At 31.4% G+C, this 144,179-nt stretch overlaps 5 protein-coding genes and 1 long non-coding RNA gene across 6 annotated transcripts; 4 read left to right on the forward strand and 2 right to left on the reverse strand.

Moving 5' to 3' along the window:
- Window positions 1-13,822: 13,822 nt before the first annotated feature.
- On the forward strand, window positions 13,823-61,949 carry LOC132732922 (glutathione hydrolase 1 proenzyme-like). The gene is made up of 15 exons (XM_060719447.1): window positions 13,823-13,966; window positions 43,570-43,650; window positions 44,213-44,467; window positions 44,720-44,817; window positions 46,793-46,909; window positions 48,283-48,490; window positions 48,909-49,098; window positions 49,282-49,300; window positions 49,748-49,897; window positions 50,512-50,642; window positions 53,019-53,206; window positions 54,242-54,323; window positions 59,331-59,471; window positions 60,440-60,553; window positions 60,827-61,949. The coding sequence occupies exons 2-15, from the start codon at window positions 43,604-43,606 to the stop codon at window positions 61,013-61,015; spliced, it is 1,929 nt and encodes a 642-aa protein (XP_060575430.1). The 5' UTR covers window positions 13,823-13,966; window positions 43,570-43,603; the 3' UTR covers window positions 61,016-61,949.
- Window positions 61,813-70,789, reverse strand: LOC132732926 (uncharacterized). The gene is made up of 8 exons (XM_060719451.1): window positions 70,199-70,789; window positions 69,056-69,106; window positions 68,362-68,489; window positions 66,150-66,449; window positions 65,776-65,880; window positions 64,844-64,879; window positions 64,091-64,156; window positions 61,813-63,030 (listed from the first exon to the last, which is right to left on the reverse strand). Exons 1-8 carry the CDS (start codon window positions 70,686-70,688, stop codon window positions 62,878-62,880), a joined length of 1,329 nt encoding a protein of 442 aa, XP_060575434.1. The 5' UTR covers window positions 70,689-70,789; the 3' UTR covers window positions 61,813-62,877.
- Window positions 70,747-76,182, forward strand: LOC132732932 (uncharacterized). The gene is made up of 4 exons (XM_060719457.1): window positions 70,747-70,818; window positions 73,132-73,148; window positions 74,622-75,047; window positions 76,068-76,182. The coding sequence occupies exons 1-4, from the start codon at window positions 70,764-70,766 to the stop codon at window positions 76,158-76,160; spliced, it is 591 nt and encodes a 196-aa protein (XP_060575440.1). The 5' UTR covers window positions 70,747-70,763; the 3' UTR covers window positions 76,161-76,182.
- LOC132732935 (uncharacterized) lies at window positions 70,915-73,125 on the forward strand. The gene is made up of 3 exons (XR_009626112.1): window positions 70,915-71,740; window positions 72,138-72,284; window positions 72,599-73,125. It is a non-coding gene; the product is annotated as an uncharacterized LOC132732935 (long non-coding RNA).
- A 6,623-nt stretch (window positions 76,183-82,805) lies between the features above and the next one.
- On the reverse strand, window positions 82,806-93,038 carry LOC132732927 (uncharacterized). The gene is made up of 8 exons (XM_060719452.1): window positions 92,527-93,038; window positions 90,834-90,884; window positions 90,155-90,279; window positions 87,772-88,071; window positions 87,377-87,481; window positions 86,339-86,374; window positions 85,575-85,640; window positions 82,806-84,563 (listed from the first exon to the last, which is right to left on the reverse strand). Exons 1-8 carry the CDS (start codon window positions 93,014-93,016, stop codon window positions 84,411-84,413), a joined length of 1,326 nt encoding a protein of 441 aa, XP_060575435.1. The 5' UTR covers window positions 93,017-93,038; the 3' UTR covers window positions 82,806-84,410.
- A 1,776-nt stretch (window positions 93,039-94,814) lies between these two features.
- On the forward strand, window positions 94,815-96,149 carry LOC132732925 (uncharacterized). The gene is made up of 2 exons (XM_060719450.1): window positions 94,815-95,453; window positions 95,715-96,149. Exons 1-2 carry the CDS (start codon window positions 95,100-95,102, stop codon window positions 95,811-95,813), a joined length of 453 nt encoding a protein of 150 aa, XP_060575433.1. The 5' UTR covers window positions 94,815-95,099; the 3' UTR covers window positions 95,814-96,149.
- Window positions 96,150-144,179: the final 48,030 nt, after the last annotated feature.

The raw sequence follows: 144,179 nt of genomic DNA on the forward strand, positions 1-144,179 counted from the left end.
CGAGATAGGTGGTTTCGTGGCAGGGAGTTGGGCGGTATATTAAAATAAATGTATGCATTTGTGCATTTCTATGCTCTTGCTTAATGAAATAATACAATACATTTACATTATTAATAAGTATTAACTTAAAACTGTATCCTTTTGTTATAATCGTGAATGAATTTTAACGTAGTGTAATAGGTTTTAGAATTCGCTTAGAATCCTGTTTTCGTCCCTTCTAATGAAATGTGACGTCATTTATGCTAAACTAATACATGCTTATTAATACTGACGTAATATAGAAAATTCACGTTAAGCTGATCGGTAAATATCAACTTATTTCTATTGCTGGAGTAAAATTATCGATAGAATATCAGTTTTTTTCAAGTAAACTGTTAATAAGTATCATAATGAATTTAATCAGAGAGAATAAAAGTCATTACTGAGATACTGATTCTGACAAATTGTGAAAAATGTTATAAAACACTTGAAATTGGTGAAATTGATGCATAACTTTTGAAAAAAGATGTAAGCTACTAGAATGTTTTCATATAGTATTAGATTTAATTTTCACTACAATCAACTGATTATTCAAAGAGTTATGCCCCCTTTTAATAATATTTGTTTGTGAAACTACTGGTTTACACAGGGTTTTGTTTCGGAGGATTTCAATAACTCTACTTATATTTGGCATGACAATAAGTTATTAAAAATATCAAAACATACTTCAAGTTCGATTTCATTACAAGTTGCAACCAACTAATTATTGAAAAAAATGCCCTTTTTGCAATATTTATGTGATTGTTTTGTTTTTCCAACACAACTGTCAGTTACTGTGTTTTATTTGCATACACAAAATATATAGTATCAAAACACATGTCAAGTTTGTCTTTTTCTGCAATCAGCTTATCGCAAATTTGATTTTATTGTGTGTGTGTGTGTGTTGGTGTGCGTGTGTGTGTTTTACGAAATGAAATCATACATGTTCAATTATCTTCTTACGCTTATATGTTTACTTATTACCTTAAAAAAAGAACATACTTTTCGTTAACATTTGATGGAAAAGTCATCATCAGTACCATATTCAAAAAATCAAAAAAAAAATCTCGAAATGTTAAAGTTATTAAGTTATTTTACAATGTTTTTTTTCCATGTACTTTTACAGTTTATACGCCTTGTTAAGAAAATACATTTATAAATTAAAGAAGCACCACTGTTCACATACATAACAAATGTCAAACAACTTCAATCAAGTTTCATAACCTACTTATTAACATAATAAATAAAAAACAACATGGAATTAAATCTTCAAACATTTTTGAGTCTCGATTTTATACGATGTTATTGTCTCGTCTTTTCATCACTTTTAATTCATTTGATGTTCTGCTTGTAACACTGTATGTGGTTTTCATTAAGACAATCGTTGTCTTAAGAAACAGAGATATGACCATATGTACACATATTAGAAGGTAAAAGACATTTAAGTTGATGTGGAGGCGTGGTTGGAACTTAATCTCGATGATTGTGTTTGTTTGTTTGTTTCATTTTACGCCTTTTCCAAACAGTATTTCAGTCATATAGGCGGGTAGTTTCCTAAGCATCGTTCCTGGACAGTTACATCAGTGCTAGACTACCTTCCTCCGTGCTAAACTACCAAAGCATCTCCCGGGCATCGAACCCACGCCAGAGAGGTAACTGGATTAGAAGTCATCGACTCTAACCCCTCGACCACGGAGGCGGTTCGAGGATTGTGAAATGTCTTGCTAAAAGTAAAAATATATGTCAAGTAATCTCTATAATATGTCGGCCCGCTTGATAATTGATATGTTTATTAAAATAGTAATTGTTTGCTAATTATGCACTTTATATGAAATAACGTTATAAGAGATTGAGTGCTAGAGGACGTGGAAGATGTTGTACTTTCCTTTTTTCATGAAAGCACTTAATAAAATCGAGTTTGGCATTTTCAACTATTTGTTTTCATTGTTTTTGAGAGATCTCTCAAATTCAGACAAACAAGCACCTCAGGTCCTTCACACTAGTAAAGCTGGAAAGTCGCCATATGACCTATACTATATTTGTGCGATGTTAAACCCAATAAAAATTATTAAAGTGTATGAAAGATAACACTTGCTACTTTATTAATAAAATAATGTATGAAAGGAATATGTACAGAGGATATAAGAATGGTAATTCATTTACAATTAAAGCTACAATGCCTTATGACAAAATTTAATTTAGTGAGTAATAACAGATCTTTTGCTGAAGTTACCCTTTGATTAGTTGCATAATATATCAAATTTTGGTTAACACAAATGACGCTTTTATTGCTTCACATAAAACGCTAATCATAATATACATAAGCCAAGTTGTTCTACGTTTTATTTATAACAACAATTTGCTTGTTTGATGATAGGTGGATTATTTAATAACTGTTTTACGCAAAACAGGTGACATATAACAGGAGCAAATAAATATATGAATTATAGAGTTGTTCAATCATTTAATCGTACACCCCTGCCTCCCTTACTTTAAACAAGTAGTTGTTGCAAAGGATCGTACGAAAACAAGCATATTTGTTAATGGATTTTCTCAGTTCCTTTGACTTGTCATCATAGCATTTGTTCTTCATTTCAATCAAGCAGTCATGTTTACATATCGAAGAACATCTCTGTTGACGTCACGACTTTGATGTTTTCGAGGATGATGTACAATCGCGCTTTGTATAAACTTGACCGTGATGTCATATTTTGAATTAGCTTTTGACTTTGAAAAAGCAGTCAAACCATTTAATTAAGATTCCCTAATTTACGTCAAGGTCGGAGGATTTATAATTGCACATGGTCTGAGGTATTAGTGTTTGTAAAACAATACAATTTAAAACACATGGCCTGATAGAACGTTAATAATGATAAATTGATTTCAATGAAGGAAAGTAGAAAATAATAGGTCGCATTTTTATTTTATCATGGCATATTTTATCATTTAAAAGTTATTTCATTTTTATTATCATCGATGATATTTTTAATGTCTCTAAATATAAAAATCGATATTTCTATTGCAAGAAACATGGATTGACCAAGCATGATATTTTTCTATAGGGTGCTGCTATGAATGTTGAAATAGACGAATGCACTTGTTAGATTCATCATTTTATTTATGTGCACTATTCAATTAGCTTCTAGTTTAAATGTCTCGGAAAGACAGTGAAAAAATAATAAGGATAATCAACTTGGCTGTTTTCATTGTACATTATATTGATTTAACCATGCATATTGTTGTATTTTGGAATAAATATCTCGTCTCGTCGCTTGTATTGGTCAGACCACAATATGTTCTGACTTTTTATGTAACTTCGAAGCTTGTTTGCGGTGAAACAAATCAATTCTTAATAATGTCTAAATACTATTTTTATTTTTTCCAACTCAAAATTTACTGTTCTTACTTTTTTCGACACATATTTTTCTAAGAATGCTCCAGTTTGATTTACGGTGAAACAGTTAGTATTTTGCGTTTCGTTGACTACCATTACTTTGAAATGAAATGCATATTATATTATCAATACGGTTGATGCGAAACAACTTGCGATACTTTGAAAAACAAAATACAATAGCTGATAATATTCGTTCAAGTTGTATTAAAGCAAGAGATAAAATAGATTATACAACTTCTGAGTCAACTAGGTGTCTGTTATCACTTTTAAAAAGTATTTGAACTCCATCACACTGCGTTTAATGAGCTAGAAATAAAACGGAATTATAACAGGGAGTTAAAGTAAACCTGTACTATTATTCAATTGAAAGTCATGAATGTGGAATTTGTTTTTTTCTCTTGGCATGTAAAAAGATGATCAAGCATGTAGAGGATACGTTGTTATCTTATCTGAATATTCCCATGTCAAATAAATATCATGCTTCATAGGAAACAAAAGCAAGTTGAAGATAATTTATTAGGAGATTAAGTGTTGCATTTTGTGAGAATCATCTTGTTTAACACTTCAACAACTTATGACAATAGAAATTAAGAAAACTATAAACATAATAAATTACTTTTAATATATAGTCTGATATCACAATATAAAATCATAGTCATAGTGATAACTGCGATTGTTGTTTCTTTGGGTGGGGTTGGAGTGAGATAGGTGGTTTTGTGGCAGGGGGTTGGGCGGTATATTAAAATGCATGTATGCATTTGTGCATTTCTATGCTCTTGCGTAATGAAATAATACAATACGTTTACATTATTAATAAGCATTAACTTAAAATTGTATACTTTTGTTATTATCGTGAATGGATTTTAAGAAGTACTTATAAGATATTAAAAAAACATGTTCATTTGAAAGTTTGACATTTCTTCGCAAAATATTACAGTAAAGATTTAACATGTGCTTTTGCCGTGTAGTGTAATAGGTTTTAGAATTCGCTTAGAATCCTTTTTTCGTCACTTCTAATGAAATGTGACGTCATTTATGCTGAAGTAATACAGGCTTATTAATACGGACGTAATATAGAAAATTCACGTTAAGCTGATCGGTAAATATCAACTTATTTCTATTGCTGGAGTAAAATTATCGATAGAATGTTTAACTTAGTTTTTTTCAAGTAAACTGTTAATAAGTATCATTATGAATTTAATCAAAGAGAATAAAAGTCATTACTGAGATACTGATTCTGACAAATTGTGAAGATGTTATAAAACAGTTGAAATTGTTGAAATTGATGCATAACTTGCGAAAAAAGATGTAAGCTACTAGTTTGTTTTCATATAGTATTAGATCTAACTGAGAAATCAAGAGCGATTACAGGTTTTAGAGTACATAATTCTTAACTAAAACATACTTTGTTTGAATAAAAAACTAAGTTAATGTAATAAAACAAACTGAAACAGGGAATAAATTGGATATTCTAGGTGGTTAAGCACGTAGGCAGAGATCCGGATCTGGCCATACCATTAAATGCTTTGTCCAAGTTCAATCAACACGAATAAGTATCTTCAATTGTCGATTAGTTACATAAATTTATAAAATGCTTGTAAAAATGGTTCTCATATTATACTGAACATTTTGATTGTTGTTTTCTTTGATTAGGAGGTGAAATACATTAAAATTCGAAGACACTCAATCATTCTATAAATGTGCATTTTTTGAAATTTATTTTGCCTTTCCGTATTTATACAGTACCAACATAAAATTCAGTTTTTTGCACAATTGATACTTATTTGGTGGATCGAAAACGAATGTATAGTCGTGTTATGATCACTTCTAATTGATACTTAGATAATTTATATCAAACTTATACCGACTTAATGGAACTGACGTAATAAAGAGATATCACTTTAAGCTGGCCGACAAATATCAACTTAATTCTATTGCTGGAGTAAATTTATCGATAAAATGACGGCTTTCCAAGAACAACAGTTAATGCGCGGGATAATGAATTGAATTAATAAGAAAAAAGCAAAGACAGTTGAATAGAGTCATGCTCATGCAGTTATTCTTTTGGTCAGGATATATTTGATTGTTGATGGATTTAAACCATTTTGTTTTAGACTACTAAACGTAAGTTTATATAATTGCTTATTATTGCTATGATCATTCAAGTAAGGAAAAGGCCTGGTTAAAAATCTTTCGAAGAATATTGTATGTTATGTTAGAAAATAACTTTTAAAGGATATCTACGATTGTCTATATATAGCATGCAAGTATTTTTTATATCAACACACAGGTTCAGTTTAATTTTCACTACAATTAACTGATTATTCAAAGAGTAATGCTCCCTTTTAATAATATTTGTTTGTGAAATTACCGGTTTACGCAGGGTTTTGTTTTGGAGAATTTCAAAGAATCTGCTTATATTTGTCATGAAAATGTGTTATATCAAAACATACTTCAGGTTCGATTTTCATTGCAACCAACTTATTATTGAAAAAAATTCCCTTTTGGCAAGGTTTATGCGAAGATTTTGTTTTTGCAACAGAACTTTCCGTTATTGCGTGTATATTTGCGTACAAAAATATATAATATCAAAAATTGTCAAATTTGACTTTTCCTGCTCTCAGCTTATTGCAAATTTGATTTTTTTGTATGTGTTTTTTTAATGAAATGAAATCAAATAAATTATGTTCATTTATATACTATCACTAATATGTTAACTTGTTAGACCATACTTTTCTTTAATGCCTTTTCTTTAACATTTATGGGGAAAATCATCATCTGTACCATTAAAAAAAACAAAATAAAAATATCAATCTTTTCGCTGTTTACATGTTTTTGTCAATGGAACCTTGTTTATTTGATAGATATTAAGTTATTCTACAACTTTGTTTCATGTACTTTTAATAGTATATACGCCTTGTTTAAAAATACATTTATAAATTAAAGGGGAACCACTGCTCACAAACATTACACATAAACAACCTTAATCAAGTTTCATAACCATCTTATTAACATAATTTGTCTAAAAACAACATGCGATTTATATCTTCAAATTTTAAGATTCTCGCTTTTATTTGATTTTGTTGTCTCGTCTTTTCATTACTTTTAATTTACTTAATGTTCTGCTGGTAACACTGTATGCGGTTTTCAGTAAGACAATCGTTGTCTTATGAAACAGTGATATGACCATATGTACACATATTAGAAGGTTACAGACATTTAAGTTGATCTGGAGGCGTGATTGGAATTTAATGTCGAGAATTATGAAATGTCTTGCTTAAAAGTAAAAAAAAAATGTCAAGTAATCTGTATAATATGTCCACTCGCTTTATAATTGATATGTTTACTAAAGTAGTTATTGTTAGCTTATTATGCACTTTATATGAAATAACGTGTAAGAGATTGAGTGCTAGAGGACGTAGGCGACTTTCCTTTTTTCACGAAAACACTTAATAAAATCGAGTTTGTCATTTTCAAATATTTGTTTTCATTGTTTTTGGTAGACCTCTCAAATTCATCATTGCTAGCTAACAAATTGTCATTGGTTCTACTCAGCTGCCCGTTTCTGCCTGAAATAACGGAAAGAGGGGCATCTGAGGTCCTTCCCCATCAGTAAACCTGGGAAGTCGACATATGACCTATACTATATTGGTGCAACTCGACGTAAAACCAAATAAAAATTATCTAAGATTATGAAAGATGACGATTGCTACTTAAGTTCTAAAAGTGTTATTGAATTGAATATATATAGAGGTTTTAAGAATGATAATTCATTTTGCAATTATAACTACAATGCCTTATTTCAAAATTATATTTAATGATTAAGAACAGATCTTTTGCTGAATTTACCCTTTGATTAGTTGTATAATATATCAATTCATTGGTTAACACAAATGAAGCTTTTATTGCCAGACATAAAAAGACGGATCGAAATGTGTTTGAGCAAAGTTGTTCTATATTTTAGTTATTACAACAATTTGTTTGTTTGATGATAGATGGCTGATTTAATAACAGGTGGTATATAACAGGAGTAAATAATTTTATGAATGATATCATTTTTTCAACCATTTTATCGTACCCTTCCCCCGCCTCGCTTACTTTAATCAAGTAGTGTTTGCAAAGGATGGTTATATACAAGCATATATGTAATTGGATATTCACAATTCCTTTGACTTGTCATCATAGCATTTGTTCTTTATTTCAATCAAGCAGTCATGTTTATATATCAAAGAACATCTCTGTTTACGTCACGCCTTTGAAGTTTTCCCAGATGATGTATAATCGCGCTTTGTATAAACTTGACCGTGATGGCATCTTTTAAATTAGATTTTGACTTTGAAAAAGCAGTCAAACCATTTGATTAAGAAAACCCTGATTTACGTCAAGGTCTGAGCATATATTATTTCATATAACCTGAGGTGACATTGCTAGTACGACAACACAAGTTGCACGGCTTTAAAGAATGGATTTCAATGAAGAAAGGTAGCAATTTAATTTTGTCATGGCATTTTGTTTCATGAAATAGGTTATGTCATTTTTATTATTATCGATGACAATTTTAATGTCTCTAAATGTAGTAATCAATTGCAAGAAGTATAAATTGCCTGAACATTATTATTTTACATACATATATTTCTATAGGGTGCTATTAATGTAGGCATAGACGGATGCACTTGCTAGATTCATCATTTTATTTATGTGCACTATGCAATTAGCTCCTAGTTTAAATATCTCGGAAAAGCAGTAAAAAGTAATAAAGATAATCAATTTTGCTGTTTTCATTGTACATTATATTGATTGAACTATGCATATTGTTGTATTTTGAAATAAATATCCATGTCCTGTCACTTGAATTGGTCAGATGCATTTGTTATAGGTTAATAATTGCAAAAATGAAGTTGATATGCAATTTATATACGAGTCCACAGCAATTTCTGTTTATTACGTAACTCTGATGCTGATATGCGGTGAAACAAATTAATTTCTATTATTTTTATCCTTCCCAACACAAAATCTCATGTTTTTTTTCGAGATTTAATTTTTCTTAGATTGCTCTAGTGTGATTAACGGTGAATTAGTAAGTATTTGCGTTTCTTTTACTACCATTTCTTCGAAATGAATATGCATATTAGTTATCAAAACGGTTGATGCAAAACAACTTTTTGAAACAAAGGGCGGGAAAACAAAATAACATTAGCTGATAATATTTGTTCACGTTGTTTTAAGGTAAGAGATATAATATATGATAAAAGTTCTAATTCAACTAGATTCCTGTAATGAAAAAGTTTTTAACCCCATGACACTGTGTTAAAATAAAAAAAATCCAAGTGTTAGAGATAAAACAGAATTAAAGTAGCTGTCGCAAAGAGCGAGTTTATGAACTTTGTTATATTTTACAAAAGGGAGCAGGCAGCTCCCAATGGAGTATATTAACAATTAATGGGAGCAATATTATAAAATATTTTCATTTATTTCATGTATTTCCTAATTTTCATGTTTTTCGATATTTTCATGCTAATTTTCCCGCTTAAATATTTACTATAAAAGACGTTCACTTTTTCGATTGATAAGGGACTGATTTGAGATTTACTATGCTGTGATGTATAGAAATTAATGCCATTGTGAACTTAAAGTTAAAAAGTATTTGGAATTATAATAAATAAAGGGAAATAAAAGGTATGAATATTACAGTTGTTTTCAACTTATTTATTCAACATTAAACATCCGATGTAATGGGGATAAAAGTTAAAATAGTTTAAAGGTTTAAAAGTTGTTATTATATCTTGACTACAGTGGCATTATGCCCATCCAAGGGTGTAAATGAATGAACAAGTAAATGTCAAGAAAAGCTTTCATTTTGCCATAATTCATTTTAATATAAAGATTTGTTTCACATTGACATTACGCAACGCATGGATTCAAACAAAATTTTCGTAAATATCCATTAAAATTTACCTGTTACTTTAATTTCATAAAAAGAGTGGGGCAGTCTTTTTATATTTAAGGCAGTTTTAAATTTTATTGTATACATTGTCCAATATAACATGTTGGTCAATCACCATTTTAACAGTCAATCTTTTGAAATATATAGTTATTCCAGCTCAACTTGACTATGAAAACATGAGCATAATGTCACTTTAAATCAGGAGTAAAGATAAACCTATTTGAAAATAAAAAATGTGGATTTTTTTGTAGGCATGTAAATAGATGATAAAGTATGTGGTGAATACGTTGTTATCTGAATATCCTCATGTCAAATAAATGTCATGTGTCGTTGGAAACAAAAGCATTTTGTGAGGATTCTCTTGTATAATTCTTCAACAACTGATCACAATAGAGATTAAGAGATCTATGAACCTAATAAATAACTTGTAATTGATAGTCTGATAATATATATACATGTAAATATAAAATCATAGTCATAGTGAAAAAATCGAATTGTCATTTCTTTGGAATGTAAACGAAGTAAACTTTTCATGAGTAATATAATTAATTGGGTCAGTAAAGGCACTCGAATAAAGTCAGTTTTATACAGAGATTCTTTTTATTTAAGTTATGTTGGATTTTTGACGGATTTTAAACTTGCATACCTTATCCTTAATCTAAACGTAAGTTATTATCTTTTAATATCCTTCATTATTAAACTTAGCAGATTAAATGGGCTGATTTAAAAATTCTTTTGAATAACATTACATGCTTAGAAGAATGCAAGGCTAAAACTAAAGGCAAGGCTATCATAAAGTAGTTATATTTATTACGACACTTCTGTTTCGTGAAAACTACATACATCGTAATAATGTTTATCAAATATAATCGCCAGGATGAACGGTGCTAGAAATTATATGTAATGCATTATTCTTTTTGTCATAACTGGAATACTCATTGTGGCAAGTTAAGTAGGGTGTTATTAAATTGGTAAAATTGACAAGAAAATGTAGAACTTTGAGTGAGAATCTATTATACAAAAGCTCAAAAATATTAATTAATGTGTTTTCCTATGTGTCTGTGAAACAAGGAATGTCCTTCTACTGCAAGTCTTTTACATGTACCTGGAAGACCTAAAGTGACATGTAAAACTAAAGTAAAATATCACTTTATATGGCTTATTAAACAGTGTCTGAAAAATAATAACCATGAAAATGCTAATGGGCAGTTGTATATAAAGTTTTTGACACTCAGACGACACTTTTTATATCAAAATCTGAGTATACTGTTATAATACTGAGTATACTGTTATAATTTATTTTCAACATCTTAACCGTATCGCCATTCTTATTTTAATCCAGATGTCGTGTTAACAAAGAAACACAATTCTATTCATTGGTCAAATGAAAAGTGACCTTAATCCATTTCTTAACTATTTGACTTACAACCATTGCATATGTTTATTTTAATCAAGCATCTATGTTTACCGAGAATCATGCCTGTCATGGCATATATATTATACTTTGTAAACATTTCACCCAGAGGCTAGGCAATTTGTTTTCTTAAACTTTTGACAGAGGTGAAACCATTTGTCAAAGAAAACAGTGACTGGCATCACAATTCACGGGCAGATAATTTTAATATGATAAAGGTGTTGGTGTTTGTTAAGCTATACAAATTAGTTTGTACAACTTAGATTGTCACAATGATGAAACAATTTACATGAAATGGCATGATTTTGTCGAAGTCATTTTTACAAAGTCTCTCTCCAAACGAGCGGCATTTCAACTGCAAAAAGTATGAAAAGACTAAATATGATGAATATTATCCCCCACCGAAAGGCGGCAGGGGATATAGTTATAGTCTCCATCCGTCCGTCCAACCTCTCCGTCCGTCCTTCAGTCCAACATTTTTGTCCAGAGCATATCTCAAAAAGTATTTGATGTAGCAACTTGAAACTTCATAGGTGGATATATCATATTGAGAAGGAGTGCAGTGCACAAGAGTGATAACTCAACCCTGCATAATTTTTCAGTGATTGCCCTTTGTTATTTTTCATACTTAATTTTCATCTGAGTGGAGCATTACTCAAAAGTCTTTGAGATGTCAACATCAAAAACAACATGAAACTTCATTGGTGTGTAGATCTTATTGAGGAGGAATGCTGTGCTCAAGAATGACAACTTTACACTTTAAAATTTTTGAGTCATTGCCCTTTATTATTTTTAGTACTTTTGTCCTAACCATATCTCAAAAAGTATTTGAGGTATCAACTTGGAACGTCATAGGTGGATAAATCATATTAAGGAGGAGTGCAGTGCACAAGATTGATAACTCTACCCTGCATAATTGTTCAGTTATTGCCCTTTGTTATTTTAACTTAATTTTTGTCCAGAGCATAACTCAAAAAAGCCTTTGAGATATCAACATGAAACTTCATAGGGTGGAAATATCTCACTCAGTAAGTGTGCAGTTCACAAGAGAAATGACTTTACGCTTAATATTTTTCGAGTTATTGCCCTTTGTTAATTTTCATACTGAATTTTTCACCTGAGTGGAGCATAACTCAAAAGTCCTTGAGATGTCAACATGAAACTTCATAGGTGGATTTATCTAATTGAGGGGGAATGCTGTGCGCATGAATGATAACTCTACCCTTTATAATTTTTGAGTTATCGCCCTTTGTTATTTTTCATACTTTTTGTCTGGAGGTATCTCTAAAAGTGTTAGATGTATAAACTTAAAACTTCATGGATGGATAGATCTCACTGGGGAGGAATGCAGCACAAAAGAATGCATTATTTTTCAGTCATTGCCCTTTGTTTTTTTCAGCCATCAGTAATCACATACGTTTCAAATCTATAATCACTTCAGCCATCAGTTTTCATTACCAAAATACCTCTTTATATTGAACTATTCTGCTCTACTACATATACATTCGTTCAATGAGCAAACACATTCGCCGGGGAATGGCCATGTTAACATGGCTCTTGTTTATTTCTATAAGGCGCTATCAATTTTGAAATAAGATAATAAACTTATCTAAACGCACTATTAAATTACTTCTTGTTTGTTTTCACCGCACGTACTATTGATTTAACCAAGCATATTGTTTTGTGTCATAAATAATTATTTCTTGTCGCTAAAACAATGTGAAAATATCACGTTATTATTATTGCCTATTCATTAATGACCAAGTAGTACAATATCCGATCTATAAGCACATGTTTTTGTGAAGTGTTATATGTTACGCACTCTTTGTTAATGTTTACTCTTTGTAACACTTTCACATTCGTTAACCGCATACTTTTAAATGCAATTTCAAAATAATTAAAATGCGTCATTTTATATTTATATTTCATTGCATAATCGTTAACAAATTATTATAATAGTATTATGCTGTTAATTATTTTTCACATTCCTTTCAAATATCATAAATAATTCATTTAGAATTAAAGGCATGTAAATTGTGTTCTCAGTAACGAAAAGCGTTAACAGCGGCGGAGATACAATTTCAAAGTGAGATAACTAAAGCAAAACTAATGATGAATAATTATTCTGATAAAAGTTAAATTGTTCTTAATCCAAAATTGCTGATAATTAATTGCATTATTCGTTAATTAATGTTATTAAATGTTATACAACTGTTAACTGTTTTCAAATGATTTAACTTTTTGATTCTGAAATCCAAATACGACAATTTAAACGGGACATGAAGTAAGTAATAATATATATTTAATAAAATATAAGGAAAAAATACATTAAATACATTTATTTATAAATAAAATCAAACTTAATGGTAGTTTGAAGATATTATTGTTATTTTATAAATTGAAACCATGTGAACATTTCACGTTATTATTATTTCATGTTAATAACTCTCCAATTTGTAGATTTTCGATCTATGGGGATGAAAATGAATGCGAAGTGTTCCATGTAATGCAGTCTTTGTTTAATGTTCATTCTCTGTAACAGTGCATTCGTTAACGGCATACTTTTAAATACAATTATAAAATAATTGAAATGCGTCATTTTATGCATAGAGGATTAAAGATTATGATAATACTTTAATGCAGTGAATTGTTTAATTTTTCCATTCCTTTCAAATATCATAATAATTCATTTAGAGTTATAGGCATGAAAATTGTGTTCTTTTTCACAGTAACGAAAAGCGTTAACAGAAGCGGAGATGCAATTTCAAAGTGAGATAACTAAAGCAAAACTAAGGATGAATAATTATTTTGATAAAAGTGGAATTGTTCTTAATCAAAAATTGCTGATACTTAATTGCATTATTCGTTAATCAATGTTATTAACTGTTATAAAACTGTTATCTGTGCTAATCACATCAATCAACAAGTGGTAATGCCTCGCTGTAACTGGTAGAACTGTTAAGATAAACATTCCCGTACGTATAGCAAGACTTTACTAAAACATGATCGACAGAGCAATATTTACTCAGTAGAGAGGAGAGTTAACATGTGCTAGGATATATATCTATAACTTTAATTTGATACATTTTGATATGAAACAGTGAATTAAATTTTTCTCAACAACAATAATAATTTTTATAATAAAAAATTATTTTCAATATAAGAAAAGCAGCTGGACTTGACCACACATAACATAGTAAGTTGCTTTATTCCTTTATTTCACTTTATCATTGTATTTTGTTATTGAAATAATATTAGATTTAAAGAGCATTTACCAAAAAATTTACTTTCTGATTCTCTTTAAAGCAAATGCTATTGCAAGTGCAAATTTTAAAAGGGCATGAAGAAAATAATAACAGAAAAAAATGAATAAATTTATTGATATAAAAACTAAATGGTATTTTGATATAAGTGTGATTTTCAAGGAGTTTCAATGTTTGGTAAAATTTTATTTGTTTTTCCTGAAAATGGTCGATTCAAAGATATATTAATTGGAAAAATTTCATTACCATTTAGGATAATTTCATTTTTCTTGAAATAAATTATAAGTTTTCTTATTTCATAGGAAAACATTTCCATGACCTTTATTTAAATATAAAGGGACATTATGCCTCAAAAATAACTCTTAAGAAATGTCAAACATATTTTCCGTAGTGTTTAAATAATGGATTAGAAGCATGTTAAGATGTTTAACAACTAAAAGAAGTGGGAATGTATTGTAAATTTAGCGAAATGTAAGCTAAGTAGTATTTTGACTTCCATAAAAAATACTAATTCACTATAAGCATAGAAATTATCAACAGCTAAAGATGCAACAGTTAATTCACTTTTGTAGCAAGTTAGTTGTAATTACTTCTAAAAAATGTAACAAATATTACTGATACCAAATGTTAACATCTTTTGAGAGAGAGAGAAAAAAAGATCGGTTTTTAAGGCATTTCTTACTTTAGATTCTTTCTTCATGCGTGAAACATTTGTCCATTTTATAGATTCATTTTGCATTGGAAATGGATCTCATTATTCGGCATTCATGATGAAACATTTCCATCGAATATTAGGAGAAATCTGTCCACGTCATTGGCCTTAATGAGTTACACTGGCACTCTAACAGTGGCCTTATCGTTCTCTATCTTAGCAAGCCAACTGTACGTAATTCCTAGATAATTGATAATGCAAGGTTTACAAGATCGGACACTGTTACGGCCTACATTTCCCTGATGTATAGTGAAGATTACGGAATATATCAATCCTAGTATATTAATAGATGCCAGCAATACTCTTTTTAGCAGAATATATAACAAGAATAAGTTTGGTTTGGTTGCTGTTTAGTTATATTTTGTATACATTTTAATATATTTACCATATGTCCACTTTACAGCTCCTGGGTAACATAAAAAATCAAAAGTCCAACAGAGAGATGTTTGAATAAGATGATTATGTAAACGAAATAATAATAAGACTGATGATGTTAACCTAAACGATGGACAAATACTGTCAAATTTCATAAAATTCAAAATGAACAGTTTATTTAAATGATTCATTTATAGAGATGAAATTTCCGAAAGTACATATTGTTTAAGAGTGTAATTGTTAAATAATAAAACTAAATACTACATTATATTTATGATGTTACATAGTGTTACAAATAATAGTATAAAGTATTCAATGTGTGCTAGTTAATAAAAATGCACTTTTGTTGAGTAAAAAAATGTACTTTTATTACTTGAACAAATACATGTATATATAACACTCGTTTATCAGGGTTTCAGCGAAATTTAGCGCTTATCTTTTTTATTCCTTGAAACAAAAATATGTATAAAATGATTTCAGCGAAATTTAGCGCTTATCTAAGAATGCATGTCTAGAAACAATATTTTACTATATTTCAACGTTTATTTGACATGTTACTCTGCGTGAAGTAAGATATCAAGTTGAACAAGGCTGCGTCCCTTTCTGTTTTTACAGGGAAACTATTGAAATATTTACTTTGTTTTACATTTAAGTTTACAAGGCAAATGTAAGGAGAATCTATTATAAAGAACTAAACTTTAAGGGAATTTGAAATAAATCAGTCAGCAATTTGAAGGTTTCAACAAGAATTAAAAGTTTCACCATTGAAGGGAACGAAAATGATGGTTTTAAATTATTCCCTGCAGTTGTTATTCATTACAAAAGGCTAAATATAGGGCACACTGGCCAAATATTATACATTTTTATTAATAAAAATGTCAGGTATGGTTAGCAAAAAAATTAATTTCTAACAGCTTTATGCTTTCAACCGTTTGACATACCACCATAGAACTTGTTTATTCTAATTAAGCTACCATGTTTACCAAGGATCAAGTCTGTTTACGTGAATACTTCTGATATATCGCAGATGAATCAAAATACGACCTTGATGTTCAATATATCTGACCCTAGGTATCATGGCAACTGTTTTTCTTTAGCGTTTGACTGTTGAAGAGTTGTTCAGAAAAACCTAGAGACTAATCTTCATTGACCCGTAATAACGATTAGTTTTGACGATTTTAGTCACGCTACTTATAAAACAATAAAATTTAAATTGTACGGTTGCATAACAACCTCATGAATCATAAAAAAGAATGGATTTAATTCGCTATGATGTTGAAACAGTACCTTTAGACGCTTGCAGAAATCATAATCACAAAGTAATAAACAATATTGCTTTTTTCACCGATTCTTTCATTTTTCATTCTTTATCGTATATAAATCGGTGTGAAGAGGTGAACAAGACGTTTAAATGTTTATTTCGTTGAGTGGAAAGACGAGATTTTAGCATTAAATCATTTAGGCGCGTTGTCCGGTATATACTTAGTGTGGTGCTCCAACACCTTTTTAGTCTCATTCATAAAGAACATATTTTAAAACATGCAGTCGTTCCTGCATTACGCAATGACATATCATGAATACAGGATTCTTCATTTTCATTAACATTTGTGATAGCATTAATATCAAAGCCGATCGATACCATCAGATCTTAGACATACAGACAGGAATATCTTGCTCGATAGTAATTGTTACGGCGGCATCAATGTACGCTAAACAGTTACCCGACAGCTAGATATACAGGCTGTGATTAATTCTTTTTCTTACATATGACATATAAATCATATTAAGAAGGAGATTACGAAAACACCTATTTCATTTAGTACTTTTTTCTAATAGAAGCGTTTGAATTTACAACTTCTGTCTTAACAGCAAAATGAGTCATTCTAACATAAACGGCGCGCGGGAATGACGTGCAATAAAATACAATTTACAGCATTGCTAATAAATTAGATCTGCTTGTTGAATATAATTTTATTACTCTAGAGTCATATAAAAGTAAAATTTGTAAATAAAATGTTCATATACGTGCATTATTCTGGTTTGCGTGCTTGAAAAGCAATGGATCATAATTGTGAAATAAAATCGCGTGATTTTCTTCATATATTGCATTGATTGTACAATACTATTTGTCGTTTCATTAAATTTATATTAACCGGCTGTTGATGAAGTTTACGAATTTTTGTACATTCAATATGAATATTATTGTACTTTTTGTTGGTTTAGAACAATATTCGTATAAATTTTGTTTAATCTTCTCTAATTATTTAGTTGTCATAAAACGCTTTTTCATTACATGAACATTTTGAACGGATCGTAATGGTGTAAATAAGTTTGAATTGTTTCTTGCTGTTTCCATATTTCTGTGTAACTCTTCATTTCATGAAATGCTACAAGATAGCGACGATGATCCAATTTCAGAAACAAGATACATTGTATCATTTATGCGAAACAAATGATGCGTTATTAATACTGTATGATAAGAGTAAGAGCGTTCTAATGAAAGTTTAATGATATGCCGACTTTAAACTGTATTCCAGATGCATCCAGGCGGACTAGTAATGAATTGCACATTATTTGCGTTACCTGCTACAAAGACAATTTATCCGTGCTAATCACGTTATTCAACAAACGGTGATGCCTCTCAATTACTGATAGATCGAATATACACATTCTCGTACAGTTAACTATAATATACTCAAGTATTATCGACACACAAGCATTCGCTCCGTAGCGTCATAGAGTAACAGGGCATCAAAATCGCTCCATTCTTAATTTAATATACTCATCTTATTGGATTGTAAATTCTTATCAAAACTAACTTGAAGAAAAAAAACTGGATTATTACGATCATTATTACAGCGTGAGTTGTTTTTTTCATTTGATTTTTGCAATTGTGTTAAATTTATATACCATATATACATGCTTTGTTACTACTTAAATAGCACTTATTTATATAATCGGAATTTTCATATTTCAATTTTCCACGAACGAGTAAAATTGAGCAGGAATGCGAAGTATTTTAAATTAGACAACTGTTTTTAGAAGGATACAAGACAGTATTCAAATTGCTCAAAAATGCCTAAAAGATATTTTTAATTAAGATAAATAATACCATTATTTTTATTTATCAGTATTATAAATATGTAAATAATGAAGAACAAAATTAGGTTAATATATATATTTTTGATAAAGTTGAGTAAAGTCAAGGTAAACTTTCTGTTACGTCAAACCAATCATCGGTTGCCCACGGTATATATTACATACATACTACATTATTTACGGAATATATACTGGATATACATCATGTGTGAAACCTTGTGACATGAATATATGTCTGTACGTGTACGTCTTTGAAAATATATTTTCATAAACACACACAAGAAATTGTTTAGATAAGAAATGAAAAAATAAAATATACGTGTACGATATAATCCATGAGTTGTATGTAATTGGTATAGAGTAGTATCATATTTCGAGAATTCTCGTCGACTGACATTTGCGCGGAATTTATCATTTCTGTGTTAAACGTTGAATTCCATGAATTCTAGATTCTCAAACAAATGATGAAGTTGATTTAATTTGAGATATCAAGTAACATTCAATAGCCATGCATCTCTTACATAAGAAAGAAATTAATTCTTAAACGTAAAACTTTCACATCTTGAAAAAATATGATATCGTCACAACAAAAAAAATAATTAATATTCTAAAAAATTAAAGAAATATTTGCATAATTATATTAATAAGATTAAGTATAAAATATGTTGAAATGTTAAACTTGTCTACATCATCATCATAATGATCATAATCATCATCACAATTATCATCATCAAAACCCTTATCTTCACCGCCATAATTATCATCATCATTATCATCACTTATCACCACCTTTTTAATACTATCAACACCCTCACAAGCACCAATTAAAACAAAAAACAATATTATAACAAAATCATCATCATCATCATCACAGCCCTCATCATCACCATCTCCAGTACTTTCATCACCCTCACGACAACCAAAGAAACAACAACTAAAACAACAATAACATCATCATTATCATCAAACAACAACAACGAGTCAGTAGCAGAAGCAACAACATAACGATATCACGAGTTTTATACTTTCATTACGAATACGTTCTTCTTTATAGTCTGATTTTATTGACCTATCAATAATGAATACATTATAGCACTCATTTAAATATTCTATCCCAATTCGGTTTTGTCCGTTTATTTTACGTGAACTAATATGGAGTATATCACTAACGTTTGGAAAACTCCCACTAGCTTAATGTTAGTACTCGTAACTTCCGCAATAGCACAGTCGGTTAAGTGATTACCTAATGTATGAGAGGTCCGAGGTTCGATCCCTTCTTTTGACATCCTTTTTAGACTTATTCTGTCTTTATTTTTAGATATATTTTATAGAAAATCGTCAAGCGCTTGCAAAGTTGTCTATACGGATATGAAACAACGAAGAAACACTGAATTGTCACATTTTGTTTTGTATTTTACGGCACTGAAAATACATTTATTGATTGTAATCCCAAAGAATTTCCAGTATCAATTCTTTAACAATATTATACAAAAATATAGTACATTTATTTATTTACAAAATTGTGCAAAACATATTAAAAACAGGAAAACCATAACTTCAAAAAAATTGAAAATAGTTATGTATAAGAAAAAACCCTGGACATACACTGTCTCGATCTTACAACATGTAGCACATTTTGATATTATATACCCGTGGTTTACCCTATTGCGCTATAACGGTCAGTGTAACAAATTCATAGCAACTAGATGAATTTTATCACATCTTACTGCGCACATCTCACGTAATTTACCGAACATTTATCGAATATTAATATATTCTGTGCATTGACCGTATAATGAGTATGGAATTGACAGGTTAATAAAATCAAACGATAATTTGATACTTTGACTGAGTTGTATGTACAAACATTCATTATTTTTTGACGAAGGGTTGTTATAGAGTATTATTTGAGATTGGCAATCTTGATGTTACACTCAGCAGGGATACTATATGGTATTTCACTAAAAAAAGATTATTATCACTATAATGAATACCGTATATCCAAGTTGCACGAACGTTTCATTGTCTGGCATTACTTTCCTCAAAGATATCATGCAATTATTGAGACACTTGTGATTTCTGCTATCATCACGTAGAAATCAAGATTATATAAAATTCGTCAATAACGGTTATTTATTCTGAACACAAAGCGCGGTCAATACGGTCTTTTATTGTTTGTTTGCCCTGTATATAAAGTTTTAAGTAAGCTTTGGATTCATGGCCTCAAGGGATATATAAACCAGGCAAGAAAGCTTTCTTTCAGACAAAATTCTATTATTTTAGAACTAGCCTACGGAACGTCTTTGGTTCAACCCAGATACCCGCTCGTGTCTGAAACAATGCATGGTGGCGGACTTAAGTTCTTCATTCACCAGTTAAACGGAAAAGTCGCCATGCGACATTTGCTGTGTTGATCCGACGTAAAACCCAATCAGAAAAATCGTTTTAGAAAATATAGCTTTTGTAAGAAATTTACAAGTTATTTCTAACTGATAGTCATAAATAAAAGTAATGCTTTCACTCTAACATTGTTTAAACATTAAGATTCTTATCAGCATACTAAATAGTAAAACATGTTTCAGTCATTATGTTGTCATGATTTCCATTCAATACTCGTGTTGTATCAACAGGAACAGTAAGCGTATTCTGTTTTCCTGATAAATGCAGTCACTCGGTAAAGATAACATTTTGAAACATATTTCAATAACCATCAGAGTTTACAAGAAACGCATGACCTAAAATTCTTACGAAAAAAATAGAATATTTTGTAAGATTAAAGCCCCATTAAGCCTATGTCTCAGAAATTCCATCATTTTTATTTTCACATTTTTTTTTTCATTTTTGATATCTTGTTACAGTTTCCAAAAACTACTCTTTTTGCCATACAGATGAGTATCTTTGCTCTTTTTGTTTTGTTGGTATTTCATAACATTATAGTGAATTCGTTGTTTGTCTGAAAGTCAAAATACTACTTTGTTTTACATTTTGCTTCCCTTAAGACACATTACTGTGCGTAGTGCTACTTTCTCCAGCTGTTAAACTTCTTACATATTCTAAATCCATAATCAAAATATTCCTTTAAGTCAACATATATTTGACATTTCTAAAGAATATAAAAACATGAATTTCTGAGACATAAATGAACATGTAAGCATTTGTAAATGCATATTTTCCTGTTCAATTATTACTTATCTAACTGTTTTTGCTTCTAGAAATAATATCAGATGCATTTACGTAATACATGCATAGCTGCACTCATCTAATAATTTCTACAATTTGCAGACAAATTTAGTCCTAACAAATTGTAATCAAACGCACTTCAGACCTAAAGACCGTAGACATATACGAGAACTTTAATGCTCATCAATCATTGATTAATTTTTGAATTATACACTTTATCTATCAATCGTATAACAACTGTAAATTTGCCTTATAATACTGAAAATCATATTATCAAAGTACTGCAGTGCTGATTTAAGGGGTTGTTTTGGATTTTAAAGGACTATTAAAACGTTAAAGTTCTCACTCAAAAACGACATCCATAGCGAGAAAATAGATCGGAATAACGTTTGATTTAAAACAAAAGACCTCTCGATGCAGGCTATTTTTAACTTCACATCTTCTATTTTTTGTTTGGTAATAAAGAAGAACAATGCGACTTTTTGTGTCACAGCAAAACCCCTGTATCATGTACATTCTCTAAAATATCTAAAACATTAAAAACCACATTATCATAGGAAATAATATAGTACAAATATACATAATTTATAGGATATGCAAAATAGTTTACTTCACTTCTTTTATTTCTTTGGTATAAAAAATCTGGTAACAAAGTGATCCCTCGGAAGCATTAATCACAACAAAATTACCAGAGAATTGCAGACTCGGTTTGATTGAGTCTGTACATGAAGGATAATGAGTACGTGCAACATCCCTCACGCCCCCTAGCACCGACTTGAGCGGTACTAAATTCTCAACACTTAATAGTGCTGGCATCATGATACCGAAGAACCAGAAAAATATAACAACACTGAAGTGAAGTACGGGGCAACTTTTTACAGCTGCCACACAGCACTTGACACCTGCTGTTGTGAAGTATAAAAATCTGGAAACAAAGTGATCCCTCGGAAGCATTAATCACAACAAAATTACCAGAGAATTGCAGACTCGGTTTGATTGAGTCTGTACATGAAGGATAATGAATACGTGCAACATCCCTCACGCCCCTAGCACCGGCTTGAGCGGTACTCAATTCTCAACACTTAATAGTGCTGGCAAAAGACATAAAGACATACTATCCGTCTGTTTGTAGTCCAGTAAAACCCCTGTGTCATGTACATTCTCAAACACTAAAATTTATAAAACATTAAAAATAACATTATCATAGGAAACAACATACAATTATACATCATTTATTGGATATTTACGATAGTTGAATTTGCTTCTTCTATTTGTTGGTAATAAATGAGTACAATGCATCTGCTTGCATGACAGCAAACCCCTGTATCATGTACATTCTAGTACACTGAGATATTTCATTTTCTGAATAATCATTATCAGGTTTATAACACTGACTGTATACACAAATGTTACATATAAAATAAAAAATTAACAGCGATACCATTATCAAATATAACATAATGTTAAGTTTAAAGTTTCTTATGTTCACCTACTTAAACATCCCTCATCAACCATTAAAATAGTCAATTACAATAACAATAAATGATGTATAAATAACTTTGTACTACTGAGAGAATACATATATAGTTTAAGAGTCGATGCAAACATAGAAAACAGTTAAAACAGTTAAGAAAACCAATCTGGTTGTTTTCCTCGTACGTTTATTGATTTAACCAATGAAAGTACATATTGTTTAAGAGTGTAATCATTAAAGAAAAAAACTAAATACTACATTATATTTATGATGTTACATAGTGTTGCAAATAATAGTATAAGATAGTTTCAAAAAAGTATTCAATGTGTGCTAGTTAATAAAAATGCACTTTCGTTGTGAAAAAATGTACTTTTATTACTTGAACAAATACATGTATATATAACACTCGTTTATCAGGGTTTCAGCGAAATTTAGCGCTTATCTTTTTTATTCCTTGAAACAAAAATATGTATAACATGATTTCAGCGAAATTTAGCGCTAATCTTAGAAAACATGTCTAGAATAATGTGATATGTTACTCTACAGGAAGTAAGATATCAAGTGGTACATGTACAAGGCGGCGTCTCTTTCTGTTTTTAACGGTGAAACTCTTGAATTATTTACATTGTTTTACATTTAACTTTACAGGGCAAATGTAGAATTTATTTTTTTAATGAAGAACTAAATGAATTTAACGTTTATATTAGAAATCAAGGACATTTCTAGTAAATCAGTCAGCAATTTGAAGGTTTTAACAAGAATTAAAAGTTTTACCATGGAAGGTAACGAAGTTGATGGTTTTAAATTATTTCCTGCAGTTGTTATTCATTATAGAAGTCTAAATATAGGGCACACTGGCCATATACATTTTTATTAAGAAAGGTGCCAGGTATGGTAAGCAAAAAAAATTCTAACAGCTTTATGCCTTCAACCGGTTGACATACCACCATAGATCTTGTTTATTCTAATTCAGCTGCGATGTTTACCAAGGATCATGTCTGTTTACGGGAATACTTCTGATATATCGCAGATGAATCACAATTAACCCTTGTATATATTTGACCCGTGGTATCACGGCAACTGTTTTTCTTTACCGGTTGTTCAACTAATCTTTATTGACTCGTAGTAACGGTTAATTTTGACATTTTAGTCACGGTATTTATAAAACGACTGCGTAAAAATCTCGTGAATAAAAATAAAATGGATTTAACTCACGACAAGGTTGGAGCAGAACCTATAGATGCTTGCAGAAATCATGATCACAAAGTAGTAAAAAAATCGATTTTTTCACCGATTCTTACATTTCTTATTCTTTATCGTATATAAATCCGTGTGAAGAGATAAACGAGACGTTTAAGAGTTTATTTCGTTGAGTGAAAAGGCGTGGTTTTAGCATTCAATCATTCAGGCGCGTTGTCCGGTATATACCGGGATACGATATTTAGTGTGGTGCTCAATCACCTTTTTAATCGCACTCATAAAGAATATATTTTAAAACATGCAGTCGTTCAATCATTACCTTGAATGCAGGATTCGTCATTTTCATTATCATTTTTGATAGCATTAATGTCAAAGCCGATCGATATCATAAGCATCTCAGGCAGGCTGTCGGTACGGACCGGAATATCTTGCTCGGGGGGGGGGGGGGGTAATTGTTTACGGCGGTAATGAGGCTCTGTCGAGTTTACGCTAAACAGTTACCCGACAGCTATATATTCCCGTCTGTGACGACAGGCTACGCCCTTGTGATATAATTCCTCGAATCCAAATTTAGCGATAAAATCATTGCTTAGGATATATTATTTCTTAATTAGAAATAAATTACAAAAACTAATATTTTCATTTAGCACATTTTTCTTATAGTAGCATATGAATTTGCACGGCAAATGACGTCATTCTTAGGACGCAATTCATTCATAAACGTCGCGCGGGAATGACGTGCAAGAAAATACAACAACAAGCATTGCTCATAAATTAGATCTGCTTATTGAACATAATTAATTTTTTTCTAGAGTCTTATAAAAGTAAATTGGTAATATTAATATACGTGCATTTTGTTCTGGTTTACGTGCCTTGAAAGCAATGGATACTAATTGTGAAATTACATCTGCGTTTTTATTTATACATTGCATTGATTGTAACTATAATGTGTCGTTTCATTAAATTTTTATATTTAGTTTACGAACAGTCTGCACAATCAGTTTGAATACTTATGTATTCTTTGTTAATTGAGAATAATATTTAGATAAATTGTTTAATCGTCTCTAATTATATAGTTGTCATAGAACACTATTTCATAACTTAAAATATAACGGTTCTTAAAGGTGTAAATGAAGTTTGAATTCTTTCTTGCAGTTTTCATATTTCTGTGTAGCTCTTCATTTCATGAAATTGCTAAAGGACAGCCACGATGATCCAATTTCAGAAACAAGAAACAGTGTATCATTTATGCGAAAAAAAATGATGCGTTATTAAAATGATAAGATTAACAGCGTTCTAATATAAGTTTCATGATGTGCCGACTTAAAACTGTACGCTTCCAGGCAGACTAGTAATGAATTGCTTCCTGCTACAAAGACAATTTATCCGTGCTAATCACGTTATTGCCTCTCTATTACTGATAGAGCGAATATACACATTCTCGTACAGTTAACTATAATATACTCAAATATTATCGACACATGAGCATTCGCTCTGTAGCGTGCTAGAGTAGCAGGGCATCAAAATCGCTTCATTCTTAATTTAATATACTCATCTTATTGGACTATAAATTATTGTCAAAACTAACTTGAAGAAAAAACAACTGGATTATTACGATCATTATTACATCGTGAGTTTTTTCATTTGATTTTTGCAATTGTGTTAAATTTGTATACTATATATCCATGCTTTGTTACTACTTTTAGCACTTTCTTATATAATCGGACATTTGATATTTCAATTTTCCACCAAAAGTTAGCATGATCCAGTAAAATTGAGCAGGAATATGCGAAGTATTTTGAATTAGACAAATATTGTTTTTTTAAATGATAACAGACATTATATACAAATTCTTCAAAATACATACAAGAAATTTTTAACATCGGGATAAATGTAAATAATACCACTGTATTTACTTATCAGTTCAAGTATTATTAATATTAAATGAAGATAAATTAAGGTTAATATATATTTTTTAATAAAGTTGAGTAAAACAAGTGTAAACCTTTCTGTTAGGTGAAACCTTGTGACATGAATAGAGGTCTAAGTACGTGTACGTCTTTGAATTCATATTTTATAAACACACACAAAAATTGTTTAGATAAGAAATGAAAAAATAAAATATAAGTTTACGATATAATCCACGAGTTGTATGTAATTGATGATAGAGTTGTAACAGATTTCGGGAATTCTCGTCATCTGACATTTGCGCGGAATTCATCATTTCTGGGTTAAACGTTGAATTTCATGAATTCTGGATTCTCAAACAGATGATGAAGTTAATTAAATTCGAGATATCAAGTAACATTCAATAGCCATGCATCTCTTACATATGAAAGATATTAATTCTTAAACGTAAAACTTTTACATCTTGTAAAATATGATATCACCACTTCAGTAAATTAAATGACAGGAACTCTTCGAAATTAAAAAAATATTTTGTTAGGTATATTAATACTTAGATTAAGTATAAAATAAGTTGAAATGTTAAGCTTGTCTACATCATCATCATAATCATCATCATCATCATCATCATCATCATCATCATCATCATCACCATAATTATCGTCAACGCCATAATTATCATCATTATCATTATCAACACCCTAATCATTAACATTTTCAGTTTTATCATCACCCTCACAACCACCAATTAAAAAAATAAAAACACTATCAGCATCATTATCATCATCATTATCATCACTACCACCCTAATCATCATCATCCCCACCACCCTCATCATTACCATCGTTCATCGCCCTCTAGACCACCAACATAAACAGCAACTACAACAACAACATCACCAGCAGCAGCAGAAGCAACAATTGAACGATAATTTTACAGCTTTTACTTATCAATTTCTTTCATCGGCAGGAATTCATATGTTCTTCTTTTGATCCGTTGACTTAGCTGTATCTACAAAAATGCATTATTATTTTGACAAAGGGTTGTTATAAAGTAGTATATGAAATTGGCAATCAAATGATATAGTGTTGGTATACACTAAGCAGGGGGACTATACAGTATTTCATTGAAAACAAATTCTAATCACTACAATGGATACCGTATTTCCAAGTTGCACGAATGTTTCATTGTCTGGTATTACTTTACTCAATTATATCATGCAATTATTGAGACACCGGTGATTTCTGCTTGCATTTTAATGACTTTCATCACGTACACATCGAGATTACATAAAAGTCGTCAATAACTGTTATTTATTTTGCTAATACTTGCTTTTTATTGTATGTTTGCCCAGTATATAAAGTTTAAAGTGAGCTTTGGATTCATGGCCTCAATGGATATATAAGCCAGACAAGATTCTATTAATTTAGAAGTAGCCTATGGAACGTCTGTGGTTCAACCCAGGTACCCGCTCGTGACCGAAACAATGCACGCACGGAGGTGGGGGACTTATTTCTTCATTCACCAGTAAAACGGGAAAAGTCGCCATGTCACATTTGCTGTGTTGATCCGACGTAAAACCCAATCAACAAAATCGTTAAAGAAAATATAGCTTTTGTATGAAGTTTACAAGTTATTTCTAACTGATAGTCATGAATAAAAGTAATGCTTTCACTCTGACAATGTTATCAGCATACTAAAAAGTTAAACATGTTTCAGGCATTAAGTTGTCATGATTTCCATTCAATACTCGTGTTGTATCAACACGAACAGAAAACCTATTCTGTTTTCCTGATAAATGCAGTCCACGGGGGAGGAAGTGTTACACGAAGGATGGAGTTCTTATGATAACTTGTTTGGAGTTCTTATGATAACTGTCACGGAGTTCCTGGAAAACGTTACGGATTTCTGTGGAAAACTTTTCTATATACTTGGAGAACTCGCGTAAAAAACGGTTATTTTTAACTTTAAATGGGGAGTTTGAGGTGCTAAATTAAACTTTGATAATTAAGCTTGCCCAACATATTGTATTATGTTTCAGAAAAAATCTTTTAGTCCATATTTCGTCGCCGTTTTTAGAAAAAAATCTGGTAGTTTTGAGAAAAAATCCAAATTACTTGCTAATTCGTACATATTGACCTTTTCATTTGTGATCTTCTTCGTTGCTATACATAATCACCTAATTATAGTGGAGAGTTGCAAACATTAAGCCCAGGCTAATAAATGTATACCCGATTTTTCAAATGTTACGGAGTTCTTGCGATAACTCAAAATATGTCCTCGAGTTCTTATGATAACTTTTGTTACTGCCAGTGTGTTTTTGTGCTTAATTACGGCACGTTTAAGCGTATTTTATTAGTCAATAAGTGTGTAAATCATTATGAAGCATAGTACACTTATCATTTGCACAAAAATTTGGTTTTATAACGTTGGTTTTGATCGTGTTTTAGTTCCTAATTAAATTTGTGTGAAATCATATTGACATTATAAAACCCAACGAATTCACTAAATGTTTCTGTGTATACTGTTCGTCAACAAAAGTTTTATGTCATAAGTTTCCGCAAATGCAACATTGAGGCCATGTGGCAAAATTAAAACACGATCATTCAATATATCTGGAGAAGACATAACTCTGCTTTGGTTGTACAGTCTACATAGGATAAACAGGTGCTAAGCTATCTTCAGGAACGACCGCCTACGTGGTCGAGAGTTTGAGTCGATGACTTCTAATCCAGTTATCTCTCTAGGCGTGGGTTCGATCCCCGGGAGATGCCTTTGGGTAGTTTTAGCACGGAGGAAGGTAGTCTAGTACTGGTGTAACTCTCCAGGAACGATGGTTTGGAAACTACCCGCCCATATGACTGAAATACTGTTGGAAAGGCGTAAAATGAAACAAACAGACAAACAAAAATCTTCAGGAAAACCTGAATCAGCGGTCACCTGTATTCAGCAGTAAGATGCTTTAAAACCGTTCAAGAAAAATTGTTTAAAACTTACATTTTTTTTCTCAGTTACATGTTTTTTAAGCAACCGCCTTTCTAAAGCAGACAATAACTAGTTGGGCTTCCCTCAAGAAGCGTCTAAGTAAATTGTATCATTATATACCATGTTTCGTATACAACCGGGATACCCTTCACACCCATGCACCCGAAATGTATGATTTTTTTATTCATATAAAAAAAAAATCAACCGATTACTACCGATCTCTTCGACAGATTTGCACGTGCCCTACGGTTCGAGCGCCACTCGTGAAATATACCTTTTGGTGCTCACTCGGTGAAATATATTTCAATCTTACACTAAACTAAACAAATTTTTCTTTTTATTACATGCAAAGAAACGTTTTAAAAAGACATTAAAACCTAATAGTGAATGAAAAGCGCGCCAACTAATAATACAACGTGACGTCATTTACGACGTCACGTCATTAAGTTGGTACCTGCAGTATTGGTGGCACGCTGGTATTGTCACTAAACAAAGGTAAGGGGTTTAAAAATTTCAAAAACGGGAAAATTCATCAAAGTGGTAATTTCGACAGTTTCAAACAAGTGAAATTACAGTTTTATTCACTAGAAAAAAACCCCAAAAAAATATTTTGTAATCATTTTCAGCAAAAGTTGTTGCAAAATTTCCGCAACTAGGACTCCAACTTTGATAAGAAAAAATGTATGCAGTAATTTTCCGAATATGGAAATTGCTGTAGGTCACGTGATGCTACATTGGATTTAATAGAGAAAGGAACAAGGTACATAAACGGCATGAACCTTATGGTGACTCACATATCTTATTGAAGACTTACTTTCTATCGTCATATAATTGTCATAGAACTTTATACGTTTCTATGACAAAAACTGATACCTTTTAGAGATTGAAATACCCGTTGAATACAAAAAGACAACACCCACCTCATTAAATTAAGATAAAGGTAGTGCATACTACCTCCTTTTTTGCTGAAAATCATTTACATGCATACCGATAGCATAGTTACTTAATGTTCTCTAAAACTGCCAGGAATAATGTATATATGACGAAATCATGCTTGAGTATTAAATTCAAAGCGTATTTTTATCCTGTAAATAAATGCTCTTCATCAAGTATGTTTACAGTCATTCCAATAAAATAAAAAAATACGCACACAAAAAGACCAAAACAAACACAAAAAACACAAGAAACGGAGGTAAGAAAAATGTCTCTTGAACCAAAACCAACGTTATATAACCAAATTGTTGTGCAAATGATAAGCGTACTATGCTTCATAATGATTTAAACACTAATTGACTAATAAAATACGCTTAAACGTGCCGTGATTAAGCACAAAAACACGCTGGCAGTAACAAAAGTTATCATAAGAACTCCAGGACATATTTTGAGTTATCACAAGAACTCCGTAACATTTGAAAAATCGGGTATAAATTTATTAGCCTGGGCTTTATATTTGCAACTCTCTATAATAATTAGGTAATTAAGTATAGCAACGAAGAAGATCACAAATGGAAAGGTCAATATGTACGAATTAGCCAGTAATTTGGTATTTTTTCTCAAAACTACCAGATTTTTTTTAAAAAGGCGACAAATATGGACTAAAAGATTTTTTCTGAAACAAAATACAATATGTAGGGCAAGCTTAATTATCAAAGTTTAATTTATCACCTCAAACTCCCCATTTAAAGTGAAAAATAACCGTTTTTTACGCGAGTTCTCCAAGTATATAGAAAAGTTTTCCACAGAAACCCGTAACGTTTTCCAGGAACTCCGTGACAGTTATCATAAGAACTCCAAACAAGTTATCATAAGAACTCCATCCTTCGTGTAACACTTCCTCCCCCGTGCAGTCACTCGATAAAGATAACAATTTGGTTTGAAACACATTTCGATTATAATCAGAGCTTACAAGAAACGTATGATCTATATCATTTGTAAAATTCTGACGAATAAAGAAACGACTTAGTAAGATGCTTCAGAAATTCCATCATTTTATTTCATTTTTTTTGTTGTATATTGTTACAGTGTCAAAAAATAATAATTTGCCATATAGGTGAACAGCGGTACCGTTATGAAATATAACATAACTTTTATTAAATGTTTTTTAGGTTCACTTTTTTAAACAATTTCCCTTTAAACAACCATTAAAAATTTAATTACAATAAACAATAATTTTGATGTTCTAACTTAAATGGGTTTTTAACCCCAACCTAGAATGAAAAAACAAAATTAAAAGTGAAAATTGAATCATAAGAACAAAACACGTGCGCCACTTGAAAATGTGTGCAGAAGCATAGCAGTTTGGCTCGTAATATAACAATAATTTTCATTTAATGAAGTGTTATATAAATCAGCAATGCTGATTTTACATGTAAAAGTCTTATGATAGGTTTGTACTCGAAGTGAATTATATGAATTTTATCCGTTTTAACAACCTGTTAAAAAGATAAAATTAAGCTTTGTCTTGAATTCTTTTCGTATGAGATAGAAACATAAACACTTATTATAAGTCTAACTAATGTGCATCTCAAAACAACTTTATACGAGTATGTATAAAGTAGAGAAGAGAAAAACGAAATCCCTCAAAAACGTCCAAAATGGTATCCATCAATGCTGTTTATGCTAGTTAACGTTTTGTCATAAAGTTAGTTACCAATAAAATCAGAAAATACATACTCATATTTTAAATTGACAGCAAAACTAATCTTATTTTTGAAATGCTTTCAAGAACTTTTGACAAATACAAAATGTATGAATATGGTTCAAATATATTTCAGCAATTGTAAATTTGTAAAGTAATGACGGCTCTGAATCTAAAATATGGTTTGATGCATAATTTGTTATGTCGTGATAGACTATGTGTAAATATTAAATCTTCTACATGATTCTGTTCATATCTAAATTTATGACATGTTTATACCGTTTCTGTATCTAACTCCACACCCTTTCCAAAAAATTATGATAATAAAAATAAATAAATGAAACAACAAAAAAAATAACAACAACAACATTTCTACCAATGAAAGGAGAGACGAAACGTAACAAAACACGAACACACGCGCACACACAAAACGCACGCGAACGCAAACACTCAACAATGCCACCTATAGTAATTGACTTTCAAAATACTTTTAAATAAATTTATACATGCTGTCGTAGATTTTTATTTTTAGAAAATAGAACATGAACTAGTTCACAATAAGTAACATCTGCTCAATAATTGACATTAATCAGATGTACATTTATCCTTTGAAGTGTAACATTGTAACATTAAGATCCCATTCCATCACATCTCTAACGAAATACGAGCTTCTATTAGTAATGGAAAGATAAAAACACAAGATTTGAAGTTATCACATTTTTTTCCGAGAACAGTTTGTTAATTATCTAGAATTTTGTGAGTTGTACATTATCAAATTTCTAAATCAATCCCGGGTTAAAAGATATGCTCTCACAAGTGAAATTCCCGGAGGTTTCCATGTCGTGGAATTTTGAAGATGTAGAACTTCAGTTATTCGTATTTATCTAAACTTTACAGCATGCATTCGTTATAATAAATATACTGTGCGACTTTCGGAAAAGAGTTGTGATATTATATTACATGTTATCAAAGAAAACTATAAGACCCAGTGTCTGATCTCATTTATAACGGAGAAATATTTGTCCGCCCCGAGGTTCATACCACCACCGGTTCCAGGCCTCGAGAGAACCCGATGCAATATGGCAACAGGGAAAGCATCGGGTTCTCTCGAGGTAAATAAACGCGATAATCATATTCTTTTTCGCTCGTCTCATGTTTTTTGTTGTGTATTTTTGATACGACAAGTATTATTTTCAAGTTTAGGTCCGTTAAAACGCTTCGAAAACAAAAGTATTTCTCTTCCATTTATTGATCATTCTTACAGAAGAAAATCTAAAAGATATTTCCAGCTCGATGAACAAAATGTTTTTTTTTCCATTTATTACCATCCATATATTTTATGCCGAATCACTGTGATGCGATTATTCTGCAATCAAGTGATAGCAAGAGCTGAGTATTTTAATTCCCAATAAGACGAAACGCTATGCCGTAACATGAAACTAATTTCCACGAGAACATTTACCAGCGATAAAAAATCTCTAATTTATTCCGTCGTCATATTTGTACGAGTCATCAAAACATGATTCGTTAGAATGTCTTTCATTTATGTAGAATATTCCTTAATGATTCTTCTTAATAAAACTGTAAAAGACAAACCGTTTGAAATCATGTGCAGATGTTTCCAAATTCAAAATTTCACCGTTTCCATGATTAAATGTTTCAATGATTTAAATGAATTCTGCTTAAGCCGGTGCTATAGGGCGTGCAAGCCTGCAATATTTTCAATTTTGTCGTCGTCTTGGGCGATCTTTTGGGATTCCGTTTTTCTCTTAAATGGATATGTACACACTATGATCTTTTCATTTATAAATTACAATGAAATATTCATGTTGATTCAAATTGTTTAATATTAAAACAATGAAAAACTTCACGCTATACTTTTAATACTTTTCATGTTACATTCATAAATAAAAGTGTCAGATACGGTGAGTAAATAGATTTGTTGTTTTCAACTGTTTGACATACCATTATAGACCTTGTTTATTTTTATTAAGCTGCCATGTTTACCAGGGTTCAAGTCTGTTTACGTGAATAACTCTGATATATCGCAGATGAATCAAAATAAAACCTTGTATATATTTGACACTAGGTGTCATGGCAACTGTTTTTCTTTAGCGTTTGACAGTTGAAGAGGTGTCCAGAAGAATTTAAAGACTAATATTCCTTGACCCGTAGTAACGATTACTTTTGACGAATTTAGTCACGGTATTTATGAAACAATAAAATTCAAATTCTACGGTTGCATAACAATCTCATGAATAAAAAGAATGAAAGAATGGATTTAACTCTTTACAGTGTTGGAGCAGTAATATAGACGCTTGCAGAATTAATGATCAAAACGTAGTAAAAAAAAAACATCGTTTTTTTCACCAATCCTTACATTGCTCATTCTTTACCGTATATAAATCGGTGTGAAGAGAAGAACGAGACATTAAAATGTTTATTTCGTTGGGTGAAAAGGGGAGAGTTTAGCATTTGATCATTCAGACGCGTTGTCCGGTATATACCGGAATACGGTATTTAGTGTGGTGCTCCAACACCTTTTTAGTCTCACTCATAAAGAATGTATTTTAAAACATGCAGTCGTTCTATCATTACGCAATGACATATTATGAATGCAGCATTCGTCATTTTTATTATCATTCATGATAGCATTAATATCAAAGCCGATCGATATCATAAGCAGGCTGTCGGTACGGACCGGAATTTCTAGCTCGAGGGTAATTGTTTACGGCGGTAATGAGACTCTGTCGAATTTACGCTTAACAGTTATCCGACAGCTAGATATTTCCGTCTGTGACGACAGGCTACGCCCTCGTGATATAATTTCACGCATCCGAATTTAACGATAAAATCATTGCTTGGGATATATTATTTCTTAATAAGAAATAAATTACGAAAACTAATATTTTCATTTAGCACTTTTTTCTTATAGTAGCATATGAATTTACACGGCAAATAACGTCATTTTAAGAACGCAAAGTTCATAAACGTCGCGCGGGAATGACGTGCAAGAAAAAAACAACCCCAATCATTGACATTAACAGTTATCCGACAGCTAGTGACTACAGGCTACGCCCTCGTGATATAATTTCACGCATCCGAATTTAGCGATAAAATCATTGCTTGGGATATATTATTTCTTAATAAGAAATAAATTACGAAAACTAATATTTTCATTTAGCATTTTTTTCTTATAGTAGCATATGAATTTACACGACAAATAACGTCATTTTAAGAATGCGAAGTTCATAAACGTCGCGCGGGAATGACGTGCAAGAAAAAAACAACCCCAATCATTGCTTATAAATTAGATCTGCTTATTGAAAACAAATCTATTTCTCCAGAGTCCTATAAAAGTAAATTGGAAATATTAATATACGTGCATTTTTCCGGTTAACGTGCCTTGAAAGCAATGGATAATAATTGTGAAATTACATGTTGCGTTTTTCGTTAAACATTGCATTGATTTTAAATATAATTTGTCGTTTCATCAACTTTATAAATTAAACGAACTCCTGCACAATCAGTTTGAATACTTATGTATTTATTTAGAACAATATTCGTATAAATTGTTTAATCGTATATAACAATATAGTTGTCATAAAACGCTATTTCATAACATGACATTTTTAACGGATCGTAAAAGTGTATATGAAGTTTGAATTCTTTCTTGCAGTTTCCATATTTCTGTGTAACTCTTCAATTCATGAAATTGCTACAGGATAGCGACGATGATCCATTTTCAGAAACAAGATACATTGTATCATTAATGCGAAACAAATGATGCATTATAAATATGATAAGAGTAAGAGCGTTCTAATGAAAGTTAATGATTTGCCGACTTTAAACTTTATTCCAGACGCATCCAGGCGGACTAGTAATGAATTGCACATTATTTGCGTTTCCTGCTACAAAGACAATTTATCCGTGCTAATCACGTTATTACCTCTCTATTACTGATAGAGCGAATATACACATTCTCGTACAGTTAACTATAATATACTCAAATATTATCGACATACAAGCATTCGCTCTGTAGCGGGCATCAAAAATCGCTCCGTACTTAATTTAATATACTCATCTTATTAGATTATAAATTCTTATCAAAACTAACTTGAAGGAAAAAAACTTGATTATTACGATCTTTATTTCGGCGTGAGTTTTTTTTTTCATTGGATTTTTGCAATTGTGTTAAATCTATATGCCATATATACATGCTGTGTTACTACTTTTAGCACTTTCTTATATAATCGGACATTTGATATTTCAATTTTCCACCAACGAGTAAATTTGATCAGGAATGCGAAGTATTTTAAATTAGACAACTTTTTTTTAGAAGGATAGAAAACATTATTGAAATATTTTAAAAATGCCTACCAGATATTTTCAATTAAGATACTAAATAGATAAATAATACCATTCTATTTATTTATCAGTATCATAAATATGTAAATAATGGAAAAAAAACATTTATGTAAATATATATATATATTTTTGATAAAGTTGAGTAAAGTCAAGGTAAACTTTCTGTTACGTCAAACCAATCATCGGTTACCCACGGTATAATTTACATACATACTAAATTATTTAAGAAATATATACTGAATATACATCATGTGTGAATCCTTGTGACATGAATATATGTCTGTACGTGTGCGTCTTTAAAATTATATTTTCATATACGCACACAATAAATTGTTAAAATAAGAAAGGAAAAAAAAAATTAGTGTACGATATAATTCATGAGTTGTATATATTGGTTATATAGTAGTAACAGATTTCGAGAATCTCATCGACTGACATTTGCGCGGAATTTATCATTTGTAGGTTAAACGTTAAATTCCACGAATTCTAGATTCTCAAAGAAATGATGAAGTTGAATTAATTTGAGATATCAGGTAACATTCAATAGCCATAGATCCCTTACATAAGAAATTAATTTATTCTTTAACGTAAGACTTTATGATAGTAATAATAATAATATTATTAATAATATTAATAATAATAATAATAATAATAATAAAAATAATAATAACAATGATAGTAATAATAATAATAATAATAATAATAATAATAATAATAATAATAATAAAAATAAGAATAATAGTAATTATAATAATAATAATAATAATTATAATAACAATAATAACAAATAACAACATTTTCAGTATCATCTTCACCCTCACAATCACCAATTAAGAAAAAAACACTCTCATCATCATCACCATCATCACCATCATCATCATCATCATCATCATCATCATACCATCTTTCATCGCCCTCACAACCACCAATAAAAACAGCAACTACAACAACAACATCATCACCAGCAGCAGCAGCAGCAGAAGCAACAACTGAACGTCTTCATTTTACAGCTTTTACTTATCAATTTCTTTCACACGTTCTTCACTGAGCTTTATCTACAAACATGCATTATTATTTTGACAAAGGGTTGTTATAAAATTGGTAATCATATGATATAGTTTTGGTATACACTCAGGAGAGCGACTATATGGTATTTCACTGAAAAAAGATTCTAATCAGTATAATGAATACCGTATTTCCAAGTTGCACGAATGTTGCATTGTCTAGCATTACTTTACTCAATGATATCATGCAATTATTGAGACACCGGTGATTTCTGCTTGCATTTTATTGACTTTCATCACGTACACATCAAGATTACATAAAAGTCGTCAATAACTGTTACTAATTGTGCACACAAAGCGCGGTCATTACGGCTTTTCATTGTTTTTTTTTCGCCCTGTATATAACGTTTAAAGTAAGGTCTCAAGGAATTTATAAACCAGGCGAGAATGCTTTCTTTCAGACAAAATTCTATTCCTTTAGAACTAGCCTACGGAACGTCTGTGGTTCAACCAACGCCTGAAACAATGCATGGTGGGGAGATCTTAGTTCTTCCTTCACCAGTAAAACATGAAAGTCGCCATACGACATTTGCTGTGTTGATGCGGCGTAAAAGCCAATCAACAACAACAACAACAAAAAAACACAAAAAAAAAACGTTTTAGAAAATATAGCTTTTGTAAGAAATTTACAAGTTATTTCTTAATGATAGTCATGAATAAAAGTAATGCTTTCACTCAGACATTGTTTAAACATTAAGATTCTTCTCAGCATACTAAAACATGTTTCAGGCATAAAGTTGTCATGATTTCCATTCAATACTCGTGTTGTATGAACACAAACAGAAAACCTATTCTGTTTTCCTGATAAATGCATTCACTCGATAAAGATAACATTTTCGTTTGAAACATATTTCAATTACCATCAGAGTTTACAAGAAACTTATGACCTAAATATTAATTTGTAAAATTCTTACGAACAAATAGAATATTTTGTAAGATTAAAGCCCCATTAAGCCTATGTCTCAGAAATTCCATCATTTTTATTTTCACATTTTTTATTTTTGATATCTTGTTACAGTTTCCAATAACTACTCTTTTTGCCATACAGATGAATATCTTTGTTCTTTTTGTTTTGTTGGTATTCATAACATTATAGTGAATTTGTTTTTTGTCTGGACGTTAAAATACTACTTTGTTTACATTTCGCTACACTTAAGACACATTACTGTGCATTCAGTGCTACCTTTTCCAGCTGTTAAACATCTAACATACACTCTAAATCCATAATCAAAATATTCTTTTAAATTAACACATATTTGACATTTCTAAAGACTTTTGATAAATTTGAATTTCTGAGGCATAATGTTGATGTATTAAAAGATGAATTACTTGCATACTTGTCCGTTTCATTGTACTAATCCATTTTTTCTATTAGGAATTATAACAGATGAATTTATTTTATACAGGCATAGATGCACTCATTTAATAATTTTTAAAATTTGCGGACAAATCTAGTCCTTACAAATTTCAATCAAACGCACTTCAGACGGACAGATCGTAGACATATACGAGAACTTTAACGCTCATCAATCAGTGATTAAATTTGAATTATACACTTTATCTAGGCCTGAGATTTTTTCTAAGATTTGAATTATACACTTTATCTATCAATCGTTTAACAACTGTAAATTTGCCTTTAAATTATAATACTGAAAATCATATTATCAAAGTACTGCAGTGCTGATTAAAGGCGTTGTTTTGAATTTTAAAAGACTGTTCTCACTCATAGCGAGAAAATACATCGGAATAACGACTGATTTAAACAAACACCACTCTTTTCGATGCAGGGTATTTCTAACTTCACATATTCCATTTTTTTGGTAATAAAGAAGAACAATCCGACTTTTTGTGTTACAGCAAAACCCCTGTATCATTTACATTCTCAAACACTAAAATATATAAAACATTAAAAACCGCATTATCATAGGAGACAATATAGTACAAATATACATAATTTATAGGATATGCAGAATAGTTAACTTCACTTCTTTTATTTGTTTGGTATAATGACATACCATACGTCTTTTTTATATTCCAGAAAAACCTCTGTATCATGTACATTCTCAAACCCTAAAATTTATAAAACATTAAAAACACATTATCATAGGAGACAGCATACAAATATACATCATTTATTGGATATTCAAGAATGTTAACTTCGCTTCTTCTATGTGTTGGTTAAAAAGAAGTACAATTGCCTTTGTTTGTATTTTTAAAGTTTAACCCCTGTATCGTGTACTTTTTAGTACACTGAAATACTGCATTTTCTGAATGATCATTATCTGGTTTGTAACACTGACTGTATAACATATAAAATAAACATTTAACAGCGGTACCGTTAACAAATATAACATAATTGTTATTTGAAGTTTCTTAGGTTCACCTACCTAAACATCCTTCATCAACCATTAAAATAGTAAATTACAATAACAATAAATGATGTATTAACTTTGTACTTCTGAGAGAATACATATAAAATACTAAATCATAAGGAGACAAAACACGTGCGCCACTTGAAAATGTGTGCAGAAACAAACCAGTTTTGCTCGTAATATAATAATTATTTTCATTTAATGCAGTGTTAGATATATCAGCAATGCTGATGTTACATGTAAAAGTGACAGGTTTGTACTCGAAGTGAATTATGTGAATTTTGTCAGTTTTACAACCGGTTAAAAAAGATAAAATGTAGCTTTATCTTGACAAAACAAAACAAAACACGAACACATGCACGCACGTAGCAAGCACACATTAAACGAACACGCACGCAAACACTCAACAATGCTTCTTTCAAAATACACGTAAATACATTTATACATGCTATTGTAGATTTTTATTTTTAGAAAATAGAACATAAACTAGTTCACAATAAAAAAACATCTGCTTAATAATTGACATAAATCAGATGTACATTTATCCTTTGAAGTGTAACATTGAAACATTAATATACAATTCCATCACATCTCTAATGAAAGACGAGCTTTTATTAGTAATGGAAAGATAAAAACACAAGATTTGAAGTTATCACATTTTTTCCGAAAAAGATTTGTGAATTATGTAGAATTTTGTGAGCTGTACATTATCAAATTTGTAAATCAATCCCGGGTTAAAAGATATGCTCTGACAAGTAAAATTCCCGGAGGTTTCCATGTCGTGGAACTTTGTAACTGTAGAACTTCAGTGATTCGTATTTATCTAACTTTTATAGCATGCATTCGTTGTTATGAATATGCTGTGCGAACTTTGGTAAAGAGTTTTGATATTATTTGACAAGTTTATATCAAAGAAAACATTCAGCGGCGAGAGACAAAATACAATTAGACGCAGTGTCTAAACTCAGTTATTACGGAGAAATTTTTGTCCGCTCCGAGGATCAAACCATCACCAATTCCAGGCCTCAAGATTACCGATGCTTGCCTTGCTGCCCTATTGGGCTAAGAAGACGCGATAATCATATTCTTTTTCGCTCGTCTCATGTTTTTTGATGTTGTTAATTTGTGATACGACAAGTATTATTTTCCAGTTTAGATCCGTTAAAAATGCTTCGAAAAACAAAAATATTTCTCTTCAATTTATTGATCATTCTTACAGATGAAAATCTAAAGAATCATTCCATCTCGACGAACAGAATGTTTTTTCCCCGTTTATTACCATCCATATATTTTATGCCGAATCACTGTGATGCGATTATTTTGCAATCAAGTGATAGCAAGAGCTGAGTATTTTAATTTCTAATAAGACGAAACGCTATGCCGTAACATGAAACTAATTTCCACGAGAACATTTACCAGAGATAAAGAATCTCTAATTAATTCCGTCGTCATATTTGTACGAGTCATCAAAACATGATTCGTTAGAATGTCTTTCATTTTTGTAGAATATTCCTAAATGATGCCTTGCAATTAAACTCTAAAGAGCACATCTGTGGATGTTTCTAAGTTCAAAATTTCACCATTACTATGATAAAATGTTGAATTCTGAGTAAACTGGCGCTAAGGAACGTAGTAGATAGCTCGCACTTTCTAGTACCGTCCATAAAAGCCTTAATCAAACCGAGCCTGCAACATTTTCAATTTTGTCGTTTTTGACGTTCTTTAGGAATTCCATTTTTATTTATTTTCGTGTACATAGAAATGTCTAGGAAATGGAAATGTACATACTATGATCTTTTCAATGATAAATTACCACGTTGATTCAAAAAGTTGAATGTTTTACACAATGAAAAACTTCAGTCTATACTTTTGATTGATTAATTAATGAATGAATTAATAAATTGTTAAAATATCTATCACGACCTTTGAACAACATGTTTGTGGCAACTTGTATCCTGTAACATATAGGTTAAGATGGTTAATATATCTGTAGGTTTTTATTTTCTGTAGTTTTAACTAGCTTTCATTTAGTTACACTTTCAGGTTTTAATTTCAAGTATAAATAGTTTGGGGAAGATAGTAATTACTATTATGCTCAACACCAATTTAATTGAGGCCACATTACAAAAAACGTAAATCGGCATGACATATACTAGGTTACATAAGGAAAAACACAGAAAAAAAAGAGAAACGCATCGTTTCTCTTTCATAAAAATCATATTAAGACGGCACACGAAGCTCATTTTGATAAGATTTGTGCAGAAATTGAAAAGGTCAGCTTTCTAACGTTTATTAGAACCAGCTGTAGTGAAAAAATAATTTCGAATTATCTAGAAAAAAGAGATAACAATGTAGAAGATGATTATCTTGTTTTTATTCAGGTCAAACAAGATCTTGTTTTCTATTGTACTTTAATTGTTGATATATGTTTATTTTAGCTTTTATGAAATAGACTTGGAGTCAAAGTCTTACGAATTCATGCATTTCCAATTATCTTTTAAAACCAGTGAGGAGCTAAACTTTGATGTGATTGCATGTTTTAGAGTGTTTTATACAATAATGAATATTCAGTTTACAAGCTTATGTATTAATGTGAATAAGTAGCTTGTTTAATGTCGGATCTGATACCATAGTGGATATGATTACGCTCTGGGTTTTTAAATTATAACTCAATGTTGATTCAAATAGACAAATGTTAACACAATGAAAAAATTTATACTTTTAATTAATTAGTTAATTAATTAGTCAAGTTATTTATTTATCAATTAATTATCAATTAATTAATCAGTTATCTAACCGCAACTGAATACTTTTATCATATAAAGATGTAAAAGTCCCCCTTAAACCCGAATTTTAAAATGTTAAAGAAATCTGTAGGTTATATTTTCTATAGTTTAACTAAGTCTAGTTTTTCATTTACACTTTCTGGTTTTATTTTTAAGTATAAATAGTTTGTAGGGAGGAGGGGGGACAATAAATACCATTATGCTCAACACCAATTAAAATGACGCTACATTACACAAAAAATATAACGACATGGCACATACTATATAATAAAAGGAAAAAAACCACTAATAAACGCTCAAATAAAAGAAAAAAACCCTAATGAAAAAAAGAAAGACCATAATGAACGGCAAAATTGAAAATGTTGCATCCCCGGTTTGATGGTGCCTGTTTATAGACCGTAACGTTAGTGGTAATTACAAACTACCGTCAACGCCCCATTGCACTGGCTGAAGCAGAATTCAGCATTTAAACATGATAATGGTGAGATTTTGAATTTAGAAACATCCGCAGATGTGTTAATACGGCGGTTATCATGGAACCTTCAATGTAACACGTTGAAGCCATTCCATGGCAAGCGGCGTATGATCCCCATTAAAAAGAATGCCTGTCCCCTAAACGATAAAACATTTGGCAGAACTAAACAAAATGGAACTTTGAAAAAGGGATCAGAGGTTATGAAAACACAGAAAAAAGAAATGAATCATTATTCTCTCATAAAAATCATATTTAGACGACCCACGAAGCTCATTTTGATAAGATTTGTGCAGAAATGGAATAGGTCAGCTTTCTAACGTTCATTAGAACCAGCTGTAGTGGAAAATTAATTTCGAATATCTAGAAAAAACGGCGATGCCAATGTAGACTACACTTAATTATCTTGTTTTTATTCAGGTCAAAAATGTTCTTGTTTTCTATTGTACTTTTATTGTTTATAGATTTTACTTTAGGTTGTAAGGAATATACTGGGAATTAAAATCCTACGATTTCATGCATTTCCAGTTACCATTGAAAACCAGTCAGGAGCTAAACTTTGATGTGATTGCTTGTTTTACGAGTGTATTTATACGATAATGTATATTTAATTAGCATAATCGTGATTTTATCTTATTAATAATACTTTTAGTAAATGTGAATAAGTAGCATCTAAAATGTTGTCTCTGAGGCCATAGTGGTCAAGCATTGCTTTGTATGTGAGAATTACAGACTAAACTTGCCTTCTTATTGACACTTTTTAGTGGTAGTCTTAATGGATCTTATTGACACTTCTAGAGATGGTCTTAATGGATCGTTATCTCGTATGATCACGTAAAGTACATTAAGCAAATTGTAAACATATCATATTTTGTCCTCTTCTTTATAAAGTGTCATTTATTGCAGGATTAGGACCGGCGACAAAGATTTTTAGCATAAAATGTCTGAAGAAAAGAAAGACCCGGAAAGAGTACCTGAAAATGAGGAGTAAGTGCGCGTGTTCTTAAAAAGCATGGGATTTAATCCGAATATGTGCTTAGACTTTTTTGTATTCTATTTCATATAATTGATACCGAATTATTTTAGCAGATAATGTTACAAGTCGTGTTTTTGAATTAGTAATTATCTAAATTGATAACATGATCAAAACATTAAAAGAAGCCGTTATTTGTTAGGCTAAGAAAGAAATAAAAAACACACGGTATAAATCAAAACTTTTACAAAGAAGTATCATATTTCAAAGTTTTATATTTGATATTGATGCAAAACTTATTCATCTCCGTGATTATAATGATAATGTTTTTTTTTGCTGATGTCGAATAACAATCATTTTTTTTAGTTGTCATGTGTGTGTTCTTATATTTTCTTGAAATCAAATTTTGATTGGTAACATACATTCTTTCTAGTTATTTTCCACATTTTCGGTTCAATAAATATTCTGGTGTTATAATTACGCATGTGAATCCTGTAAATAAATAAACAATTTGCAATGGTATTGTACTAACGAAATTTGAAACATGGAAATAGTTGAACAATTTGATTTTTGCAGTTTGTTGTTTGGTGGTCAAGTTAAACCATATACAAAGGAACATAAACCATCAGGATGTTGTCGATGTACAAAGAAAAGGATTCTTATTCTGGCTGTGATTTTAGGGATGTTGTCCCTGTACGGGATTGGTCTTGCAATAGGGCTTGCCGTTGGGCTCAATAGGGAGCAAGAGCAGCAGACGACAAAACCAAAAGTTTTAAAGGAACCAGTCGGCGTTGTTGTCTCCGACCACGAAGCTTGTTCGGATATTGGCAGGTAAATAAAGCAATTCAAATGAGGCCAAAAATCCTAAAAAAAAACTAAACAATTAAATTTCTGACATATATCAGCTTAGGGCATTTAAAACAGATGCGCAAAATCGTCGCTGAACCTTTTGAAATACCAGGTGAATGTTTTGTAAGGGAACGTTTCATTCTGGATATTCATTTCTGTTATCTTCTATAATCGAAGCATTTACCAGTCATGTTAATACTTGCCGGACAAATTACCTTTTCTTTAATACCACAGGGACATCTTGGCCAGGTATGGCACTGCTGTTGATGCTGCAATCGCCACATTGATTTGTAACGGTGTTCGAACACCACACAGCATGGGTATTGGCGGAGGTATGTACGACATAAACTATTTTCATGTGTAACATTGTATACATTTCGTCTTTTGATAAAGTATGATAATTAAGCATGAATGAAATTCAATTTTTTTACTACGAATACATTGAACTGTAAGTAGCAAGCACATACAAAACGTATGTATATTCTATAAAATATTTCTATATTTATAGGAAGTAGTTTTATACCTTTTAATGAAAAAAACAACCTTACTTTCGCGTCCTTTTAAACATTTTATTACAGTTGATTATTGTAACATATCTACCGTAGGGGCGTGTCTGGCCAAGTGGATAAGGGCGTTGACCTCAAACCACCGCCCGACCGTTTCAGTTCGAATCATGTCGCGACCTTGGATTCGTTCATGTGTGGGAAGCTATCCAGCTAGATTACGTAACGTTGGTGGTTCTACTAGGCAACGTCCCCCCCCCCCCCCCCCCCCCCCCAAAAAAAAAAGAAAAACAAACAAAAAATATCGTCCGTATATACATTTTACCCTGACAAATAAAAAGAGACATTTATTGTGATGTAAGGCATTTCGGTCATCAACCCATGCAAACTCATAATATGTCAATCGATTTAGTTAAATGTATTATGATTGAAGACCCTGCGGACCTAAATGGATTTTATTGTTTCCTAGCGTGGAAGAATTCAACGTTCAGCGTAAATGTTACCAATAATGCTGTATTGAAAACAGGACAAAAAAGATAAAATAAGATTTCTCATTCATGGCCAGCATTGTTCCATCTTAGAAGAATGAATTGGTGGAGGTCTAAACATTCAAAACAATTTAAGAAGATAATTGCTCAATTTAATGATTTGCATATATGAAAGAGAGAAGAGTTTGGTAAAAATAAAGCTTTGTCTAAAAAAATGAATGATATCTTGATTATGCTACGTATGATTATTTAGACGACCATTTTACATTCGCTAGGCTGTTTCATGCTTGTTTATGATCGGCATGATAAACAGACCATGTACATCGATGGACGGGAAACATCGCCAAGATTAATGACGGAATCAGAGTATGAAAACATGACCGAGTATAAGGGTGGGTGCCTAAAGGTGCGCATGGCCGTCCTTAACATACATACATTCGTCCATGTAGTGCATGTTACCTTATAGATAACACCATATCATTGATTGTTTTTTATAATGCTAGGAAATTTTGCTTACATTACTAACATATAATATCATTTTGTCTGTTATTTATCGGATTGATAAATGATGATAAAATTTCCAATTATAGTTCGGTTAAGATAAATTCCGATATTTTTTGATATTTGTTATGGTAAAAAATACCAATTTCATTTTCATCATCCAAAAATGTCAACACCTTTCCAAAAGTGCCTTTTTATTGTAAATTGAAACTTAGAGGACTAGCAATGAAACGGTTTATGATTTAAAGAATTTGACAGTGTTGTTACAGCATTTCAATAGGGTTTATGATTCAAAGAATTGGACAATGATGTTGGTGCATTGCGATACGGATTATGATTTAAAGAATTGAATAATGGTGTCACAAGACTTCTTTACGGTTAATTGTTTAAAGAATTGGATCATTGTGTCACAGCATTTTTTTACGGTTTATGTTTTAAAAATATAGACAATGGTGTCACAAAATTTCTATACGGTTTATGTGTTAAAGATATGGACAATGGTGTCACAGCATTTCTATACGGTTTATGATTTAAAGATATGGGCACTTGTGTCACATCATTTCTATACGGTTTACTCTTGAAATATATGGACAATGGTGTCACAGCATTTCTTTACGGTTTAAGATTTAAAGAATTCTGCAATGGTTTCAATGCATTTCTATACGGTTTATGTTTTAAAAATATGGAAAATGGTGTCACATCATTTTTATACGGTTTGTTGTTTAAATAAATGGAAAATGGTGTCACATCATGTCTACACGGTTTATGATTTAAAGAATTGGATAATGATTCACAAAATGTCTTTGAACTTGTAGGATGCATTTTTGTCGTTTATGACAAAGAATACAGAAAAATTGCTACAATAGATGGCCAAGCTGTATCACCAACCTCACTAACCGAAACTATTTATACCCAATTAACTCGTCAAAATAGTGAGTTAACATGTGTTGTATTAATTATTGAATGTCAGTTAGATATATACGTATTTGCATGAAATTTCATACTATATGTTTTTCATTCTATATACTTTACGTTAGTTTGCTTTGAATTCGTAGTATACGTAGGTTTAATTGTTGTAAATTCTACTGATGAAAGTGTGGACACACAGTCATGGTCAGAATTGCTAAGGGAATGCTTGTTAATACTCGAAATAATTCACCTGCCAGAAAAAAGTATAAAAACACATGAACATCCTAGCTGAATAATAAGACATTTTTGTTTAGAGCGTGTACATGGTTAATAAGTGAGCTTTATTAAATATGTTTGTCTTACTATACAGAACACCAGTAGACGTGTGAGGTTAAAATCCTGTCAACTCTATTTGTATGCACGTATTTTTATTCCTTTTACCTTTGCTAGCTATTTCAGAGTGTCTTGTTAACTGTGCCACTGTTATTTCATTTATCCATACGTTCATATTTTATGTACATTAACAAATCATGTTGAATATTTCTAATTTAGTTTAGTGTCGTATATAACAGATAGACTAACTTTCAAATCACATCTGACTTTTTTAAATGAGTTTCCTCAACTAAAAATAAATATCTAGACATTGTGGTTTTTTTTCTAGTTAAATCTCACATCTTACGTTCTGTCCTACTTAATCAGTAGGCAACATTTCAAATTTTATGTTTGTTTTTTTGCATATTAAGGAAAATTAGTTTCATTAGATTATTATTATTTTCTTTAACACAAATTCGAAAATATACAGATTCAGTGATATATTTATTCCTCAATGTGTTATAATGATATGTGATCTCATGTTTGTGCAATAATTTATTTAGTTTCAGTAAAAAATCGCTTTGAAATTGAATATCTACTCGTATATTCATTTTACAATTCTGATGTGTTTGTCATAATCATTATTTACGGCAAGAAATAATTTAAATGTTGACAGAATATCTTACATTTGTTATAACTCGTATATACGATTTTAAGAATTTGCAGATTTTAATATATTTATAATCACGATGTTTATCTTTTTTGTAAAATTGATTTATAGTCTTTAAATAAAAGGAAGCATAATTATATTTAATATTTTAACCAAAATTACATATTTCTTTAAAGATATACTATGCTTATCTTTGAGTAACATAATTTTATCGCAGAAATTTATTGAAATCTATGAAATTCTTACTGAACATGTTTAATTTGAATAATAAAAAAATAATATTAAAACTATGTATAAGAAGCTGCATTCCCTGTTATGGGTTAAGTAAAGTTTGTTCTTTCTTAAAAATCAGAAAAGAATGTTTAATATAGATTTGTTTATTTCTTTAATAATGAATTATTGCAATATGTACAGTCAATGCTCGGAGAATCGCCGTGCCCGGGGAACTGAAGGCTTACAAAGAAGCTCACACCCGATATGGTCGGTTGCCATGGAAGGATCTTTTTGAACCAACTATACAAATGATACGAAATGGTTTCCCATTGTCAGATGCAACAGCTTCAGCGTTAGATTACCTAGCAAATACAAGGAAATTCAATATGACTAAATTTCCGGGTCTGTGGTAAGTGTTTCTTATAGCCCAAAGAATTTATATGTAAACATTGATGGATTTCTTTAATAATATCTAATTTAACTTTATTTCACTTATTTTTGATGGCGTGCACGTGTTTTTTTCGCTGTCATCTAAGTACATAAATGTTTAAAAAGACAATGTATTCACATTATTGTTTACCTTAGTAGAATGAGAATCCCAGCTCTTTTAAATGTTAAAATTGTACCGCTCAAGTCGGTGCTAGGGGCGTGAGGAATGTTAATTATTTTCTTATTCCCTCATGTACAGACTCAATCAAACCGAGTCTGCATTTTTCATGTAATTTTGTTGTGATTAAAATTCCGTTGGAACACTTTTTATCCAGAATTTTTTTACCATATTTTTATTTATTGCGTATCTAACGTTTTTTTTATATTATTATTTTCAGCGCAATATTTTGTAACAACACTGGCACCGGGGAAATAAAGAAAGCTGGCGACACCATCATGTGGCCCAAACTTGCTGATACACTACAGGCTATTGCTATTGAAGGCATTGATTATATATATGATAGTCCCATGACGAATATGATAGTTGATGAAATTAAAAGTGAGGGTAGGTGCAAAGAAACACAGATGGTAAATTGAAGTTTTTACGCCAATCCGTTAAAATATAAAATAAGAAAATAAACAATTAAAGCCAAGATATAAAATGTATATAAATGAGAAGCACAATGTTGTAAAGTTAAATGAATTTTCTTTTGAAACTATTCAATTTATTGAAAATAAGTCAAAGATGACAAAACATTTCCAAATTTGTAGTCCGAAATAATCCAAAGACGTAAGTTTCGGATATTCCATCATTATCTCTAATAAGGGTCTCAGTTAAGCCGTGTCTGCAATTTTCAACGTTTTGTTTCGCCCGAAGGATCCCCATTTCCAATCTTTTCTTCAAAATACATACAAGTATTATGTTTATGAAATTCGTGCACATTACTAATTGATGTTAAGACTAACACTTGCATAACTAATTTCATAACATAACGGAAACTATTCACAATTTCTTTGCAAAAACTACATGCAAAGTCATGTATCATGTTTTGAAATATACTGTGATTGAAGAAAAGACAAAGTTAAATGTTATAAATAATTTGTAATTTCATACACAACAGGAAGATGGCATTTTAAGAGAAACCAGAATTACGTTGTATAATTTTAGAAAGGTTCGACACGAAACGTAAGGATTTTTATCATTTGATATACGATGTATTTGTATTTGATCTGGTAGGTGGTATGTTGGATATTTCCGATTTCATTTTGGATTACAAAGTGAGGACTGGAAACGCATTAGAAGTTTACCTAGAGAACAGTACAATTTATACAATGAATGGGGCAACTGGTGGACCTATCGTTGGACTCATAATGAACATTTTGAAGCGTAAGAAGTTTTACATGATTGACTATTCATTTCGATATTATATTTGTCTTCTTTGGTCACTAATTCTAAGAATATCATAAGGCGACTTTCCAGTGAATAATGATCTTAAATGCCCCGCCGTGCATTGTTGCAGGCATTGGAAGTACCTGAGTAGACCCACCGACCTTCCGCATGCCTAAAGATGATCGAAAATCTTTTTCGAAAATCAACCTTGAGAAAAATGTAATATGATTTAAAGAAAAGTTAAATGATTCAGTCCCAATTAATGATTTACATGTTATGTGCTATTGGTGACTTGTTTTGTGGTATTTATCATCATTGTATTTCAAATGCATGTCTCAGTGAGGGTTGTGTTTGTTTGTTCTGACCTCCTTCTTGGTAATTTACGTAGATCGTAACTGTTGTTTGGAATGTGTCAATATCTTTTTTTTCGTGCACTCTATCATATTTAACTTCTGAACACATTTTCAAAATTCATAGTATTTAGCATCAATCTGGAGGCATATTGCTTTAAAGTTTGAATTACTAAATGTATCTCCGACATATTTTGTCCATGTACATGTAAATGGACGCTTTATTATGTAATACAAGTTTTTAATGTCATGTTTCAACAGGATATGACTGGATGGACATGGACACTTTAGAGGGACAGGTCGATTTCTACCATAGAATGATAGAAGCTATGAAGTTTTCTGACGCTGATCGAATGCGTCTCGGTGACCCAGATTTCGATAATACCACATGGGTATGTAGGGAAACATTATTGTCGATTATTATGATTTCTGTGACCATCATTTAGTGTGTAGAATTTCATCTACTTTGTTTGAAGTCAAACCATGTTTCTTTTTTGTTTACACAGAGACTGTGTAGCAATTATCACTGTTTTCTTATATCAAATTTGAGCTATGTATATCTTTAAATATAGTAAAAATGTTGGATTAGTTAGTATGTACAACATTTAAGAATTCTCATTAAGAATTGTCTACCTGATGTGAATAGTATTGATTTTAATTCCCATACTGCAGTATGTTATTAAAGCTTTGTAAAAAATCAAGTGCCTTATCTAAACTATGACATCGGAACAACTAGAGTATACATATAAAATAAATGCTATCATGTTTAAAAAAGTAATCTCAGGTGGCGCAGGGAAATTAATTCTCATTCAAACTATTAGCACTCTTCAGAGAGTACCTTTCTGGTTTAAATTAATTGTAGGTAATTCAATCACATAAAAAAATATAGTGATAACTATAAAACTAAATTTAAAAAAAAACAAAGAAAAAATAAAAAATAAAATAAAAATAGATCATATCAGTTTGAGATTAAACCGTTTCTTTACATTAGAAAAACGTACTTTGAAACTACTTTCGTGTGAACGCTGTGTTCATAAGTAAATGTTTAATCAGCTTAATATAAAGAAACGAAATGCTTAATGGTACAAAATGTTTAATGGCAAAAAATAAATGTTTCGGGCAATGAGTTGTGGAAGGTTGTATACGATAAAGTTAATATTGAAGCGATCGGTTATCGTATTGAAGCAGCAGTCGGTGTTCGACTCAGCTGTTGTCAATTTTCTTTGAAGATTTGGAAAAATTTTCTAGGCTCAAATATTGACAAACAGCATATACACATGTTAAAACATTTTTTATACGAACCTTCTTGGGATTTGATATATCACTACGATCACTAGAATGTCTGCAATTAACCTCTGCCTGAAAATAATGCAATATGGTAAGAAAAAACAGAGAAAAAAGTCGGTGTCAAATATGTGAAAATGGAGAGGTTGAGGATGAATTTCACTTAAGATGCGATATATAAAGGTTTTAGAAAACAATAAACATTACACACGTGTAAATGAATACTATAGTATTGCACACCTGCTGTGATCTCTGGATGTTGTGATGCTTATCAAATACTGTCTCTAAAATATCGAAAAATATGTTAATATGACTAACCATTTCATAATAATTTGATATTGTGTAGATGATTTCATTTGTCAGTTGAGTTGCCAACATTAACTCACAGCACTGTACGTAAATGATATCTTAATTTTATATTCATATGTATGCTTTATTTGAATTGGTCTTTATCTTTATTTACTAGAATGCATTTGTAGATGGAAAGCTCTGTTAAAATATAACTTCAAATTATCGACATGTTTTATGATGTTGCTATTTAAAACAATGTCATGTATGTATATGATACGTGGGATACATTTCTTTGTAGTGACTGAATATAAAGAAAAGACTCTTCTTAAAATAGTTTATTGTGATTTATTTTATTTTAGCCTTTGATGTTTGACCTTGCTCTTTCAGTGAACTATCTGCTGTGATATGAAGTATGACGTTGTCTAGAAATCATACACAGAGCAATTTCAACATGTTTGAAATTATCATCATTTATTATTGATTTATTAATATTAAGCTAAGCTTTTTTAGATTTGTGGAAAATATGATCAAATGAATCTTTTAATTTTTTAGAAAATAATGATGAATGTGACGTTTTGCGAACGTTTTCTTTTTTCTTTTCGTTTTTGATGTGAAGTTGGGTTGAATTATATTTTATTAGTAATATATTTCAAGAGATTGAAATTGTAAATAATCAATAATTTATATATAATATTTAGGACAAAATATAAAATCTAATCTAAGTTATAAAAATGTGCCCCACTCTCTTTAAAAATTGAACGTTACCGATAATTTCTGAAATATATTTATGGACATGATTGTATGTTACTCGGATATAGTTTTTTCTTAGTAAAATGAGCCGCGTCATGACAAAACCAACATAATGGGTTTGCGACCAGCATGGATCCAGACCAGCCTGCGCATCCACGCAGTCTTATCAGGATCCATGCTGTTCGCTATCAGTTTCTCTACTTGTAATAGGGCTTGTAAGCGACCAGCATGGATCCTGATCAGACTGACTGCGCGGATGCGCAGGCTGGTCTGGATCCATGCTGGTCGCAAACCAATTATTTTTGTTTTGTCATGGCGCGGCTCAAATATTATTTGAACACAATTGAAGCAAAGTGTAAAGTAATTTTGACTTTTACATAATTATCCACTCACCATTTACACTTGTATGGGCATAATAACACTTTCGACTTGACTATTTTTAGATTTTAGACAAAATGCGTTCCGAAGAATATGCAGATATATTACGTACAAAAATTACAGCAGAAACTCATGAAATACCCTATTACACAGACGCTACCGGAAGTTACGGAGATAAAATGGGCACTTCGCAGGTTTCCGTACTTAGTCCGTATGGTGATGCAGTTTCAGTAACATCGACTGTTAATTGGTAGTAAGTATTTAATGATTTATAGTTAAACAAGACCGATCAGTGATCACATGTGTCGCCTCATGATGGCCAATCTCATGTTGGGACAAGTTTTGTGACAGACGGACAGACAGACGGACAGTGCACAACTAGACTTGGTACTGATCATTCCAGTAAAGTTTGGATAAAATTGCACCAGTAGTTTATGAGGAGTAGTCCGGACAAGCTTTTGTGACGGACGGACAGACACACGGACAGACACACGGACAGACAAAAAGAAGTGTTTTCTTTTTGACTGAGTACAAATCATTAGTTTAAACAATAACATTATTGCCATTTTTTTTGTCACAAACATGTAATATGCGCAAGGACTTGAGCTACAGATCAATCGTGTAAAGTTTCATTGAAATTGCATTAGTGGTATTAGAGAAGTAGTCCGGACAAAGTTTAAAAATAAAAATTATTAAGGGGCCATAACTCTGACAAAAATCATTGAACCGGAAAATGCTGACAATATGCACAACGAGACTTGGTACTGATCATTTCTGTAAAGTTTGGATGAAATTGCACCAGTAGTTTATGAGGAGTAGTCCGGACAAGCTTTTGTGACGGACGGACGTTCTAACAGGAGAGTAATTATGTGGCTACTCTATTGTTCTCTCTATTGTTCTTTTTAGCCACGCAAAAGAAAATAGCCACATAAAAGCATTACGGAATGAATGACATCAAAGAGAAAGAACAGTTACCTATTGTCCCTCTAGCCACATAATTACTCTCCTGTGAGTGCGGACAGACACACGGACAGACACACAAATCATTAGTTTAAACAATAACATAATTGCCATTTTTTTGTCACAAACATGTTATTTGTCTTCTCTTTAATTTGCATTCAACTCGTAAATTGTACATTGCGCGTTTTTCCAAACGTTACTTTTAACACTTAATAAGATAAGCGAATGACATTTCCATTACGAAAATGTTATTTATCGTATGAAAAATGAACAATTTCCTGCGTAAATGAGTTATGATAAATCAATTTGCATTGTTTCAATGTTTCAGTTTTGGCTCCATGATTGTTTCAAATGCAACTGGTATAATATGGAATAATGAAATGGATGACTTTGACACAGATCCTAAACGAGTATGTAGCCAATTAGATATTTCAATCATAGAATTGTCATATACCTGTCATACTAACCATTTGATTTTTTTATAAACAAGAAATCATGGGAATTTCTATCGAATAAATGATAAAATATGAAACTTGGAATAGTCGTCAAAGGGTTATTATCTCAACAGTTCTCAAATCTTAATGGGGCTATACACTGAGGTTCAAAAGCCTATAAATGATAAAATTTGAAATAATCCACCGGGGCACTAAAAACGGGAAAATGGTTAACAGATAATATAGAAATATACCCAGAAACAAATTGAAAATCGTATTCAGTACTTAAAGTTTAAAGTGTTTAAATGGTTTTATTTTTGGATGATTTTGGACAAATTTTAATGATTATATTTGAGAAACGGAGTGTGCTAATTATATAAATTGTTTCCACACGTTCTGGCACTTAGGTGTGGGGAGAAAACCACTCAAAGTTTATCATGGTTACCATTCTGACTTGTTCATATTGTATACTTTGTATCTTGATATTTTTGTTGTAGATAATTTGATATTTTTATTGAAATACGAAATATTTTTACATTTATGCAAACCAAACGTTTCTTTATTTTTAATGTTATAGATAATATTTAAATTCTCATAAAATTTCAAATAAGAATTTCAAGAATTCATTGCCAAGAACTGACATAGCACATGTTATGTTTAAAGAGTTAATTCTAAGTACATATTAAGTGCAATTGAAGGAAGAAAGAATCATTGCCGCAATTCATTCGTCTCGGTTAATATCAAAGTAACCAGGTCCATAGATTTTGATATTTGCCTTATCATCATACAAAAAGTGTATAATATAATCTCAAATAGACAATACTGCAATTCATTATCTTAATAAAAATGCACAGCTGCCATAAATTTCTATGTTCTTCAGAAACATCGATTTTTGTTCAAGGGTATTAGAAACACTGTTATATGCAAATTATTTCCAATAAAAAAATGTTTTATATGAATCTATGCGCGGATATTAATGGACAATGTTGGAGGATATGACACGCTGCTATGAACTATGTTATAAATCATGGAGCCTGAAAACTAGTCGGGAGAAACATTCTGATTTATATTCAGAAACCTTTGTAGGCTACTTGCAGCTTTGAATACTATATAGTTATAGGCAATTGATTAAAACTGAATTACACTATCCTCTTTGTAGACTGGTATTTATTAAATACGAACCTTTTCCTGTTTTACCTAATTAAAAACGAATCAAGTGCTGAGGATTTCAGCATAAAAGGTTACTTATCAAATATGTGTCGGTTTAAATACCTTTTGATTGTTATACGTTAATTGAGAAAAATATTGTTGTTTCATGTAAAAAGTTTTTTTCATTGCATTTAAGAACAAAAAAGTAATTAAGCAATCAAAGCCCTACGTGATTCTCAAAGTATTAAAGAATATTAGGTTAATTAAAACTTGTGTAGACGTAATAAAGATTTCCATCTATTGTGAGAAAATGGTTGACATATTAGCCTGAGGTTATGCCACTAATAAGAATTTTATCTAAGTTAAACTTTCTTACATGCACACACGTTGTGGGAAGAAAACTTTGCTTTTACCAGCCATTGTTACAAGTATCACAATTTTACAAAAAGATATTAAAGGGATCCTTTGAGATGACGGGACTGAGAATATTTGTCCGAGATTTGTATACAATATGATGATGGTCTGGACTAATAACTTGTGTGCCAATTTTCAAATCATTCCCTCACCTCGTTTTTTTCCAGAATGATTAATTTTAGTTGCAACACTTTTTACTGAAACGGGCTAATAAAAGCCGTTATTCGACAAAATTCTGACTATATTTCTTTATTACCTCGAGTTTTTTCCATTTCAAATGCTTCTCTTGATTTAAGCAAGAATTTCAAATTTTATGTAAAGCTCTTAATATGGTTATGCTTTTTTAATGTAAAGGTTTCTATCAATATCCTTTTGGTTCACATTATGCACGACTATGATGTATGTTATGAGAAACTGCAGTCCAAAGAAAGAATAAATGCAACTGGTTGTACATACGAGTATATGTGGTACGTTCAACAAATTTGCAGTTTCTTTCCCGGTCAACGGGCTACGGATAGCTCTATCCATCGGCATACTTGCGTTGCGTTTCTTTGTCACGTTATATAGCGCCACGAAAGCACTATGTTATCATATCATTTTTGCTATTTATTGTTTATTTTTTTGCGAAGTTAAACTATGAAGACTAATTTTAATGCCCAAAGACAGTAGCAGCGTTCTTCAAAAAAGACCCAAACCTTGCACATTTTAGGTCTAAAGCGAGCGTCTTTCCGCTAGACCAATGCTCTTTAAAGTTTCATACAATATCGCGAAATGGTTTTATCCTTAATAATCTTACATAAATATTTAGAAAAAAGTCTTATTTACATACTTTATTTGTGCATAAATGTTTGCAACTTAATAATAGAAAAGTGTATTTTATAGCTTACATAAGATAAGAGAATAAGACTTCCTCAATGTTATGCAACCTATACTTACTGCAAACGAAAATGTTTTTTTCTTTCTTTAAATAATTGTAAATTAGCAATTATAAATTATAAATATGAACATCCATTATTTAGACGTGAGTTCTGTCCAATTATATGTAGCATTTTTCATCCAATATTTTTTTTCTTCTTATATGCAATATTAATATTAGAATTAACGATGAATGCATGATGAATTCTTATATTAAGTTTTAATCTGATTGCTTGTAAAAAAATACAAAAATACAGAACGCGAAAACGTTTTGTGGTCACAATCCTCAGCTTTAACTAATTTTATGAAATGTCATATGATGAACATAATTTAGCAGGTGATATGATACATGATTGTATCAAACCGTTATATCTTTCATCAGCAGGAGTGGCACGCGACATTACACGCGACAATGTCGTCCTTAATCGCGGCCATTATCAAATTGTTTACGAAATTGTTACGAAATGTCAGAATTTTTTAAACCATTTTCATGACAGTACTTTAAAATATGACAAATTCTCTCGTACTGGTGAAATAAATAGTTCTTGCATAATTATTAACATCGTGAAATGTCTGCCTTTTTATCTATTACTAAAGATACATTTATTTTCGACTTAGGCCTTTCGGCCTTATGCCCTGTCCTGTTTTTGTTTGGGGTCCTTCTGGGCTCCTTGCCACTGCTTCTAGTTGCTGGATCGTGTGTGTGGGTGGGGGTGGGGGTGGGGTGCGGTGCATTCATTGAACGCCGCTTTTCATTGTTGATCTTGTTTATCATAATTCAGGTATGAACTAGTACTGTTGTTAAAATGTCTTAGAATAAAACATTTATCAATATTATTTATTGTATTAAGTTTTGGAAGTAATAAAAAATTGTAAATACAATTTTATCTAATATGCATAATATTTATCTATAACACCTTATTACATGTCATCGTTCTCATTGATACAGTGCTTTTCAAAACATTGGCTTTCAATGAAGGTTAATCTTAAGAATACTATTTCAAAACATGCATTCATAGTTTAATTACAAACGTAAATGCATTCTATTGATTTCAACAAACGGTTACTTTCCCTTTCAAATGTTATTGTTTATCAATATTCCTTCGCGTAGGCTGCCATGTCTTATTGCTGGTTAACTTAACGTTCCGCGGTATAAGGTCGTTGGAATCAATAAATAATTCATTTACGGATAACAATGAAACTGGCATGGGGCAATAATTACTGCCGTAAAAAATTGACATGTAAGTTATTATTAAAGGAGACTGATGGAACTAAAGCATTGTTTATTTTTTATGATTTTTTATGCTTTCTGACATTATCCCACCAACAAGTAATAAAATGATTTGAGCCGTGTCACGACAAAACCAACATGGTCTGGATCCATGCTGGTCGCAAACCCATTATGTTGGTTTTGTCGTGACGCGGGTCATTTGATGTTTTGGGTATTTGATGCACCCCGTCTGATCCAAATGAAATACCACTTGATACGCATGATTGCTGTATTTGACCAATGCTTTAAAGTACATTTTGTATTTATGTCATATTATGATAGAAAAGGGAAATGCGCCCAACCTTTTAAATACTGAATAAGGATAACGGAAAACATAAGCACGGAGACAAACCGTTAAAGAGCTCGGCTGAGGTCAAATTGCCTTAAAGCATACCACTTGAATTTTTTAAGTAGATCAAATTTAGCACTTTAATTGAAAAAAGCTGTAGAGGATAATGAAATGATATCCTCAAAATTGGCTAGAAAATCAATTTTTTGTGCGATTTTAATCCTTACTCGAAGAAAAGGGGTTTTTACGATTTTCTTTTTTTTTGCGTTTTTTTTCGCAATTATATTTAAATTATGATTCTTGAAAAAACGGGTTGAGGTAATGATTTGTATTTTTGCATACAAGTTATTGGTTCAGATCTTCATTTGATGATATTAAAATCTCGAAAATATATTCCTTGTCCCGTTATGTCAAACCTCACTCCCTTCGGGAAAATTGAATGTCCAACTATGGTATGTAGATCATAATTTATTTATATTTAATTATCATGTACAGATATTGTCACCTTAGTGCAAAAAGGATTTAACCTTTAAATGCACTTTGCACATTTCTATAATTTATTCCATTTTCTTATCAAAATGACATACTCACTAGTTTTGACATATTTAAACGTAGTATGACATAATAAATAATTAAAACGTTTAAAAACAACGAAGTAAAGATGAGTTGAGTTGAAGTTCTTATAGACTACTACGAACATTATGAGGTATACAGTTTGTGAAAAACTATTAAAATGTAAGCCTAGATCTCTGATAGATTTAAACAGTTCTTCAAAATAAATGTTCGGTTCAAAGAGGAGAAAAGTAATACTTAATTGATTTCTCATGAAACAATTGGGCTAATTCTGGAAGTAAATGATGACACGGAACAAAAATATGAAGTCGATACTTAATCAGTTTATCTATGTTAATTAATTAATTAATTAACATCCCTGTTTTATTTGTAGCCAACAAAGGTGAATAGATTGGAACCAGGTAAGCGACCAAGGTCATCGATGGCACCAACTATCGTCGTCGATAATGAAGATAATGTCAAAATGGTTACAGGCGGGGCGGGAGGATCATATATCGCTACAACAGTTGCTCAGGTACCAATACTTCTTTATATAGATTATATAAATTACTAAGCCTTGACTGCGTATTAGACGATTGTTAACAGGGTCGGTGTTAAATTTATTGATAAAAAAGCCATTGATTATCTTTCTTCTTTAATTAGATATTATTATAAATATTCATTTGATATTAAAGCCAAAACGATATAATATGTTATACAACCTATAAAGTTTAACGTAAATGTAATATACAAAAAAAGTAGATGTTCATTTCCATGAAACTTTCTCAGGAACATCATACACCGGCTTGTTGAATCATTTTGATATTCAACATATTACGTATGGTTGAAATGAAGTCTAAAGTTTATAAAGTACACAAATTATTAAATATAACATCAAAGGAGTGAATCTTTAGATGATGAGGATGAGATCGACCCATTGTTTACTCGTACAAACTTAAGTTTCATTACAGTCTACTCACACACATCTTTCTTGATAAGAGCTATCTTAAAGTAGCATGCCTTCAGACTCATGCTTATTTTCATGAAAAAGTAGAAAATGTATTTAAAAGCAACACTTTGTGTGAAATGAACAAAGAAAGTAATTTACACGTCACAAGCGAAATTTAGAATCCATGCAAACCACCAAAAATGGGTTAAAATATGCAAAAATAGCTCTTATTGCTTTAGTCACGCAGTAGATATATGGTGATAAATACAGTAAAATCAGGCAATAATCAAACAAAAGAACGCAAATCGTTACTTTAAGCTTTTTCTTGTAGTCTAAGTAAACAAGTTAGATTTTCTCCAGTTTTTTTATTCATCTTTAGACATGCAACTTTAATTACCAGCAACATGCACGCCATTTAGGCAACAGTTTGTACATAAAAAATTACATTTTAACTTTTTTTTTTATTTTAAATGATTCATATGCAAGAATATGAAATATATTCTTTGTCAATGTAATAAGTTATTTGTAATTTAATCAATTTTATTTTATTGAAGGTTTTGGCAAAAGTTTTGTTGCTGAACATGCCCTTACAAGAGGCAATGGATTCCAAACGAATACATCATAAGTTGGCTGATAATACGTTGTATCTTGAAAAAGGCTTTCCAGAGGTAATGTTACTGAGCGAATTATTCAGTCATGCGTAAAATACCGCATTGTTTATATTTGTCCTTTTACTTAAATGTTATGCTTCAGAATACAACGTATATACAGGAATTGCCTATAACTTTTATTTTGTTATAACTTTCGAGACGTTTTTTATACTTTCTGGCGGACAAACTCACATTAGCCAATTCCGGATGACTTTTATTTGTGATAACCGTGAAGCCAATTTGGTTTGTTGCCCCTTTTTATTAAACTACTTGAAAATATTTTAATTTCAGGATATCAAAGAACTTTTAACCGATGCCGAAGGGAGAAAACATGTAGCTAAATTTTCAACTTCAAGACTTTTTTCTGTCGTTGAGTCTATATCGGTAGATGATAATGGAACCATGTTCGGATATGCGGATAAAAGGAAAAAACAAGGCAAAGCAAGCTACATGTATAGAACAGTTAAAGCAAAAAGTTAATACATAGTATATTTTTCTGTGGTGATTTCATATTTTATTTTTTACAAAATGGATCTCGCTTGAGTCTTATCAGCATTTAGAATATTTGTGATTGATATAAACGTGAGTATAGAGGTAAAGTACTTGACTAAAAGGTATGATACTTTGGCAAAAATATGAACGTGACCAAGGAGATGAACGTGACTGCAAAGAATGGAGTGTTACAAACGGCTTATGTCATCACCCGAATAGATTAAGTTTTAGTATTCATGTGAAATGGAAAACAAATCAGTGTGATGAGGTTTTCTGCAAGAGCATAATTTTGAACCACCATTTTAACAAAAATGTTTCGTCTTAAACGTGGTTCGTGTTACAAAAACTAATAGAAAAATATTTTCTTGTTGCACAACTTAAATATATCTATTTTACGATATAACTTTTTGTTTATTTCGTCACTTGTTGTGATTTAGTTCTGAATTTGTGACTTTATGCTAAATATTGTGTACACATTTTATTGAATAATATTGTCATTATTATTTATTGCAAAATTAGTGTACTTGTTATCATCGTTTTATTTTTAGACAAATTAAAAAAAAAAAATATTTTCATGAAATGAAAGAATAATTGGACGCGGGTTTTGCAAATTGCTTTTACAGACTGGTTGGTGATACATTTTTATGAAAGGGACGATGCACAATATTGAACATCATTCAGTTTAAAATATAATGAATATACATTTCTGTTTTTTTTATTGAAATTATTCATACGTCGGTTATATATTCCATTATTTGCATGCTAGAATAAACAAAATACTTACACTATTATACAAATATATTATTTTATAAGATCATGACAGATGGTTTTATGTTCAACACCATGACAGTCTTAAAGTCTGAACATTTTAAATTGACAAGGTCATTTTTATAAATTTTTGAAAATAAATTTGAATATAAAATTTGTTTGTCTTTTAAGACTACCAATACAAGCACGCCATGGTCTAGCATACAAACACAATAGCTGTAATCTCCATATATATGTATCCAACTTAAATTCAATGACAATGGCTTAGCAAAACGTATACATGATAAGACAATGGTTTTGCGTTATTGTACATTATTTTCAGAAGATTGAGTTCCAAAATATGAACATACGACCAAAAAGAGAAGATATGCAATCATAAGAACAGGTACAAATCTAACATCACATACATCTAAGGGCTATACACCAAGGTCTTATCATATTTCTTTGTTTCACAATAAAAGACATTACTCCTGTTTTTATATTAACATAGAATTTTTATTACTTTTGATAGTTTTGGAGTTTTGTTAAATGTTACACTTTTGTCTGCTATGAATCTGATATCTCGCTTTGTACAGAAAACACATTGTTATGGCTTGATGTTATAATGCTTGTGCGATTTTTCAATTTACAAATATAACTTTTATGTACTTCTAATCGTGCAGTTCATGTTAATATTTTTTTCCTGTTTTCTTATATTTCTCAACATGTTTCGCGTGATAAAATGTTTAACATGCTTCTCTGACTGTTTTTACATTTCTATTTCAAATTGTGCTGTAGTGTTTGCAGTGTTTGAACTGCTTTAAAATCTGCTTTTTGATCATGATTTTCTTTGTACTTTCACAATCTTGTCTGCTTCCAATGATGTCAATATACACCTTGTATACATAATTTCAAGTTCAGTATCGAGTAGAATATCTGTCAATTCTTGAGATAACAATTGAAGTTACCAATTTTGAGAGTTCTTTTAAATTCACATTTCATAACATTCAATAATCTTTGTAAGTCAATAGTTATAATATCTGTCTAGATCAAAGGGAAATCACTTTGATATACATGTAAGTTAAAGGAATACGGCGTTATCTTTACAAATCCTGCTCAAGTTGTTGACAAATGCACATTTTCCCTTTTTTTACGTTGTGACGATTGTATGGCGCGTCTGGTAGGAAATCAAAATCGTCTGCCAAGAAATGAAGACTTTGCTCCAGATGTCTTTCAATTAACATATCTGCATAACTCTGAAAATAAACATTTCATGCTATATAATTATATTGACAATTGTGAATGACAGTTTTAGACGTATGTAAATCAGAAAAAATCTGATAGAATGTCGATTGCTTGTATAAAAATCAGAAGAACAAGTAAAATGATAAGGCTTCTCAAGGTTAAATTAGGATTAGCTTCCAAATATGTTCTCACATAATAAGCCTGGCTTAATATTATGTAATAAAATCATAATTACATAAAATGAATTTTAAAAAAGTATGGCAATCATGGATCATATACCTTTAGTAAAGCTATCCATAAGGGGCACCAATCGCCAATATGTATAAAATTATATAAAATACAATGTAGGTGCACTAATACATTCAGTATCTAATTCATCAGAAATTCTATTAATGCTCCCGAAAGAAATGTATAGGGAAAATCTTTTTTTTTTTAATTGAATTGGTCTATTAAGAAAGGTTTGTTTGTCCATGAACAGGCTCAATCAAACCGAGCCTGCAACATTTTCAATTTTGCCGTGTGGGGCTATCTTTAGGGGTGTTTACTTTCTCTATTGTAATACAGTAAATAATCACGTTGATAATATTTAGTATCAGCCGCAACAGAATTTCATCTGAATGGTGCTGGCAAGTGTTAGATACATAATCCGTTATAACATATATTTATATAGCGGATAATAAAATATTCTAGAACAAATTATTATTCATCAAATAAATGTTCATACCAAATCACTCAGAACTCTATCAACAAGTCTTTCGTAACATTTTATAAGAAATTGAAATGTAAACATTTCTATTGTAATTAGTAATATTTCAAATACTTAAGAAAATCCGCTCATTGTAGACAAATCCACTTAAATTATCTAGTTCAAAATAATTAACATATGTAAATCATTATCGTTATCACTATCCACACTGTTAGTCTTATTATACAAAACAAATAAAAAAAAATAACGAAAGAAGAGAATAATGTTGTTTCAAGAATGAACATTGCAAACTCATTTGAATTAGCCTTCGTCTACATCATATTTTTAAATTAAAATCATCATGGTGATCTCAGTAAATGCTTTACCTCGGGTGTTAATGTCTGATCGGTCGGTGTAATATTCCTTGACTTGATAATACCAACAAAGTACTCCTGAAAGGAATATATAGAAAAAGGATAAACTAAATCAATGTTGCAAAGATACACAGATAATTTATACGTTTACCTTTGTACTATTTTAAAGGAGACAACATGCTCGACAAAATATATACTTGACGCAGTAAGAAAGTTAAAACAATATGATAAGTTTATATCTTGATCGTTATAAAGCAAAGCCTAAATGTCCAACATTATTACATTACATAACAGAAATCACCAACAGAAATTTACAGAAATTTTTGTTTCGGGAGAACAAAAGCCTATACTATTTACTTGTAAGTAATGCAATAATGATAAAAGTTATAGCAAAAACATTAAATATAAAAACTGGACGCGGACGCTGGTACTGGGAACAGTTAACGAAACAATAAGTTCTTATCTTATTGTAATTTGAATATTTGATAAGGGGGCATACAGCAATTGTCATGGTTGAAGATATAAAGAAACGAAACAAAGTCAAAGTACGATGTTCACAGCTCCCGTTCTGCTATTTATTTCTTCACATTTAAAAGTATATAAATTATATTAAATACTATTTTGATAAGAAATAAAATAAATTACATAATGGGAGCTGTGAACATTGAACTTTCATAAAGTATTATAAAAGCTATAAAAATAATCTAGTATATATACAGTATATTAAAATTATATACACAAAATGTACAGATGATTAAATATTACCTTACATCTTGCTATGTTGTATCTCATTACAAGGAGCTGAATACAGTCAAAGAGTCAACAGTCAAACTATGTTAAAAGCTTTTTTATTTATTTGATAAAAAGAAACATAGAAGTAAACAATAATAAAGCTAAACGTAAGGTTAGGAAGACATATTCTCCTGCGCATCGGCCGAATGTTTCACTATCGCTCACGTGTTTTCAGTGAGATGCGAAGCGAGCGTAAGGAAGACATAGAATACACATGCTTCATATGAAAGTGAAAATCAAAAGTTAAAACATTATTTATGAAAGCAATTGTAAACTGATGTGTACAAGTTACAGGTGAGGGCCTCAGAACATTAAAACCCTATGTATATTGTATAGAAATATATAACAATGATATATATTTATGTATGCAATAAATTATTGTAAAACTAGATATTAAGTATAATTTAGTAACAGTGACTTTCAATATATAATTTTTAGCCAAACTATTTTGTATTTTGTGAAAAATGTGTGACTTTCAAAAAAGATAAACATTGAAAAAAGATAAATAGTTATCACATTTTTAACGTTTAAAAGTTACTTTTATACTTAGGTTATGAATCTATCTACATGCAAGTATAAATGACTTTATCAAAATATTATTGACTTAGAACATGCTCAATGACACTGTTTTCAAAAGATTAAATATTTTTGACATAGGAAGAGAGTTCCATTGAGTAACGTCTTTTAAAACAAGCTATTTTTTCAGACCCACTGACCCCCGGAAGGTCATAAAACAAAAGCTTTTAATGTTATTGGCCAGTGAACAACTTTAAAGAAATTTTTAAAACACACCAAAAAAAATAACGATATTTTCAGAAATATAAAAATATTAGCATTTATCGGCCATAATTGGCATAGCAAAATCGTATAAAAAACATGCATTAAATTATCTTTTAAAAGGATAAAGATGGTTTCTTGTTCCTCCTTCCAGTGAACAAAAGTAAAACGTTATTTTCAATACACTCTTTACCGACTTTCCGCCATAGTTTGGATTGTAGAGAGAAATCCCGCTGAAAAGAAGACATTTTAATTATATATTTATTATCTAAAAGTAATTACATCGGAATAAGATACATTACTGTTTAAGAAATTGAACTGTGTTCATTATGTGCTTTTTTGTATATTTTATAATGTGCATTCTGAAGAATTCATCGTTTGATGAATTTACAATAAAATTATATTTTTTTTTATAAAAAATCAGCATATCATCATGAAAAGTACTTCGGAATAAAAAAGAGTCCTTCTTTAAGTGTTTAAGCAAACAATTAGTGTAACGTACCTGTTTCCTATGACAGCAAATTGGCAAGAAACAAATCATTATTTGAATGAATATAAATAAACAAATAAAGCCAGTGATTATCGTATATAGGATCCCAAGTTGTGAAAGTTTAATTTCCCTTCCTCTCGTAGCAGTACCAAAAACCCATGCCGCTTCATAAACTGCAATGATCAACGCTAAAAGTGGTAGCAGAAAAAACGTCCATGCAAAGTTTTTACGCCGGTAGAGATAATCGTATGAGCACACAATACTGTCCTTGTTCACAATATCGACAGTCGACTTTAACAGCTTTTCTGGAACCTGGAATAAGGAAAAGAATAACATTGCATACACATATTCGGATTCCTCTTTGGTTGTTGAGAAAACTATTATTTATTCATTGCACGATTAAAACATTTTGTTTATCTTTAACTACATCAGATTTCTTTGTTCGAAAAACATTTATTGCAACTTTTCAGCCCTTTCCGTTAATTTCCGAATAAGTACCTCGAACACAATAGTAAGAATACACAGAACAGATACGGTATTTCGGTCATACCTACGCTAAGAAACTAACCATGATAACATAATTTTACCTAAATTTACTGAATTTTTAGATACAAAAGTATAAAAAAACAACAGTGTAATGTTTTGTACTTAATGATATCATGGTTGTAGGAACCGAAAGTACAAAATGCCAACGTGTTGACATTAAGTCCGATTTGATCATAATTGTACGTCAGTGAGCATATTTAAATTAAAAACGGTTTTCAAACACAAATGTATCGAAACAGACTTTATTTTCCTTTGGATGTCAACTATAAACATTCGTTTTACATTATCTAGGATTACGCTCACATCTGAAACCATGTGGTACAACTACTTTCAATCCGTATTGACCTCAATGTTATTATAAATAACAGCTTAGGACGTTCCGATTGAAAAATCTTTTCATATAATGCAATTATAGAAACCACCGTATATGTGCCACCATTTGGTATTTTTTGAAATTTTGAATATCGCTGAAGAATTTTCCAGTGATAATCAAATCGTACCTTAACAGAATTTAACAGTTTTTATTTAAACAAAAACAAAGTATTAATATCTGGTTAGGGGCATCGCCTATCGACGAAAATAATTGAAACACAAATTGTCAAAAAAACAACAAGATACGAAGACGAAAACGCAAAAATATGCGAGAACGAAAATGCGAAAACACAATGCTGAAGATTAAAAGACACGACGAAAAAAACGCAGACTCAAGTTATATAACGGTCGATAATTATCGCATTTTTGTCATCGTGTCTTCAAATCTTCATCATTGTTTTTTTCGTATTTTTTTAATCGTTTTCTTAATAGCCTTACGTGCTTTCGCAGTTCGTACTTTCAAGTTTTCACCTTCCGTATATATCAGCATAACTAGAGGAACATTTGCTCGCTATCAGCAACATTAAAATGACAATAAATACTTAAATATCACCAAGGGGGTCTAGACATGAATATTTTTTAGCAATCGTGTGTTTAATATCTAATACTGTTATAATTAAATGGACATTTATTTTTATGTTAATGATTTAAAGCATTTAAGACATTTGATTTATAACCGTATGCTAGGGTTGCATAGACACATAGCAGAATGAAAACTGTTTAATACAATTAATTGAAACTAAGCTACTTGTAAAATTATAATAACAGACTTGTTTTCTAGCGAAAAATGATTAGGGTAATCGACCTAATTTTCGAGTTATCTGTCCTTGAATTTGAAATTTGAAAAAAAGAGAATTAAAGTTTTCGTTATATTTCAGGGCAATGAATATAAATTTAATTTAGTATCAAAAGGTGAGAGATGGCCTAGTGGTTATAAAACTCATGGACACTGGTTGTGAAACTCTGACTTACAACATAGTGAACATGAGTTTTAGCTTTTTGTAAGGGATTTACTTTAGAGGTTAAAGATACAAAAAATAAATAAACCTAAATGGCAACAAACTGAATGGATAAAATATGTAATTAGATAGAATCGAAACACGAGGCTATCTGATATGTACGAGGGGCGTAGCTCCGAGTATAAATCAGATTGCCGAGTGTTTTGATCTTTTTTTCTTTTGTATCATAGTCAAACATAAAAACACGTTCTATAGCACGGTCTAAATCTAACACATTTTTAACAGTAAGGTCTCCAAACTATGATACAGTTGCTTTTAGCGATTATAATCATTGGATAAAGACATACCTCAACCTTGTTTTCCTTCAGTTTTTCTATGATGTTATCATCAATTAAGAATCTGTATTTGGCAGGTCTGACGACACTTATTAAGTTATCACGTACAGCCGGAATTATAAAACAATAACCATTCTCGTCTAAAATGTATAAATATTAAATGACAGTTCATCGATTTGAATCGATTTGATATTATTTGCATATATTTCTGTATTTAAGTTAATGCCTTGAAATATAAATAATGTTATATCTGTGATATTTGATCTAAATATATTGGATCTAAATATTCATTATTTATATGTACATTTAATTTATATGATAATATAATTTCATTCATGCTTAGGCAAAGTTTTATTCCCTGATATTAACACTTTACACAGAACACGTAAAAACGTGTAACAAAAGATGTATTAAGATTTTTATAAACATGTTATTTTAAGTCCAGTTTTATCACGTTAATATTAAATATCCATTCCATGAGGATTAACAGTGGAGAATATATGAGATGATAAATTTGATCTTGATGCTAATCCTTATTTCTTAGTTTGTCTTGGTTTACATATTAAGTTTGATTAAGATATATGTATCAGTTTTAATAATGAATATGTCAAAATGAATCTTTGAAAATGAAAACTAAATTATAATAAATTATTGTTGGAAAAGAGACATGTCTATATAAAACTTTTATTTAAAAGGTTTAACTTACATTGTTTGTTAAAAGCCCGAATGTTGAGAGAGAATAAACCGTCATCGGTAGCTAGATAAAAATGTAAAATAAGATTTTAAAAAGTAAAGTAAAATGCATATAACCCGTGTAAAACAACATTTGTTCTGAAATAATATGTTTTGACATATGTTAGATTTCAGGAATTATGTCTGTTGAAAGAAAGTTTAAAGTTTGGAAGGACTTTAAATGCCGTTTACGGCAGGGTACCCAATTAATCTTCATACAAGATTGCATGTTTTTATCAGCATGCTGCAGTTTCTTAACTTACTTCTGCAAAGTTCGATTTCTTTAGATATGCAAGTGGAATAGATCAACAGTAGAGATTTCACTGCACATTTTTCGCGCATTAACATCTGCAGAAGCACAAGATTCTAAGAAGTCCGAAGGCTTCTACAAATGTAATTGCTCACAAAAAGGGACATAAACAGGTTAAGTAAGATTTAGAAAAGTAAAGTTAAATGTATATAATCCGTGTAAAGCTACACTTTTGGTTTATGCATAAGCGCTATTCTTGTATAAAAGTATAATTATGCCTCAATAGCAGACGATGCAATTTTCAATTAAAATGATCGAAATTGATTTTTTCTCTTTAACAATATCTAATTAAGCATACTTTATAACAGAAGACTGACTTACAAAGTAAAATCATTGCTTTTATATTTAATGGGTTCGTCTTCACAGGTAAAGAAGCGTTAAAAAATAAGCACGACTATGTTTACACGCACTATGGCATATAGATACTGGCGGCAGTAAAGTTTATCAGGCTTACATGAACATAAAAGATACACGCACAATAGAACTAAAGGATTAGGCTATAGAAATAAATTGATATTTCCTATTTTATCATTAAAGGAGACAATATTCTAGTTAATGAAGGGGAAGACTCATACAGTACATTATATGCTCGCACTACTTTTGGACTACTCCATGCAATTAAAAGACCTCAATACATTTCAATAAACCTTACTTTTTATTAATCCAATCTTTGTCAAAATTAAGGATGCTCTCTGTAAAATATGTTAAGGTAAATAGGTATAATTTAATACATGTAGTTGTAAGAATTTAAATTATTAAGATATAAGTGTTCTTTCGTTATATACAACATTTATTCATAAGACATACCAGGACGTAAGAGTGAAGCTGCAATTTTGGCTGGCACATCTAATCCCGGAATAGTTGCATCAATGTAGGTCAAGGCCACAAGTGTAGGCGGTATCTCACACTCTTCTAGCAATACAGGCACAATACAGCTATAGCCACAACCCATAGAGTTTATAAATGCGGCGTCAGTTTCATACTTACACCAACCACTTTCGAGAAAATTTGGTGTCAGAAAGAGTAATACCTTTAATGAAGACATCATTCCTTCTCGTATATTTACTGTTATATCCTTCCCACCCTGAAAGTCCCGTTCATCAAATACACACTGTAAACCAAATCTCTTTTCGACGTCCTCAATTACTGAATGAACACGTTCTCTGTCTAAACTGGTGTAAGAAACAAAGAAATGCTTTATTTTACCTTCGGGTAAAGCTGGTATCTTAGCTTTTAAATCCTGATCACGACAATCATTTGCAGAATATTCTGAATTATTTTCTGTACTCGTAGCCATGATTACACAGCTATATGTCTGTGAAAATGAAATTAATTCTAAAAATAGATAACGGAAATGCCAGCGTGCTTCCAAATGTCAATAATGGCGTGTCGAAATTTACTGCTCGCTGCTTGTTTAGTCGGATATATACCCTGTAAACATGCAGTGGTTGGGCCAACCACGGAAAAACGTCATAGGAAAATCGTTGTTGGGCCATGGTTGGTCCAACTCTAATTAACATGTACTATAAATGAAGTTGTTGGCCCAACATCGAACCAACCATAAGTTAACGCCAGCGACATTTCTGCATTGGCCCAATAACGATAAATATGTACTTTAAAACAGATGTTGGGCCAACGTTTGACAAACGATACATTTTCGTCAAATATATGACTGCACCTGACCCAATTTTTTTTTTTAAAGACAGATATGCATGTAGATATTTTACTGTATATAAACAGTACACTACAATGAGTAAAGACTAAAGTTTATAAAGTTTTTTTGAAGTCATGTTCAATATTGTCACATTCAAGAAATACTCATATAAATTAAATGAGAAATGTAAGAAATAATTACTTTTTGAGTCTAGAAATGACCAAAGCCCAGGCTATGCAGTAGTAGGGAATATGTATCAATAGATCTATAGAAATCTTGAAGATCTGATGTATAATCTAAAGCAATTATACATGTGCTGGAATAACCATAATAAACCTCCGGAATATTCCACTCTGAACTCTAATTAACCTCTGGTTATGTTATCAATAAATGGAACTAGGATCATTTTGGCACTACCCATCCTTTCCCTCGCTTGATTTCGAAGCTGCGTGGACGTGTTTAGAGATAGATCTAAATAAATTTGTATTAGACTGCAATTTCTCAACACTGAAAAATGTAAGTAGATCTAGAGTTATTTTTACTTTAATCTTTTAAATAAACCCTTCTAATATAGTAATGTATTTAAACCTGCACGGAATTAGTGTTTTAAAACCTGTTATACTATCCACGTGACCAGGTCATGTGATTAATACAAAATGGCGGATTGGTAAAGGAAAATACTTTGATGTTTTCAGGTAAACAAGCCAGAATGAATTTGATTTTTGTAATGAAATTAAAACCATTTAATTATATCAGTGTTTATCAGCTTAAAATATGATATGTTTATAGTTTTACATCTGAATTTATTGTGCTAACTGCAAAAAAATGCAAGTTAGTAAAAACTGACAAGCTACAATTAGCACTGCAGTGTTAAGCTCATACAATCTGTTCTGAGTATAAATAGGTAATTGCATATAATTGATTATGAGTTATTTGCAAAATTCTGCTTTGTTACTAGACTTTTTAACAGTTACACCACTCATTGCAGTAGAGTGTATACGAAACTTTGTGTAAATTCAATTTGAAGTGTAATTTCGCATTAAACACAAATTACTTTACCCGACTGCAAAAATTGTTTTTATTTCATTTCAGACAGCAAATTTATGTCTAATTGGGAGAGCATTGTTCGCCTTGTTATGTCTCACACTTTGTCTCAGGAAGTTGCTCTAGAATACAACTGGGTTGGAAAAGGCTAAAAAAAAACATTCGAAAAACTTAGACTTAAAAAAGTCATATTAGGTTTGTATTTTTACTTTTTCAAAGGTGATTTCACCGGTGCTAGAAAATTATTTTACACCGTGGGTGTAAGATGTGACTCTTGTGTTGTAAATGATCATCATAACTCTATTTGTATTTTTAGGTTAAAATTTTTAATTATTTCAAATATCTCTGTTACTATTAAAATTGACTTGTAATTTAAAATATTTCTTTACTATCAAAGTCTCATCCCCTTAGCTCTATTTGCATTTTGACAGATTTATGTGCTTTTTTACTAGTAAATTATAATTAGTAGTGTATATTTAAATAAAATCAGTAAACTGTATAAATTTCAGATGCTGTAAGAGGAAGAAGACAGGGGTCTACTAATAATGAAATCGAGAAGACAATGAAGGAGTGCCTAAGATATGCCAAGGATAGGGAAGGCGGGCGGAGGAAAAGATTGACTAAAAAGTTGCAACAACAAAGAGAAGAAAATGAAAATGATATGTGAACAACATTTAGTAATAAATTGTAGTAATTAGTATATATTTTGTTCTTTTATGAAAACAAGGCATTGGGCCAACGAAGGGCCAATGTTTATTGTAGGAAACCAGTCATTGGGCCAACGGGGGCCAACAAGAAGAAGGGAAACCAGTTGTTGGGCCAACAGAGGGCCAACGATAGGAAGGAAAACCAGTCATTTGGCCAATGGAGGGTCAATGATAAGAGTAGGAAAGCAGTCGTTGGGCCAACCATATACCAACCGTTGGCCCAACGTTGCCCCAATTAGCAAATTGACATTGGGCCAACGTTGGCATTATGTGTTGGGCCAACAAAGCAAATGTAATTGGCCCAACGTTGGGCCAACTACTGTCTGCTATCTGGGTATGCTCTATAACTACCGTAAGTTCTTGTAATTGTATTTTTTATAGTTCGTTCAAATGATATGTATAGTTCGTTTAAATGATATGTGACTTTTTGAATTATTCCAGAAATCATTTTAAAATAAGTGCTTTCTTTTACATGATTTTTCTGTGTTTTCTAAAATAACATACATGTACTTCTATCATTACACGCGTGTGTTCAATATGACGGCACTTTTGCTCAATATAAAGCGGGGCGATGTTTATAAATGAAAATAAGACTGTAAACTTATTCTTTTTGGTTGTTTAATTTAGTAATGTGTTATAACGATATATAAATGTCTGTCCTTATCAAATTAATTTAAGATAAACTAGTCCTCGAAAGAAAATGCACTTAAGCTAGCCAGAGAATCATTTTGCTTTGAACAGTCATTTCATAAGAAGGTTTTGTTTCACACCTTATAGACTATAACCAATGAACCTTCAGCGTGTTAACCACGTGATGTTCCGATGCTGATAGAAATCAGTATTGGACCGAATCTTATTCGTTAAGCCTCTTTTTTATTTCCAGAGTCCAAATAAAATTCATATCAAATGCATATTGTAACCAATATAGTTTTGTTCCCATTTTCAGAGCTCAAAATATTTATATCAAATGCATATTTACCCATTATAGTTTCGTTCCAATTTTTGGAGTCCAAAATATCTATATAAAATGCATATTGACATCCAAGAGGTCATTGTACCTCAAATATCACATTGACATCAGTATGACGGTAACATTTAGCGCGTCTAGATCTGATCGCTATGTTTACATAACCAAATGACGTCACGTCAAAATATATGCACTGTCGTTTATTGCACATGTACCCAACCGTCAAATATGAAAATAATATATATTTGTTTGGATCAAATAATGGAATATATTGGAGGGTCACGAGGCACAAATACAGATTGTTGTTAGGTTAGATTTATCAATTTATAATAATGAATTCTATTGAATGAGTACACAACTTTAAAACCTATATTAGACGAGGCACAAACAGAATCTGATATAGGTTTTGCAGCTGTTTACGAGTCCAATAGAATCAGTATTGTACTCAAAATTGTGTGATAACTTCAAAATGTCATACGAAAACAAATGTCATATCTTATAATGTAAAATTCGAGTCATTGAAAAATTAAAAGTTTATGTCAATTGTTGTGTGGATATTACATCTGAGTACACATTGTGAAATAGATATATAGATAATAGACATGCATTACAATAGAAATGATTTACGGTATTGTATTATCTGTATTTTTTCCCAAGTAATTCCAGATCGCTAAATTTATTATTTTCAGAAAACAGGACTCTATCCAAGTACAGTGTGTTTCTATCATTGAAATCTCTCACTGGCATAATGTTTTTATTTTATATGTATTTAAAGCGGTATTCAAACATTGAACTTAATAATATAATATTAAAATAAAAAATTTTTATATGTATATTTTATTTGTATTTTCTTTGCAGACACGGATTACATTCAATGACGAGCCATCAATTTATTCACAACTAAATTGGACATGTCCAGCTGATAAGCCTTTCATAATGAAAACCGGAAATCGGTCTATTTGTGTTTCATCATGTGGACCTACAATGGTCGCAGATGGTAAAAACTGTATAAAAGTTGAAGATTGTAACAAACCTGTGCTGTCGGATGGATACTGCATGGAAATGTGTGACGAAGGCTATTTGTATGTAACGTTTGACCAATTCCTTTGCCAAGACTGTGGGACCGAATATTGTTCATATGGAGTGGAAAATATTGCGCAGAAATTGTGTGTAAAGAAATCAGTTCTAATTTTGATATTAGTATGTTGTGTCACTGGAACAATTCTATATATCGCCTTTCTGCTGATGTTCTTCTCAACGTGGCAATTCCCATGTATTAAAATGGTACGTAAAATTACTGTGGATAAAAAAATTCCGAAGAAAAACAACAACAATCAGTTACATGTATAAAGGGTATATCAATTTCAAAAACCAAGATTTGTAACAGATTTAATAAAAAATAATGATGTTCGTTTGTTAACTTAGACGAGTCCAACCGAGCACTGACTTTTTAAAGGAGCTCCAATGAGATCAAAAAGTCTTAATTAATTTAAAATGCTTGCATTGAAATGGAACAAAAAACTGCAAAGTATAATTATTATAGAGAAATATACTCAAAATCAAATATAATATTTTCTTTGTGACTCCTTGTCTGATTCGAGTGAAAATCGTTGCAAAGCTTTTCTTTTTTAAGACATTTTGCAGAAAAACAAAAAGATTATTCTGTAATACGGAATGAGGGAATGATCTGAAACTTTGCTTGAGACCAGACATACATCAAATTGTAAAAAAAACTCGGGAAAATATTTCCATTCCCGTCATGTCAGAAAACAAACAAACAAATAAACAAAGCAATACACTCAGTGGAGTCCCTTTGAAATTGCATATTAGATTTAATAAATTAATATGCCGATACAATCTCATGAAAAAAACAACAACAAACTTTGTCGTTCGTATTTCAGTTGGCTTTGAATGATAATGAAGAGACATGGTGAGAGTGGGTGTATATTCATATTCATTTAATATTAAAACTCGTTGAAAAACATGTTTTTTTTTTTTTTTTTTTTTTTTTTTTTTTGGGGGGGGGGTATGATTTTAAATAAATTCAAATTAATATGGCTGCTAAATTGAACTGTCAAATCTTTCTTTTATAACCAATCTTGAACATTGCTTTGAGACACCTGATTTCAACAAAATGTCAGTTTTAGATATTTTGATTGTCTTGACGTTAACACTTCGTAAAGAAAAAAAGCAACAGGCGCATGCGCACAGTGACCTGAAAATTGAAAATGAAATGAAATGATTTATATCAGATAGTACATAAATAGCTGTGATATAAATATCCAGTGATATTTTCTATTTCAGATTATGTGGATTAAATCAAGGAATCAGCTACAAAAGACTTCGTCACGTGACATATTGTGTAATGATGACGTCACAATGACTGAGTGTGTGTAAATTAAATCGTACAGACACGTTATTCCAACGTCTCACGTTCTTTGTAGTATCAGATTTAAGTCCACCGACAGCGGTATACATGTGTCGTTAAGATATACTTTTAATTTCCTATGTTTTTCCAAAGATATACTTTTAATTTCCTATGTTTTTCCAAAGATATACTTTTAATTTCCTATGTTTTTCCAAAACACGGGGATATCTTTAAAAAGACACACACATGTTACTGGAATTTTGACAACATGGTCATTTTCTTATGAATACATATATTTTTTTTCTTCTGATAAATATTTGATAAATAAAAAAGAAATACCTAAAACCCAACAACCTTAAAACCCAGAAGTTAAAGATAGTTTGATTTGTTGCATTTTTACTGAAGTGCTAACTTAAGTGCTCGGGATTATAATCTTAAGAATGAGAATGGTTTATACATTATGTGTATTTGTGATGTTTTATCATGGGCAATCGATGATAATTTTATCTATGTAAAGAATGTCGCTTACATCTGCATGGATTCAAATGAGTATAATAGTAATTAGCTATAATGAAAATATATATATATATATATAATTTGGTATGGTACTTATGGTATGGTATTTTGGCATTTATATATATATATATAATTATAAATAAAACATATAACGAAAATGCCTATATCGGACATTAATTAGTTTTGCCAGAATAGCGCTAATGCATCTTTTTATCTTTTTTCGTGAATCCATTTATTATACAAGCTCATTCTTAAATTGCATCCTCCTGTTCCTGCAGATGCTAATGAACGACAAAGGTTTTATCCACATAAAATATCCTGCAAGAATATAATAAAATTAATGCCTTTAATTAATATGATGACTCACGTTTAAGCATAACGAACATTACTACTTTTTTTATAAAGCGAACTAAAATACTATCTAATTTATTAGAGAAAACATCACGTTTTATTCGATTTAAAGAAAACTGCACAGTATAATAGTTAGTTGTCAAGGTCAAAAGCGAATTGGCGTGATTTTAGGCTTTTTTGTTATTGAACATTTTGCGAAGGGAGAGTAATCAATGGTTATCCCTTAACAGAACGTTCAAGGATTATCTCATATTTACAATGTTATATCTGGAAACTGTACTGTATTCTATTCTGTCTAAGACTTTTCATATTGGTGCTTTGACATACACTTTCACTCATGACGATTTCTCTGGAGGAATTTCCTTCAGCAATATTAATATTCAGAAAACCGATTTTATATGATACCAAACAATCACGTTGTTTGACTTTTACTCAGAATATTCAAATTACCTATGCATTTTAAATACAAGGTCAGGAAGGGAAGTTTTTGATTGGTGATATTTAAATGGCGTATTTTGCAGTATAGAATAGGTGTATCTGTCAGTAGTGAAATCTTTTTATCATGCTTACAGTTTAAATGAAATCATCTGTACTCAAAACTAAACGAATATGGAGAATAAATCCTCGACTTTGTTATCAAAATAATAGTAGAAAAACTATTTCATGCTACATATCTGCTTAGTAAATAAGGAGTTTGATGGTCTGCAAAGCACCGTAGCTTTCTTTGATTGAAGTTTGAAGGGATTTCATTCTTAAAGCAAAACTAATGTAAAATCAGGTAAAAACTGCGTACGTAATATATGTATTAAAACCAGTGACGAGATCCCCCAAACGCAAGACTTAACGTCTTGGTCGAAGGAAATGTAGATAATCACTCAAAAGTATATAGTACCTTTGAAATATACCACCCTATGTTGACTATGTAGAATGTTAACGGGGAAAGAAACCAGCAACTCTGAATGCCCTCAAGCATAACAATGCTTATGAACACAACTTCTCACCTTTTTTAAACAAAAAAAAAAAATAATAATAATAATACAACGTGTTGTAAAGTTGGATTCCACTTACAACAGCTAACATAATCATTACATAATGTTGTATAACATTACACAAAAAGGGTAACATATACAATCTTCATATATATTTTTGAAGAAATAACAAGAGGTTAAACTTTAATTTAGATTTAAGTTTTATTTTAAAGTTTAATTATATCAACATGTATTGTTTTACAGACATTTCATTCTTGTATATCATTCACTAGTTTAATCTTGTTTACAATTGTATTAGGTAACTTTGTAGAACTTATTGATACATTCTTTAACAGTAACTTAGCATGGCCTAAGACTCTTTACATACAATATATAGAGAATGGTTCTACTTTCACTTACACTGATGCTTAAACTTAGTTAGATAAAAGTTACTGATTTAGCATTAATTTTAGATATGTTTGTAAATATGTTTAGTTTGATATCAGCTTCTAGTTTTATTGTTAGAAATATTTTGTAAAACTTTATTCTTTTAATAATCATTATTCATGGTCAATGATACTTCTGCAAAATTTTCCATGAATCATAATCTATTTTTAGAATAGTTATGTAAAGTACTGATGAGCCTAAAGCATTTGTTAAGTAAATTCTGGTTTACTGTAATTTGACCAATCAGATAAGTTGTTACATACAGTGCCACTTGTAGGTAGATGCTAGCTCCCTCCGGGATTCAGAAGTCCATTCATACAAGCATCGCAAGAAATATAGACATTCTGCTGGTAATTTTTGGAAAAGTAACATCTCTAAAAGCTCTCTAAGGTAAATTAATTAATTATTTAATTTATTTTTGGCACTTTGGCATTTAAATGAACCTTAGGGATTATTCAAATTCACTTAAACATTTTTGATAAATTTGAAAGTAATTTTAGTAATTATTATTAAGATTAATTAATATATTTTCTTTGTTTTAAGTGGCAGCCATCTTGAATAATATGATCTTTATTTTTCGTTGATACTGATTAAAACAGGGATTGCTACTATTTAGATTTATTAGTTAAGCAGCACAGAATCATTAAGGTTATTTTTCATATTTTCAGTTATTACATTTTTTAACAACTTTCAACTGATTTAAATCTTTCACTTAGCTAGTTAATTCTGATAATCACATTTCTGGTTTAAATATTAACATTTTATATTACAGTACTTATTGTCAACTTGTTAAGTTTTAAGTAACTTTTAGTTTAGTGTAAATAAAAACTTAGTTCATTAAAACGTTGGTTGGTTTAAAATTCATTCAATATTTGTATTTTATTTCCCTTTGCATTCAAAGGGTGGTGTCATCCTGACGATTAGATCTATCCTATTAAAGAGTACTCCTGAGCAAACTAAGAACATTAAAAAGTAAATATTAGGTAAAAGGTAACTAAATTCTATTTATAGAAAACATATTAAGGCTTTTAATTTTCAACACTACAACAATGGTGCCAAGTGGGAAAGAGGCCTGTTTCTAATTTAAGAAACACTTATTTACATATTTTTTCATCACCACAACTAGCGTATTTCATTTTTATAACGCTAAATTTGAATGTATAATTTACCCTCTGGAAATAGTGTAAACATATGCTGTTACGCATTTATGTAAATCATTTTACATCAAATTTACACCTAATCTACTACATAATTATGAAGGCTATGCAATTATCTCTATTACATTCATTTCTTGCATATTATTCTCTCATTACATACTTTTTATGCATGCATGTAGAATCGTGATGTTCAATCAATGTGTTCAAATACGATTAATTAAAAAATATGTTAATAAAATGTTATCCTATGTTATGATGTTATGTTATGTTATTAAACGCTCTCAAATATTTAGCCTTTAAATTTTCAAAAGACTTGAATATTTAGAGTGAAATATTTTTGAAACAGGCACCAACATTAATTTAAATTTACCAAATTATTTATAGTCATATTTTTGCTATTTCATGAAAAAATGAAGGTGTTTCAATTGATGACAATGTTTTTAGTTCTTCAGTTTTATTGTGTCTTATTTTTCTATTATAGCTGAAGGAGAGAAGCCTTCATACAATAAAAATCCAGAAAATGTGCTGTGACTGACTCCATAAAAACCTTTGTCGGAGTCAAGATTTTGAATTGCTTCGTCATCACCTTGCTGAAGCTAAATAATAATAGTTTGAATGGTCGTATCATCTCCACTCCCAGAGTTTCCGCCGCTTACGTAGATTTTTGTAATTGCTGTTACATTTACAGCAAATTGTGCATGCGCACTGGCAAAATGGCGGGAAACAAGAGTTGTCGAGAATACGTAAGTTCCGGTTACGGGAGAAACAAAGACACCGACATGTTTGTTGTATGCGTTTCTTTGATTGAAGTTTGAAGGGATGTCATTCTTAAAGCAAAACTAATGTAAAATCAGGTAAAAACTGCGTACGTAATAGCAAATTTTGTTTTTTGTTTTTTTCTGAGTTATAACTCGTGGGAACGAGATAGCAATTTTTGTTGTTTTTTTTCTGAGTTATAACTCGTGGGAACGAGATAGCAATTTTTTTTTTTTTTGTTGTTTTTTTTCTGAGTTATAACTCGTGGGAACGAGATAGCAAATTTTTGTTTTTTGTTGGTTTTTTTTTTGAGTTATAACTCGTGGCCACGAGATAAGGATTTTTTGTTTTTTGTTTTTTTTTCTAAGTTGTATCTTGTGGAACGAGAAAGCATTTTGTTTTTCGTTTTTTTCTGAGTTACATCCCGTGGCCACGAGATAGCATTTTGTTTTTTTGTTTTTTTCCTGAGTTATAACTCGTGGCCACGAGATAGGAAATAATATAAAATCGGAATGTCCCTCTGTGCATCCGTATATAAAAGATAATTATAATTTGATACCTTGATTCCTCTCAACTGTAGATTTTACGGACGTTTTAACTTCGGACACTTTAGCTAGATCTGAATATTCATTTTTGTTACATGACTTTAATTTCTTTAACATTTTATCCAAGTTGAAACTGTGCTGTCGCTGTAAACGAAGCTGTTTCTCTATGTACGCAACCTTGTTCTGTCGGACCTTATTTCGAGATTTCAAATCATTCACTTCACGGAGACGATCTTGAACAATATTTTCAGTAGCGGTAAGTCTTTTTAACATGAGTACATGTTGCAATGATTAAAACACACACTACATGAATATTGCGACCAGAGTAATCCCAAAACAGAAGTCCTGTGCTATTGCAATATAGTCACCTTTATGCTAAAATACATTTATTTAAATCAATCGGTCCGAAATAAGACCAGGTAAACGTCCGAGGTCATCGATAATTATCGTCGTCGATAATGAAGATAATGTCAAATTGGTTACTGGCGGGGCTGGAGGATCGTATATAGCTACAACAGTTGCCCAGGTACCAGTGCTTCTTGATAAAGATTGCATAAATTACTTAACTTTGAACCGACGTTGCTGCTTATTAAACGATGGTTTACAGTGATGGTATAATATTAATTAAAAGGAGCCATTTCTTTAAAACTTTCTCAGGAACATTATACACCGGCTGGTTGAAACATTTTGATATTCAACATATCACGTATAGTTGAAAAAAGTCTACAGTTTATAAAGTACAAACATGTTTAAATATAACACCAGGGTGTGAAGTTTTAAACGATGAAATCAACCCATTAATTACTCGTACAAACTTAAGTTTTCGTCGTAAAATAGGACCTGACAGTCTGTTTACACAATCATGTCTTTCATGATAAGAACTATCTTAAAGCAGCATGACTTCCGATTCATGTTCATTTTCATGAAAATGTAGAAAATTTATTTTACAGTAACACTTTTTGAATTTAACCAATAAAGTTATTTACACGTCACAAGCAATTTTATTGTTTTGAAGGTTTGGGAAAGGTTTTGTCGCTCAACATGCCCTTACAAGAGGCAATGGATTCCAAACGAAAACACCATAAGTTGGCTGATAACACGTTGTATCAGGAAAAAAGTTTTTCAGAGGTAATGTTTCCAAACATATTATTCAAGTATGCGTTAAACATGCGAATACCGCCTTGTTTATATTTGTCTTTTTTACTCAAATTGAATGCTTCAGAAAACAACGTATATACAAGAAACGCTTATATTTTCTTATTTGTTAAACGTTTCCGAGAACGGTTTCGTACTCTCTGAGGGACAAACTGATATTTGCCGAGTTCAGGACAACTTCTATTGTTGATGACCGTGAAGGTCTTATTGTTTATTTCCCTTTTTTCATTACACTACTTAAAATATTTTTTTTTATTTCAGGATATAAAAGAACTTTTAACCGATGCCGAAGGAATAAAACATGTAGCTAAATTTTCAACTTCAGGACTATTTTCTGTCGTTGAGTCTATATCGGTAGATGATAAGGAAACCATGTTCGGATATGCGGATAAAAGGAAAAAGCAAGGCAAAGCGAGCTATATAACAGAACAGTTAAAGCAAAAAGTTAACACATAGTATATTTTTCTGCGGTGATTTCATATTTTATTTTACAAAATGGATCTCGCTTGAGTCTTATCAGCATTTAGAATATTTGTTATTGATATAAACGTGAGTACAGAGGTAAATACTTAACTAAAAGGTATGATACTTTGGCAAAAATATGGACGTGACCAAAGAGATGAACGTGACTGCAAAGAATGGAGTGTTACAAACGGCTTATGTCAATACGTGAATAGTTTAGGTTAAAGTGTTCATGTGAAATGGAGAGCAAATCAATCTGATGATGTTTTCTGCAAGAGAATAAATAAGAAGCACCACATTAACAACAATATTTTGTCTTAAAAGTGGTTCTTGTTACAAAAACTAATAGAAAAATATTTTCTTGTTGCACAACTTAAATATATCTATTTTACGATATAACTTTTGTTTATATCGTCACTTGTTGTGATTTAGTTCTGAATGTGTGACTTTATGCTAAATATTGTGTACAAATCTTATTTAATAATATTGTCATTATTATTTATTTCAAAATATATATGAATTTGTTATCATCGTTTCATTTTTAGACAAATTCAAAAAAGATTTATTTGCATGAGATTAAAGAATAACTCTGGACGCTGGTTTTGCAAATTGCTTTGGCAGACTAGGTGGTGATACATTTTTATGAAAGGGACGATGCACAATATTAAACATCATTAAGTTTAAAACATAATGAATATACATTTCTGTTTTTTATTGAAATTATTCGTACGTCGGTTATATATTCCATTATTTGCATGCTAGAATAAACAAAATACTTACACTATTATACAAATATATTATTTTATAAGATCATGACAGATATTTTTATGTTAAACACCATGACAGTCTCAAAGTCTGAACATTTTAAACTGACAAGGTCATTTTTATACATTTTTAAAATAAATTTGAATATAAAATGTGTTTGTCTTTTAAGACTACCAATACAAGCACGCCATGGTCTAGCATACAAACACACTAGCTGTAATCTCCTCCATATATATGTATCCAACTTAAATTAAATGACAATGGCTAAGCAAATCGTACAATGATAAGACAATGGTTTTACGTTATTGTACGTTATTTTCAAAAGATTCAGAAAATTGATTTCCAAAATATGAAAATACGACCAATGAGAGAAGATATGCAATCATAAGAAGAGGTACAAATCTAACATCACATACATCTAAGGGCTATACACCAATGTCTTAACTCACAATTACAGATATTACTCCTGTTTTTATATTAATATAGAATTTTAATTACTTTTGATTGTTTTGGAGTTTCGTTAAATGTTACAGTTTTTTCTGCTATGAATCTGATCTCCCGCTTTGTACAGAAAACATATTGTTATGACTTGATGATATAATGCTTGTGCGATTTTTCAATTTACAAATATAACTTTTATGTACTTCTAATCGTGCAGTTCATCTGTTAATATTTTTTTGCTGTTTTCTTATATTTCTCAACATGTTTCTCGTGATAAAATGTTGAACATGCTTCTCTTACTGTTTATCGTTTCCATTTTTTTTAAATTCTATTTCAAATTGAAGGCACCTGTGCTATGGTGTTTTCAGTGTTTGCACTGCTTTAAAGTCTGCTTTTTGATCATGATTTGCTTTGTACTTTCACAATCTTGTCTGTTTTAATATTTTCAATGATTCTTGCGCTTCCACTGATGTCAATATACACCTTGTATACATAGTTTCAAGTCCAGTATCGAGTAGAATATCTGTCAATTCTTGAAAGTCATGACAAAGATAACAATTGAAGTTACCAATATTGGGAGTTCTTTTAAATTCACATTTCATAACATTGTATATCTGCAGGCAATAATCTTTGCAAGTCAATAGTTATAATATCTGTCTAGATCAAAGGGAAATCACTCTGATACACATGTAAGTTAAAGGAATACGGCGTTATCTTTACAAATCCTGCTCAAGTTGTTGACAAATGCACATTTTCCCTTTCTTTACATTGTGACGATTGTATGGCGCGTCTGGTAGGAAATCAAAATTGTCTGCCAGGAAATGAAGACTTTGCTCCAGATGTCTTTCAATTAACATATCTGCATACATCTGAAAAAATAAACATTTCATGCTATATAATTATATTAAAATTGTGAATGACGGTTTTATACGTATGTAAATCAGGAAAAAAACATCTAATAGAATGCCGCTTCCAAATATGTTCTCACATAGTAAGCCTGGCTTAATATTATGTAAGAAAATCATAATTTCATAAAATGAATTTTAAAAAAAGTATGGCAATCACGGATCACAGACATTTGGTAAAGCTATCCATAAGGCGCACCAATCGCCAATATTTATATAAAATTATAAAAAAATACAATGTAGGTGCACTAATAAATTCAATATCTAATGTCATCAGAAATTCTATTAATGTTCCCGAAAGAAATGTATAGAGAAAATCTATTTTTTTAATTGAATTGGTCTATTTAGAAAGGTTTGTTTGTCCATGAACAGGCTCAACCAAACCGAGCCTGCAACATTTTCAATTTTGACGTATGGGGTTTTTATCTCCACTATTGTAATACAGTAAATAATCACGTTGGTAATATTTAGTATCAGCCGCAACAGAATTACATATGAATGGTGCTGGCAAGTGTTAGATACATGTACATACAATAATGTAATACGTTATAACATATATTTATATAGCAGATAATAAGATATTCAAAAACAAATTATAATTCATCCTATAAATGTTCATACCAAATCACTCAGAACTCTATTTACAAGTCTTTCCAGCAACATTTTATAAGAAATTGAAATTGAAACATTTCTATTGTAATTATTTATATTTTAAATATTTAAGACAATGCGCTCATTGTAGACAAATCCACTTAAATTATCAGGATTATAATTGAATTAACATAAGTAAATCATTATCATTATCACTATCCACACTACAAGTCTTGTCATTCAATACAAATAATAAAAAATAAAAACAAAAGAAGAGAATAATGTTGTTTCAAGAATGAACATTGCAAACTCATTTGAATAAGCCTTCGTCTACATCATATTTTCAAATTAAAATCATCATGGTGATCTCAGTAAATGCTTTACCTCGGGTGTTAATGTCCGATCGGTCGGTGTAATATTCCTTGACTTGATAATACCAACAAAGTACTCCTGAAAGGAATATAAAGAAAAAAGATAAAACTAAATCAATGTTGCAAAGATACACAGATAATTTATACGTTTACCTTTGTACTATTTTAAAGGAGACAACATGCTTGACAAATTATATACTTGACGCAGTAAAAAAGTTTAAACAATATGATAAGTTTATATCTTGATCATTATCAAGCAAAGCCTAAATGTCCAACATTATTACACCACATAACAGAAATCACCAACAGAAATTTACAGACATTTTTGTTTCGGGTGAACAAAAGCCTATACTTTTTACTTGTAAGTAATGCAATAATGATAAAAGTTATAGCAAAAACATTAAATATAAAAACTGGACGCGGGCGCTGGTACTGGGAACATTTAACGAAACAATAAGTTCTTATCTTATTTTAATTTGAATATTTTATAAGGGGCATACAGCAATTGTCATGGTTGAACATAAAATGAAACGAAACAAAGTCAAAGTACAATGTTCACAGCTCCCGTTCTGCTATTTATTTCTTCAAATTTAAAAGTATATAAATTATATAAAACAAGCCTTTGAAATACTATTTTGATACTTTAAAATGTGAAGAAATACAGTATATAGCAAAGTGGGAGCTGTGAACATTGAACTTTAATAGAGTATTATAAAAACTGTAAAAATAATCTCGTATACAGTATATTATAATTATATACAAATAGTCAAATATTACCTTACACCTCGCAATGTTGTATCTCATTACAAGGAGCTGAATACAGTCAAAGAATCAAGAGACAAACACTGTTTTAAAGCTTTCGTACTTATTTGATAAAAAGCAACACAGAAGCAAACAATAAGAAAAGCTAAACGTAAGGATTTTTGGTTAGGAAGACATATTCTCCTGCGCATCGGTCGAATGTTTCACTATGATCGCTCACGTATATCCAGTGAGCTGCTAAGGGAGCGTAAGGAAGCTGCGAAGGGAACGTAAGGAAGACATAGAATACAAATGCCTTCATATCAAAGTGAAAATCAAAATTTAAAACATTATTTATGAAAGCCATTGTAAACTGATGTGTACATGTTACAGGTAAGAGACTCAGGTAATGTTGCACACATTTTTGGCCAAACCGTTTTGTATATTGTGTCAATATGCAATAAAATATTATTAAACGAGACATGTAGTATAATTCAGTTACATTGACTTTCAATAAACCATTTTGTATTGTGTGTAGAAATGTGTGTCTCTGAAGAATACATACATAACTTTGAGAAAAGATAAATAGTAATCACATTTGTAAAGTTTAAAAGTTGCAAATCTAAACGTTTTAAAGTTACAATTCAGCAAAAAGAGTTTTCATGTATTAAATAATAATTTAATTTGTCGGTATTACGTTATGAATCTATATCTATATGCAAGTAAAATCTTTATAATTAAATGGCTTTATCAAAAATATTCTTTACTTAGAAATGCTCCATGACGTTGATTGCAAAAGATAATATATTTATGGCATAGGAAGAGAGTTCCATAGAGTAACGTCATTTAAAACAAGCTATTTCCAGACCCAATGACCCCTGGAAGGGCATACCTTCTGCAGGTCAGAAACAAAAGCTTGTTCATGTCATTGGCCAGTGAACAACTTTAAGGAAACGTTTACAAGACACCAAAAAATAATATTTTGAAAAGTAAAAATATTTAACTTAGCACTTATCGGCCATAATGTGGCGTTTAATAATATAATATGCATTAAAATGTCTTTTAAAAGGATATAGATGGTTTCTTGTTTCTCCTGCCAGTGAACAAAAGTAAAACGTTATTTTCAATACACTCTTTACCGACTTTCCGCCATAATTTGGATTGTAGAGAGAAATCGCGCTGAAAAGATATTAGAATTATATCTAAAGAAATCCCGCTGAAAAGATATTTCAATTATATATAATCAATTTCAACGGATTAAGATACATTACTTTTTAAGAAATTATCTGTGATCATTATATACTGTGCAAAGTGCCTTCTGAAAGCAATCATAATTTTATGAGGGTACATAATTATAAATGGTCTCATTTTTTGGGTTAAAATATTAACCTTTACACCATGAATGAAAAGTACCTCGGAATAAAATAAGTTCTTCTTTACGTGTAACTTTAAGTTTTATTGTAACTTACCTGTTTCCTATGACAGCATATTGGCAAGAAGCAAATCATTATTTGAATGAATATGAATAAGGAAGTAAAGAACGTGACTATCACAAACAAAATCACATAATCTGAAAGATTAGACCCCCTTCCTCTAGTAGCAGTATCCAGAACCCATGTCGCTTCATAAACTGCAAATATCAACGCTAAAAGTGGTAGTAGAAAAAACGTCCATGCACAGTTTTTACATCGGTAAAGATAATCGTATGAGCACATAATGCTATCCTTGTTCACGAGATCGACAGTCGTATTTAACAGTTTTTCTGGAACCTGAAACAAGGAAAATAATAACACTGTATACACATACTCGGCTTCCTCTTTGATTGTGGAGAAAAACATAATTTATTCATTGCACGATTGAAACTTGTTTTGTTAATCCTTTTCTACATAAGATTGTTTTGCTTTTTTAGCCCTTTCCGTTAATCTTTGGATAAGTACCTCGAACACAATAGTAAGAATACACAGAACGGATACAATATGTCGGTCTAACCTACGCTAAGGAGCTAAACATGTAAACAAAAGTAATTTAAAGGTGGGAGTTGTTGACAAGTTCTTTTCCAATATAGCAAGTAAAATTGCATCTAAAAGTACAGAATTCATAGAATGATATAAAAGTAAAATAAACATTGCATTATTTATTTACTTTATAATATTATGGTTGTAGAAACAGAGGGTACAAAATGCCCCATGTTGTTTGACTATAATTGAACATCAGTAAGCATATTTAAATCAAAAATGGTTGTCAGACATATCTTCAATCACAAATGTACCGAAACAGACTTTAGTTTCCTTTGGATATCAAATAAGCGTTTTACATTATCGAAGATTACCCTCACATCTGAAACCATGTGGCAGATCTACTTTCAATCCGTAATGACTCCAATGTTATTATGAATAACAGCCGAGGACGTCCCGATTGGAATAACGTTACATAGAATACAATAAGAAACCACTGTTTTGGGAATGTGCCACCATTTGGTTCTTTTTGAAATAATAAATAGCGCTGAAGGATTTTCCAGTGATAATCAAATCGCACATCACAATCTTTTATATGTTAAACTGATTTCATTTAAACATTAGCAAAGTATAAATATCTGGTTAGGATCATCGCCTATTGACGAAGAAATTTGAAACACAAAATGTCAAAAAACAACTAGATACAAAGACGAAAACGCAAAAATGAGAGGACGAAAATACAATGATGATGTTGAAAAGACACAATCTCAAGTCTATAGTTGTCGCGTTTTTGTCATTGTGTCTTCGCATATTCATCATTGTTTTTTTCCTTATAGTATTTTCGTGCTTTCGAAGTTCCATAATTTTGTGTACGTTTAAGTTTTTACATTCCGGTACATATCAGCATGACTGGAAGAACATTTGCTCGCTGCCGCATTAAAATGACAACAGATACTTTATTATCACCAAGGGGGTTAAGATATGAATATTTTAGCAATCGTGTGTTTAATATCTAATTCTTTTATTATTAAATGGAAATTTATTTTTATGTTAATGCTTTCAAAACCTTTACCTTAGAAGTTTAAAGGCATTTGATTTAAAACCGTATGCTAGGGTTTCATAGACATATAGAAGGAATAATGAAAACTGTTTAATAAAATTTATTGAAACTTTGCTAGACGTAATACAATAACAGAGTATTTTTTTCAAGCGAAAAAATAATTGGGCTAATCGACCTGGTTTTCGAGTTATCAGTCCTTGAATTTGAAAACAAGAGAATTGAAGTTTTCGTTATATTTCAGGGCAATGAATATATTTAATACAGTATCAAGTGAGAGGTGGCCTTGTGGTTTTGAAACCCATGAGCACTGATTGTGAAACTTTTCTTCACAACATAGTGACCATGAGTTTTAGCGTTATTTAAGGGATTTAATTTAGAGAATTAAGATAGAAAAGACAAACAACCTGAAAGAGCAACAAACTGAATGGATAACATATGTAATAGAAAGAGTCGGAACACGATGCTATCTGATTTGTACGAGGGGGCGTAATCAGATTGCCGAGTGTTTTGATGTTCTTTCCGTTTGTATCATAGAAAAACACAAAACCACATTCCCTTTTGTCACAATATGACCCCGCCCCCCAAAAAAGTAACCAATGAATAGCCATTGAATATAATATTTTAATTGCTTTCCCTTTCTCTGCCGTCACAAACCCCATCAAAACTGAACTAATCAATGGACATGCTCTGGAGTGCGGGTTACTTATACCTGCACTCAAGTAAACGAACTGTGCATGTATATGTATACGATTGATCTTTGACACATTTTCAACAGAACGGTCTCCAAACTATGATACAGGTGCTTTTAGAGGTTGTTATCATTGGAAAAAGACATACCTCAACCTTGTTTTCCTTCAGTTTTTCTATGAGGTTATCATCAATTAAGAATCGATACTTTGCAGGTCTGACGACACTTAAGTTATCTCGAACAGCCGGAATTATAAAGCAATATCCATTCTCATCTAAAATGTATAAACATAAATATTAAATAACAATTCATTGTTTTGAATCGATATGATATTATTTGCATATAATACGGTGCCTTGAAATGAAAATAATATTACATCTGTGATGAAAATATTGGTCCTAAATATTTATTATTTATATGTACATTATATTCTATATGATAATCTTCATGTTTAGGCAAAGTTTGTTTCCCTGATATATTTTATAACATTTTACAAAGAACACGTTAAACGTGTTAAATAACAATAAATTGATTAATATTTCATAAACATTCTTTTTCAAGACCAGTTTTATAACGTAAATATTAAATATCCATTCTATGAGGATTAACAGTAGACAATATATGAGATGATCAATTTGATCCTGATCATGATCCTGCTTCTTATTTCTTAGTAAACTTGGAACCTGGTTTACGTAATATAAATTTAGGTATCAGTATGTATAATGAATTATGTCAAAATGAATCTTTGAAAATTAAAAGAAATTAAAATAAATTCTTGTTTGGAAAAAGACTTGTCTATGCTACTTTTATTTAAAAAGTTTAACTTACATTGTTTGCTAAAAGCCCGAATGTTGAGAGAGAATAAACCGTCATCGGTAGCTAGATAAAAAGGTAAAAGTAAAGTAAAAAGCATACAATCCGTGTAAAACAACATTTGTCGTGAAATAATATGTTTTGACATATATTAGATTTAAGGTATAAGGTGGGACCTGTTGAAAGAAAGTCTAAGTTTGGAAGGACTTTTATTGCCTTTTATGGGATGGTACCCAATAAATTGTCATACAAGTTGGCATGTTTTTATATGCTTGCTTCAGTAACTTAACTTACTTCTGCAAAGTTCGATTTCTTTAGATATGCATAGGAAGTAGATCAACAGTAGAGGGCTACTGCACCTTGTTTTACGTGCATTAACATCTACGGAAGCACAAGGACACAGGGCAAGTCGTCTAAGAAGTCCGAAGGCTTAAATGTAAATGCTCGCAAAAATAAGTGATATTCTTGCCTTGCATAAAAGTATAATTATGCCACAACAGCAGACGACGCACTTTTTAATTAATGATCGAAATTGATTTTCTCTTTAACAATATCTAAATCAGCATAATTTTTTACAGATTGTAACCTTTAAAGTAAATTCATTGATTTTATATTTAATTGGTCCGTCTTCTCAGGTAGTAAAAAGAGCGTTAGAAGAGTTGAAAGATTAAGTACGCAATGTTTACACGCACTATTGCATATACATACTGTCGGTAAAGTTTATCAGGTTTAAAACTGCTTTAGAAAAAATAGCTACATTGCGTTCATTAAATGTGTTTCATATCGTCTTCCGTTCCCGTTCTTATTTTGGTGTCCAGACAACAAAAATGAGTTTTATAAACCTAACATTCTGCAACCTCATTGTGGCGAAATCTGACGTACAATTTCTATTTGCATGAGACACTCCGCCTTTGGATCATCCGTACATCAATACAAATTCAGTCAACATTTTATTTTTAAGTAGCAGTCTGAATTAAACGGTATTTTTCCGCATTATTTTACGAATGTTTTCATACAAATTCGATCTGTTTAAGAGATGATTACTTTTTTGTTAACAACAGGGCTTATGCACCGTGAAAATAAGACGGTAAACGTTTATTTGCACAAGAATATTTCATATTTGCTGTGATCGACAATTGATTTTGCCACTTTGACGTAGCGCATACACGAGCTAATTATACTAGTCTTCCTTTGCATGTTAAAAATCGTATAGAAATTTCAGTGTAACCGTGGGGTTTACCTTTTATAATCATAACTTATGTACCATTTTTTATGAGATTTACAATAGTACGTAAAAAATGTTAACGAAACCATATAATGACGGAAAAATATGCTTACATAGTGTGTTTAATACAGCTTTAAATGAATACAAAAGATACACGCACAGTCAAAGTAAATGATTTAGTTATGGAAATGAAAAAACAGTTCCTGTTTATTAAAGGAGACAATATTCTGGTTAATGAAGGAGTATACAAAGACACAGACTCCGAAATATATTATAAGCTCACACTATTTTCGGAAAAGTCCAGCAATTAAAAGAACTCATATTAATTAATCTTGCTTTTTATTAATTCAATCTTTGTCAAAATTAAGGATGCTTTATGTTAAATATCTCAAGATAGATAGCTATACATGTAATTATTAGAGTTTAAATTATCAAAATACAATTATTTTTTCGTCACATACAACATTTATTCATCAAACATACCAGGGCGTAGAAGTGAAGCTGCAATTTTAGCTGGCACATCTAATCCCGGAATAGTGGCATCAATGTATGTCAAGGTCACAAGTGTAGGCGGTATCTCACATTCTTCAAGCAGTACAGGCACAATACAGCTATAGCCACAACCCATAGAGTTTATAAATGCGGCGTCAGTTTCATACTTACACCAGCCACTTTCGAGAAAATTTTGTGTCAGAAAGAGTAATACCTTTAATGAAGACATCATTCCTTCACGTATATTTACTGTTATATCCTTCCCACCCTGAAAGTCCCGTTCATCAAATACACATTGTAGACCAAATCTCTTTTCGACGTCCTCAATTACTGAATGAACACGTTCTTTGTCTAAACTGGTGTAAGACACAAAGAAATGCTTTGTTTTACCTTCGGGTAAAGCTGGTATCTTAGTTTTTAAATCCTGATCACGGCAATCATTTGCAAAATATTCTGCATTATTTTCTGTACTCGTAGCCATTACTGAAGTTTTTTTCTACACATTTATATGTCGTTCAGGATAAGATCAATGCTAAATATATATATAAGGGGAATACCAGCGTGTTTACCGACACTATTTCAATGTGAATAATGGCGTATTTGAGAATTTCGGTGTGTGTTATTTACTTTTTTGGTATTGTTCTACATGTAAAAGGCGTAAGTTTGCTGTTTTATCTACTTAATCCAAATAATTTGTTAAATTAAATGTGTGACGTATTGCTATTATGGGATATCTATTTCATAAACATTAGTGATTTCCCTTTGTACGTTTAACTTATATGAAATACATACATATTTAATGAAATACACGTGTACCCAACCGACCAAAAAAGTTTAATTCTGCACAAATTTCGTAGTGAAAAGTTTAAAATATGAGTTATATTGAATCATTTCAGATTACATTTAAGCAATACACAGTAGTAAATGAAAACGTTCGTCTACAATATTTAGATCAGCTGTCTTTGCTATAGTGTATATAAGCTATTGAAGCGTTTAGAAATGTATAAAGTATGCTTAAAATAAACATGTACATGATTTTATATAAGATTTTATCACGTACCCGTCTGTCGTGTGTTAACGTTGATATTATGTGTTAAAACACTTGTGTTCATGTTTTATGAGTAACAATTTTATTTGGTAGATGTTATAGGAAAACAAAATATATATAGTGATTTAATAGGACTTTTGGATTATTCAATATTCAGAAAACAGAAATTATCTAAAATGATATAACATAATTATTTGCCATTTACTTCCAAAGAGGCAGCATATTAATTAAATTTCTTATCTACGTTAAGCCATAGGAAAATAAATATAATAAATCGTTAAGATAGTATTATCATCCTTATTCTCAACAAATGTCACATAAAATTACGGGTTGATAATATTTAACAATTCTATATGTATTGTTCTTACATCAGTATCATTCTAAAAGGACTCCGAAATTAAAAAGTCTTGCAACGTTTTTAATCAAATCGCACAAAGACTAGCACAAACATACCTGTTTCCATATATTTTTTTCAGCATATTTCTCAATCACTATTTGAATATCTTTCTGGTTTTATTGCCCTGGATGATCTATTTAAGAAATTCGAATTTTATGTTTCGAGGCTATTTGTCCTTTAAAATGTTTAATACTAAAAAACCTAACCAAATATAATACTATATTGTAATGAGTAAATAGAGCAAGATACATATGGGTATAATGTGTCTTTATAGTAAAATATTTACAGTTTATTACCTTTCTAATAAAATGTATTAAGTTTATGTAAAGGGTTTTTACATCTTTTTTCAATCTTAAGATTGATGTAGGTTTTCCACTCTGTACATTAAGTTTGAAGGTTAAATAAACTTCGAAGCAGGCTATGTAAGGGATTTTTATACCTATGTATTACGTTTTCCCTACATTATGTTGAACAATTTGAAGTCTGCCCGGACTTTATAATGCCTCGTAAAACCTGATACACAAAATTTCAATTTACGAACCAAACGTTACTTAAACCAAGACCCTATTCATTTAAGCAGAATGGTTGTTCAAAAAATATTGGCAATATTTTACATTTAACATACTTAAATTTTCTTCAAATCGAAGGATTTGCTAAATCATTCTTTGTTGGTAAACAGATTGGCAAGGAAGACGGCTATGCATCATTATCGAAACAATTTCTTACATATCTAATATAAAATATGTTTACAAATATTTCTGATTCAGACACCATTTACATTTAACGATGAGACATCTATTTATCCAAGACGTTTTAACAATATCTAGCAATTGTTTTTATTTTCTTCATGTCAAAGTATCTCTTTCAATCATTCTACATTGTTACAGTTTATATCGTATTTATAGCGATTGTATAGACATTGGCGAAGCTGATATTAAAAAGAGACTTATAAAACAGAATAGATCTTTGTATATAGATGCTTTATATCGAAACAATTCCTTACATATCATCACTTTCTATAAAAGTCTGTTTCTGTTTCAGACACCATTTACATTCAAGGGCGAGTCATTTATATATCCACAACTAAATGTGACATGTCCATCTGAGCAGCCTTTCATAATGAAAACCGGTAATCGGTCTATTTGCGTTTCATCATGTGGACCTACAAGGGTGGCAGATGGTAAAATATGTATAAAAGTTGAAGATTGTAAAAAGCCTGTGCTGTCTGATGAAAAATGCATAGAAATGTGTGAAGAAGGATATTTGTACGTCACGTTTGATTATGACCTCATCAGTGACTGTGGTACTGAATTAAATGAATGTTCATATTCAAAGAAAAATATCGGACAGAAATTATGTGAAAAGAAAACTTTTATAATTCTGAAGATAGTCGGTTATGTTATGGTGATCATTCTATATATTGTCTTTCTGTTGATGTTCTTCTCGAACAGGGAGTTTCCATGCAATAAACTCGTGAGTACAAATTGTTATCCGTATTTATCTTTGTCAAGTGCTTGGCATAGCTTAAGTAGATTCTATCTGTGTAAGACATTTGTTTACTACACTTGTCACTTTCTCGTCCTTTGTATAGTAACTATCTATTAAATGGGCTTAATGTTCTATGTAGAAAATCCCGTAATATTGCTTGTTACTGATGTTAGACATGATAGAAAATGTCAATTATTCATTTCTTAAAAGTAACAAATTGACAATTAATTCCATTTTTTATTTCAGACTTTGTGGTTTAAAGTCAGGAATCACATGACAAAAACATCGTCAAGCGAGCTGCTGTGTAATGATGACGTCACAGATGACGGATTCTGTGAAAATTAAGACATCATAGTCTAAACATCATTTCTGGTTCATAACGGGGTTTTCAATATACATTTATAATAAATGATTTTTATCGAAGTTAGTGTCATTGTCTTTATAAAAGTAATAAATGACAAATTACTTTAAAAATATAAATCTTTTCGTATGTATATAATACAGTAAATTGAAAATACACTGGGTTTTAAAATTTAAATATGATGGAACAAGTAAATGCCATTTTACGCTCAACTACTAAGACCCGAATTAGTATCCTTAGTTACATGTTATCTGCTGAACTTGAGCGTTATCCTTTTGAAATTAAAATTATATCCCGTATAATAAAACTTTAGAGTTATCTAATTAAGTCTAATAATATCTGTCATATTTTGCGGTTCGGATCGGAATATCCGTCCCGAGGGCGGGTGACCGAGGGACGGATATTCCGATCCGATCTGCAAACATATGTCAGATATTTTTTCTTGCATATTCTACCATATTATATTTTAAATTCTTTATCTTTATTTTAAATGAAAATTGATATCATTACAACCGTAACTACATTCTTACGACAGCGTATCAATAACAACTTCAGTCATAACGGTAAAATGACGTCATCCTAACCGCACCATTGTACAGCACGCGACTCATCTGGAACCCCCATGCCAGATGAAATTTCCGGCATGGATAAAACTCACGGAAACGCCAGTCTGATATGCAAGAATAATGAATCAAAGATCTCATATATGAGTTACATTGATATGATACAATTTAACCAAAACCTTTTCAAAAAAATACCAACAGGCACCTCTATATTGTGGTAAAAGCTAGCTGCATCAAACATTAATCGACCAATAGATGCAAGAATAGTTCTCACCACTAGAAAAGCCTCATAACGGTATACTTTATGGAAGTTTTAAAAAGCAGTTTTGACCTATTATGATTTTTAAATAATCTCCCCAAACCCCTTTTTGTTATCTCTTTTGCATTTCCGAACTGCTACCCATTGTTTCCCTGTGGAAAAAGTTCGTTTGAATCAGTCTGTCATATCCATTAACAAATAAAGTGCCAACAATGTTACTTTGAGGACATTGACGTTAAGATGTGTTGTATTTTAAAAAGCCTTTTTTCTGAACTAAAATAAGATAACAAATGCCATCGAGATTCCTCAACAGATAAAATATGCTTAACTTTAAGGAACTACCAATCAAAAATTATTGTCAGACCCTAACAAACCTCAGTTCATACATTAAGTGTGTAATAAAAGATAAAGAACATAATAAGTAAAATTAAATTAAATATTAAATATCAATTGATGCATTCCACATACCTGATAATTGTAAATCCCAAGGAAATTCCCATCTAAATGATATTCGTTGTCTTTTTGTGGAAATGTATAACCTTATTCATTGTCATCTTCATTATATTTCACAGCTTTCTAATACCCAAATTTTCTCCAAAGTCAAAAAATAATTAATAAGACTATTTATAACCACGTTGAAACCAGAAATAGATTTGTTTGTTGTTTCTCGTCCTGAATCACATGCCATTGCTATACACATGTAAACATTATTTTTGTGTAATTTGTGACAGTTGATAATAAATCGATTAGAATTTGTGTCAGGAAAAAAAATAAAAAGGAAAAGATAAATCATTTAGATTTTTATCTCAATAATCGGTAACCCAGGCTATTTACCTGATTTGTAGTATACCGTATACCGAATGTGTACAGTGTGTCCCGACACTGCAGTAGATCACGCCTATGCATGTGCTGTATGTACAAAGTTCAAAATGTCAATGCAGATTTTCTTTACAATGTTTTAATTTAAATATAAACTTTCGTTCAGCAAGACGCGTACTAAATCGGCTGAAAATGTTGCAAAAATGTAAATACATAATTATAACAAATCCTTATTTTCTTAAAAGTATAATATTAATTTTACCCAGGTTTAACTACTATATTATATAATTTATATTCCGACTGACATTAAAATGATCTATTCTAGTTGTTATTGTGTTGAAATTAAATTTCTATTTTTACATGTACGTCTCATCAATGTAAACATACTGAAACATTTTTTACGTAATAAAACCAATGTTTAAAACAAACAGATACATTCATATTTAAACTCAATGTGGCAAATATTATATTAAACAAAATGATGAGGGGATGGTTTTAATGGAAATCATACACTTATAATGAAATTACAATCGTTTATGTTGGAATTGTCAGTTTAAATATACTATTATTATAAAAACCTATGACACCTTAGTCTGCATGGATCTTTCTTCTTATAAAATATGTGTAGATACTCCTACTTTATGCTTACGGCTTGCAGTCTAATGTATAATTTCACATATATTTTTTGTATATGTTTATGAGACAGATTGAAAAAGTCATGAAGAATTTTTTATGTGGTAATTGTATTTAAATAATCATGGTATCATAAATAACCCTGTATTATGTTTAAATTGCCATGATTTTATATTTAAGGATTTGTGAATCAAATGCAATAATGACAAGTTCAACATCACAAGGCACAATATGGTCTTTTAAAAGCAAGGATATTTCACGGATATCAAGAAAATGCACGGATATAAAGATGGACATCATAAGCTTGGATTTTATAAATAATATTCTTGTTTATGGTTCCATACAGTTTGAACAGGATTGAACTAGTTTTTAACAAATTGTGGAAATACGATGAAACTAATATTTTCAGAGTATTTTTTTTAAAAATAATAATGATTAAAGTGATTTTTTTTCTCATAGTTTTCGCTATTATGTTGAGGTGAATTATCAGTAATGTATTGACTTTCACAACGGTAAACGACCAATTATTTAAAATGAAAAAAATGTTGAGGATAAAATACAAAAGATCTACCTTAATTAAAAAGACTGCCTCACTTAAAAAAATAATTGAACGTTACAAATAATGACTCTATGACATATCTATTCCTGGAAAACTCGACCCCTAACCTAAACATAAAGACGTTTTACCCGAGACAAGAATGTAGGCGTTTATTTAGTAAAAAAGTGTTGTTTTTTATAAGTTTGAATATTATATACAAACTGACAGATACATTTGATTATATGTTAAATCATATTAACCGATTTTATTCATGAACATTTTGAGTCAAGTTTTTCATAAAAGCCCCGCATTACAGAAATTAAAGAATATATATAATATAAAAAACTTTTATCAAATCAGTTAATTCAAACTTTACACAAATGTTGATGAATTTTGTATCTTTAAATAAATGTCATCAGGTAATTTTCTGTTACCTTATGTCAAATATTGAGACTCTAAAATTCGAAAATCACCTATTTGGTTAATTTTTTACTTTATTTTAAAGTGCAAGTACGTTATTGTATATGAAATAGAGTATTTTTCAAGCTTTCTACAAAGTTAAAGCAGTCAAGTTGGGAACATAATACGCCTTCTAAAGTTCCAAATTTCTAGCATATAGGTACTGTTAAACAAACGAAAGGGACATCCCCTGCTTAAACTTGCTCTGAAAATAATCTTTACTTGCTGGGCGCGCATGGGAAAATTCAATTTTTTTATAACAACATTTTCTTAACACATACAAACAAGTTTGGAGGCCTAAATCAAGGCATCTTTTCAACGCATTAAGGAAACAAAATGAATAGGGGCCTTTGAAAAAATTGTTAAAGGCGTGTATAAGCGATTTGTCCGAAATTTTGTAAGTCATTAATCTTCTTCTATTTAATATTGCTTGCTTAGACGAGTAGAACAGGAATTAAACAATACTAAAGAATATCACATGTTTAATAAGTAGTAAAAATGTAAACATAGAGCCAATGAATTCAGTTATTCTTGCGTTAATTATACTGTTTTCATTTATTATTTTACATCTGAGTCTCTTAGAGCATAAATAAAGTTTTCAGTTTTTGCTTTGTACATTTTCCTTTAGTTTCTATTTATTGAACCCTAAAAATTACGAAATCTAAGCCGATTTGGTAAATATATATACTTTTGTTTATACAGAATTTAATTTTTGTTTCGAGTTGTGTAGGAACCTATAAACTTATAGACACACTTTCGAATCCGTTCCTGGAGCCACCAACCAGTACTGAACAATGAGTGTAAAGTTCCTGCTCAAAGGAAACATCGACTTGTCCCTGACGGGGTTTGAACCCATGCGGCTAGCGATCATGAGATTACTAGTCCGACGCGTTAACCACTCGGCTATGCCGCCACTCTAAATAATATACTTTATTTTAATAACATAGTCTTGTACGTGTATTGTTATACATGAAATAAAAATGTATTTTTTATATACTCTTCACTGCAAAAATTAAGCAGCAAGGTTGCAGAAAACAGAACAAAATACCGTCTTTCTAATATTTCACAATCCTTCCTCAAACACATTATATAGAACTGTTGAAAAGAATCGAAATGATACTTCACTATGTTCATATTATAACATTTTTGCTTTGAAAACAATCTGTATACTTCTCTGCCAATGGGAAATATCTTATTTTTTATGGTATGTAATTATTTTAACCAGGTTTTCTTTCAGTATCACGTGACAGTACAAGACAATCTTGCGACCCTAGATCCGGAATGCACGGGACCCGGGATCTTATTAAGCATAAGTGGAAACGAATAAACTGAATAGGGCCTAATCATTGAAACAAATTGATATACGACCACGGGCGTACCGAATACAGCGATTTGTCCGAACCATTGTTGTGACACGTGACAATGTTTAATGAACTATCTTCTTCTATTAATATTGGCTACTGCGTTAGTGACGTAGTAGATTATGCGAGGAAAATAACAATATATATTGAAGTTTTTGTCAGCATTTGCTCTTGAATTAAAATGTCAGTAATGAATGATTGAAACATAGAGCCAAAACTAGATCAGTATCTTGCGTTTACTTGAATCTGTTTTTCACTTTATTCATTTTACCATCAGTGGTCTCTTAAGTGTAGCGGATAAATAAAGTTTTGTGTGTTTGCTCTTTTTTCCCTGTGTACGTTTATATGTAGTATACATAGTGTCCGAAATAGTTCAATATAATGGTATTACATACGCGAAGTCGATGTTTTAATGTTTATAATAAAAACACGAAATAACAAATTGCCAGTAGAGACCGGAAGTTGGAATAGCATCGAACTTAACAGGCGGTGAAATGGTATGGAGGCTATTTGTTGCCAAAAATCCAGCCTTTACTACTTGACAATGCATACTTCGGTTCTACTAAACAGACTTGTGAAAATCTAATTGTCGATCCGAGAGTTACATCCTGCACTGGTATTAAGCGTTTTGATTATCTCGATTTGATAAAAATGAAGTTGTTTACATGTAACTTAGCTAAATTACAAACTGTATTTAGAAATGTATAACTTCAAATTTTCGACAGGTAGAAATGATAACAATAGAACGTACACAACACGTTTAATGCTGTGCATCATGACGTGTGAAGAGTGTAACTGCACCAGTTAACACTCTCAGGTTGACAACGCCACACTTTCTTTTTACATTCTAACGCGATTAACATTTGTAAACGAGTTTGCAACTTCCATATATGGAATGATCACAGAAATAGACGAAAATTAATAGGCGGAGCAAATTTTCACGAAAGCAGAATATAAAGAGTGGTAACTCTTGCTGGTACAAAAATATTACAAATTATAAAAAAAACTTTTATAAATTTCACATACATCGACTGCATTACAGTTAACTGTGAGTATCCTCTGATTTTGTTAAAACGTATTCTAGCACAGGATATTAAAGTAATGCAAAATTGGTTAATATATATTGTAACAATGTAACAACGTTTATACTAATAATGAACATAATAATATGCAAAAACTAAAGTTGGCGAATTTTCATAAGAGAATGTTTTCCATTTTAAACAATACAAACCACTTTTCTAATTATCAAACGTTACAACGGTAGTATTCGAAAGCATGTCTTTTACATTCAGCAAATATTACTAGAATGCGATATAATTATGAAAGTCACTTTTGGCAACACGAATAAAGAGAACTGAACAATAAGCCTGAACTTTCTTTCTTTAAAGGACTATATTGGGTTGTAGAAAAACCCAAATGTTTTACCATGTGTATAGCTATAGAACTATTCAAAGGTTACTATCGATATTTCCATTGTATAACCAAAAACTTGTGAATTTGTCCCACTTTAATGTTGAAGTGTATCCTAGAATCTCTGTTAACCTCCAGTGGGAGATATTTTGAGTCATAGGATGTGATTCAGCCTTTTATTATTAAATATAATTATGTAAGCTGACGTTGGCGGACCCCTTTTAATTAATTTTATTAAATCAATGACAGCTCTAGGATCTGTGTATACATGCTGTAAATAGCTGTTAACTTGACTAACTGCCTTTTTTATCAAAAGCAGAGAACTATTTTTATGTACAGGAAGTACTACACAGAATATTTATTAAGTTTTCTAAGTAATGGATTTCTTAGAGATAAAATGAACAAGGTATACATAAATTGATAATCAACATACATACCTTTGGACACATTTAAAGGAACGTCACTGAGGTTCAAAAATCTAAAATCATAAAATTTATTTTTTACACAGATCAGCTGGGGCACGTAATACAGTAAGACATGCAAAAAATAATCCAGAAATATACTAAAATGAACTGAAAAGCGTATTTTTGTGCTATTTTTGATACGATCTTAGTTAAAAGCGTTAAAACGCTTTTCCATTTTGGGTCATTTTTCACATTTTGAATAATTATCCTGGATAAACCGCAAGGGCGAATGATCTAAACTTTTGCATACAAGTTACTGATCTAGACCTACATCAAACTGAGCATTAATCTCGGAAATTTATTTCCAGTTTCGTCATGTCAAAACAAACTCAGCGGAGTCCCTTTAAATAATATTTTTGAAAAAATTGTGAAAATTGGAAAATTTATCTATACAGTATGGTAAAAATAAAAAGTTATGTACGAAATGGTACATACAACTTTGGTTTTAATTTTACTATTATAGTTAGAAGTTTTTCCTTGTCAAGTTATACGCTAGAATTAAGTTAAGGTTAAAAGTAAATGCCAGAATTTGGTCTGTATTAGTATTTAGTGGTATCGAAATCTCTAACAGATGTTGACTTGAAAATTTGAAAGTGGTAAGGTTGTCGCATAACTGTCAATGTTACTTATTCCTATTCAAATTGAAATCCCCTCAGTAAAATTTATTTGTCGTTGATTATAGTCTTATCAATAGTTATTAGATAGATATAGATATAGATATCTACAACGTTTTAAAACTTATATGCCTATAATCATTGAAAGTCAGCTGATAATGATTGAATAAAGGCATAGAATAGCAATCATGCACGCCAGGTGAATTATGTTTGGTGAATAACTTAACACATGAAAGGTGTGGTAATCGGAAACTACACCGGTGCGTGTTCTTGTTTCCTTCTGTCGCTGACGAATGAGCGGATAAGTACGTTTATTTACGATGATGTAGTGGGCGGGAAAATGGGCGGAGCTTTTCTGTCTCCTATTAAATACATGTTTACAATGTTAAATCGACAATGTCAATCCAAGAATGCAACATTGGAGTTTACATACAAAGAAATACAATTGTATTTTGTCAGTTCTCAGATCAACAAGGCTGGATTTTTTGCAACGAATAGCCTCCATAAAATTGATCCATTGGTGATAAATTTCCTTTTGGAGTGACCGTGTTTTGTTAGCAGCAGGAAACTTACTTTTTGAAAGAGAAAACATTATATACATTATTTCGATCTACTTATGGATACGATGTTATCCTTCCAGATACATTTTTTATAATGCCACCGAAGCATCTGCGATGGCATATAGCGATTCAACTGTGTGTGTGTGTGTGTGTGTGTGGTGCGTGCGTGCGTGTGTGTGTGTGTTTGGTATATAGATTATATAGTGAACCTAAAAATCTTCTTGTGAAAAACCACTGGTCATATTTCAACCAAACTTGGCAGGATTGTTCCTTGGGTGAAGGGCTTCTAAATTTGATTCCATGTTGAAATCTGGTTGCCATGGCAACCAAAACGAATGATAAGAGTAAATTTAAAATTTGTAAAGACCTACATGGCCTAGAACTTAGATATTTTGCATAAGGCACTGTCTGGTAGACCTCTACCAAGATTGTTGGGGTCAAAATTAGTCCAACTCCGGAGGTCATTGATTTTCTCTATGTACATGTAGTAAAACTTTAAAAAAATCTTATCTAAAGGTACAAGGCTTAGAGGTTTAAAATTTTGTATATGATATCATCTATAGGTCCTCTTCCAAAGTTGTTCAAAATTGTGTCTTGTGTCAAAATTGATACCGCCCTAGGGGGGGGGGGGGCATAGATTTTCCATTTAAATGTATATAGTATAATCTTAAAAAAATCTTCTTCTCTGAATTGACAAAGGCTAGACGTTATATATTTGGCATGAAACATTGTGTAGTAGACCTCTTCCAAGATTGTTCAAATTATAGTCCTTTGGTCAAGAATGGGCCTGCCCTAGGGAGTCATTGATTTTCATTATGTACATATAGTAAAAACTTGAAAAATATTCTTGTCTGAAGGAACAAGAGATATTTATTAAATGATTCAGGTCATGAACTCTAGCAAGACAGTTGTGAGATTTTTTTAGAGATATTAAATTAAACAATTTGAGCATATTATAAAGACATGATTTGTTTTTAGAAATGTGTAATGCTGAATTGAAAATATGGTATTTAAGGAAAAGATACTGTACCTGCATTTCAAAGTTTAATACAGCTATGTTATACACTTAATACCTATTTTTTGTCACACTTTATACCTATTTTTTGTCAATGAAATAATCTTTTATTTTGAATCAATTATTGCACTAAGGCCTTTGTATCATCTGCACCTGTGTCTAATGATTTGACATACTGAAATATGACCATGACCCCTAAATTTACAAGACACTACTGCATTATGGCAAAGTTCAATTGTATAGTAACAAAAGATCTACCTCGTTATATTAATGCGGTGGCATAACATTTTTTCACAAATGCATTCATGTTTAATAATATTCGATTGAGCAAACACTTGCTTAAATTTATTGTTGTAGAGAACTCTATTGAAGTAGCAGAAGTATGTTATGTATTGTATTCTTTTTGCTATGTATTCATTTTGCAGAAAGGATGTTAAGGCTATGTTACAATTTCTAGTTGATTCATAATTTTCAATTTCCCTTTTTAACATAAAGAAAATATCGATCAGTGCTGAAAATCTCATTATGAAACTTTGAATTTTTTTTCAGTTGTTCTACTGCACAATACAAAAGTAAAAAATTGTTGGCTTTACTATGTGTTTATATATTACATGTTACACACCGCTGAAGAAAGCATAATTAAGCTGAAAGTTCTATGGAATTTATGGCACATATGAATAAATTTTTTTTGTCCAAGATTTAAGAAATATTCTCAAGAGCACATAATGATTCATCATCTTCTTTGTGCTGATAAAACATTATTTTCAATTGTCTCAAATTACGTAAAACAGTTTTATCATGCATCTAGAACTGATATGTGAAGGGGAACAAAAAAAATATGTATTGTTAGTTACACCATGGTTATAAATAGTCTAATTAATCATATTTTGGCTTTGGAGAAAAATTGGGTATTGCATAGCAGATCATTTATAATTGTGATATATAATGACATTTCAACATAAATACAAGGAATAGTATATAAATGGGAATTTTCTTGGGTTAAACAATATTAGCTATGTAGAATGGATTAGTTTGTACTTATTATTTCATTCGATTGTTATTTATTATGCCATTTAATTATTTTTCATGAGAAACTCAACATATCAGCAGAAGTTTGGTAGGGTCTGACATTCATTTGTTTTTAGCATTTCCCTAATATTAAGCATACTTGGTTTGGTGTATAATCTTTCTGGTATTTGCTGTAATATTTTCGTTAAGAAAAACAACATATGTAAATATAAGTAAATATAATCGGCAATGTCCCCTAAGTTACATTATTTGCAGTGGTTTGCTAATAGGGTATACAAGACTGATTCAAACGACCTTGCTCCACTAGGAAAAGATGCTTAGCAGTGCGGAAAATTAATGCAAAGAGATAACATGAAGGGGTTAGGAAGATTATGTTTAGTATTACATGTATTATAGGTCAATGCTGTGAGCAGTTTACTTTTATGAGGGTCACTAGTTGTGAGAACTTTTCTTGATTATATTGGTCGATTAATTTGTTTATAATAAACAATCTACTGATATAGCTAGCTTAAATAGTATATTTGATTATATCTTAAAAAAGAGTTGCCTATTATTCAAGGTATTTTAGAAAGGTTTTGGTTAAATCATATCATAATAACATTATTATACATATGAGACTTTTGATTCTTTTGCCTGAAAAACTTTATTCCAAACTTTTATCATTATACAGGCTTTAATATTAATTTCAATATAAGTGCAGCATATAACGAAGCGTCAGAAATTTGCATGGTTCTATCACTATCATATCTAAATTTTCGGACACAGTGTATTTTTCATTATCTTTTATACATCTTTAGATCTACATTTTTTAAAAAGTAAATTTTTATTTTTGTAAAACTTTTAAATACATTCTTAATACAATTTAATACATAAAGTTGTCTTTGTGAAAAAACAAAATAGAGTGAAATAAGAATCCCTAAAGAAGGCCCAACACGGCAAAATTGAAAATGTTGCAGGCTCGGTTTGATTGAGCCTGTTCATGGACGGTACTGTCAAGTGCAATCTACCGTCCAAGCCCCTAGCACCGGCTTAAGCAGAATTCAACATTTTACATGACCTGGTAAAATTCAACACACGAAATGATATTAATTTAACTTAAATTCACTTAAATATATATTGAAGAGACCATTAAAAAAACTTTCTATGAATAATTTTCACAACATCAATCATCTGTGACGTCATCATTACACAGCAAATCACGTGAATATGATTTTCTTATGCGAGTTTTTACTTTAACCATCATAATCTGAGAAAGAAAACTGAAATTAATTGTTAATTCGTTACTTTTTATGAATGAAAAATTGATATTTCGTGTTATGTTCTTAACAAGTTACGAGCAATATAACAGGTGTCTCTAGATATATAACCAAGCTTATTTAATGGAGCTGGAACTCAAATTTGTACTCACGAGTTTATTGCATAGAAACTCCCTTTTCGAGAAGAACATCACCAGAAAGACACTATATAGAATGGTCCCAATAACGTAAACGACTATTTTCAGAATTATAAAAGTTTTCTTTTCACACAATTTGTGTCCGATATTTTTCTTTGAATATGAACATTCATTAAATTCAGTACAGTCACTGATGAGGTCATCATCAAACGTGACGTACAAATATCCTTCGTCACACATTTTCATACACTTTCCATCAGACATCACGGGCTTTTTACAATCTTCAATTTTTATACAGCTTTTACCATCTGCCACCATTGTAGGTCCACATGATGAAACGCAAATAGACCGGTTTCCGGTTTTCATTATAAAAAGCTTATCAGATGGACATGTCACATTTAGTTGTGAGTAAATCGATGGCTCGCCCTTGAATGTAAACGGTTTCTAAAACAGAAACATATTTATTTAGATAGTTCATATAATATATGATATGTAAAGAATTCCTTCGATGTCTATGAGTAAGAATCTAAATACAATGAGCTATTTTTCTATTTTATAAGTCTCTTCTAATTCTACAATCAGCTTCGTCAATTTATAAAAAGAATTATAAAAAGAAAAGATTTTACATACTTTGTTCTCTTGATCTATTGAATTAAATGTATGAAGTATAATGTTAATATGGTTTATCTATATCTTAAACTTTTAGAAATTTGTTTAATATAAATGATAATCCTTGTACGTTAAACTTAAATCAAATATATAATAAATATTATATATATAATAAATAATAGATCAAGAGAACAAATTATTTAAATTATTGATTTATTTAATTAAAAAGCAAGCTTACGCCTTTTACATGTAGGACAAATCCAAAAAATAGAAGTTTGCAAACACGCCATTATTCTCATTTTAATGGTACTGATAAACACGCTAGGATTCATCTTGTATTTTCAGTATTGATTTTGATTTGAAAGGCAAAGAAAGTGTAACACTTACAATCAGTCATGGCTACGAGTACAGAAAATATTTCAGAATATTCTCCAAATAATTGTCGTGAACAGGATTTAAAAGATAAGATACCAGCTGATAGCAAAAGTGATGCTGAAGCTGACAATATGGAGGAACAGCAGCAAACTAATTATTTATTGACTGATAAAGTCTAGTGCAACAAGAAGAATCAGACTTCTCATTTGAATCTGATAATGGCTTTGGATTCATACAAGATGTAGAGTCATCAGATTCATGCTTGGAAAATAACGATTCTGATTTGTCTGAAAATGAACATCCATCATTGCGTGAAAGATTATCAGCATGGGCAGCAAAAAATAAGGTCACAAAAGGTACTGTTGACGATCTTCTTGGAATTTTGAGTGACAATGGACATTCAGAGCTACCTAAAGATGCTAAGTCCTTCAGACTAACAGGATTGTTAACACTGAGGAAAAATTTGGGGACAGGTACATTTATTATGGGTTAAAATATGGATTACTGAAAATTATGAGTCATATATCCTCTGATGAAAGCAATGAAGATTAAGTTTTATATTTCAATGTCAATATAGATGACATACCAATATTCAAATCTTCAGGAGAACAGTTTTGGCCAATTTTATGTAGCATAGAAGGTTTTTTATCCATTTCTTGTGGCACTTTTCTATGGAAGTTCTAAACCCAATTGCATTAATGAATATTTATCTGACTTTTGAAAAGAATTACAGGAGGTCTCTTTGAATGGAATACTTTTTTATTCCAAGCATTTTCAAATAAAGTTAAAAGCCTTCATTTGTGATGCACCATCACGGGCATTTTTAAAAGGAATATAAGGTCACACCGGATATTATGCATGCAAAAGATGTACTATTAAAGGCTTGTGGCGGAGGAATCGAATTCTTTTCCATTCAAGAGAAGAGCATACTTTAAGAACAGATGTAGCTACACACATCATCAAACAAGTGCAACACCATTACTTGAATTTGGAATAAACTGTATATCAAGTTTTTGCCTAGACTATACGCATCTGGTTTGCCTTGGTGTTGTTAAAATAGTTCTTTGGTTTTTAAAACAGGGCCCAAGTGAATGTAAACTCTCCTACAATAGCAGAAGGCATTCTGTCAATACTTACTGATTCTTTTCATTATGCCGTATAAAACATCTTTCAAAGAACCAGTGAAGGATATAATCTTATAAATATTCCGGGAAGAACAATGACATTTATATCTTTAGATTCGCAACAGACGATAATAAGATAATTTTGATATTACAAATCTATTCTTATGATTATAAACATAAAGTTAGACCTGTTCCAAGTAACTTATTTCAAAAAATGAATAAATGTGTATATACAAGCGCAACTGGGCCGAAACATATCAATTAACAGGGTGCACATCCTGTATATACAAGCGGCACTTGGCTGTGATATCACACATCACCAGGGTGCATTTTTAGAGTTATAACATTACATCAGATTACGTCACTTTTGTTAGTTGTCAAAATATTTATGGTCCGAATTTGGTTATGGATCATCCTAGGGACTTAATTGGTCATGCCTTACTGATTTGATACTCCAGAGGCCTACAACTTTGCACAGTCAAAGATACGTAAAATTATAATTCAGTTAATACATGTATTTCACAACTTGTTTTTAAGTGATTTTTTAAAAAAACATATTTGATAAGTAGATATGAATTAAAAAAGTATGATGATTATTCGAAAAATGTTGAAAACAGCATGTGTTATAAAACAATTCTTTTTATTATACCTGTAACAAGAATTTAATATCGAAATATTACACAGACTTGAAGACAACGACATTTTTTTCCGTGAATTTCCGTCCCGTTGTTGTAGTAATATTATATATAGAGGATATTTGTTTAGTTAAGTGTAATATTGGAATATAAATTCACCGAGTAAGCACCAAAAAGGTATATTTCACGAGCAATTTCACGAGTGGCGCAGCCACAAGTGAAATATGAATTTTGGTGTTCACGAGGTGAAATATATTTCCATCTTACACTAATCACATTTTCTTTTTATTATATGCAAAGAAACGTTTAAAAAGACATTTAGCCTAATACTAAATGGAAAGCGCGCCAAACAATTATACAACGTGACGTCATTTACGATGTCACGTCATTAATTTGGTTTCTGTGAACGCTTGTATTTCACTGAAACAACGTAAGGGGGATTAAATTAAAACAGTGAAATTATCAGTTTTAAATTCACTGATATATTTCTGTAAATCACCGAAAAGCATGTAATAAATTTGTTATTATGAATGTCTTTTGCCCCGCGGAAAAATCTTGTAGAAAAGCGAGATGATATCAAACTGGTATGTAAAAAATCTTTATAAAGTGCTTCCAAGTACGTATTTTCGAGATATTCAACATAATCATGCTGTTTTCGGCGAAAAGCATCATCAGGTTTGTACTGAAACAATTGCATTAAAAAGATCTTTGAATATGTCAAAATATGTATTTTTTATATATGAAAATAAACTTGTTTTTGGCTTATTATAAGATTACAAATTTGATAATAATAAAAAGAAATTTTCGCTGCGCCTAGAAAGATTTCTTCTCTTTACATGTTGGTCAGGGAGACCTTTGTTGCTTTAATTTACCAACGGTAATTGTAATGTTAAATAAAATCTCTTATTTCCTGGATTTCTTTTTCTGTATGATTTTTTGACGAGGTACAGATTTGTCCTTTTACTGATATCTCTAGATATTTTATTGCACACAGAGATGTGATAGTTGTTTCCACAATATTTAAAATATTCCGAAACAAAATCTTATTTTGATATTTTAGTAGGGTTTTATCCGTTAAGCAATTATTTTGTTTTAACATATTTATTAAAAAAAACTAGTGAACAATATTTACAGTTATAATAATTTACAAAAACACAGTTCATGGCATTACCATACACAACGGTTAGTTGAAGTATTCAAAGACATTCACATAATAGTTGCGCATGCGCCATTAATTAGCTTTTTAAGATAATTAACTACTATGTTTATTTCAAACAAGCATTTTGGAAGTATTCTTTTTTTGAAATTCAAACAATGATTTTTGCAGCAGGTATATAGTTTTATACACTTTAAGAAACGGTTCGGTACTTTCAGTTCTAGAGCCTTAATGTATATGTGAAATGTTCAAGATAAGACCGTAAGGTGTGCATATAATTTTTATCACCGATTGGCTATCGGCTCATCGATACATCGATTTGATTGATAGCTTGCATCTGGTCAATATCACGGATAAGCCCAAAGTATTATAGCGATGTTTATAGTCTTTAAATAATAAACCATAAATAATAAGCATGAAATCACATAAACATTTAACTGATACACTAAAAAATACATAAATATACAACATATGAAAATTAACCATATCTGTAAAACAGACACCGGTTAAATATCTCTATCCCCATCAAATATACAGTTTCATTAAAATAGCGTCTTTCACGCAGCTGTATCACAGATACCCCTGAAGTATAATAACAAGCCTTATGGTCTTTACAATATGAGTCATTATAAGTAAGAAATCACATGTATATGTGCTCATGTATTACAATGACATCAGGCTACCCGAGATAAAACTAAATTATACATATATAAAATTAATGCATAATATAAAACATTGTTATGACATTTAATTATATCTATATAACAGACACAATCCTCATCAAATAACAATATTGAAGAAAATAGTACCGTTTGTACAATGTCGTAAAAAGGTCGTCTGCTAACAACCGCTAAAACATGGAAATCGTTACTACAAGACCCAATAATAGTGCAACAGAAAAAACAAACAACAACAAAAGAAAAGCTTCAAAATAAAGTTGGTGTTGTTGTTTTGTATAATTTGATAATTAAGATTAGATAGATAGATAGATAGATAGATAGATAGATAGATAGATAGATAGATAGATAGATAGATAGATAGATAGATAGATAGATAGATAGATAGATAGATAGACAGATAGACAGATAGACAGATAAACAGACAGACAGACAGACAGACAGAGGACAGACAGACAGATAGATAGGCAAATGCGGCCATGTATTATACATCTATGTCCTTGATGAAGAACATTTCCCATTATATTCCTATAGGCAATACCTTATATAAGTATTAATAATAAAATAAATTTTAAGGGAACATTTAACTTCAAAACAGGTTTACACTCATTTGAAGTTTATGGAAAAGCACATCACATTCCGTACGGAATATTACGTGTTAACAGATTTTAGCGCGAATTACGCACGAACGAGGCACATAAGCTTGAACTTTTTATGAATGAATGATTACTATATATGTATGGAAATATTCCAGATGCATTTGACAGTTGCAATAGACCTGTCAAGTAGGGAATATATGCAAGAATTGTTATCGGCATATGAAAGTTTTTGTTTGTTTGATTGGGTTTTAAGTCACTTTGACACAGTATAGGTCATATCGCGACGTTCCAGCTTTACTGGTGGAGGAAGACCTCAGGTGCCCCTTCGTGCATTATTTCAGGCACGAACGGGCACCTGGGTATATGAAAGTAATGCATGCAATATAAAGCATATAATCGATAATACCACGGCTATCCTTTACTGAATCTTTTACTTCTACTACACAAATAAGAGTCAAAGGCGGATTTAGAACAGGTTTTTCTGGGGGCTAACATATGGAAGATTTTGACCAAAAAAAAAAAAATAAATAAATAAATAAATAGAAAAAAATGCAAGAAGCAAAAATTGCGCATGTTGGAAGATTCGACAATCAAAAGTTGTAATTGGTGTCCTTATGAGTGGCAATGTACTTTTTCTTATATAAATATATCATATTATTTTGTAAATATTTAGATGATAATGAAGAATATAGAGATAAAGATATCTTAACAAACGGATTTTTATGGAATTTATGAAACTCATGAAAACTTTAAAATGAGACACGCGTGCTCGTACTCATTGTTTAGCCAAATTTTTATCGACATTATTTTGACGGTACAGTTTTATTTTAAACAATCGTCGTATGTTGATTATGTTTGTTATACGATACCTAGGTGCAGTGCTCAACGTCGTCTGATATAGGTGTCACGTAGACGCTTATTGGTTATACAGCGCGTTTCCATAGTTATTTAGCGTATGGTTTGCCGACCATTTATTGTTGTCATTTGGACAAAAATATGTAATGTCCCGTTCACGGACTTTAACAATCTGTCAGGAGCTCAGTTTTTCTTATCATAATTTATATTATAACGGATTTCATAATTATACGAATACACAGGCAGAGTGACACTGATATAATGTAATGATAATATTGGTAATGATGATTATGAAAATAAACTTCAAAATTATATGTTTGCAAAACCAAATAACTATCGGATGGTATCGCGTAGTAAGAATTATCTAAACACCTTCATATAAAATGATATCGTCACATTTTCATAAATATTTGTTATTCGTAATAGTCATTTACGAGATCATTTAAATTCCGGTGCACTGAAAGTATTTTTATTCGTTTATGTAAATGAAAAAACATGTTGAAAATTTACTTATATTATATGTAATTATACAAACTTACAAAAATATCATATGATAATCAATTATACAAACTTCATTTTTATTTATATGGCCTTATATAAACGCTTGTTTGCGATATAACCATCGCCTTTCGGCTCAGGCTATTATAACAACCGTTTATATAGGACCATATTACCTATCTAAATTTTTTATAACTATTAATCTAATCTAGCACGCATTGTTATAACCTTTACATTTGCATTTGTATCTGCTATATATATTGATGCTACTTTACCGATGAATTATTGGCATAATTACATTAGATATTTCTGGACGGGACATACATTTTATTCTGTTTATAAGTATTGATAATGTGACATAATAAATGATGGAATTCACCGCGGAACATATATGGTTCTCAAGAGTGTACGGAATCCCAAACGATATAAGGGTCAAAATAAGGGTTACAGGCCCGGATCCATCGGGGAGGAGCTTAAGGGACTGAAGCCCCCAAGACACCCTGGCCTAAAAAGAAAAATTCTATGAAAGACGGCGTATTGGCAAAACTGGCTTACGATAAATGTAAGTCACTTAGTCCATGTATATTTGAGCCTGGACATCTGCTGAGTTTCCTGTCAGTAAAAACACTGCATGTATGTCTTTAGGCATTTTTTCAACATTATGTTTTTGACTCAGGTCCATAGATAATTCTTGGTCAGTGAAGAGGCATATTAAGCGTCTACATGATACTGAGTGAATTAGCTTAAGAACTCTTAAAGTAGATCGGAATATATGTGCTAGTAAATAAGTAATAGCCCCCTCGAATGTGATGTTGTTTTTTTATGTATTTCTTTTTTCTGCCATGTAATTCCATGTATCCTTTTTAAATTGTTTAACGTCAATGAGCTTGTAATGTTTAAGTCGAATAAAATATATATGTTATTTCATTTTCAAAATTATTCAGCTATACTCGCGGTGAATTATGATTCAATCGTGATATCGTGGCTGATGTAGAACAATTCTTCTTTTTTAAACCTGGAGAATAAACATTAAAAGGTTAAATTATTAAATTAGACACTGTACAGAAAAAAACCCAGATCAATCTAATAAACATGTTAACGTACGTATAATGAACGCACACTTAAATTTAAGTTAAAGAGCCCCGGTGCGGCACACCACAAGGTTGGTACGCAGTATGCCGTTATGAAAAGAGTCTTTTATCAATGCGCTGAGATATCATAGCAATAAAATATATTGATGCCGATAACATGCAGTGATGAGATTTGATATATATTGAATACATATCTTTTGATTTAAAGGTCACGATAGATAGGAGGAAAAGGCGAAAACATTGTCGATAAGATAATTGTCGAACGAACGATTAATATCAACTAATGTATAAAGATAAACTTTATCTATACCTACAGCGCTTTAGTATTTCTCTATTTGCTAAAGTCGTTCTTTTTTGTTGAAATACTGAAATTTCAATCAAGAAAATTCTGTAAATATAATTTGGAATTTACCCGTATCGCCCAATTTATAAAAAGAGTGGGCAGTCTTGTTATATTTCGGCAGATTTATATCTTATCCTAAACATTTTCCAATACCAACCATTGGTCAGTCACAGTTAGTATAATAACAATAAATCTTTTGAATTATGCAGTCAATACAGCTAATCTTGATAATGAAAACATGAGCATAATGTTACTTTAGCTACACGGAGAGCAGTCTCCATATCACGTAATATTAGATAGTAAAAAATCAGACAATAATTTACAAAATTCCGATGTATTGTACCTCAAATGCACGGTGGCACAAAAGTGACATGTGTGTATTTATATTTATCTCGTGTCACGAGATACTATGTCTTGTCAATGAGTTACTAAGTCGTGCAAACGAGATAGCTAAGTCGTGGCCATGAGATAGCTGAAAAAATCTGGAAACAAAGTGATCCCTGGGAAGCATTAATCACAACAAAATTACAAGAGAATTGCAGACTCGGTTTGATTGAGTCTGTACATGAGGGATAATGAATACGTGCAACATCCCTCACGCCCTCTAGCACCGGCTTGAGCAGTACTTAATTCTCAACACTTAATAGTGCTGGCATCAATGATCCCGAAGGACCAGAAAAATAAAACAACACTGAAGTTGGCCACGAGATAATTAAGCAATCGGAATACACTATATTATTATGATTTTTTTTAACTTAACAACTTACTTTTACATGCAACATTAATCTTTGAAAATACTGAAGATATTCACTCTGAACAGGTCATATTTGAAAGTCACCTTCCGAAGCCCATCAGACAATAATATTGACTGTAGCTCTTTGTTATCGAATTTGTCAGTTTGTACGTACTAAGGCCTGTTAACCTTGTTTATACGATAACATGAGAAGGAATAAGTCCTGGTTTATTTTATTTGTAAGGGACAGTGCCCATGGAACAGTAGATAGCCTATAAGGTAAAATCCTTGTCTGATGAATAATTTAGAAGGGATAAATCATGGTTTATATAACCCAGAAAGATCATTGCGCCTGATCAGTAGATGATACCTAATAATTTCGAGGTCATTGGGTCAAAAATGAGGGTCACAGTGACGCTAAATGTAAAACTATTAACAAGTCAATAAGTTGTGTAAATGACACGTTTACAGGCTGGTGAAGTAGGGGTATCCTTGTACTATAGCACATGTCTAGTTGATTAGGGAAATTCATATAAATCGTGAAAGCTGATTAGTTATTTATCTCGTGGCCACGACTTAGTAACTCGTGGCCACGACATAGTATCTCGTGGCCACGAGATAGATCAAAACACACACATGTCACCTTTGTGCCACCGTACGAATGTCATTCAATTATTCTTTGCTAATTTATAAAATGCAGGACTTTATCGGTACAATAAAATCCATATCGCACATCAAATTGCATATATTCTGAATAATTCACCGCCATTGGCAACGTTTTTTTTTTTGGCATGCGTTTCAACTTTTATGATTCCTTATTATTACTGCGTATTGTTTTATGCATATCTAAACAAAATATAGAATTTGCGCAGTCTTCGCGTTGCCGTTGAAAGTCTTATGTATCAGCCAAAATGCGGTGTTCCTAAAATAATACGAATCAGCATTTTTTCCGCGAAATAAAATAAATCTGGCAAATTACAATACCATACTTTTCTTTTAAAAATCAGAAAAGCAGTTAAAGTCTATCAACATTTGTAATACCAACAACTATTTCTACGATACATGAGAAGATTAGAATCCTTTCTTCAAGCGGGTATGATTTTCTATTTATGGAGTGAATTCCCTGATGATACATGATGCTGAATTTACTATTTTTCTGTTCTAGATCCCTCCCGGAAGCATATATTGTTCGGTATATCCTCATGTTGTATTTATAATACCTTGAGTGGAAATAAAGTTGTCTGTCCGCTTGTCTGACTGTCTGTATTCAGTTACTAGATTAAAAAACAAAACAAAACGGAACGTTGAAATATATATAAGTTATATTTTTAAAGGAATACAATAGAATTTACAGTTTACATTAGTTGTACAATCAGGTAATATACCGAAAAACAGTGTCTGAACTAGCAGACGGGACTATCACTGATAAACGGACAGGTATATGTTTATCCTAAAATATGCCCGTGTCCTTACTATATGGTTTAATTTTGTTTTGATAGAGATATGAATACAGCAAAACCGTCTTCATTTGTATTGTTCGACTTTTCTTAGATATACATGTACTTGTATTTATTATTACTGACAACCGGCCTGAGGTGTCTAAACTTTATCTTTAAGTTTATATTCGTCTCTACACTGTAGTGAATATCTTATAGATATATCTTAGTGACTATCGTCCAGTGTAAGAATAGAACACTTCATTTACCTCGCGGTTTTCACCTAGTAAGTCATGTATTATCTTCACTCTCACGAATAAAGTCACAGGTATATCTATAAATACATTTATTTATCGTAAAGTATACATGTGTCCCTACAATACTATCTATGTTTCATATAGATAAACTAGCAAATAGGGCTACTCTTAATAATTAAACATTATAAAACACCGATTTTCTTTGTTTTTGTCCGAATATTTTGAAGCATACATGCACTTGTAGATTTTATAAACGGGAAAGGCACCTTAAATGCATTTGTATCCTGAAATATATATTCATCCATACAGTAAAGAGAATATTTCATAGATCAACTCTAAATTATAAATAACGTTTTATATAATAATTAAAAGGACATGATAAAAATACAAACTATGCAATTTACGGCGTAAATGTATATATAATTTGTTAACTTACATTATTATATACGAACTATTCATTTTCAAATGATCAACATCCTCATTTTCTGCTCTCTTTATTTTTTATCATTGTAACCGTGCATTTTTTCTTTTCATTTTCTTTTTTTTTGTGTGTGTGTCTCTTATATAATAATGCTGTTATGAAAAAGCCCCATCATGAAGGGTAATAAAACTTAATTGATCTCTGTGAACAAAAGGATGAGTAATATGATACGTAGTCTATGACCTTCGATGGTTATATTTTTCACACGTTCAAGTGGTGCCAACATTCTTTTAGGGGGCAATCAGACCTGCCAGTCATTTATGTTGAAATCCAATCAATTTATTACCCGAAAGATAATTCCTTTGTTTTCATTGGTAATTAGAACTGCACTGACCACACCCCGCCCAAATTTAATGTACAAGTGACTGTCATACTGTTAATGAAACTTAAGGTAATCATCCAATCGAAATCATAATATTTCAGATCTATTCTAATTCAATATCAAATTAATTGGACATTGATATTATTAATGAATGAATTAATATATTAATTCATTTATTCAATTAATTAAAAAATTTATGAATTTATTCATTAATTCATTAATTTCTTTATTTGTTTATTTATTAATTTATAAGTTTATTAATTTATTAATTTATCAATTTATTAATTCAATTATTTATTTTTCTATCTATTTTCATATTAATAATTAATTGAATGAATGAATGAATGAATGAATGAATTAATTAATTTATTTATTTATTCATTTATTTCTTATTTAGAATTAATTAATCGACTAATTGATAAGTAAATAAATAAATGAATGAATGAATGATTGAATGAATGAATAAATGAATGAATAAATAAATAAATAAATAAATAAATAATTAATTAAATAATTGGACCGGACATTTTTCATTTTAAAAAGGTCGGATCCAAATATTTACATGTAGAAAAACTTTAACTGTTAAACTTCCGATCTGATATGTAAAACAAAAAAAAATATGGTAAAATCCTCGATTATGTTATTTTCCCATTACGCTCTAATAGGGTATTTCTCCAATTACGCTGTAATAGGAAATTTCTCCCATGTTAATTTTGGGAGATTTCCGCAGCATTTTAATTTTGAGAGATTTCTCCCATTTACTAAATGGGTAAGTTCAGCCAATGGGAGAATTGCCAAATTCTTTAAATATATTCCTCGAATACTTATAAGTGTTTTATATGTCTTATATATTCAACACATGTAAAAATATTTAGAAAAAAAGAAGATTTTATTCTCCTACAGTTTTATTCTCCCACTTTAAGAAATGTTGTTTAAACCCCACTGAAGTCCCAGTGGGAGACGTTAAACGCCGCGGGAGAATTGAAAATCCCCATGGGAGGCCACACTTTGAACGCTCACCCAGCGTTTAATTATTGCGCTATCTTTGTATAAAAGGCCAATAATCAACTGTTTTTATCCAAATTACTGTTTGATTTAATTTTTGTATGGAAACTATATTAAAAAGGGTAGATGAGTTTGCGAAAATTCCGGATTTGCAAACTTATTCCGGAGGCTGTTTAAACATGATTTGAAAGGCAACACTTGGGATAATTTAAACTTCATTGGGCCAACTCTTGCGGGCAAGAGGGGTCCTGTTAGAGCATGTAGGCCAAGAGAACATTGATATTGATACCGTGGCTAGAGAGGAAAGGTACTCTGATAAAAGGGCAAAGGGATTTAGCAGGTCTGCAGAAGCTAGTGAGGTGCCAGTTGATAATAAGGAACATGAGCGATAGTATCTTAATCAATGGATCTGTTGAAAATGTACCAATAGTTTTTACAGTAGATACTTTGGCATCTAAGTCTGTAATTTCATTTCGAGTTTATAACAAGGTAAGCAATGATAAGAAGCCGATTTTGAAGGACTCAGCATGTTTGCGGAGTGCAGAGGGAGCGTCAATAAAGGAATGTGGCAAGTCAACATTTGCGATGAAACTAGAGCCATTGGAGCTTGAAACAGTGGTAGCGGATATTGAAGATGACGTACTGAAAGGGGTCGACGTTTTGTGCTGCAAAGGCAAGGATGTGGCTGACCTTTTGCTTAGTCGAAATGTACTTTTTCTTCAAGGTGTTGAAATATCATGCTTTCAGGTAGGCAAGCGCTGCTGCTCCAGACAAGTATCAGTCGCAGAAAATGTTGAAATACCAGGGCAAGCTGAGATGCTTATTGTTGTGTATGTCAATAGAGTCGAGGGAGATGACATCGGCAAAGAACCTGAGTACCTTGCGGAACCTAGTGATAGTTTTGCTGCAAATTATAAACTAATGATGGCGAGTACTTTGGTGTAAAAGATAGCGCTACCAAAAATAGATATGATTCAACAAACACCACCTGCTAAAGCCATGTACTGCCGGCTCGCGACAATATTCAACAATGAGAAACCTTTCAAATGCATTTATATTTAAACGCTCCTCGTATGGAGAGTTCATCTTTATTTTGAACAGCTATAGATTTATCTCTTACATTCATATGTAGAAAAACTAGCTTTTTATCATTCGGCTTTTACTGGCAAAATGGGCATACTACAAAAGCAATTGGATACTGGTTTAACAGATAACGATAAGTCATTTTTTACTATAATTAATACTCAATAAATCTGAATTTAAATATGATCTTCACTGTTGGACTTCGCCTCATTTAAATTTACAAAGATAGCGCTGAATTGTGTATAATGATATTGTTACGTAACACTTGTTTACATTAAAATTAATGTAATTTTTTTATCTCTTATTACAAATAATATCACATATCAAAATGCTGATTTAAACAAACATACATGAATAATATATATAATTAAAATAATAAGTATTTAGTTCATTAAATATATTTTAAATGAAAACGGGATATTGTGAGAATCGAAGCATGTTTGCCATAGAAATTGCTGAGGAAGCTGTGGAATTTGATGCGGAAGATGTTACAGAATTAAGGCATGTTACATAACATTTATGATTTCTTTTTATTTACGTCAATATATTGAATTCCTATATCTTTTCCTATTCTGTGGTGTTTATAACTGGTCAAAATTAGGTTTTCAGATATACTATGCTCATTCTCGAGTAAAATACTTTAATAAAAGAAATTTATTGTTTAATTATTTCAAACATAGTGTTATCATGTCAAAATGGCGTTTTTGCTTGTCTATAATGTGTCATATTATGTCAACTAGTCGCGCGATTTGGTCAAATTGTGGAGCTGTTTTATCAAACGACTGTCTGATCATTCGAAACAGTAGCGTTCTCTTGTCGAAATTTGCTGATGACTTGTCAATGTACTACTTTATTTTATCAAAATGCTATGTTATTTAATCAAAAATACGGTGTTTAAATGCCTTAACATTGTCTCATTGTGTCAAACAGAAGTGGTAATTAGTCAACGTACATTACTGAATTGCCTTTATTTAATCCATTATTCGCATTATCTTGCTGAAATAGTATTGACTGGACTAAATCATACCTTATTATGATCAACTGTATGCTATTTTGTTAAAAAGCAGTTTTGACTTGTTAAAACTCCTATAAAATAGATAAATACAGAATCTCTAAAGAAAGCCCGCCACGACAAAATTGAAAATGTTGCAGGCTCTTTATAAAGTCTTATAAAGTAAATGACTCTAAACTCTGACTTATAGTGTAAAGGATAAGCGCTGTATTGTCAAAAAATTATGTTTTCTTGTATGTATAATAATTGTGTTATGTAGTTCAAATTTAGTTCTGTCTTGACAAAGCGCTGTCTGATTTTGTTAAACTGTCCCGTTATCTTTTCACATTCTGTCATCTCTATTCGCGCGGGCTGCTCTGGTCACGGGATACTAAATTAAGACAACATCGCATATGGACAGGATAACACGGTCATCTTACATAATGAGACGGTATTTAGACAAGTTAACGTAATAAATTGGTAAGTCAAGGCCACAGTATTACATAATGATACTGTGTTTTTGAAAAGGAAAAATGATAATTCGCCAGAATAGGACGATGTTGAATCTAGTTAACACCGAACCTCGACAAAATAAAATGACAATTCGACAAAAAGAGTGTAATGTTAGACAAGTCATAACCAAGATTCGACAAAAAAATATTAGTATCGTGACTCATAGACGAATCTAGACAGTTAAAGTTGCCATTTGGACAATATATAGCGAGAACGTTATGCACATAAGCTATATAGTTGTTTTTATTTCATAGCCACAATGTGAAAAGATACTAATCCATTATATCAACTAATTAACGGTTTATAGGCAGGTTAACATAAAGTTTGCGACAAAATGGGCACGGCGTCTTGAGAAAATAAGGCTAGTTTCGACAATGTCAAAATCATCTTTCGACAGCAACAATTTTAATTTGAGACCATAATAATAACGATGTTACAGCCGAACAAGCCAGTAATATGGAAAGGTCAACACTAAGTATGTACAAAATCAAGTATTGGTTAGAACAGATAACAACACTTTTATTGACACAAGAAAAGCCAGATTTTCTCTTGGCATCATAAGACAGAATACACCAATTCAACAAGCAAAAGACATAACAGTCTTGACAATACATGGTCACTACGCAGACAAGTCAATAACTAGAAACTGCCAACTGTCATGGCGGTAAATACCCCCGCATAGCCACTTTGTCAGAATCAACGGTGGCCATTTAGATGCTGAAGGATCAACCACCACTGCAAAATCTGAGGTTACTAAAGCCAGTGCATTGCTAAAATTAATGTTACTCTCCTACATGGCTTCAAATGTGAATAATGTTCAAAATCCCAATACAACTGCCGGGACAGGCAGTTCTTGAAGCAAATGAGGGAATTTTTTTGTCAAGGGCGCGAGGTCCAAGTGAACCTTGAACCTTATGACCTCGAATAATCAATAGGGGTCACCGATTATGGTCATGATCAACTCTCCTCCAATGCCAAAATATGCAAGACTTGTGGGTCAAGAGAATTCTTAAGTTAATGGGCGGACAAACCTTTTTAAGTTCAAGGCCCCCTGTGACCGTTGACACTTTTGACAACAACCAGGTTGCCGCTAAAAAATCAATAGGGGATCACCTATTAATCAATGACTAACCTCCATGCCACATATGAAGACTGTGGGTCAAAGGAATCTTAAGTTACCTGGGGGCGGGAGGACACATTGTTTTTTTTTTTAAGTCAAAGACCCCTGTTGACCTTGACCTTTGACCCAGTGTCCTAAAATCAAAAGGGTTCCATCTACTAATCATGACTAACATCCATGCCAAATATGAGGACTGGTGGGTCAAAAGGAATCTTAAGTTATTGGGGCGGACAAGCTTTTTAAAAAGTTCCAGGCCCCTGTGACACTTGAACCTCCTGACAGTGGTGACCTCAAAATCCAATCAAAAGGGGTCATTCCTCTAATCATGACTAACCTCGCATGCCTTAAGTATGAAGACTGTATCGGGTCAAGATGAATCTTAATTATTAAGCTTGGACCACCTTTTTGAAAGTCCCAGACCCCTTGTGACCTTGACCTTTGACCTGGTGACCTCAAAAATAAATAGAGGTCATCTACTAATCATGACTAACCTCCATGCCACAGATGAAGACTGTGGGTCAAAGGAATCTTAAGTTATTGGGTGGACAAGCTTTTTGAAGTCTAAGCCCCTGTGACCTTGACCTTTAATCTGGTCACCTCAAAATCAATAGGGGTCATCTACTAATCATGACTAACCTCCATGCCACATATGAAGACTGTGGGTCAAAGGAATCTTAAGTTATTGGGCGGACAAGCTTTTTGAAGTCCAGGCCCCTGTGACCTCGACCTTTGACCTGGTGACCTTAAAATCAAAAGGGGTCATCTACTTATCATGACTAACCTCCTTGCCAAATATGAAGACTGTGGGTCAAAGGAATCTTAAGTAATTGGGCGGACAAGAAAAAAACGACGGACGGCCGGACAGCCGGACGGACAAGCTGATTCCAGTATACCCCCCTTACAACTTTTTTGTGCGGGGGTATAAAAAGGTTGAACAAGATATCACTACTAGACGACATGTTAAGACATGACGTTATGAAATAATAGGACAACACAGGATTTGGACATGATAACATGACGTTATGAAATAATAGGATAGTGTTTAGACAAGTCAGCACTACGTTTTGACGAGATAACAGGTTGACACCAAGTTCCTACAAGATAACACTAATGTTTTACATAATAAGACACGTTTTAGACAATTTACCACAACAGTTGGACATGACGACATGCTATTTTGACAATAAATAGTTTTTAGGCAAAATAACGCCGAATTTGAACAGTATGACAAAATCTGACGATGTTTAAACAAGTCAATACCACATTAGGACAAGACAAAACGAAAGTATAACATAGTACAACAGTGACATTACAGACCAGGATCACATTTGATCAAGAAGACACCAAGGTCCGACAAGATAACACTACTATGTCACATAATAAGGCAATTTCAAGACAATTCAACAATACATTTCAACAAGGCTGTGTTTAGACATGATGAAATCTTAATTAGGAAAGATGGCGTTCATGTTAGACATATTAAGACTTTCATTAGGCATGTTAACACAGGATTTGGACATGATAACATGACGTTATGAAATAATAGGATAATGTTTAGACAAGTCAGCACTACGTTTTGACAAAATAACATGAATATTTGACCTACAAAGACTTCGTTTAGACAGGTTTTCATAAACTGTTGGCAAGCCAATACTACTATTATACATCATAAGACGCTATTAGGGAAAATAAAACGAAATGTAACAACATGAAGTACATATAGCGTTCCATAGTCGATTTTTTAATGGGCAAGCCTATATGGACAACGCCATGTTTGATCTCGAGATCTAAAATTAAATACTCAGTATTGGTTTTCCCAAGATTAAAATAAGAAACTGAAAACCAAGCTTCGTGGTAGACGTTTTGAAAGCAATGAATGTGGCATGGACGCGGTCAATGAATTCTTTGCAAATCAGGACCAAAATGGAATGTTCTATTTTGAATTGTTAAACAAATTGGGACACAGGTGGACAAAGTGAATTGATGTAGAGGGCGGTTATATTGAAAAGTAAGACCGTTAGTTGGGTTCTCTGACTACCTGACGTACATCGGCCAAATACTTGTTGATCAATCCTCGAAAATATTTGCCATGTAGTTTTTCGTATATACATTTATAAAATATTTTAATGGCTTTGGTAAACATAACAAACACAATGTGACATAATTACTGAATTTATCATTGAAAACTAAACTTGACAGGTTCCTTTTCTAGCATTGTATCTCAGGTGAGCGATCCAAGGTCATCATGGCCCTCTTCTTTAGTATAGTATCCACATTTTCTCCTACTTTCAATAGTAAGTACAGTAAAATACCATATAAGGACCTCGTCATAAATAGGACCATGACGCTATTATGGGCAGTTTTCAAAAGTATAAAATATATGCCTTCTTTATTCATTGAGAAAAATGATCGGTATACCGACCACGTCTCTAAACAGGCATTGCGACCACTTCTGACAGAAATATGTGTGTATTTCTTATTAAATCATTAACCAACCTGTACTACGACCATGTAACATAATGAGAACCCAACACGAGGTGTTTATTGCCCCATTGATGTCAACAGAATCGTTCCTCATGCGAAAACAATACACCGTGTCAAATGAGGTCATTATTATGGAAGCTTGAATTGACCCCCTAGAAGCCATAAGCGTGATAACTCGTGTGTCGGCATGTCGACACATTTTAACGCGACATGGCGCCTTCTATCATTGTTTGTTAGGATATCAAAGACGTCTTGACAACGTCTGTTTTAATGCATGTCGACATATAATCTTCTCCATTATGGAGTTGATGAAAATTGTGAACAGCTATGTCAACCGGTTTCATCTCGACAAGCCTTGTAATATCTCTGCTTTTGGAAATATCACAACGTCATAACACCATGGGTACTGTCGTAAAGACCTTATTAATATTCGGAAACTTAATCCCTCCCACCAAACCAAAATCTAGATACATTGAATGATTCAATCTTTAAAGAACATTTATGTAGTACTATTCGCTAGGGACTTTGAAAGGTCATTTAATCTGAGTATGTGCTTGTTTTGTATATGCGTGTTTATCTAACTAGCAGTTTTACCAGATAGTTAATTTCAGTCAGTGCTTGCTAAGCAACCTTCTTTATTTTATATACGTATATACACTAATGATAAGAAGACCGTTTGGATACCTTTGAAAGGACATTTCATTTCATAGCAAAATATTTAAAGGTGTTCAAACGTCCTTGTTATTGTGTTCCTCTGCATTTTACTGTTGAAGTATAGTTACTAGCAATATATCCAGCATATAATTGAATACATAATGCACAATATTTTGTGTAATTTGTAATCATATAAAGGATTGTTGATATATCTAACAGATAAACTGTTATTTGTAAGTTATCAATGTAATTGATAGAATAAAAAAATAACAAAACGGCAGATTTGGCTGTTAAATCAAAAGGTCCTTTCAATGATATCAAGACATCTTTTTTATCGTAAATGTATATCAATGTTATATTAATACGATTTATATATAAAACACTAACTGAAGTAATTTTTCGGTTTTACTGCCAGCCAGATAGATAAAAGACTACATAATGTACTTCAAACGCGAATATATGCATAAAACTATATGTTTTGTATAACCTTGAAAATTTTAGCCGAAAGGTTATTTAAAGATCACTCAAGTAATTTAACTTTTTTGTTTCCAGAAAGATTTTTCAACGAAATGCTCTGCACGTATTGTACTTAACTCAATTGACATACATGTATTAAAGATCGAAAATAAACATCAGACTTATATACTTTAAAGCCAAAATTGTTTTCTTAATAACGTACGGCTTTGATAATGAAATCAACGATATAGTTATGCAGTACGTCAATCATTACTTGAGGGGCAGGATTTAGTTTCCGAATAATAATTTGGCTCCCGTGTTCTTTTATGATAGACAAAAGAAAAGTCGACATGCTCTGATACAGGTGTTGTCAAGATTATATTTTTTTCCCATCCAAACCATGGTAAAACACTCCATGTCGCACTTATATATATATATCAACATGACTACATACAAATTATCACGGACCACGGCATCTCGGGGGGTCAATTCAAGCTTCCATACATTATCTATCTATTGCTTATTTTACGATATACCTTTAGTATTAGAGTGTCAACATGATTGGGCAGCTATGATGTGTGAGATATAATTTTGTCGGTTAAAAACAGGTCGTCAATAGCATTTTAATTTATTTGTTGATGGATAGTATGTCAGAAGTCTTTGTGTTTATTTAGACATTCAATTTATGGTTTAATAAGTCTATTGGTATGCGTGAATATTATAAAATTGGGTAAATGAAATTATGCACCAAAACAAGTACTTTATGTTCAGGAAAAAACTATTAAACCTCAGTTTCTTTAAGTATACATTCTTATGATTCATCATTGCATTTCAGTCTATCAAAAGTCGTATAATGGAAATATAGAATTAATACAATTATATTTAAAAAGTTTAAAATGTTAAGAGATATAAAAAACTAAATCAATATCTAAGACATAAGTATATAAACATTTAGTTTAATTGGACTTCATAAGTTCTAAAATAGGCTTGTTCACTATTGGGACAAGTTCACTGTTAAGACCACTTTGAGTCAGTCTCGTTAGTGGTTTTAAAAGATGGAAATTTACCTTTCGGTTTTTCAAACAATAACTGTCTAAGGAGAAAATGAATTAAAAAATATTGGGACATATATGGAAGACAAAGCAATAAATACAAGTTGATTTTAACTTTGACTGCAGACCACCATTCTCAAGCATGACTAGGGAATTATTTGTATTGAACACTAATGTAATAAAATATCTTATGCCAAACTGTCTTTAGTTATTAAGGTAATATAAATGCAATTTATCTTAGAGATAATGTGAAATTATGTGTAAAGAAATAAAGTTCAAACTTACTTTGAATGATGGATTTGATACTCTGGTCATTCACTTTCTGTTTGACAAGAAAGTTGGATTTTTTCCCCTTTTGGTTTTACTGAGATGTACATGTATACTGTACTAACCCAATTATATTTCTCAAATTGAAAATAAATAACAATAATTATAAGTAAGTTGTAAAGTGTAAGATATTACATATAATTATTTCTCTTATTGACTTTACAAAAAATATCTTTTTTTAACCTTTATCACCATTACTTTTAAAAATAAATTATTTTTTTTCAAGGGGAAAGTTTCACCTTTCTTTTAGCCTTTTTATTTACTTTTTGTGCTAAATGCTTTAGAATGGTCTCCCCCTTTAAAAAAAAAAACTACATTTTAAAAAATCGGTCGGAATTTTAAAAAACAATAAAAAACCATTTTCGTCATCTTTTTAGATAAAAGAAAACGGACTTTCTTGTTTTAAAAGTGTCCCTTTTTATTGCGGCGGTCAATCAAAAATGATTTTTAATTGTTGAACATTGTTTGCGCAACAATTGTCTTATTTTATTTTCCCTTCAACAACAAAAAAAAAAAGAAACAAAATTTCAAATTAAAAACAAGTATAAAAATAAAATACCGATCCAAATTCGAAAATTTTTTATAAAAAGTTTGACCATTCAAAAATTTTTTTTATTTTTATACAAAATTATAAAAATTATGCAGTTCACCAGTATCTTTACTTTGTGGGCGGGTCAGTCACCCCCCCCCCCCCCCCTCAAAAAAATAAGTATGTCCTTCAGACAGTCACACATTCTCTTCCACACTCGTTGCGTGTTGCTCGCCATTGCACGTTTCTCATTAATATCATTATTTCATTAAAAAGTATAACTAACAAAGCAATGGTTTTATAAGCGCAGCGACGCGTAGCATTTTTGCATAAAAAAGAGAAAAAATAATTTAAATCTTACATTAAATTCTCAGAATGTAACCAATGAAATTTAAGCAATTGAATCAATTGGATACAATCTAGAAGTATACTATAGTCGGGTGAACGTCACGTACCGCGCATGTGTGGTCACCATTTTGGATAAGAGTCACTTTCAACGGCAATATTTGGTACGGGCGCGAAAATTAAAAAATGTGAGCGGTAGTCATCTTGGACTCTGATTTTAACGAATGACATTTATTTTTAGATCTCCCGTAAGCATACAGAGGTTAAATGTTAGGCTTGTTCGCGACCATTGAATGTCAGGGACTCGGCTCAAGACCGGGGAAAATGCGTTTTTTCGCACGAGTGATTTTATGTACAATTGATCATAAGCGTTCGATAGAACGCCCAAAACATTCCGTTTGATACCCAACTGGACTATGCTACGACCGTTTATAAGAAATATATCGACAATGCTCTGCAAGAATGACGTGTTTCCTTACACGTTAAGTGTATATATTTTTGGTTCTCAATTTTAAGCGATTTTACTTCTATAAATTCGTGCATGAAAAAACTACATATTTTACGTCATTGGATTTCACTTTTACCCGATGTTTATCCCTAAATGTCCAACTCAATGAAATGAAACTCGCGATTTTTCCCCATGAGTCACTGATCTATCTTTAGTCGAGACATTTTACCATCAGCTATTTCATCAGTCCCCAGGTAGAATGACGCATCGTTTTATAATTATAACAACATCATTATTTTATTTTTAATCTCCCGGAAGCATACAGAGCTGACTTGTATACTAAGATCTAGGGCTTATTTGCATCCATTGAAGGTCAGGGACTCGGCTAGACCGGGGAAATGCGTTGTTACGCACGAGTTATGTACAATCGATCATAAGCGTTCGATACATAGAACGTCCCAAAAACATTACGTTTGATACCCAACTTGACTATGATACGACCGTGCATAAGGAAGATATCGACAAAGTTCTGCATGAATGATTTTTTCCCTTACACGTTAAGTGTATATATTGTTGGTTCTCAATTTTACACGATTGTACTTCTATAAATTCGTGCATGAAAAAAACTACATTTTTACGCCTTTAGATTTCACTTAAATGCTTACCCGATGTTTATCACACAATGTCCAATTCATAAAGGAAATGAAGCTCGCGATTTTATTCCCACGAGTCACTGATCTATTTTAGTCAAGACATTTCACCATGGGCTATTTCATCAGCCCCCACGCAGGTGTCAAAAAAGGGGTTAAAGTCACGAACTGGGCATTTTTCCTACTCTTACCATCAGTTGTTACAAATCTATTATCGTAACACTGTAGTAAAACTATCACTATTCGTCTTAACCTCCACCACCACCACCTCCACCCTCACCACAACCTCCACCACGACATCTACCTCCATCAACACCACCTCCACAGCTACCACCTGCACCTCCACCTGCACCATCACCACCACCACCATCAGCTCCACCACCACCACCAACAACAACAAAGTATGGGTAAGAAAAGTTAAGTTATGTAAAATGTATTCGAGGTTGAAAGTCCGGCTTCTAAAACAAGAAACTTAACGGACAAAGACGATGATGATGATGATGATTATGATGATAAGGTGAATGATACAGAGCATGTAGAGGGTGGTGTTAAGAGACATTGTTTCTTTAATGGGCCTCCTGGTAAGCGCATAAAAGAAGAGCTCAAAAAAGCACGTAAACGTCATAGTATATGGGACAAAAGATTTCAGAAGCCTTTAAGACAGTCTTATACAGAACAATTTAGAAATAAGTTAAAATGTAAATTAGATCAAGTTTACTCTTTTGACGAAGCTTATGCTCGCGCTGCTAACGATGAATTGCCATATTTAAGAAAGAAGACAAAATTATGTCCAGTTTTTGATAGACTTTTACTTATTACAAAAGGACCCTACGCAGCAAATAATTCTCCAATCAGCGAAGAAACTTAGACATCAACACAATATGACTATTGCAGAATCTATCCGGCAAGCCGTTAAACTTACAAAAAACCTGTTTCAGGCTTTATGGCCTAATCATGACATCAACGAGGACGACACAAATACTGACACTGAAAATCAGGAGATCTAATGAGAAATTGTAAAACTGATCATTGCTCTTTTACTTTCTTAAAACACAAGATGGGTTCTATAGAGGTATATGACCATACACGTCTCAATGGGTACCCTATACACCCGACCCTGAGAAATGGTATCAGCATTTTAAAGTCTTAAGAGACGGTTAAGTAATACCCGATCATGGAAGCCGTTACATTATTGGTAGCGGTAATTCGCGTAGAGGGCTCAAAACGCTAGAAGCAGAGCTCAATGAAGCGGAAGAAAAAATAAAAGAAACGGAAGATAATTCCAAAATTCACAACGCCATATGGTCACTATGGTGAGCCCCGTAGCACAAGCGATAGAAATTGCCAACTCGGAGGTAAAAGGATTACAAGATTCCGATAAAGAATCACTAGTGCGTAAGAAACCAAGAACAGATATTGACTGAAATCAGATGACTTACTAAAATGGTCAATTATCAGCTAGAAAATATATTGCGAAGATACCAAGTGACAGTGTGCGCGACTGATCAAATTCGTAAATAACGAGGAAGATTTGTGATGTCCAACAGAGATACGAGTAATGGGCCAGGTCTTGAAACAGTTATTGTTCACCCCAAACATCTTCCACAGATGAAAATACAAAGAAGACAAATACGGCTTCCAGTCATACATGTTTATCAACAGTACATACATAAAATAACATTCTTACAATCATATGAAAGCATGACAATACAAATATTTGTGCTGATCATTCTCTTTTTAATCTGTTTTAGTTTAAACTTTTCTCTCTTAATATATTGCTTCTTTTTTCCAGTACACTGTGAATACGTTCAATACCTTTAGAAATATGTTGTCCATTTCCGTAAACGAATTCTTTAATACTTGTAGCCGATATCGGCATTGAATATAGAAAATGGGGTGTGCATACTTTACATGTACAGGTAACAATCCATTCTTCCGTCCTATTTTTTTTTGCTTTTTGCGCGTGGATACAATACAGGAAATATTTCATTCATTCTAAGTAAACACTTGTGTTGAAAATCGACCTCAATACAGTCATACACCCGTAAAGGAACACCCATGCTAACTTTTCTGTTCTAACCGAGCATTTGGTTCCTCCGTAGTTCTTGAGCTTACTGTAACAAACGCTTCTTCTATTTGGTCGATTGCGAACAACTCTAAATCCATACCGATATTTAACTAGAAATGTGTCCATAGGACACGGGTGCCCCCACCGCGCCACTGTTCTGTCAATCTTTTTACTAAGTCAAGGGAAATAGCTCTACAAATATTTGATAAATCCACAAGCGAAACCCCAGGTGCAAATCTAAAATATGCTGAGCAACCTGCCCATAAGGTTTAATGACTATGTCAAATCCAAGTTGAAAATTGCAAAAATTTTCTAAGTGAAGGGCAATAACTCTAAAAATACTAAATAAATTCAGACGAAAATACCTGCTGATGCTGATCAATATTTCTGTAAAGTTACATGACTCTAGGTCAAATACTTTTTGAGTTACGTGCGACACATGTTGAAAATTGCCAAATTTTACTAAGTCAAGGGCAATAACTCTGAAAATACTAAAGATAACCAGAGGAAAATACCCAGGTGCACAACTACACATGCTGATCAACATTCCTGTAAAGATTCATGACTCTAGGTCAAATATTTTTTGAGTTACATGCGACACAAGTTGAAAATTGCAAAATTTTACTAAGTCAAGGGCAATAACTCTGAAATACTAAAAATATCCAGACGAAAATACCCAGGTGCACAACTACACATGCTGATCAACATTCCTGTAAAGTTTCATGACTCTAGGTCACATTTTTTTTGAGTTACGTGCGACACAAGTTGAAAATTGCAAAATTTTACTAAGTCAAGGGCAATAACTCTGAAAATACTAAAAATAACCACATGAAAATACCCAGGTGCACAACTACACATGCTGATCAACATTCCTGTAAAGTTTCATGACTCTAGGTCAAAAACTTTTTGAGTTACATACGACACAAGTTGAAAATTGCAAAATTTTACCAAGTCAAGGGCAATAACTCTGAAAATACTAAAAATATCCAGACGAAAATACCCAGGTGCACAACTACACATGCTGATCAACATTCCTGTAAAGTTTCATGACTCTAGGTCAAATACTTTTTGAGTTACGTGCGACACAAAAGTGAACAAAGCCGATGCGTTCCTATTTTTAGAAAAGACGTCAAGTTTTAAAAGAAAATGAATCTGAACAACAATATCTAGAATATAACGCTGTACATACGTTTGAAGTGTTGTTTACGTGACGTCACAATGTAGCGCCAAAGAGCACGTGCAAAACCAATAAAATCAAGAACGATATTTCAATGTCGCAAACGAGTAACCTTTCACATTTATTTAACTATAATTGTTACTTTGTATTTCGCTTGAAAAATATAGAGTGAAATAAAATAAACAAACAAAGTTTTATCAACGTTTACAAAATTTGTTATTCTCAACATGTTTCTACACAGTAGTTTAAACGACAGCTTTTTTTCAATCCACTTGAACAGCCTTTTAAAAAAACTTTTCTATTAGTAATTCCGAGGCGAAAACAAATTTAACCACCAAACATAAAGTCCAACTATATAATACCCATTGTTTATTTTATTGATGTGTTAGAATGGAAATTGATATTAATTCTTCGTGCAATATTGTATAATAATGCACGTTTTTCGTTCGAATGCTTTGTAATCTATCTATGTTAATTTAAGTTGTGTATTAAAAATAGTAAAATGACCTTCTATTGTCGCTACTCGTAATGCTACGCCGCTGTACAGTTTAAATAATAAATATAGTTTAAAAGAAAACAAACTGTAAAAACTAACCATATTGTTTACATAATGAAGATATTGTGTAAAATTATGTATGTTTACTGCTGGAATGTTTTATATTTATTATATTAGAAAATCCTTATATTGTACCTACACATTTGTTTGAATTAATAAAAATATCTGTCTGTCTGTCATAAACCAAGTAATTTCCAGACTTGTTAAGAAGCATCAACAGTCAAGCGACAACTTAAATAGAATATATGTACCTCTAATTATAATGGTCTATTTGTATTGGTGGTAAAATGATAAGCTAATGATGAGCGAATCGATGTATGAAGTTCATTCATTCTCTAAAATGGTGTTTGTGTTCGTGTTTCATTTTCATGATTAAGAAACAAAATTGGAAACGTTTATTTCATATCTCCTATTGCCACGAGTTACTAAGTTACTAAGACCCAATGACCTCGAATTATTAGATGTCATCATCTGATCAGGTGCAATGATCTTTCTGGGTTATACTGGGTTATATAAACCGTGGCTTATCCCTTCTAAATTATTCATCAGACAAGGATTTTACATGAAGTGTCATGGTTACCTTGATCTCTAACCTCCTTATAGGCTATTTTCTGTCCATGGGCAATGTCCCTTCCAAATAAAATAAACCAGGATTTAGTTCTTCTCATGTTATCGTATAAACAAGGTTAAGAGGCCGTGGTACATACAAACTGACCAATTCGATCACAGAAACTATGTCGTGGCCACGAAATACTAAGTCGTGTCCACGAGATAGCTAAGTCGTGGCCACGAGATACTATGTCGTGGCCACTTGTTACTAAGTCGTGGGAACGAGATAACTAAGTCGTGCGCACGAGATAATTAACCATTTAGAATACACTATAAATATTATCACTGTTTTTAAATTAATCAACATACTTTTACATGCAACATTAATCTCTGGAAATACTGAAGATATTCACTTTGAACTTGTCTTTAGGATCATATTAGAACGTCACCTTCCAATGCCCATCAGACATTCATTTTGACTATAGCCCTTTGTGGGGACAATTTTATATCACCTTGAAATGTCATTGCACCTGATCAGTAGATCTAATAATTTCGTGGTCATTGGGTCAAATATCAGAGTCACAATGACGCTAAGACCAAACAATAACTTGTATAAATTACTTTTTTAAATGCAGGTGAAGTAGGGGCATCCTTGGACTATAGCAAATATCTAGCTAAATAGGAAAATTCATATAAATCGTGTTATCTGATTGGTTATTTATCTCGTGGCAACGACTTAGTAACACGTGGCCTCGACATAGTATCTCGTTCCCACGACTTAATTATCTCGTTGCCACGACTGAGTATCTCCCGGCCATGACTTAGTAACTCGTGGCCACGACTTAGCTATCGAGTGGCCGCGACAGAGTATCTCGTTAACTTAACTAACTAACTCGTGGCCATGACTTAGTAACTCGTGACCACGACATAGTATCTTGTTCCCACGACTCAACTATATCGTGACCACGACTTAGTAACTTATGGCCACGACATAGTATTTCGTTCCAACGACTTAGCTATCTCGTTGCCACGACTTAGTAACTCGTGGCCACGACATAGTATCTCGTGCGCACGAGATAAATAAAAACACACACATGTCACCTTTGTGCCACCGTATAAATCACATCCTATGACTCAAAATACCTCCCAATGGAGGTAAACAGAGATGCTAGGATACACTGAATATTTATTTTAATTTTAAAATGGGACAAAATTATAAGTTTTGGTTATACAACGGAATTATCGGTAGTAAACGTGGTTATACACTTGGCCAAACATTTGGGTTTTTCTACAACCCAATATAGTCCTTTAAAGAAAGAATGAACAGGCTTACTGTTAAGTTCTCTTTATTCGTGTTGCAATGTATCGCATTCTAGTACTATTTGCTGAATGTAAAAAGAATATGCGTACAACTACTTCCGTTGTTTACATAACGTTTGAAGGCACACAAACACTGTCCTTGGCAAATTTGTGGTTTGTTTCCTTATAAATGGGAAACATTCCCTTATGTTAATTCACCAACTTTAGTTTTTGCATATTATTACGCTCATTATCAGTATAAACGTTGTTACATTGTTACATTATATCTTAACCAATTTTGCATTACTTGAATATCCTGTAATAGAAAATGTTTTAACAAAAGTAAGAGGATATTCAAAGTCAACTGTAATGCAGTTGATGTATGTGAAATTTATAACAGTTTGATATAATTTGAAATATTTTTGCACTAGGAAGAGTTACCTTTCTTTATATTCTGCTTTCGTGAACATTGTCGCAGTCTATTAATTTTCGTCTTTTTCCGAGATCATTCCATATATGGAAGTTGCAAAATCGTTTACAAATGTTAATCGCGTTGGAATGTATAATGGAAAGTGTGGTGTTGTCAACCTGAGAGTGTCAACTGATGCAGTCACATTCTCAACGTCATGATGCATAGCATTAAACGTGTTGTGTACGTTCTATCGTTTACATTTCTACATGTCGAGATTTTGAAGTTATACATTTTGTAAATACAGTTTGCAATTTATGTAAGTTGCATGTTTATAGCTTTCATTTTATCAAATCGAGATTATCAAAATGCTTTATACCAGTGCAGTATGTAACTCTCGGATCGACAATTAAATTTTTACTAATCTGTTAAGTAGAACCGAAGTATGCAATGCCAGGTTTCAAAGGCTGGATTTTTGGCAACGAATAGCCTCCATACATGCGTTGTACACTAATTGATTGATATACTAGAACCATAAACATTTAAACAAAGACGTCTAGTTTTATCAATTTCATTGGTTCCAGTTTTGTTATTTTTAACCAATTTGAATATCTCTGCGTTAATTTCTGGTTTGGTAAAACGTAATTAATCGCCATTTTCAAAATCAAAAGCCAAAAAAGGGACATAACTGTACACAACATAATCCGTTACATTCATCACGTTACTTCTCTTAAATAAAAGGTAATACTTTAAAATTTGTTTTGCCGTTGTTTTGTTTTAAAGAAATTTGAATACCTTTAAAAACTTGTGCAGTGATGAGAATTTAAACGCCTAATTTAACACTGGGCCTACGTAAAATAATTCCGGTCAACGGCTGGTCAATTTCTCAATGTATTTTTACTGGACAGGTGTCAATTTAGGATTTCTACAAAGTCGCAGTTTTTCTGTTCATGTATCATGTACTAGCATAATTTATATGTTATCTTTTAGTTTAAGTAATAAGCTATTTGTCAACTTTTTAAAAAATAAATATCAAAAAAATAACAAACAGTTAAACGTGTTAAATATCTATCACGCTGTATTTTTCTATGAATCGACTGAAAACGTGCTAAAAATAGATTACAAGAGAACATTAATTCTGCACATTTCATTTCTGTTTATATTAGTTAGAATTCTAATGTTCAAGCGTTGTACGAGCTATTTGCGTTTAAACTATAATAATTAACAACAATTAATGTTTGTACGATCTTTTTGAGCACGTAAAAATTCATAATATAAGTGACATAATTTGCAGCAATTATAATCGCATAAACTTATACCGGATATGTTATAAATTGTACGAAGTATTTTCTCGTATTATATTTCCAAGGTGACACAAATCAACATCTTGTTTACTTTTATTGTGCATTACGTTTTAAATTCAATAGCCAAGCTAAAATCACCGTAAGCTATTATAGTCAGATTTGTATTGACTGATTTAAAGTGGTTGTAAAAATATTCGGGTACTTGACCACGTTTGATGCACTGATGACCTTATATCAATATAGCTTATGACTAAGCTTGTAAAAAATAGATCCGAGCATGTAGTCATAATAAATCTTATCCGGTAAACTTTTCCAAGTTATGTTAGGAAAAATTTAGCTAGCATTAATTTGATATTTCTCTATTAAATTGTACCAACGTCTGAAATATAGTGTACATGTTTATAATTAATATGTTTTGTACATGAAGGCGTTTCGTTAAAATTTCAATGAGATACAAATATTGGGCCGACAGCGGTTATTAAAAAATGTAAAGGCGCAAATTTTGTTGATTCGAAAATAAAATGTAAATTCATGGATTAAGTATATTTGTAACGTGGGATAGAACGATCAAGTGATAAAAAGCAATATCTGGATAAATATTTGGATAAAATAAAATGTGAAAGTGTTATATATCGGTGGGATTAAGATATAATTTTGATATTCAAAACAAGACGGTTACCCCACCCACACCACCAAACAATTGAACTATATTTGACCCATCAAATGCCTGCAAAGACAACAAGCAAGAGGAAACGAAATGAATTTTCTCCAGATCAGAAAAACTCTCAAGTAAGTCAAGTAAGTCTAGTTAAAAGACAAAAACTCACGTATCAATCAGACACAGATTCTGAATATCTTAGTGCAATTTCGGATAATTCTGATTGCTCGGACACTGAAAAAGAACCATTAGTTATATGCACAAAGGAAGATTTGGAAGAGGTAGTGGGAAAAATGTTCCAAAAACTAAAGGTAGAACTTGTCTATGATTTAAAAAGGGAGCTTACAAACGATGTTGAGAAAATTGTTGAATCTAAAACTAAATCCCTTCAAACAGAAATCCTAGAGTTGAGAGGTGAAATAGATCATCTTCGTAAATGTGTCCGAACTGCCAATAGTGAAAATGATGATCTAGAACAATATGGGAGGAGAATGATGCTAACAGTATCAAATATTCCTGGTGATACAGGGAATTCTCAAGAGAATGTAGAAGAAAAGATACTGCAATATGCTAATAATAATCTGGAACTCAACCTAACAACAGATGATATTGACAGAGCGCACCGATTGGGCAAGCACAACAGTGACATGGAAAGAAACAGGCGGGTGATTTGTAAAATTCACCAATTCAAAGGCACGCCAACAGGTCTTCGATGTTATCTTCAATCCTTCGCCTTAATCGGAAAGGAGTTTTACTTTCAGTGGGATGGTTAGACTCACTGGGTAAAATATGGTCTACAATATCCTGTGATGTTACCAGTATGCATTTCTTGTACTGTCTATCCGGCTATGTTATTCATTATAATATTATATTTTGTGTATTTATAACTAAGTGACCTGTAATACATTTTAGGTGTCAAACAAAAAATACAATTATTGTTATTCTCTTTAATACAAAATTAACTGTTTTGTTATGTTTCCCGTGTTTATTCAAACAAGCCTGAAACATTAAAAAAAATATTGTCTCTAATATATTTATAATAATTATCCTACGTACTATTTTCTGAATTTTCTTCGTATGTTGTTAATCAAATTTTGTTGTTTTAATTATTCTTCAATTTCTTTTCATTCTAAAATTGTTGCTGTATACTTGTTGTTGTGTGTCGGTCGTTACCAGTTGCTCTCCAATAACAATTTCATAATAACGATCCCATTATTGCCTGTCTGGACACTGCCACATACATACCGAAACGATGATAGTTAAATACTTACTGTTAAGGCAGGCATTTGCGGGGTCATGTGATTATGAGCAGATAACTAATGATCTAAGACGTATGTACAACAATAGTCTCCCTAAGTGGCGGCGTGGCCGAGTGGTTAACGCGTCGGACTAGTAATCTAAGGATTGCTGACCGCGTGGGTTCAAACCCAGAGGCAAGCCGTTGTTTCCTTGAGCAAGAAACTTTACATTCATTGCTTAGTACTGGTTGGTTCCAGGAACGGATTCGAGAGTGTTTCAATAAGCTTATAGCTTCCAACACAATCGAACTAAAATAAATTTGTATAAACCAATAGACTCCCCTTTATTACAGTTTTCTTACATTTTTACTTTTTTTATCTACTACTAAGAGCAGGCGACATTGAGTCAAATCCAGGCCCCGAGATTAGTTAGGAAAATTGTTAAACTATATACCATCAAAACATTCGTGACATTAGAAGTAAACTAGACTTTGTAGATGACAATTTTCTCTGATATTTTGTGTTTTACGGAAACAAAGTTGGATGCGAATGTTCTAGATAACAAATAAATTTTACCGGGGTTCGATCATATGTTTCGTAAGGATATTTCATGTCATGCTGGGGGGTTATTAACTTATGTTTCCCAAAACGTATAGATGTTTTTGAAAACATCCTTCCAGAATCGCTTTGGATAGAAATTAAAGACAAAAACATTCATATCTATTATGCACTTTATATAGGCCCCCTCATAGTACGGTCGATTTTTTGGGATTAATTAAAAAGGTGTTTCGAACTTGCTCTAGAGATGCAATGTCATGGTAGGAGATATAAATGAAGACCAGCTGAATAATTCGAATCATAAACTTCGCGACGTGTTATTACTGAACAGTATGACCAACGTTATTTAGGTACCAACTCGTGTTACACCAAATACCAGTACATTAAGTGATCCTATGGCAACAACAAACAACATTCATGTTTTAGATTCGGGAATTTTCGAAACGCCAAACGAAATAAGTGATCATTTCGGCACCTACATTTTTTTCAAAATTGAATTTGATTCAAATAAACCATTTAAAAGAAGAGTATGGAACTTCAATAACGATGATTTTACTTAATTTAATAATACCCTTATTCATGATTTCGATTGGTCGTTCATTATCAGTGAAAATATTGATCTTGCATGCGAACATTTTACAAACACTTTTTTAGATATTGCTAAGCGATGCATTCCTACATATATAGCGTTAGTAAGGCCTAAAGATAAACATTGGTTTAATTCCGAAATTCGAAAAACTTCGCGACATAGGGATAGACAATTACATAAAGCACTGAATTCAAATAATGTACATGACTGGAATAAATACAAGAAACAAGAAATAAGGTTAATCAAATGAAAAAAACATGCGAAAAACGTTTTCTACAACAATTTAGAATTTTCACTAAACGATCTTAATAGACTAAGTAATGATTCGCGCAAATATTGGAAAACGGTAAAAATGCTCGTCAAAGAAAATTCTCCTGATTCGGGAAATATTCCACCTCTTATTAAATGTAATAACACAGATATATCATATTCTGACACAGAAAAAGCAAATACGCTGAACGATTTCTTTGTTTCAATTTCAAATATTGACGATTCAAACACTGAACTTCCGGATTCTTCATTTAAAACACATTCAAAACTTAGAGATTTTTTAATTACAGAACAAGAAGTTACCGATGTATCAGATAATCTTATCATTAATAAAGCTTCGGGTCCCGACGAAATTAGTCATATAATGTTGAAAGAAACATCTAAATCAATATGCAAACCTCTTTGTTTACTCTTTAATCGATCTTTAAATGACAATATTTACCCATCTAATTGGAAACTGGCTCATGTTATGCCTTTATATAAGAAAGGAAATAAAGATAAAGCATCAAATTACCGACCAATATCACTAAAAAGTTATGTTGGAAAAGTAAAGGAAACAATAATTTTTGAACATGTATATAACTATTTTAATGAACATTCACTTATTTTTCAAAACCAATCAGGCTTCCTTCGAGGCCACTCCACTTTTTATCAATTAATGGACATTTATAACCAAATTTGTAAATCTTTTGATACTAGGGTATCAACATGTATATTTTTTGTGATATTTCAAAAGCTTTTGATAGAGTTTGGCATAAAGGTTTACTTTTTAAAATAAGACAATATACAATATGGAATTGAAAGAAACTTGATAAACTGGTTCGAATATTATCTAAAAAAAACAGGAGTCAAAAGGTTTTTGTTAATACTTCGTTTTCTTTACCTAGGTATTTATACGGTGGAGTCCCCCAAGGCTCGGTCCTAGGGCCTCTTTTATTTTTGATTTACGTAAACGATATATTAGCGGATTCCCTTTTAAGTGTAACACGACTCTTTGCAGACGACAGTTCTCCTGCAGTAACATCAAACAATGTAAACACAATCGAAGAAACTATTAATCACGACCTTGATAATATTTTAACTTGGTCAAAGCTGGTTAACTTTAATCCAGCAAAAACAGAAGCGATGTTCTTTACATACGTCAATCGAAATCGACCTGATTTATACTTTAATAATGTTCAACTTAATTATGTAGACCACCATAAACATCTAGGTGTCACATTTAGCCAAGACGGTAACTGGCATGTGCACATCGCAAATATAGTATCATCTGCATCAAAAATACTAGGTTCAATGAAATTGATAAAATTCAAAGTTAAAAGAAATACTCTTAATCATATATATGATTCCTATCTTCGCCCAAAGCTTGAATATGCATCAATTGTATGGGATAACTGTACACAATATGAAAAAGAAACCTTAGAAAAACTACAATATGAAGCAGCAAGGGTTGTAACAGGTCTAACTAGATCTGTTTCAATTCAAAATCTTATAAACGAAATAGGAGAATCGACAGGAGAACAATGATTTATAAAGAAAAACATGTTACCTTTAGCCGTTATATTTATCACAGTTATTCTCACCAACAGTTGAACATGTTTCCTCACATCTATACTCGCTACGAAATAATGCTAATTATGCTTCAATAGCAAGAAGAACAGAAATTTATGCTAAGTCTGTCATTCCATCCTCTATACAACTTTGGAACGAATTACCAGCCCATATTAGAGAATCAGAAACATTATCCATATTCAAAAATAAGCTTAAAACATTATATAAAGCCCCTATTGTGCCGCCATTTTATATCGAAGGCGACCGTGTATCTGCTGTCTACCTTGCTCGTATTAGAAATAAATGTAGCAATCTGAATTCTGACCTTTTTACAAATCATCTTACTACTAGTGCAGCATGCGATTGTGGTTCTCTAATAGAAGATGCCGAACATTTCTTACTCCAATTTTAGCATGTTCAAAATTATATCAAAGGAACAAAGCGGTTTACATAAAACGTTACTACATTGTTTCTTTACTGTAATTAACTATAACAAGTATTTTAGGTTATTTTTGCTCATTACAAACAAATGGGTATCTGCTTAACAATTGATAGTGGGGATTGGTTGTTGGTAGTGTCGACACGCAACTGATACAGCAACATTTCATTTCTTTTCTTTTTCTCTTTTCTTCCCTCTTCAATCTTTCCATCTTAAAAATGAAAATGTACTTAATGCATATTTACTTTAATGTAGAACTTTCTTTACTTCATGAAACTGATGTTAAACATTTACAGGGAAGGGCCCACGATAATGTTGTAAAACTTTTGGCCCAACCCTTTTGTATATTGTGTAATTTTGTTGATGTAAATTAATTGATGTATATTTATATATGCAATAAAATATTATTAAATTAAATTAAAAAGATACAATATACGGTTATTCATTAAGACAAGGTGTTTTGAATGCAATATAAAATAAAGCTATATCTAGCGTGTGTCTTTCCAATTAAAAATATACATGTAACTACGTGACCAGAATTGAGTTAAACTTTTTACTCAGTCAAATATGCAATTAAGCGCTGAAATAATGTCTTGTAAGTTCATTTTGGACCGATTTATTAATAAGTATATCACGATTATTAACTTAACTATTAACAAGTTGGTAAATCAAATGAGGTGGTGGTGGTGTTGGTAGTTTTCACTCCGGATCACAACAGTAAGCCACATTGAATTCACCAGAGCACAGTTCAGCCACCGCATCGTTCCTGGGCAGGCTGTCAAGCAGTTTACCAGTACTAGTTGCCTTCACTTTCGCAAGGAACTGAAACTTCTGTACATGCCAGAGCAGAGGTACAGTGCGAATGACCGTAGAAAGGATTTCATGATCAATCACAACGAAAGTGACCTGCGCCGTCCGGGAATCGAACCCGGGTCGCCCGATTTACAGTCCAACGCTCTACCTATTGAGCTAACCAGGGGACTGAGTAAACCGGTGCTTTATACCCCTTATTATTGAGATGACACTCGCAAATTGAGAACGGACTTAATAACTGAAACTACTGAAACTGTTCTATCTAATTAAACGCCTATTTCTATATACATATTCAATGGCGTTGTACAAAAGGATAATAAAAGTATGTACATATAGATAAAAAACAACACATATGCATGGCAAATGAACTACAAAAAAATATGTTAAAGATATCAGCCGTGTAAAATATAAAGTATTAAAAACTTTTAAAAAAAAGAGAGAATAGTTATAAAAAATAACAATAAAAAATAATTTAAAAGAAAATAAAAATGAATGGTTATTTCAGTAAAATTTCAAACACATTTCCACATCTCTATCAGTTTACAGCCCAATCACAATCTTAAAACAATGCGTAAAGATCTCTAAAATAGTAGGTTTTGACATTTTTCTTGAACATGTCCAAAGTCGAAGACTGTCTTATATACAGAGGCAATTTATTCCAGAGAGTAGGACCAACGGTACTAAAACTTCTGTCGTTAAATGTTTTCCTTTTGTTAAAGGGGACAGCAAAACAATAATCCATATTATCAACAGATCTGAGATTTGGTCTTTTTATGACAGGCTTGTGTAACAGTTCTGTTAGATAAACCGGAGCATTGCCCATAAAACAGTTATACATTGTACATAGTATTTTAAAATTGATCCTAGCTTTAATTGGTAACCAATGCAGTTCCAACAAAGAGTCTTT

The sequence above is a fragment of the Ruditapes philippinarum genome, unplaced genomic scaffold (assembly GCF_026571515.1).
Source record: "Ruditapes philippinarum isolate M1 unplaced genomic scaffold, ASM2657151v2 ctg1819_1_1_1_1, whole genome shotgun sequence".
NCBI classification, from domain to species: domain Eukaryota; kingdom Metazoa; phylum Mollusca; class Bivalvia; order Venerida; family Veneridae; genus Ruditapes; species Ruditapes philippinarum.

What these genes read in the sequence shown, in the direction of transcription:
- LOC132732922 (XM_060719447.1), top strand. Translation starts at nt 43,604, where the DNA reads ATGTCTGAAGAAAAGAAAGACCCGGAAAGAGTACCTGAAAATGAGGA. An exon ending in ATTTCGATAATACCACATGG is followed by an intron (nt 50,643 to 53,018) that starts GTATGTAGGGAA and finishes GACTATTTTTAG; the next exon opens with ATTTTAGACAAAATGCGTTC. An exon ending in TTGACACAGATCCTAAACGA is followed by an intron (nt 54,324 to 59,330) that starts GTATGTAGCCAA and finishes TTTTATTTGTAG; the next exon opens with CCAACAAAGGTGAATAGATT.
- LOC132732926 (XM_060719451.1), bottom strand. Translation starts at nt 70,688, where the DNA reads ATGGCTACGAGTACAGAAAATAATTCAGAATATTCTGCAAATGATTGT. An exon ending in TGAAGGAAAACAAGGTTGAG is followed by an intron (nt 66,450 to 68,361) that starts GTATGTCTTTAT and finishes TCCTTATTCCAG; the next exon opens with GTTCCAGAAAAGCTGTTAAA. An exon ending in TTTGCTGTCATAGGAAACAG is followed by an intron (nt 65,881 to 66,149) that starts GTACGTTACACT and finishes TCTTCTTTTCAG; the next exon opens with CGGGATTTCTCTCTACAATC.
- LOC132732932 (XM_060719457.1), top strand. Translation starts at nt 70,764, where the DNA reads ATGTCAATAATGGCGTGTCGAAATTTACTGCTCGCTGCTTGTTTAGTC. An exon ending in AATTCCCATGTATTAAAATG is followed by an intron (nt 75,048 to 76,067) that starts GTACGTAAAATT and finishes TTTCTATTTCAG; the next exon opens with ATTATGTGGATTAAATCAAG.
- LOC132732927 (XM_060719452.1), bottom strand. Translation starts at nt 93,016, where the DNA reads ATGGCTACGAGTACAGAAAATAATGCAGAATATTTTGCAAATGATTGC. An exon ending in GGAGAAACAAGAAACCATCT is followed by an intron (nt 86,375 to 87,376) that starts ATATCCTTTTAA and finishes GACTGTATTCAG; the next exon opens with CTCCTTGTAATGAGATACAA. An exon ending in ATCGGACATTAACACCCGAG is followed by an intron (nt 84,564 to 85,574) that starts GTAAAGCATTTA and finishes TTATTTTTTCAG; the next exon opens with ATGTATGCAGATATGTTAAT.
- LOC132732925 (XM_060719450.1), top strand. Translation starts at nt 95,100, where the DNA reads ATGAAAACCGGTAATCGGTCTATTTGCGTTTCATCATGTGGACCTACA. An exon ending in AGTTTCCATGCAATAAACTC is followed by an intron (nt 95,454 to 95,714) that starts GTGAGTACAAAT and finishes TTTTTATTTCAG; the next exon opens with ACTTTGTGGTTTAAAGTCAG.